This window comes from Artemia sp. Qi Xiang Cuo, chromosome 8, assembly GCF_049724085.1.
Source record: "Artemia sp. Qi Xiang Cuo chromosome 8, ASM4972408v1, whole genome shotgun sequence".
NCBI classification, from domain to species: Eukaryota; Metazoa; Arthropoda; class Branchiopoda; order Anostraca; family Artemiidae; genus Artemia; species Artemia sp. Qi Xiang Cuo.
This window is the reverse complement of record NC_142801.1, coordinates 69,080,462-69,203,026: the sequence shown is the minus strand read 5'-3', so window position 1 is coordinate 69,203,026 and position 122,565 is coordinate 69,080,462. Positions and strand designations below refer to the sequence as shown.

The following is a 122,565-nucleotide window of genomic DNA, read 5'->3' as shown; positions in this document are numbered from 1 at the left end:
CCGCTCGGCCAACCTGACTTGTAAACAATTCCTGATCATATTCATATTGTAATTCAGTTTCTTTCTGTGTGTGTCGTCTCTTAGTGTGTGTTGTCCCTGTGTGTTAGTCGTCTCTCTGTGTGTGTGTGTGTGTGCGCACGTTACCTCGTCTAATGTGAATTTCAACAATTCAGGCTGGTGGACTAAGACTCCTATTCTGAGCTAGTGAATTTCCACCATTCAGGCTGGTGGACTAAGACCCTAATTCTGAGCTAGTGAATTTCCACCATTCAGGTTGGTGGACTGAGACCCCAATATTGAGCTAGTGGATTTCCACCATTTGGGGTGGTGGACTAAGACCCCAATTTCCCAACTCTTGCATTTCAACGAAAGAAATTCAAAATGAACTTTGAAAAATCAAGAAAATGTAACTGTGACAAGGTAAACCACAACCATACACTACTGAAATATTCCAACTCTTGCATTTCAAAGAAAGAAATTCAAAATGAACTTTGAAAAATCAAGAAAATGTAACTGTGACAAGTTAAACCACGACAAACCAATACTGAATTAGAACAAATATATAAGAAAGATTAAGTGACGTCAAAATTATCTGTTTAAAAAAAAGTAATTGTTTCAGTTAATATTTCAAAAATAACACAACAACACTGAACTTATACACAACTTGCATTTCATCATCTGACAAAATCAAAGTTCAATTAAAAAAAAATAAAATTAAAATGTTAAAAGGTAAACCACAACCATACACCACTGAAATATTCCAACTCTTGAATTTCAACGAAATTAATTAAAAATGAACATAGAAAAATTAATGTTAGTATTTTTTTTAAATGTGACAAACGCCATCCAAATTCTTAAATAGAAATAATAGTTATTTAAAATTAAATTAAAACAAATGTACATTTAAAATACTAGTAAATGTAACATATAAAATTTATCCAGAACCACCACAGTACAGTCATCTAAAAACATGAATTTAATCGAAATACATTCAAAATGAACTTTGATGAAACAATGCAATGTAGCTGTGATATGGTAAACCATAACCATACACTACTGAAATATTCCAACTATTGCATTTCAAAGAAAGAAATTCAAAATGAACTTTTAAAAATTAAGTGGATGTAACTGTGACAAGGTACACCACAACCAAACACTACTGAAATAGTCCATCTCTTGCATTTCAACGAAAGAAATTCAAAATGAACTTTGAAAAATCAAGAAAATGTAACTATGACATGGTAAACCATCACCAAACACTACTGAAATATTCCAACTCTTGCATTTCAACGAAAAAAATTTAAAATGAAAATTGAAAAAATAAAGAAAATGAAAGTGAGACAAGGTAAACCACAAACAAACACAACTGAAATATTCAAACTCTTGCATTTCAACGAAAGAAATTCAAAATGAACTTTGAAAAATTAAGTGGATGTAACTGTGACATGGTAAACCACGACCAAACACTACTGAAATATTCCAACTCTTGCATTTCAAAGAAAGAAATTCGAAATGACCTTTGAAAAATCAAGAAAATGTAACTGTGATATGGTAAACCGCAAACAAACACTACTGAAATTGTCCAACTCTTGAATTTCAACGAAATAAATTCAAATGAACTTTTAAAAATCACGAAAATGTAACTGTGACAATGTAAACCACTACCAAACACTACTGAAATATTCCAACTCTTGCTTTTCAACGAAAGAAATTCGAAATGAGCTTTGAAAAATTAAGGTAATGTAACTGTGACATGGTAAACTACAACAACACACTACTGAAATATTCCAACTCTTGCATTTCAACGAAAGAAATTCAAAATGAAATTTGAAAAATCAAGAAAATGTAAATGTGACATGGTAAACCACAACCAAACACTAGTTAAATATTCCAACTCTTGCATTTCAATGAAATAAATACAAAATTAACTTTGAAAAATCAAGAAAATGTAACTGTGACAGGGTAACCCACAAGCAAACACTACTGAAATATTCCAACTCTTGCATTTCAACGAAAGAAATTCAAATGAACATTGTAAAATCAATTAAATGTAAATTTGAAAAGGTAACCCACAAGAAAACACTACTGATATATAAAAAATCTTTCATTTCAAATAAAGAAATTAAAAATTAAATTTGAAAAATCATGAAAATGTAGCTTTGACAAGGTAAACCACAACCACACACTACAGAAATAGTCCAACTCTTGCATATCAAAGAATGAAATTCAAAATGAAAATTTAAGACAACTTTAACTTTAACTGAGACAATGTAACCCACGACCACCCAAGACTTAAAGTTACAAACTATTTCTTTAAGATTTATTTATAACAATATGTACTTTTGAAATTAAAAGTAAAAGAAACTAATACAAAGGTCCACAATGACATCAAACTCCAGACCAAGTAATCAAATTGAATTGATACGACTGAAATTCAAAATGAACTTTGAAAAATCAAGAAAATGTAACTGTGACAAGGTAAACCACAACCAAACACTACTGAAATATTCCAACTCTTGCATTTCAATGAAAGAAATTCAAAATAAACGTTTAAAAATCATGAAAATGTAACTTTGACATGGTAAACCACAACCAAACACTAGTGAAATATTCCAACTCTTGCATTTCAATGAAAGAAATTCAAAATAAAATTTGAAAAATTAAGAGAATTTTTATTTTAATATTTTAACCGAGACCACAACATAATTATTTATTCAAACTGTTGATTTTAATCTAAATAAATTCAAAATGAACTTTGAAAAATTACTGTAATGGAACTGTTAAAAGGTAAACACCGACCAAACACTCCTGAAATATTCCAACTCTTGCATTTCAATGAAAGAAATTCAAAATTAACTTTGAAAAATCAAGATAATTTAACTGTTACAAGGTTAACCCCAACCAAACACTAGTGAAATATTCCAACTCTTGCATTTAATCGAAATAAATTCAAAATTAACTTTTATATCTTCGTGGACTGTAAATGTGATAATTTAAACCACACAAAAAAAAGAGAGATATAGTCATAAAATTTCATTTCAAATATTTTTTTACAAAATGTAAATATAATATTTAATGTCCCGTCACTGATTAACTGTACAACACACCAAAAAAATCCTTAAAACTACACAAACTTTAATTTAAACTAAAGACTAACAAAATGATATATGAAAAATCGCTAAAAAGAAAAAGTTAAAAGGACCAACACGAAAAAAAAAAAAAGAAATATTCCAACTCTTGCTTTTCAATGTAAGAAAATCGAAATTAGCTTTGAAAAATCATGAAAATGTAACTGTGAAACGGGAAACCACGACAACAAAATACTGAAATACTCCAACTCTTGCATTTCAATGAAAGAAATTCAAAATGTACTATGAAAAATTAAGTGAATGTAACTGTGACAGTGTAAACTACAACATAACACTACTGAAATATTCCAACTCTTGCATTTCAACGAAAGAAATTCAAAATGGACTTTGAAAAATTAAGGGAATGTAACTGTGACAGGGTAAACTACAACATCACACTAGTGAAATATTCCAACTCTTGCATTTCAACGAAAGAAATTCAAAATGAACTTTGAAAAATTAAGGGAATGTAACTGTGACATGGTAAACTACAACATCACACTACTGAAATATTCCAACTCTTGCATTTCAATGAAAAAATTCAAAATGAACTTTGAAAAATAAAGAAAATGTAACTGTGACATGGTAAACAGCAACCAAACACTACTGAAATATTCCAACTCTTGCATTTCAACGAAAGAAATTCAAAATGGACTATCAAAAATTAAGGGAATGTAACTGTGACAAGGTAAACCACTACAAAACACTAGTGAAATATTCCAACTCTTGCATTTAAAAGAAAGAAATTCAAAATGAACTTTGAAAAATTAAGGGAATGTAACTGTGAAATGGTAAACTACAACAACACACTACTGAAATATTCCAGCTCTTGCATTTCAATGAAAGAAATTCAAAATGAACTTTGAAAAATAAAGAAAATGTAACTGTGACACGGTAAACCACTACCACACACTACTGAAATATTCCAGCTCTTGCATTTCAACGAAAGAAATTCAAAATGAACTTTGAAAAATCAGACCTTTGGAGGGGGGAGGGGCTGGGGGGCAGGGGGTCGTTCTGTGTCTCAATGCACAAAAAGTATAAAAAATGATGAGGGAATGGGGGGGGGGGGGGGAGGAGGTAGAAGGAGGAGGAGGAGGAGGAGGAAGGGGGTGGAGGAGGAGGAGGAGGAGGAGGAGGAGGAGGAGGTGGGAGGAGGTGGGAGGAGGTGGGAGGAGGAGGAGGTGGGAGGAGGAGGTGGGAGGAGGAGGAGGGAGGAGGTGGGAGGAGGAGGAGGAGGAGGTGGGAGGAGGAGGAGGAGGAGGAGGGAGGATGAGGAGGAGGGAGGAGGAGGAGGAGGTGGGAGGAGGAGGAGGAGGGGGGCCGGGGGAGGGCCTTTGGGGCATAGGGAGGGCCTTTGGGGGTTCGGGGATGGCATTTGGGGGTCTGGGTGGGTCTTTGGGGGGCACCGGTGGTCCTTTGGGAACCCGAGGGACCTTTGAGGACCGGGGAGGGCCTCTGGGGTCGGGGGGCCCTTTGGGGGTCCGGGGGCCCTTTGAGGACCAGGGGAGGGCCTTTGAGGGTCTGAGGAGGGCGTTTGGGGGGGGCTGGGGCTCTATGGGAGCTTGGGGGATCTTTGAGTACCGAGGACTTCCTTCGGGGTTGTGGTGGGGGATCGGAACCCTTTGGGGTTGGGGTAGAGGACCTCACAACACTGTTCAAATGGAACTTGTGTATTATAACGGCCACAGAGTTTCACCCTCAAATTCTCTTCTAAAACCTTTCCTAAAATCTTCTTTCAAAATGTCTCTAACTGTTTCGCCGAAATAATCCCATAAAATGGATAAAACCGTTTCGCCCAAATAATCCCTAAACGTAATTTCAGCGTGTTCCTTTTGTATGGCATCTATGCGCTAACGCATTTCAAATTTCTAGGAAACCCTGTCCTACGTTAATCTCTTCACCTCATAAATGTTCCTAGCTAAACTTTTAGGGTTTAGTTAGAATATCAATTTATCTCTCCGACTTAAAGCTCCGTGAAGCCGTATTTAAAAATAGAATTTCTATCTCTTTAGACTCCCGCATAATTCCAAGATAACAAGTGATGTCAATTATAATTCCTGACACTAAAGATCAATGAAGCCCTATTTGAAATAGAATATTAATTTTTCTCTCTGATCTAAAGAACGTTTATCCCTCAGACCTAAAGATTAAAGAAGCCTTAATGTTTCTTAATTCTCCCCTTCGTGAATCAATAATTTCCCCTAGCGATTATGTAAATCAAGTTCACATGTGCTACTCGTGACAGGCCTAAAGATTAAAGAAACCTTAATGTTTCTTAATTCCCCCATCGTGAATCAATAATTTCCCCTAGCGATTATGTAAATCAAGTTCACAGGTGCTATTTCTCAGGTTAAGCTAACCAAACAACAATGAAGCCATGTTTGTTTCTTAATTCCCCCCTTCCTCAGACCTTCATGGCGCCAAGTCTAATAGAACACTACCTTCGGGAGTGATTTCCCAATAGGTTTCAAATTGATTTAGTGAGATTAGGGCAACACTCTCAACCAATGGGTCGGCAAATGTACACTCTAAACGCACACTCCCCGTACGTACTATACTCATATCCTGTGTGCCCGACAAATCCAGTACAATGAGACCACGTGTTTTAGCAAACATATCTTCGGTTATACCATTTTCAATTAGTTGCGAGTCATGATCTAGGGTTTGCATGGTCAACTCATATAATGTTCTATATGATTTATCAAAAGATAGAGTGTAGAGTGGGATACCGTTTACTTTACATACAAGAGATGACAGTCCAAACAGTTCGAATTTATGCGTACAGTCAGTCAATGATACTCGTGCACTGTCTATTTTTACAAAGGACAATGACAATTTCTAGGTAATTTCGCCAGAGATAAAGGATGAGTCGGTGAATGTGCGTGACCCCCCGGCAATATGACGGTGAGTGGTGATTGTATGAGGAACAAGTAGTTTAATATTGTTGCCATTGGCTCTCAGTTTTCAAAAGTATATCCACAATATGATTCTGCTTTGTTCCAATTAATATATCAATAAATTGACTATAAGCATTTGAATCACATTTTAAAAGTTTCATACAATAGTCCAATGGGGGAGAATCACTGCTCATTATATTGTCAAGTGTTCCCTGACAAAAGAATATCCAGCGTTTAAGAGATAACTCGAGAAAATCATCATCCAAAATCAAATGTTTTGCCATAAACACTAGATTTGATCTAATTCTCTCTTTCTCAAATTTATTCATTTTTCAGTCCTTTCACTCCGACTGCTGACTCTAGACTGACACTGATTCGTTATGATACAAGTGATCCTGTTTCCCGCTATCGGATCAATAAAATTCCCAATCGATTACGCAATCCAGTTCTCGGAAATTCACTTCCCCTCGATTACGCAATCAATTTCACGGAAATTCATTTCCCCTTCGATTATGCAATCAAGTTCTCGGAAATTCACTTCCCCCTCGATTACGCAATCAAGTTCTCGGAAATTCACTTCCCCTTCGAGTCCCAGATCAATAACATTGCTCCCGTTAGAATTCAATGCGCATGTGCAACCTTCGCCCCGGAGCTCTTACACATAGAAACATCAAATAAATCGACCTTGGAAAAAGAGGTCATTGACCCCATTAACCACGTGTTCTCCCTAATGACTCTATGCCCTTATTTGGAGTCCCGTCCGTATTCTATGCCCATATAAGGAGTCCCCGTGGGAGTAGCACCCCCTCCTCTACTGATGTGGGGGGGGGGGGCATTTGCCTTCTGATCACTTTCGACTAATAAAAAAGGCACTAGTTCTCCCAATTTCCAATCAAATGAGCCCTTTTGAAGCTTCTACGAAAAAACTTTCTATAAGAACCTTATATGCCCCAAGGGCATAACTTACGACCCTTTTCCTGAAGGCTATGAGGGGGGGGGGGTTGTCATCCTCAAAGACATATTTTCCAGACCTTCCAACTACGTAGCACAAAATGACCTCATCAAAACGTTAATCGGAGATGTTTGGGGAAATGAAGGTTGTGAGGGGGGATTCTCCCTCCAATTACTTTCGACTATTAAAAACGGCAATAGCCTCTCAATTTCCAATCGGAAGAGCCCTTTTTGAAGTTTTTACGACAACCCTTTCTATAAAAACATTATATAAAGAAAAAGAAACCAGCTTCAAAAAGATAAAGATAACAACACTCATTGTAATTCACGACACTTAAATAAATGCAGGTGAGAAACGTCGTCTATCTAATTTAGCTTTTAACTAAATTAGACTGAATTGTTTCGAATGCTACACCATTGTTTGGATGGCTCTTTAAGACCATATTTTTCAAGGCGGGAATCCCTATAACGCTTGGGTATGTACAGTAAAAATTTTGCAAATTTGTAGTAGCACTTTTTGACGTTTTCAGTGTCTCTCACTGACAGCATGTGGGATGCACCGGAAAGGTAGGTTATGTCTGGTAAGTACACTGAACAATAAATCGAGGCAAGAGATTTCCTGGAGTAGCATCTGCGATTCGGCACTACAGACGCAAAAGCACATTTAATGGATTTAGTTGTTTGCTTAACAATTGCTTGTCTAGTTTTAATGATTGTTTCCGCAATCATAATACCAAGATATCTCAGCTCCTATACCGCAAGGACAGCATAATTTCCAAGTGTGACAGAGTCACTTTGCGGTGCATTAAAGGACAAAAATTCACACTTATCAATATCAGAGGCAACGCTGTAGCGTTGCCTATAGTAAAGGCCATACGGCTCCAATATTTTATTATTATAATTTTTTTTCCCAGAGGCACTTCATATAGAAGGGGTCGTCGTAGAAACTTCAAAAGGGGCTCATTCAATTGAAAATCGAGAGTTTTAGTGCTCTTTTTAATAGTCGAAAATGATTGGAGGGCAACTAGCCCCCCCCCACGCCCATCATTCCCCCAAACACATCCAATCAAAATTTTGAGATAGCCATTTTGTTCAGCGTAGTTAATTTCCTGATAGAAAATATATTATTGAGGAGGAGACTCCCCCATAACCCTGAGGGCAAGAGTTTTAAGTTATGCCCTGGGGGCATATAAGGTTTTTATAGAAGGCATTGTCGTAGAAACTTCAAAACAGGCTCATTCAATTGAAATTCAAAGGGATAGTGCCCTTTTTAATAGTTGAAAATGATTGGAGGGCAACTAGCCCCCCTCCCACGCCCATCATTACCCCAAACACATTCAATCAAAATTTTGAGATATCCATTTTGTTCAGCGTAGTTGATTTTCACATAGAAAATATTTTTTTGAGGAGGACACTCCCCCACAACCCTCAGGGCAAGTGTTTTAAGTTATGCCCTGGGGGCATATAAGCTTTTTATAGAAGGCGTTGTCCTATAAACTTCAAAAAAGGCTCATTCAATTTGGAAATTCAAAGGGCTAGTGCCCTTTTTAATAGTCGAAAGTGATTGGAGGGCAACTAGCCCCCCCCCCCCCACATCCATCATTCCCGCAAACACATCCAATCAAAATTTTGAGATAGCCATTTTGTTCAACGTAGTTGATTTACAGATAGAAAATATCTTTTTGAGGAGGACAATCCTCCACAACCCTCAGAGCAAGGGTTTTAAGTTATGCCCTGGAGGCATATAAGGTTTTTATAGAAGGCGTTGTCGTAGAAACTTCAAAAAGGCTCATTCAATTAGAAATTCAAAGGGCTAGTGCCCTTCTTAATAGTTGAAAGTGATTGGAGGGCAACTAGCCCCCCCCCCACCCATCATTCCTCCAAACACATCTAATCAAAATTTTGAGATGTCCTATTTGTTCAGATAGAGATAGCCGACTGATAGCAGCAGAGATAGACAGAGATAGCAGCAACTGAAATAGCCGTAGTTGATTTCCAGATAGAAAATTTGTTTTTGAGGAGGATACTCCGCCACAAACCTTAGGGCAAGGGGTTTTAAGTTATGCCCTGGGGAAATATAAGGTTTTTATAGAAGGTGTTGTCGTAGAAACTTTAAAATAGGATCATTCGATTAGAAATTCATAGGGTTAGTGCCTTTTTTAATAGTCGAAAGTGATTGGAGGGCCACTAGCGCCCTCCCCCCGCCCATCATTCCCCTAAACACACCCAATCAAAATTTTGAGATAGCCATTTTGTTCAGCGTGGTTGATTTTCAGATAGAAAATATGTTTTTGAGGAGGACACTCTCCCACAACCCTCAAGGCAAGGGTTTTAAGTTATGCTTTGGGGGCATATAAGGTTTTTATAGAAGGCGGTGTCGTAGAAACTTCAAAAATTGGAAATTCAAAGGGCTAGTCCCTTTTTAATTGTCGAAAGTGATTTGAGGGCAGCTACCCCCCCCCTCTCACGCCCACCTTTTCCCCAAACACATCGAATCAAAATTTTGAGACAGCCATTTTATTAAACGTGTTTTTAAGTTCTGGAAATTACGTCTTTGAGGATAACCACCCTCCCATAGCCCTCAGGGCAAGGGTTGTAAGTTATGCCCTGGGGGCAAAGGTTTTGTATAGACAAAATTGTCGTATAAACTTCAGAGAGGGCTCATTTGATTGGAAATTAAAAGTTCTAGTTCAGTTTTTAAGCGTCAAAAGATATTGGAGGGTAACCAGCTCCTCCCCCTAAACCCTATTTTCCCAAATGCATCCAATTAAAAATTTTAAGATAGCTATTTTATTAAAATAGTTCAAAGATTATATAACCAAAATTCCGGTGTTGAAACAACACACAAGGGCCCAGGGAAAGGTGTTATAAGTTATGCCCTAGGGGCATATATGGGTCTTATGGAAGGGATACTCGTACTAACTTCAAAGAGGTATCATTTCATTGGAAATTGAAAGTTCTAGTTAACTTTTTAAAAGTGATTGGAGTCAAAAAAGATTGGAGGGCACCTAGCCCCCCCCCTCTGCTTCCTTTTTTCCTCAAACCCATCCGATAAGAACCTTGAGATAGCTTTTTTTTAAAATAGTTCAAAGACCATATAACGAAAACTCAGGGGTCAACACAGCCCCCCAGGGCCCGAGGGCAGGTGTTTTAAGTTATGCCCTTGGGGAATATATGGTTCTTATTGAAGGGATGCTCGTGAAAAATTCAGCGATGGCTCATTTGATTGGAAATTGAAAGTTCTAGTTAAGTTTTTTCGAGTCAAAAGATATTGGAGGGCAACTAGCTCTCCACGCCCTTTTTCCCCAAATGTATCCAATAAAAATTATGAGATAAGCATTAAATAAAAAATTTCTCAAAAGTCAGATAACAAAAACTCAGGTGTCGTCACAACACCCCAGGGCCCGAGGGCAAGCGTTGTAAGTTATGCCCTGGGGCATATATTGTTAGTATGAAAGGGATGCTCGTATAAACTTCAGAGAGAGATCATTTGATTGGATATTGAAATCCAGCCCTTTTTAAGAGTCAAAAGTGATCAGAGGGCAACTGGTCCCCCAAGCCCTTTTCCCCCAAATACATCTGATAAAAAATTTGAGGTAGTCATTTTGTTAAAAATAGTTCAAAGATCATATAACAAAACTGCTTTAAGTATGGTCATTTCGTTAAAAATAGTTCAAAGGTCAGATAAGAAAAACTCCTGTGTCGACACAAGTCCCACAGGGCCGGGGCAGGCGTCGTGAGTATTACTATGGGGGGCATATATGGTTCTTATGGAAAGTATACTCGTATAAACTTCAGAGAGGGTTAATTTGAATGGAAATTAAAAGTTGTAGTTTATTTTCTCAGAGTGAAAAAGATCGGAGGGCAACTAGCCCCTCTCTCCCTCCACGCTTTTGGGAGTATCGGATGTATAAACTCATCCGATAAAAATTTCAGGTGACTATTTTGTTAACAATAGTTCAACCATCAGATATTGAAACTCCAGGGTCGACACAACCTCCCAGGGCCCAGGGACATGCGTTGTAAGTTATAATCTGGGGATTTATATGGTTTTTATAGAAGGGATAATCGTATAAACTTCAGAGAGGGCTCATTTGATTGAAAATAGAAAGCTCTAGTTCACTTTGAAAGAGTCAAAAGAAACCGAAGCTTAATCTAGTCCCCCCACGACCTTTTTCCCCAAACCCATCCGATAAAAATTTTGAGATGGCAATTTTGTTAAAAATAGTTCAAACATCAGATAATAAAAACTCCGAGGTTGACACAAACCCATTTTTTTCACTTCGATATTGTTACTTTGATACCAGTTTTGATACATTAATGAATATTTGATTTTTTTTTAAGTTTGATTCTGAAATAAGGAATTTTAAAAAACTTGAAATTTTTCGCAATAGAAAACAAACAAAAATTAATTAAAAAAAACTTTCCGAAAAAATAAGTTTTCGAAAAAAAGTAAAGGCCATTTTAAACTTAAGCTCAGCAGATACAAATACTTTTTAAAATTCAAACTCAAAACGACCAGAAATTACTATTAAAGAATAAATGAAACCCAAAATGATATATATATATTATATATATATATATATATATATATATATATATATATATATATATATATATATATATATATATATATATATATATATATATATATACATATATATATATATATATATATATATATATATATATATATATATATATATATATATATATATATATATATATATATATATATATATATATATATATATATATATATATATATATATATATATATATATATATATATATATATATATATATATATATATATAATGGTGGGCGTGAGAGGGGGGTTAGTTGCCCTTCAATTACTTTCGACTATTAAAAGGGCACTAGCCCTTTCAATTTCCAATCGAATGAGCCGTTTTTGCAGTTTCTACGACAATGCTTTCCATGCAAACCTTATATTCCCCCAGGGCATACCTTATAACCCTTGCGCTGAAGGGTGTGGGGGGATTGTAATCATCGAAGACATAATTTCCGGACTTTTCAACTACGTTGAACAAAATGGTTGTCTCAAAATTTTTATTTGATGTGTTTGGGGAAATGGTGGGCGTGAGAGGGAGGTTAGTTGCCCTCCAATCAGTTTCGACTAGACTATTGAAAAGGGCACTAACCCTTTCAATTTCGAATTGAATGAGCTCATTTTGAAGTTTCTATGACAACATTTTCTATAAAAAATATCTTATATGCAGCCAGGGCATAACTTAAGTTCTTACATAGTAAGTTTTTTTTTATATTACGAGTGGTATTTGCCTTTTTTCTGAGGCAGGATATCTCAGTTTAGAGGATGGTCTCAATTTAGAGTTTATTGGTATATCCTGGTTGCAATTGCAAGGGTTTTAGGTATGTGTATATCTTGACATAGGTGATACCTAAGGACTATCGTGACCAAGTTTAGCTGGGTTCGCTGTCTTGGTAAAATTGGTAAAACTTCCCGCTTGGTTATACCTAAGGACGGATACCCCACCCAGCCAACTCCCATTATTGATGCTGAGAGTATTTTTAGATATAACCGAAATACGTTGGTAGAATATTGTTTTTTATTGTACAATTCTGAGATCTTTTTGACGTATATAAACTATTGGTTCTATTGTTGAAGGTAATAAATGGTTTTAAATGCTAGAAATAAAGTAAATCCTGGATGTTAGATGCTATTATGATTTGATCTTCCTCCTAGTTGAGCGGTTATTACTCCAGACTTGAAATCTTGAGGACAAGGGTTCGAGTCCTGGTGGTGCTCATTATTTGGTTTGGGACCAGGGTCAATGGTGTGACTCTATAAGCTCAGTCAGAGTTAACCAAGCTCTTAATGGGTACCTGGAGAAATCTGGGGGGGGGGGGTGCACGCACAGCGTAAGACGATTGGCCTTCAACCGCGCATTGCACTCCCGGCGAAAGGCAGTGAATCAGTGAATCAGGATATCAGGATATCGGTTGGCGCTATATGCCATTGATTGGGAGTACGTAGTCCCTGAGTCCCAAATTCCAGGTTACGTGGAGAAACCTAGAAATATTTTTGTCAGCAGAGACCTTGGGAAAACACTAGTTACATAACATATTTTTGAACAATTTTGGGGAAAACCTAATTAGTTTCTCGACAAGAGAAGACTTTGGGGAAAAATATACCTTCAATATGGGGTCACCACTGAAGTACTATGTAACATGGGGAACCCCCAATTACTTAACTTGTTTGCTGGTTTTGGGAAAATCTTTCTTGGGTAATAGGTTTTGTGATTGGTTAGTTTTTTGTTGATATGAAACCGGGACTATGGGATAAACCCTTGACCTTCTGAAACGTACATATAAGGTGAGAATTCAATAATAATATTATCATTAGTTTAACAATACTCGACTGGTGCAGAATAGTTAAGTGAATAAATTATGTCTGAGAAAAGAAATTTGGACTATAGTCATTCTATGGAAAGAGTAAGTTTTTTTCTTTTTTTAGTATGCTTGGTATATAAGTGTAAGAGATATCGTCTTATTAAAATATATATTTATAAATTTCATAGTTATTAAATTATCAAGTAAATATCTAGTGGGGCTATATAATTTATAAACTAATATATATATATATATATATACATATATATATATATATATATATATATATATATATATATATATATATATATATATATATATATATATATATATATATATATATATATATATATATATATATGTACTTCTTACCATTTTCGTAATAAATTGTTCCAAGAATATACTAAAATGAACATCAAATCCCATTTCTTTTTTCAATTTTAAGCAATTTTTCTTCAATAAAATTCCATTTTAACATGGTAACACTGTAACAAAACTAAACGCTGCATCTTGAGAATATTAGCGGCTCGCAGCATCAAAACGATTCTATTACATTTTGAAGGCTATGACGTTCAAAGAGTTACTTTCAATTGAGATGAAAAATGAGATGGTGTATTTAACACTATTGAAAAGGAACATGAAATGGGATATCTTTTTTAAGACGAGGGGGAAACATTGAAAAGAAATAGCCCAGGGTTTCTGTTTTTTTTTTAATTTCATTTAAATAACATGGAGTCAAACTCTAAATCAGAACCATGCAATTTAAAATGGCTTTTGTATTTCGAAGAGGCCAGACAAATATTTTCTTTAGCTTTTTGTGTCTTACTCTGCTATAATAAATGAGCCTGAAGCCCCAAAAAATGTAAAATAAATAAGGAAAAGTAGTGGGGCCCATAGAGAGGGGGGGCATACTATTGAAAATATTAGTCCCTAAATACTTTATTACGCATACTTGAGTCTTGTGCAATACTATAGTAGGCGAGGGGGGGGGGGTTAATTTCAATTAAACAACCAAACTCTTGGAGCCAAACTCCAAATCATAACCATGTAGATTTAAAATGGACTTCTTATTTCGAAGAGGCAAGAAAATTATTTTTTTTGGTAAAGAGCATCTATTTATTACCTCATAGGAGGGGGGAACTTGTTTTTTAATTTCATTTAAATAACATGGAGCCAAACACTAAATCAGAACCATGTAGGTTTAAAATTGACTTCTTAATTCGAACAGGCAAGGAAAATATTTTTTTAGCTTTGTGTTTTACTCTGCTATAATAACTCAGCCTCAAGCCCCCCCCCCAAAAAATGTAAAATAAATAACGAAAAATAGTGAGGGCCCCACTGGATTCCACGAGACGCATAGGGGGGCATACTATTGGACCTACTACCCCCTAAAGACTTTATTAGGCATACCAGGATCTCCTGCAATATTATAATACAGTTGTTTGTTATGTAATGGTAATGAGCATCTATTTATTACCTCATATAAACTGTTTCTTTACTTATGAAAATATTTTCTTTAAGATTTCTGTATCCTCTCACTCTCTCTCTTTCTTGTGTGTGTTTGAACACAAGCCTCAAAAAATTAAAACTGAGACTGTTTTTTTCGCAGGATTGAAAAGACTATATATATTTGTAGCAAATAATTTGATTTTGCAATATTTTTTTTCTAGACCGGGGCCAAAAAGAGGCCATCAAAAACACCAAAAAGATAAGAATTGTTGAATTGAAAGAGTTCCACGAGCAGTCAATCGGTGGAAAAATGAAGAAGAGAATCAGTCGCCAGGACATGTTGATCCTTCTGTTATGAATAGTTTATTGAACCTAATTGAGATCACCCCTAGTCCTAGAATAGCTGAAGAACTCCCAATAACAAACGTGGACTCTTCACAAGCTTTGATCACCTCTTCTATCAAAAACGGAAGATAAATTTAATTTATCCTCTCTCTCTCTCTTTCATGTGCGTGTTTAAACACAAGCCTCTTATTATGCATTTGTTTTTTAAATAGATTTAGTAAAAAATGTATTTAAAAAAATAATAATAATAATAGGGGAATGTAATAAATATGTGTTTGTGAGGCTGATTGAGACCATCTCTACGCCTAGGACATCTATATCACACAAAATACATTCAGTGGAAGACACAGATGAAAGTCAGTCTCCCGGTCATGTTGATTGTACAGTTATGGACACACTTTTGAATATAGTGGAAACCATCCTAGTCCTCGGATGACACAAGATCTCCTGACAACGAACATGAACTCTCCACAAGCTATGATCTGCTCTTCTAACGAAAACGTAAGAAAATTGAATTTATCCTCTCTCTCTCTCTTTCATGTGTATGTTTGAACATAAGCCTCTTATTATATTTTTATTGCTTAAATAGGATTAGTACAAATGGTATCTAAAAAAAAGGGGGAATGTGTGTGTGTGTATGATAAGCCCAACACTCCCCCACCCCCAAACATCCCTGTAAAAAAACGATCCTGAGAAAGAATTAATGTTATCCTCTCTCTCTCTCAATTACAATTGTATATTGTATGTGTGTATGTGTATAAGTGTTTGTGTGAGTGTGTGTGTGTATTTGTCTGTATATATGAGTTTGTGGGTGTATGTGTGTATGTTTATATGTATGTGTGTGTATGTGTGTATTTTAAGAGACATCCAGTCAAAGGGAAAAGAACTAAATTCATTTCTTTTAGTTTCAGGGGAATGTGACAAAATGAAATTCATGGTTCACCTACCTTCAATGGTTCAGAATTAGAAAGGATTCAAGAGAAATATCCTATTTCGCAGGACCAACTATCAGAAGATGATATTAGCGAAGGTATGTCGCAAAATATTCCCCCTGATTTTCAGTTTACTATGGAAGAGCTTAACAAGCTTGTGAAAATCGTTGATAGTGATGTTTCTGGGGGCCATGTTAATGCTATTAGTGATATTATCCCTGTGCAAAATGGTGCAGGGTTTGAAAATATTGTAACACCCTTAGAAAGTGTATTAAGTGAATTTAGTCTGTTAGAATCTGCTCTAGGTCACATTGAAACACACAAGGTGGTTTTTAATCCCCCCGAGGAGAGCTTAAATGACGGAGGTATTATGTTAATTGACCCCGTTGAAACTCTTCATACATACATCGACAAAATTCGAGCACTTATTGAGAGTCAGATCCAGAACTGGGGTGGAAGAGATGGTATTAAAGCTTCAATTAGTCAAAAAGTATATTTGCAACAAGGAAAGTCCGGTGATATTTTTCATTTTTATTTTTCAACCGGGAATCAGACATTTTACCCTGGCTTAAATAATTTTGAAGATAATTTATTCAATTGGGTCAATAAATTAATATCCACTTTGTATACATTTAATCAGAAGGGTAGTGGGTCCACTATTTTATTCATAGAGCATCTGGATCTGAAGCTCAGTAAATTAAAAAAAACAATTTACTTTAAGAGGGGCGGGCGGACACCGACGAATAAAATGTCATCCAAATTTTTTGGCTACAAGGGGAGTTCAAGGTTTAAATTTTGACGAAGGTTTGAAATGTTTTAAATATGCAATTTTAGCTGCTGCACATAGAACTCTTGCAGCGAAAGCTACCATGAAAAAACTAGACGAATTTGCGCGTAAGGGTGGAGAAAATTTCCCAAAAGTGAATTTTGATTGTTTGGAGGGCAAGTATCCGGTTTCCTTCAAAGAAATAACTATGTTTGAAAAAGAAACTGAACATCTTGGGTTGGGGGTAGTGATTCTTCAATATGATACAGAATTTTTGGACGGGTGGAAGAAACCAAATAAAAAAGGAGTTTTTTATGCAGTCATGACACCGGCAGTAGATAATATAAAAAATTTGGTTTGGATCATATAAGAGCCTGCCAAAGATATAAATTCATATGGTCATTTTTTCTCCATAGCTGCAGTTAATAGATTGTTATCTCAGGGTGTTCAGAAAGGGGAACGTTACTACTGTCCCATGTGTCTTTCCCCATTGCAAACTGAGAAAACATTCAATGATCATATGAAATATTGCAATATTCATGGGAATCAAAGAGTAGAAATGTCAGCAGGACACAAAGCAATTTCACAGTTTAAAAACTATCGAAATTCCCTATTACATAGTTATAAGGTGTCTGTGGATGGTGAAGTAAGATAGCTGGATGTATATGACTCATCAAAGCCAAGTATAGTCAAAGAACATGAACTCGTAGCCGTTTCCTATGCACATGCTCCGCGAGACCCCAACAACAACATGAAACTGGTAGTTTTTTGAGACTATGGGGGAGGAGGGTAACATGGAAAAAGCACTTGTAGCACTATAGATATTTACTTGATAATTCAATATCTATGAAATTTATAAATATATATTTTAATAACACTATCTCTCTTCCACTTATATTCACCAAGCATACTAAAAAAAACTTACCCTTTCCATAGAATCTCTATAGTCCAAATTTCTTTTCTCAGACATAATTTATTAACTTAACTATTCTGCACCAGTCAAGTATTGTTAAACTAATGATAATATTATTATTGATTTCTCACCTTATATGTACGTTTCAGAAGGTCATGGGTTTCCCCCCATAGTCCCGGTTTCATATCAAGAAAAAATTAACCAATCACAATACCTATTACCCAAGAAAGATTTTCCCAAAACCAGCAAACAAGTTAAGTAATTGGGTTTTCTCCATGTTACATAGTACTTCAGTTGTGACCCCATATTGAAGGTATATTTTTCCCCAAGGTCTTCCCCTGTTGATAAACTAGTTAGGTTTTCCCAAAATTGTTCACAAACATGTTATGTAACTAGGGTTTTTCCCAAGGTCTCTGTTGACAAAAACATTTCTGGGTTTTCCCCCGTGACCTTGAACTTGGGACTCAGGGACTACGTACTCCCTATCAATAGCACATAGCGCCAACCATTATGGTACCTAATATACTACTATTAATGCAATAAGAATTTCCAATAATTTTCAAAAAAGTTGAGAAGCATTACTATGCCTCACCTAGCCCACTCAAGGTTTTTTGGTTGTGGTACTGACCGTTTCAGTGGAAAAAAACTTTTCCAAATGCCTGCCAATGGTCTGCGTTGCGCAGGTACTGATATCCTGATTCACTGCCTTTCGCCGGGAGTGCAATGCGCGGTTGACGGCCAATCGTCTTACGCTATGCGTGCCCCCCTCAGATTTCTCCAGGTACCCACTTAGAGCTTGGTTAACTCTGGCTGAGCTTATAGAGTCACACCATTGACCCTGGTCCCAAACCAAATAATGAGCGCCACCAGGACTCGAGCCCTTGTCCTCAAGATTTCAAGTCTGGAGTAATAACCGCTCAACTAGGAGGAAGATCAAATCATAGTAGCATCTAACATCAAGAATTTACTTTATTTCTAGCATTTAAAACAATTTATTACCTTCAACAATAGAACCAATAGTTTATATGCGTCAAAAATATCTCAGAATTGTACAAAAAAAACAATATTCTACCAACGTATTTCGGTTATATCTAAAAATACTCTCAGCATCAATAATGGGAGTTGGCTGGGCGGGGTATCCGTGCGTAGGTATAACCAAGCGGAAAATTTTACCAATTTTACCAAGACAGCGAACCCAGCTAAACCTGGTCACGATAGTCCTTGGGTATCACCTATTTCAAGATACACACCTACCTAAAACCCTTGCAATTGCAACCAGGATATACCAATAAACTCTGAATTGAGACTATCCTCTAAACTGAGATATCCTGCCTCAGAACAAAGGCAAATACCACTCGTAATATAAAAAAACTTACTATGTAAAAAACTTCAGTTATGCCCTGGCGGCATAAGGAACATACTGGAGGTGTCTTATATTATAGTGATGAACATTATTTTCTGTACTTTTTCTTTCTAGAACACGTAAAAGGGGGACATTGGAATTACCAACTCTGGAGGATTCCACAAACGAACTGTAAAAGAGTATACAATTATTCGGAGAAAAGCTGAGCGCATAGTATGCATAGATAACATGGTCATAGCCACTGAAGTTTTCTTTCTTAATAATACGCTCGTTAAAAGCGAGAACCTCACGTAAATTCTCATTGAGGAAAATTTTTTCACTCTCAAATGGATTGGTAATATAAATTCTCCTTTGTTCTGTCGAATAATTGAAAGTGAAATCGCCTTTTTTTCGACTTGCAATTTTTTTTCTTGATAACTCGACACAGCTCATGCATATTAATGTATTCCCTGTAGGGGATCTTAGCAATAGGGTAATCATTAGAGTCAAAAGTTGCCATTGCACCTTCATCACCGAATTCAAACGGTCGTATTTAATATCATATGAGATCTCTTTTCTTAGAACATCATATGTATTCTTGATATGCCGGTTAACACTAAGAACTGAACTCGGTGATCTTTCAGCTGTAACAAAGGATTTATGTGTTATTACATGTAATTTTCGACCTGTCATTCAAGATGAATAGTAGAAGAATCCCATTTGTTTGTCCTGACATTAATTGATATGCTGCTGCTCTGAGTCCTCATCAAATAGGTCATGGATTGGACTACTACAAGGGGCGTACTACAATGTCTGGCTATGGTCTTGGTAGTTGGTTTGCTAGGCTATTTCGTTCTGCACTACCCCTTGCCAAGAAATATATTGTACCAGCTGCAATAAATTCTGCTGTCTCAACACTACAGGACTGGAGTTCGGGTAAAAATTTCAAGGACAGTCTTAAGGAGAATCTTACATCTTCAGCAAGAGCTGTTTGCGAACAATTAAAATCTCAACACAATGGGAAATGTTTAAAAAGGATGCGTGGTAGTCATTCACTCATCAGTCTCCATCCAGGTGAGAAGCGTAAGCCATCAACAACAACAACAATTTTGAAAAGAAAAGCATCAAGAAAAAGAAGAAGAAAAAGATTGTTAGATCAAAACAAGGTTTTTTCTCATAAGATGACTTATCTCCCTCAAAAGGAATCACAACCATCGATTACTTCATCATTCAATCTATTCAATGCTGAAAATGTTGATGTCAGTGTCAAACATGGTTACTATGAACAATTACATCCTCAACAACTCATATCCGAAAATATACACTTTCAAATATTTTCCAATGAAGATTATTTCATTGATTTGTCATCTACATTTATTGATTTAAATGTTGTGGTGAAGAAAAAGTCTGACAATCAAACTCCTAGCGCTATTTATGGTCTATGAAAACTGTATTCTACACAACTTGTTTAGACCAATTAATGTGTAAATTAATGGAACATTGGTGAGCACTAGCAATAATTTGTCAAACTATGCAAGCTATGTACAATTTATGTTGATGACACCAAAATCATACAAGGAATTGAGAGGTCAAGCAATGGGCTATGAATATAGATTGAATGTTGATACTGATGGTGAGATGACTACAGCAGTGACCAAGGAGTATCATTTGGTTGGTAAATAAAATCATTAAATATTTAATATTTCCCAATGGTTACCACCCAACGTTAAGATTGACACAAAGTGACAACTTGCTCCAGGTAATTTCATTTTGAGAAAAACAATTACTGGAGCATCTGATGCATCGGTCAATCTCACTTCAGCAGTACTTCATGTGCAAAAACAACAGGTCATGAGCTCCGTTGCATTGGCAGTGGAAAAACTGAGAGCCAACGGTAACAACATCAAACTACCAATCAACGTCACATTGCTACAGGTTCTCGTAGTTATACTAATTCGTCATTTATCAGTGGGGAAATCCTCTCGAAACTTGCGTTGGCCTTTGTGAAGAGTGCTAGTGCCGTTGGGTCCTGGACCACATCCCCTCATGATTTTAGTTTTTTTTGGTTTGTCCAGTCTTGTGTGCAAAGTGAATGGAGTTCCTCTGTACAATTTATCATTTGATAACAAATCCTATAGAACTCTCTAGGAATTGACAATGCAATAACTGGATCATCATTCACAACTTTTTGAAAATTGAATAACTGGTTCAATGTTTTCAAAAACTCATGGTCTAATTGTTTTAGACTTGTCTGACACCCACGATTTGACTGTTTTTAGAACAGAGAGTGTACGTTTAGAGTCCACATTCGCCAATGCCTTGACTGAAAGCATTACGTTAATATCACTATGTCAATTCGAAGCCTATTGGGAGATCACTCCCAATGCTAGTGTTCTACTAGACTTGGCACCATGAACACGAATCAAATAATTGATGTATTTAACTTGGATCCATTCATGTCCAAATACAAATCCTGTTGTCTACCCTCGGATTTCCTTGACAAAATTCAAGGTGATACTCATACCATTATCATTGTTAATAGCAGTCCATCGAATATAAGAAATACTGGTCACTGGTTGTGCATCTTTCAAACAACGAAGACTATTGAATTTTTTGATCCTCTCAGATTCCCATATACATTCTATGGTTACCATATTAAAACCTATATTGAAATCAGTGGGAAACCTATTATTCAAAACCAGAAGAGAGTGCAGGGTCTATCAACTAAAAGCTGTGGTTTTCATGCACTACTATATTTCGTTTTCAGATGTCGTGGATACACTTATAAGCAGTTTCTCAACAGTTACGTAGAAAATTCACGTCTAAACTACATTGTAGGGGAAAACATGCTCTCAAAACTGTAAAATATTTGTTTTAGTCCCACACGATTAAAGTGTTTTAAAAATGAGCGCAAATTTGTTTATTAATAAAACATGTATAAGCATAAAAAAAAAGTGGTTCTTTGTTTAGATTTTTTCTTCTTCTTCCTCTTCTACATGAAGATGATCATCATTATCGAAAACAACTAGTGGTGGTAGGTCATTTACATTCACTTTGTATTGATCAAGTAGGGAAAAGTTAGGATCACATTTAGTAAAATACAATGTAGTTTTACTCTTATCGTATCTCTTTGTGTAGTCAATGATACTTTTTTCATTTATATTGTAAAATTCACGTGTTTCAATTTGTGTATTTGATGCAATGTCACAAACAGAATTCTCAAATGAAGAATCACTCTCCGTAACTGCCAAATAAAAATCCGTAGCTTTATAACCATAACATCCAGTATCTTCACAACGATGCCGTAGAAACCACCCTCTTTTGTTATTTTGACACTTGAAGCGTGGTCCGAATTCTTCTTCCCAATATAATTTAAATCCACGACGATACCAGTCTCTCAAGAATAGACTAAATGATCGTTTCGAATTTTTTTTAATCATTCCAGGATAGGTATTTTCCCACTGATTACATTTATCGTAGAGACAGTTTGAACATAGGAATCCTCTGACATGAGGATCGCAAGCTTCTTCAAGGCATGGATAACAATCTTTAATGTTAATGGCATATCCTCGGTGAAGTTTACATGGATTGCACAATCTACACTTTTCATCATATTCACTGACAGTAGTACAATTCTCACAGAATGACCAACTGCCCAATCTGTATAAGCATCGAGGACATGTGTAGTACATTTTTTTTCACTATTGACACTCAGACTGCTGATTACAAACTAACTACTATCCTAGAAAGAGTGTTCTTCTTTCTTTTACTTCGAGTACTCGCTTCAGATTTCCTAAAGACGGAATAGGAGGAGGAGTAAACAGGTGACATCACACTTTAAACATGTTAAAGCGGGATTTATGTCCCGTTCTATTCGCTTCATTGGAATGTGAGGTCTCAGATTTTCCATATAAACTGTTTTTTTTGTTTTTGGAAAATTTATGTAATGTTCAAAAACAAATCCACAATACTATTTTGTTTTGTTTGAATTAGTTTGTCAATAAATTGATTGAATGCATTGGGACCACGATGTAAAAGCCTCATACAATAATGCAAGGTTGGAGAATCCCGTTTCATGATGTCATCAATCATTCTTTGACTGAAGATTCTCTTCTGCACCGACAATTTCTTAAATTGATCATTTAGATTTAAACATTTTTCAAAAGTGACAAGGTTCTGCATGATTGTTTCTTTCTCAAATACATTCATTTTTTTTTGCTCTTGATGTTTACACTGCTGAATACATACAACCTAACAAATATTGAAGAAAGAAAATAGTCTCTTTCAAATACTTTCTCATCACCTATTGGTTCTTCTGGAAAGAGTAAACAACACTCAAAAATGTTTAACTACAAAAAAAAATTGAAAATGCTCATCAATATATTTATTGAACAAATTTATATAAATATATAAAACAATATTAAGACTTTTTCAGTAAATGAATCAGACCATTTTTCTCTATATGCTCAACAATTGCATTCAAACCTGCTTGTAAGGTAGATATATTCATTATATTCACTTTGGCCGCAAAACATAACTGTTAATCTATCTTGAATCGACTCAGAGATATTACATATCTACTGAACATCTCATCCCACTCGAAAGTTAATCTGCTCCCTGGTGCTATTTCTACTGCAACATCTGCAGCTCTTATCTTCACTTCATCACTATTCTCTTCTTCCTGTCTCTTAATGTTCAATACAGTGAAATTGCTCATTTTTGTAATATTCCAAAGAAAACAAAATAATATTCACAATGGTTTTTCCCAAGGTCTCTGTTGACAAAAACATTTCTGGGTTTTCCCCCGTGACCTTGAACTTGGGACTCAGGGACTACGTACTCCCTATCAATGGCATATAGCATTAACCATTATGGTGCCTAATATACTACTATTAAGTAACCGCTTTTTGGATTTATATCTTGTCTTAATGGTTTAATCCTTTCGGATTTTGTGGCACATTGCATGGGAAGTTCTCCTTTGTAAAAGAAGAGCCTAATTGATACTAAGCGGAGAAACAAATGAGATTCTACTATAATTCAGTCCCATCATTACTTTAGAAAAGGTTGACTTCTGTTTAACCGTATTTATACTGCTCTTCTATGCTTTGTTTTTTGAGTTGTTCTTTCATTTTTAAAGTCAAAGACAAATATTCATTAAAATAAAATTAAATAAAATAAAATTTTGTGAAATAAATAAATATGATACAAATTAAAACAACATAATTTTTTCTTTGCAGGGATGTCCACTTTTGACGCAGAACACGATTGAAACAGTAAAGTCGTACTATCAGCATCTTCGGTGTCTTGATGTTTATGCTTGTGGTAGAATATTAAATAGTTGTTTTGATGTATTGAAACGTGATTTACCGCTTCTCAGAGTTTACAGATCAGACGATGAGGAATAAATAATTATTTGAGGTCTAGCAGGGTTATTGGACTTCGGGAAGATATCTCTAAGCTCTGTAGCTAATTGAAGCAGCCTTTGCCAAATCCAATGAATATTGACCATTCTCTGTCTTAAATGTATTAAATCGTGACTCTCAAAAGGTTAAACGGTAACTCATTTTCGTCTCTTCATAGATGATTTGTAGAGGACGCTTCGGAAAAGATTTAATAGGAGGTCTTATTTATAAACTGTCTGTGAAAATAAAGGTGAAGAAGAGACATTAATTTATTCATAGCCAAAGAAGAAGGAAGAAAGAATCAAGCCTGTTTTGGGGGGTATTGAAATCGCGGTGATAAACTTCAAGTTTTGCGATAGTAACAGTTAAGTAGTGTGAAAGTTTTGGAGGTAGGTTGATTCTAATAGTTGATGCTAACTATGATTTGCGTGACTAATTTTGATGTTTTAAGATCTGTCTTCCCACTTACAGCTTCTTGATTTTATTTTTGTAAAAGATTAGGCTTGGTAAATACCTTGTTTTATTAGGTTGATTTCTTAATTGATTTAACTAGCCTTGGATCATACCAATAATCATCTCGTGACAGTCATCTGGTTTGCTTTTTGGTTACTACTTCTGTTCATTCTTTATACATATATGTGTAAAAAATGCTAAGTTACTATTAAATTTTATGTTCTGTGTTTGGAATGATGAAAAAAGGTATTTCAAAGCAATTTTAGAGTCTATAACGAGCCGTAATAAATGGTAAAATTATTCGAAGTTAAAACGAAATTGCATGGCACAAAATACATGGCCTGTATGATTCTGCTTTAGACAAACACGGGTGTAAGAATTCTTCAATTTACCAATTTATAATTTTTCAGGGGGGGGGGTAGGAATACCAGGGCTTACGCTTCACTCCTTATTTGAAGTAGAACCTATTAGAATTCTTCCGTGTAGTGTATGTCCTTATAGCCTACAGACAACCACCAATGATGAAAACGTCACTCTTGGTATCCCTGTTAATGATAATACTTAACCATCCTTTCAGGTTGCTACCGTCGACTCTAGGCTGAGAGGGGGGAGGGAATATCCCACAAGCTCAACCACAACGTCTAGCTATCTACATATCGAAAGCCATATCCCGGATATATTCATTTGATAGATATCCATGATACCGATACAAGAGATGTACCATAAATCTCCTCAAGCAAAACTGTATCAAACGGAAACTTTGGTTCTTAAAAATAGATGGGGTTACCAGGGAAAAAATTGCAAGATTTGCTGATTAAAACAAAGACACTAGCCACAAACATCAAATACTGAGCGGGGCGTGTATCTTTGACATTCTTATCAATCTTGACATTTTTAAATGTCATTTATCTGAAAAGGTCATTTATCTGATGATCAGGGCCTATCCATGAACTTTGTGGAGGAGGTACTTGACACTTCTTATTCTGTATGGATGTCTTGAAGTGCGTGTTATAGTTACTGATAAGTTCCTCTATTTTGTAGAATTTTGAGTTTAATTATCCGATAAGTTTCACTTTATCATAACGATTTGATATCTTTCAAATAACTTTTTCCGTCGATACCTATTGTTTCCATGGTAGGCATTATTACATGCATAATCCACAAATATTACTCCACATGAAGAGAACTCAGTGTTCAAAATACCCTTAATGTTTATCTTAAGCATTTTTAATATGAAATTGTAACCTAAAAATAATGCTTTTTAGGCTTAGGATGCTTCCCAAACAAAGGAACGTCCAAATATCCAACTATATTTGGTACACAACTATTCTCACCAATTGTAGCGATGTCATCTGTAATTTTAAAAATAAAAAACTATTTAATTTGTCTGATAATTTGCAAGGAGTGTTTCCCAATGACGATGTAATAGGAGTAATACTAATGCACGCTATCATCCAAACAACGCAACTGGACTCAACAAATTTCTCCTAATTATAAGCTTTGTTTACTAGAAAATTGTTTTGGAAAATGATTTAAATTCAATACTGGAAGAGATATCTAGTGGTTTAATCTTCTGGGGTAAAATAATGACCATTAATGGCCTTCTAACTCTTTGTATTCTATAAAAGAAACGTGATGATCTAAAATCAAAACTCATCACATAGCGTTATTTTGCGGTTTTGAACAGGGCGCAATGTTTTATGGGTTTGATTCGGAATTGCTCATCTCAAGTTTTCCGTACCAAGTTTAAAAAAGGCTGGGGTACGTCATTTTCATGTTATATTTTGATTCTCGTCATTTTTTTTTCTTTTTATGTTTCTTCAATTTTCCTTTTCCGTACGATAGTATATATTGTACGATAATGAGCGTAAATGTCTTCATTTTTTGTTAGAAACTGTATTTAGTCTTAAGAATTGGCTCATGACTGTTTCATTTTTTCTTTTTTCCTATATATATATATCTTTTTTCCTTTCTTGATTGATAGTGAGTTTTGTTTTAGAAAGGGTGCGTTGCAACAATTTTAAGTTCAGGTGGTTGGTACATTCTTTTTTTTTTATCCCAAATAAAATCTTGTTATTTTAATTATTTAACTAGATTTTGGGCTGTTTTAGGCGTTTAAACAGCAAGGCATTTCACATATCTATGGATTTCGAGCAAGCAAGCAGAAACCTCCAAAGAAATCACCTTTGTTGGCTACTCTTTCTTTGAGATAGAGGAATACTTCACCGTGAATATATACAACCCTGAAGGTTCCTAATTACTTTTATTTAAAACTTGTGTACTTTACTGTATTTTTGTACGTTTGTACTGTATTTTCTGCCACAGTTTGTTGGCGTCCAAGATTGTAATTGCTTTGTTCTTCTAACATACTATTCTTTCTACTTCACTCTTATTTGTGATTCATTCTGATTCTCCCTGTTTTCGTCTGGTAAACATGCAGTTTTTTGTTCTTCACTTACTTTTTTACACTTTATGATTCTCGCTGCCCGCTTGTAATTATTGCTGTCGCTTATCTTCTAACCTCATTCTCTATTTCCTAGCTGCTGTATGGTTGCCCCTACTATCAGGGCTAATAAATTTGGTAGCGTGTTATAAACTGAGGCTCTTGGTAAGAAATCGGTACTCAGAATTCAGTGACAACTGATTTTTATTACAAAAGAAGATAAAAAAAAATATCCTAATTCTGATTATGTTTAATATTTCTAAACCTCTTCTAGGTCTAATGTCTATGGTCTACTTGTTCAATCCACCAATGTTTACCGAAAAGAAAAAGATTAAGTTAATTATAGGCTATCGAATGTTTCTACTTAAAAGAGTTACACTTGAAGTTCTGGGGTAGTTCTGTTGAGTTCTGGGGTATTAAAATCCTTTAGTTTAAACTATTGCTGAGCCAAGCTAGGAAATAACCGTACTTGATTTTATTTTAGTTTACATTAACCCAAACCAAGAGATCCTCTTATTATTTCTTTAAAAGGGCTTTGTGTTCCTTGGACCTTTATTAAGCCTTAACTTTAGCAGGGAAAACTCTCAATTGGATATATCTGGACACAAAGCTCTGGAAATTCTTAAATTTACAATATTATTCCCTTTTTTTCCCTAGCCTATCTGTATAAACATCGAGGCCAACTTTGTATAAACATGCCGTACGGGTTTATTGAAATGAAAGAATGATTAAAAAGGGAACAGTGTTCTCCTTCGTAAAAACGTCTGAAGATTGCACAAGGGGGGGGGAGTAATATTGTTGTCCGATAATACCAATTTTCGGATATAAGGTCATTATAAAGTCAAGCTAAGTTCCAAAGAACTTTAGGCTGAAAAAGAGGAGCACAAAGGGCTCTCCTAACGTTGACTTCTTGGTAAAGGTTCCTTCCCTCTTTGAACCCTCAGTTATTTGAAGCTTAAATTTCCGGGAAGAAATTTAATTTAGCTTATTCTAACATTAAAATCCTGTTTTGTCCAAATGCCTCAAGCCTTTGCTAAGTGAAATATATTAACTGAAATACCAACCACCAAATGAATAAAACCTAATAAGAGTCTTAAAGTATTTCCGCCTCTCATCAATTTTAATTAGATTATACATATTTTTATTAATCACAAAGGACCTCAGGATTACATCACTATTAGTAAGATTCAAAACCCTCTATAAATCTATTGGCAACCCTCAAAGGGGAATTTTCGCCCTAATTACAATTTTTGGCTTAAATGAAAGTATTAAATTAATTCAAAGTAGGATCTTGATTTAATCCCAGCGACAGAAATCTCTCTGGAGTTCGTTACTTTATTTTAGTGTTATTCTCAAAGGAAATTCATGCAGGCTAGTAGTAGCTTTTTTATCCTAACTCATAAAGAAAACAATTACTCATATTCCTTGGTTCCGAGGCAAAACTACCCCTATTTGTCTCTCATCCATAAGTTATATTCTTTTTGCTAGTTAATCCGTTTTGCGATCTTCCCTCTCTCTTAGCCAATCAACCACTTTTTGTTAAAAAGTAGTTTCTTTTCCAGTCTTTCAAGGCCTTGCATTCCTTTTTGTTTTATAACCAAACTGGTCTAAACTAGGTCTTAAAATATTTATCATGGGTTCATAGTTCTTTTGATTCTTGGACAAAGAAGTGTCACTACAAGATTTATGACTAGTTACGCAAAGAGAAGTTATTTTCAAATTCAAGCTAATTTGAAATTGTCGCTAATTTTTCTGATCTATGAAGCGAAAGGGAATTCCAACCTTAACTAAAATTGAGTTACCAAATTTACACAAAATAAGGCCTCCTTACAATCTCCCCTACTTAAAATATTAGTATAATTTTTGTTTTAAAAGGAATAAACAAAGGGAAACATAAATTTACTAAGATCTAGTGTAACTCAATTTCTCCTTATGCTACTTCTAAATTGAACCCCTGAGACTTTTGGTCTCGATAACTTGTATATAAATTTCTTAATTTTCTGAATATCATTCCTACTGAAAGAAATCGTATCAGAGGCAACGCTGTAGCGTTGCGTATAGTAAAGGCCATACGGCTCCAATGTTTTATTATTATTTTTTTTTTACCCAGAGGCACTTCATATTGAAGGGGTCGTCGTAAAAACTTCCTAGGGGGCTCATTCAATTGAAAATCGAGAGTTCTAGTGCCCTTTTGAATAGTCGAAAATGATTGGAGGGCAACTAGCCCCCCCCACCCCCATCATTCCCCCAAACACATCCAATCAAAATTTTGAGATGGCCATTTTGTTCAGCGTAGTTTATTTCCAAATAGAAAATATATTTTTGAGCAGGATACTCCCCCAAAACCCTAAGGGCAAGGGTTTTAAGTTATGCCCTGGGGGTATATAAGGTTTTTATAGAAGGCGTTGTCGTAGAAACTTCAAAACAGGATCATTCGATTGCAAATTAAAGAGCTAGTGCCCCTTTTAATAGTCGAAAGTTATTGGAGTATAACTAGTCCCCATCCCCCCCCCCACGCCCATCATTTCCCCAAACGTATCCAATCAAAATTTTCAGATAGCCCTTTTGTTCAGCGTAGTTGATTTCCAGATAGAAAATATATTTTTGAGGAGGACACTCCCCCACAAGCCTCAGGGCAAGGGTTATAAGTTATACCCTGGGGGCATATAAAGGTTTTATAGAAGGCGTTGTCATAGAAACTTCAAAACAGGCTCATTCGATTGGAAATTAAAGGACTAGTGCCGTTTTTAATAGTAGAGAATGATTGGAGGGCCACGTGCCCCCCCCCCCCCCACGCCCATCATTCCCCCAAACACATCCAATCAAAATTTTGAGATGGGCATTTTGTTCAGCGTAGTTGATTTCCAGATCGAAAATATATTTTTGAGGAGGATACTCCCCCACAACCCTCAGGGCAAGGGTTTTAAGTTATGCCCTGCGGGCATATAAGGTTTATAAAAGGTGTTGTCGTAGAAACTTCAAAACAGGCTCAATCGATTGTAAATTAAAGAGCTAGTGCCCTTTTTAAGAGTCGACAGTGATTGGAGTGTAACTAGCCCCCCCCCCACGCCCATCATTCTCCCAAACACATCCAATCAAAATTTTGAGATAGCCATTTTGTTCAGCGCAGTTGATTTCTAGATAGAAAATATATTTTTGAGGACGATACTCCCCCAAAACCCTCAGGGCAAAGGTTTTAAGTTATGCCCTGGGGGCATATAAGGTTTTTATAGAAGGCGTTGTCGTAGAAACTTCAAAACGTGCTCATTCGATTGGAAATTAAAGAACTAGTGCCCTTTTTAATAGTCGAATGATTGGAGTGTAACTAGCCCCCTTCCCCCCCCCCCCCCCACGCCCATCATGTCCCAAAACAAATCCAATCAAAATTTTGAGATAGCCATTTTGTTCAGCGTAGTTGATTTCCAGATAGAAAATATATTTTTGAGGAGGACACTCCCCAACAATCCTCATGGTAAGGGTTTTAAGTTATGCCCTGGGGGCATATTAATATTTGAAAATGGTTGGAGGGCAACAAACCCCCCTCCCCCCCCCACTGTTTCCCCAAGCACATCTAATAAACATTTTGAGATAGTCATTTTGTTAAGCGTCATTGAAAGCTCCCGGAATTTTGTCTTTGATGATGACAACCCCCACAGCCTTCGGGGCAAGGGTTGTAAGTTTTTTCCAGGGGCATATAAAGTATATATAGAAAGGGTGATCGTGCAACATTTGGAGGGGCACATTGGATTGGTAATCAGAAGTTCTAGTGCCCTTTTTAAGATTCAGAGTGATCGGAGGGTATATATCCCACACCTTGTATTTTTCTGAAATGCATCTGATAGAAATTTTGAGATGGCCATTTGTTGTCGTACAAAACTTTGAAAACAGTTCATTCGACTGGAAATTTTTAAGGACAAGTGCCCTTTTTAATATTCGAAAGTGATTGGAGGGCAGTTAACCCCCCTCCAACGCCCACCATTCCCCCAAAGACATCCATTCAAAATTTTGAGATAGCCATTTTGTTCAAAGTAATTGAAAGGTCCGTTAATTCTGTCTTTGAGGAAGTACCCCCACAGCCCTCAGGGCAAGAGTTGTAAGTTATGCCCTGGGGGCATATAAGGTATATATAGAACAGTAGATCGTATAAACTTCGGAGGGGGCTTATTGGATTCGTAGTCAGAAGTTTTAGTGAACTTTTAAAGATTCAGAGTGATCAGAGGGTAGATACCTCCCCCCTCTCACACTTCGTATTTCTTGAAATACATCTGATAGAAATTTTGAGAAGGCCATTTGTTGTCGTAGAAACTTAGAAAACAGCTCATTGGATTGGATATTGAAATGGCCAGTGCCCTTTTAATTGTCTAAAGTGACTGGAGGGCAACTAACCCCCCTCCCACTCCCACCATTTTTCCAAACACATCCAATCAAAATTTTGAGACAGCCATTTTGCTCAACATAATTAAAAGGACCGAAAATTGTGTCTTTGAGGGACAAGCCCCCCTCCTCCCCACAGCCCTTGGGGCAAGGGTTGTAAGTTATGCCCTGGGGACAAAATAAGATAAATATAGAAAGGGATGTGATGTTTTAACAAAGGAGCTTAGTACAACAAATACATATAAAAAGGTTCAAGATGTTAATAATAGTCTATTGAATGGAATAGAGGATACACTTTTTAAAAAAAAATTAATATTAAGGTCAATGATAATGAAAAAATTTGTCCGTTTTTATATTGGACGGCAAAATTTCATAAAAATCCCCCGAAACCACGCTTCATTGCGGGTGCAGCAAGATGCCTGACAAGAGTTGCGGCTACTGACCTGTCGTGTATTTTAGGAGAAATTAAAAATAAATTTAAGGCATATTGCTTGGGAATTAAAAAAATTTTCTAAGTTTAATCCATATTGGAGCGTTAATACTTTGCTGCAAGTTATAGATTCTCTGGCTTTAGTTTCAGCCAAAAGAATGGACTCGTTTGATTTCACTACATTACATACAAATTTACCCATTAATTTAGCATTTATAAATTTAAAAAAAGACTATTAAGAAAGCTTTTCTTTTGTCTAATTTGCCTTTTTTTAAAAATGGATACGTATAATAAGAAGGCGAGATGGACTAATTATTTTAATAGTACCACTAGTTCAAGATGGTATAGCTTAGATATGATTTTTGATCTACTAGAATTTGTTCTATTTAATACTTTTATAAAATTTAATGGTAATCTATATAATCAGAGTATTGAATTCCTATGGGGGGTAATGCCAGTCCAGTTATAGCGGACCTGTTTTTAAATTATTTAGAATATGATTATATGATTGTTAAAAAGAATCCAAGTAACATAAAATATTTACTCTCAAATAATAAAAGATATTTAGATGACCTTCTGGTGATAAATTGTTAAGATTTTTTAGAGATTTCAAGGAAAATATATCCACCAGAGTTAAAGCTGGAATCCAGTAATCGGAATAGCAATTATGACCATTTTCTAGATTTAGATATTAATGTTGCACCTAATAATACACTAATTTCTAAAATATATAACAAAACAGACGGTTTTAATTTTGAAATAGTTAATTTTCGATTTCCTAAAAGTAATATATATTCGAATGTAATATATTCATCCTAGTTTTCTCAACGTTTTAGATATGCAAGAATTTGTACTAATTACATCGATTTTAAAAACAGGTTTAAGATACTTAGCAATAAGCTAATCGTAAGAGGTTTTTCCGCAAATAAACTTGCTTGGTAGTTTAAAAGGCTTTGTTTTCAGTACAATCAACTTTTACATAAGTATAATAAAAGTTATCAAGATATCTTGAACGATATTTTGCGATAACCTGTCGGAGGAATATGGTTTCTCTTCCCGGTAGTTTAGGGTTGGTTGCGACACATGTAGGTAAAGATTAACGTATGGTATTTGGAATTTAATTCTTAGAATTTGAGTGAAAGTGAAAATGTCCCGGGGGATGGCTAGAACTATGCAATTATTTGGAGTTAAATTGGTTGAAGGTTTGGCTCTCAGTGTTAAATGAAGGTTGGTTAAGGATGCTTGGATAAATTTTTTTTTTGGGTATATTTTATATTTTTGGGGTATTTTGGATTTTGTTTATAGTTATTCCATAGGTGTCACTACATAGGGCTATGCCAGATTATGGCATGGAGCGCTCATTTCGCCTGGGTAATGAAATTTAAGCGCCGAAACCCATTTAGGTAATGAATTTTCATCTGATGAGCCCCGGTATGTGGTGATCACCTGGGGAATATAATGTTTTTGTAGGTTTAAGGTGCTATAGCTTGGTTTTGGAACATTGACCTATACTTATTGGTGTTGGTTTTGCTCTATTTTGGACTTCATTTTCGGATTATTGGATTGGATATACTGTTTTGTCCTAGGGAACTGGATGGATGAGTAAGGCCTAGCCCCTGTTCAAGTGCTCATTTATTTCGGTTACAAAGTAGGAAGACAGGTTTTTTTTTTTTTTTTTTTTTTTTTTTTTTTTTTTTTTTAGCCAAGTAATTACCGTAATACATTATTTGTTCATGTGTTAAAAGGCAAATATTTCAAATTGTAAGACATGTGTTTTGTAAGAAAATAAAGGAAAAACAGACAATAGAGATTAATTGCAGAAAATAGAGTAATTGCAGCAAAAATTTTGGTATTGTAGGCTAGTTCAAAGAGTAATGGTAACTTATAAGTAAGTTAACATTACCTTAGTAAGTTACCTACTGTGCAACTAGGGTAACTTAGTTTTGTTAGTTCCCATTACTATTCTTTGGGGTAAGCTTAACCTATAATATAGTCACGAAATATGTTAAATACTTCCAAGCCAATAGTGCAGCAAAAAATGTTGGTAAATTTTTAATGGCACTCTAATTTATCTAAGATGAAAGTAACATCATTTGATGTTGTTTGTATGCTCTTTCATAATTCAATAATAGCTTCTGGTGCTAAATAGGTAATTTTTTTGTTGTTCATATTATTGAATTACAAATATAGTAAACATACCACTTGATGCCTTTTTAATGCTCTCCCAATATAATAATCATTTTTGTTAAAAATCAATTTTACCCCCAACCCTATATATACCAATTTAGAGTATATATTTGCACATTAGGGGTGGGGGATGTTTGTAAATTTTATTTATGATGTAAATAAGAGGTAAGTTTAAACTTTCCAACACGCCCCCCCCCCTAATGTGCAAATATATACCCTGAATTTATATATATAAGGGTTCGGGTAAAATTCATTTCTGACTAAAATGATTATTATATATGGAAAGAGCATAAAAAAGGCATCAAGTGGTATGTTTACTTTGTTCATAAGTCAATAATAGGAACAAAGAAAAGTTTACTTTGGGGCCCCTTAAAGGGGCCCCAAAGGTACTTCATTTTTGTAACCACACAAAGAAGTTATCAACTGTATAAGTTTAGAATTGTGGCCCCTGATATGGAGACATGTTAAGAAAACAATTCTTACTTTAAAATATGTATAATGATCCTAGTTCTCATATTATCCAATGGGAGAACCTTTATCATCAAGTCTTTTCTCTTTTTCCCTTCCTTTTCCAACTTGAAAGAAAAAAATTACAATTTTGCCATGCTCTTCGTTGCAATGTGTACATCTTTTGAAATTTTTGCTATAAAAAATGTTTATTATAAATAGCATTTGTCCTGGTCATTGCTAATTCTGTTTTTTTTTTAATGATAGATAAAGCAGTGGCAAAAATACAAAATATTGCTATAAATATACATATACATAACTAAAATTGCATTCTGAACCTAAATATAACCAAATGAACAGTATCACAACCCCTAAATATATCCAAATCAGGGTATATTTTTATACATCAGCGGGTGGGGGCAAAATTTATAGCATATTTATATATATTTATAGCAATATTTTGTATTTTCACCACTGCTTTATCTATCATTAAAAAAAAACAGAATTAACAATGACCAGGATGAATGCTATCTGTAATAAACAATTTTTATAGCAGCAATTTCAAAAGATTTATGCATTGTGTTCACAGCATGGAAAATATTGTAATTTTTTTCTTTTAAGTTGGAAAAAGAAGGAAACAAGAGGAAAGAATTGATGATGAAAGTTCTCCCATTGGATAATATATCAACTAGGATCATTATACATGTTTTAAAGTAAGAATTGTTTTCTTAACATGTCTCCTTATCAGGGGCCACAATTCTAAATTTTCACCATTATCAACACTAGTTAAGTTACTAAAAAGTGGTTAAAAACATATCACTAGTTTATAAGTAAGTTGTTCTAGAGTAATATATTACAAAAACACTTATTTATAACAATTCAAACCTCATTTATTAGGCACCTCAAATATAAACCATTTTCTTACTGTTTCAATTTTTTCAAATACTGTCAACAAAAATAGTGCTGAATTTTGTGATTCAAAACTTTGCTGTTGACTATTCAAGGTATATTCCAATTCAGGTTATATATTTCCACATTAGAGGGGTGGGGAGGGGGGGGTATATAATGTATACCCTGAGGTATATTCAGGGTATATAATATATGCCCTGAATTTGTATATATAAGGGTGGGGGTAAAATTCATTTCTGACAAAAATGATTATTATATATGGAAAGAGCATAAAAAAGGCATCAAGTAGTATGTTTACTTTGTTCATAAGTCAATAACAGGAACAAAGAAAAATTTACTGCTAACTACACCTTGAGCCCTTAGAGGGGCCCCAAAGTTACTTCATTTTTGTAACCACACAAAGAAGTTATCAACATTAGTTAAGTTATTAAAAAATGGTTAAAAACGTATCACTAGTTTATAAGTAAGTTGTTCTAGAGTAATATATTACAAAAACACTTATTTATAACAATTCAAACCTCATTTATTAGACAACTCAAATATAAACCATTTTCCTACTGTTTCAAGTTTTTCAAATATTGTCAACAAAAATAGTGCTGAATTTTGTGATTCAAAACTTTGCTGTTGACAATTCAGGGTATATTCCAACTCAGGTTATATATTTGCACATTAGAAGGGTGGAGGGGGGGGGGGGTAAAGTTCATGGTAAATTTGCAGTGGGCCACATAATTTACCTAGGATGAAAGTGAAAACATTATTTGATGCTTTTTTAATGCTCTCATAATTCTGAATGAACAAATTACCTGGTATTTTTGTGAATTTCTATCACTGTTTGTGAAACAATGTCTATTAAAAGGATTTTATTCCTATTTGAACTTTTATTTATTGCCATGGAAAGGCAATGTTGTCTCCAAAATTATCTACTTTCACAATTCATATAAAATACATTTGTCTACTCTATTTGTAGGTCATTTATGTGAATTAGACTATTCAGTATTTATCCAATTTTATCTCTTATAATTTCCAAATATTGTAGTCACTTTTTTGACATGCATCCTCCCTCCTTGATGGTCCCATATTGCCCTAAGGATCATACACAGCTACTCATGCTCCTCCTCCCTCCCAATCTTTTCAAAGCCATGTTTTCAGGCTCAGCAGGTTTGAATATGGGTTGTTCTTGTCTAGTCTCAAGTTTCTAGTTTTTCATCTAGTGTCAACAGGTTCAAAGTTTCAACCCTGTGTTTTCCTTGAGAACCCACTTTGTGAAAATGCTTGATGTAGTAGATGAGAACAACCTGTGTTTGAACCTGCTGAGCTATGAACCACCCATCTTTGAACACAGGTTGTTCTTGTCTAGTGCAGCAAGCATTTTCACAAAGTGGGTTCTCAAGGAAAATATAGGGTTGAAACTTCACACCAGCTGAAACTAGATAAATTACTAGAAACTAGACAACAATAACCCTTGTTTGAACCCACTGAGCCTGAAAATGCAGCTCAAGGCCTCCCTCTTTACACTCTCCCAGGAAGTTTCCATTTCCCATAAACCTTTCTTTATGACATCTTCCCACCCCAACTAAGGATGACTTGCTTTCCATTTACCCCTTAACAATTGGCAAAAAAGGACAATTTTTGGCAATCTGTCATCCTTCACCTGCAGAATGGGCCCTAGCTGTGTCAAACTTTCTCTCATTATAGCCCTAGATAGTAGGATTGGACCACACTTTTCATACAGTCTACTGTTTGAAATAAAGTGTGTCAGCCAGGTGCCCAGAAACATACCATAGAATGGACCCCTACTTTTCTTGAGTTCCCTATGTTGAAAACAAGCATGTATTAATTAAAAAAAATGCATGCTCAATATAAAGAGCAAACTTGACACTTAAAATAAGCAACAGTTTTAAAGTTACTTAATATATTATAGTTTTTTCCAAATTATTGGAGTAGTTAAATATACCAAGTTGATTAGATTATATCTGAAAAACTATTTTGAAACATAAAAAATTATCTTTATTGTACATAGGTGAACATTAGTTCCATAAAATTGGAAAATGAAAAGGAAACAAAGACAAAAGAAGGTAATTTGTCATTGATGTTGGACATCTGCCAATAGCCTAGTTCCAAGAATGTGAACTTCAAGGAGAAAATATGTCATGGATATTCCAATTGTTTACAAAGAAAAGTTTATTTGATCTTCAGGAATGTTGGCAGACAAAGCAATAGGCAACAACCTTTTCTGAATTCCTCTTACATGGTTGAAGAAGTGTGGTGAAGCCTTCTAATTAAGTCAATTTGGAATTTAGTAAAAGTATATTAAGACGCCAATACAAAGTTTTGAAATACCACTTTTTATTAAGATAAGGAACATATACTGCCAAGTTTCTGCTTAATGGGAAATTGAGAAATCACCACTTCCTAGCTATTGCGTTGGTTGGGTCCAGGAAGGTGTGTTTGATAAAAACGTATAAAAGATACATTTTATGGGAAGGGGTAGACTGATACTAACTTCATGCTGGACTGACCTCTGGTCTGTTTATTTAGAAATACCTTGGAATATTGTTGAATTATTGTAAGTGTCTAAGTATCTTATTATATATTATTATAGTTTTCTGAGACTTGTGGTCTACTTGGGACAACCTGTCTCAGTAGAATATATATATATATATATATATATATATATATATATATATATATATATATATATATATATATATATATATATATATATATGTGTATATATATATATATATATATATATATATATATATATATATATATATATATATATATATATATATATATATATATGTGGATCTATATGTGTATATATATATATATGTGTATATATATATATGTGTATATATATATGTGTGTATATATATATATATATATATATATATATATATATATATATATATATATATATATATATATATATATATATATATATATATATATATATATATATATATATATATATATATATATGTTATCAAACCTTGTATCAGTATATTTTTACTGAATAAAAGTATTGTGTTATAGCCAACTTCTCTTCAATCTACATTTAGTCCCTCGAAAATACCCAGCTGGTATGCCTCATTAGTTTGGTCATAGCCTAAGGTACGCTACCAAAGTTTAATTACCTTAGGGCCATAGTTTATCTCCCATATAAAGGGAGAATAAAGGCATCTACCACTATATCACTTAAATACCATAAGAACCACGTTACCACAGAAGTTCAGGACAAACTTGAAGTCAGCTTAAACCTCATGGATGAAGAAAACTTTCAATGTTGCTACAGACAACAATTCTACCCAGGGTCATTAATTATCAAGGAGGAAAAAACTGTTATACTACCTACCTGACCAGTAAAAACTGTAGGCTACAAATCTGTTTGCAAAATCAAGCAAATCTTATTGAAGGACAACAGGTGAATACAGTTAATTCAGTGAAAATGATGCGAGTGGTTTTGATTTTGCACTGGACACCCATGTTAGCAATGCATTTGCATATTCAACCTGACTGGTTATAAATATGTATTGATTTAGAATTGTCAGGTCCTCAGATTGTAGTTTCAAGTCCAGAGATGAAAGGGCTTGTGATAAAAACCAAGAGGTCCCTAAATCTGAAATGCAAACACAGAGATACGTTAAGTATCTCTCAGGGAAGGAGGAGGAGAGGAAATACACTTTGGAAATCTTTTGATATATAAACTCATTCTGTTAGAATTAAAGCCAATCCATCAACAGATGAAACAAGACGTTCTCATCAAACACAAAGACAAGTTTTTAATTCTGCTGCTTTTTTTCTTCAGTATTGAAGACAAGAAGATGTTTAGAAAATTTATAAATTTGTACTTTGGGTATCTGGAAATAAATGAACACCATAAGCAACTTATTAACTCAAGAATTAGAGTATAAAAACCTTGGAACTAATAAAGTTGACCCAGGAATGAAACTTTACATCTGCTGGAATTATAAGCTAGCTCTGGCCAACTTGTATTTGGGAAAAGTGGTGACAACCTTCTCTGGTGCCTCTGTAAGTAGTAGGTGCAAATAAAGACCTGCTGATTTCAGCAATCATCCAGCTACAAGGTACAGGATGGCTGACCAGCCCAAATCAGCAAGATAGTTGTCAAAGCTTCAGTTGCTGAGTATTTTTTTTTATAGGGATGGGCAATGGTCCTGTCGCCTGGCCTTGTGGTGGCTGTGATCAATTTTAGTGCCCCCGGTTGCCAAGCAGAAATGGTATTTTGCAACATATACTGCCAATATCAAATATATTGAAGCCAATAATGACTTCCAAAACTATTACTTGGGGTCTCCCTGGAGACATAAAGAGCTGGTTGTGATGCAAAAAAAGGTCCTTGAGAAGTAATCCAAGGAAGGAGAAAGGTCTTTCCTTGCTAGTGCCGGTTCTGAGTATCAAGAATCTTACTACAAATTACTACAAGGCTTACAAGAATCTTACTACAAGGCTTTACTACAAATGGGGAAAATTGGAGAAAGTCACGCCTGGGTAAGGAAGCCACCATCAGCCCAGTGGCTACTGGTGCTTGTTGTCCATTTCTGGACCCATATTTATAGTCAAATGCATATTGCTTAGGAATATCTAAGTATAATGTCCATCTAGCTGTTGGATGCTCCTGACCAAGTTAAAACTTTGTAGTTAGTTTTGTAACTTTTTTGGTAGCTTCTTGCATCATTTTTAGTATATTATGTCCATTAAAACATCTGTCTCACTGATGAGGAAGATAATTTAATCTTTAAAAATATTCGTTAGCTTTAAAAATATAGGCCAGTCATTAATAGAAAAGTCCTCCCCAGGACTGCCATACCGCATAGAGTAATTAAAGAATGAATCCCTGTTGTCAAACTCTTCACTCCAGATAGGACAGAGTAGAAAACGATCTGCAACCACTTGGTAGTAGAATTGATCACTGTTATCTATATTAAGAATTGATATGAGTTATCTATATTAAGCTTACTAAAGTGCAAGGTTAGTTGAATACTCACATGGAGGCTTACCACTTTGTGTATTGTGAATCCTCGTCAGTGAGAGCCACATACATAACGTCCATAAGTGACTGGCGAACAATTTGTCCATCAATCAATTTATCAATTCGTTCTAGTGCTTGCATACCCAATTTGTTTCCAACTGATATAACCGTTCTTCCCTTCGGGGCTAACTGCTTAATAAGCTAAACCAAAATATACAAGCTAATAGCCATAATCAGCAAGGAGCTCATACACTAAACAACAACTTTAAGCTCAACAGACTAGCTGTGACTGAGCTAACAGAGTAACACCACTGGCCCCCACCTAAAGCAAAAGGACTGGCGACACCAGGACTTGAGCCCCACCCTAAAGAAAATAGGATTGCAAGTCCAGCACCATCCCAGAAATATTATATTACAATCCTTCCACTTATAATGCGTACAGCCGAAAAAGAGCATTACAATTAGTCTTGCAGTTTCTTGCTCGCAAGCCAAAGAAATTGAATGTAATGCTTCAAGGCAAAAAACTTAGCAAGCACAACAATGTTTACAAATTATAAAATTTAAATTTATCTAAAATGAAATTAGAAATATTTCTCTACTCTTTTGAAGAAGAGGAGACAGAATGAAACTTGTATCTTAGTAACTTTAAATTTATGCAAGAGGCTATCCCCAAACCTGAGCTAATAAAGAAATCAGGTCAGGGTTTTTAAATAGGCTGAGCTGAGTTCTCCAAAAACACTTGTAACAAATTTCGAAATGAATATACTAGATTTTGATTAAAAAAATAGGTTTGTTTAAAACATAACACCATTTATTGACTTCTTCAGTGTCACAAGACGCGACACAAAAGAAAATAGGACAAAAATAGGGTAATGACCCCCTTTAATTTGGGTAATTATTTTTTCTTCCTGTCTATTTCATTTGATTGAAATTTATTAATTCATCAATTTTTGTAAACTTCCTTTCCTAAAAGAGGATGAGGTTTTACCAGGAGATTCATCTTTAAAACATAAAAACAACAAGACCCATGTTGCTGCCTTCCCTCTTAAATCCTGATATCTAAGGCTGCTGTGTCCAGTTTTTCTTTTTATAGGAAGCTACCTTCCAAAAGATGTATGCCACCTTTGAACGGTTCCCGTTTCTCAACAGGTGCTGACAGAGACTTTACATCATGCAGCTTAAGCATCCACAATTTGACAGTCTCTAATATCAAAATATCAAATTTAAAATAAAAATCTCAAAATTTAACTGAAAATCTCAAAAGAAAAATTTTAAAATTCAATTCAAAATCTCAATTCTAAAAAAATATCGAAACTGGAAAATCAAAATTGAGAAATCATCAACCCAAAAAAATCTTAGTCTCAAAATTTAACTGAAATTTGTGTGGAATTTCAGTGGTGTTCATTGTTTACTTGTTCTGTTTTCAAGCGATATTAAACTATCTGACAAGATCATTTTCAAATGTAGCAGCACAGTACAGTGCTAGTGCCACATTCATGTGTATGGTGCCACATTCCAACTGTTTTCCTTCAGCGTTTTACAGACAAAACGGAAAGTACATAAACCAATAAAAATGCGAAAAACCCACTTTTTGACAAAGCACAGGAGAACACTGTTTCCAACTTGATGATTCATTTGGCATTCTCTTTGTAAAGCGCCAAATGGAGACAGGAATTAAAAAACCAACTGCTGAAAACTAGCAGTCCTATTCAAAGGTAGTTGTAGATGTTTGGTTTCGGAAGTGGCGGTCTTTTTAGCAAAGACCGGAACACAGGCGTTTTAGACATCATTTGGTTTGAAGGTTGGTAGCCCTCCTCCAGCGCTTCTTGTTAATTTTTCCAGTTTTAAAGTTTAATATTCGGGTTAAGCCTTTTTTATTCTTGTTTAGTTAATGTTTTTTTTTTCGGATTGTTTTCAAAAGTATTTTCAGTAGATTAATTCTTTTCTTTAGAATATGCCAGGAAACTTCAGTTTTTAAAATATGAGTCTTGAATTTCGAAATGCTAAAGGTAAAGAGTATGACACTGGACTTTTACAGTCCCTACCGACGGCGCTGATCTCCACTTCATGGCCCTTCAGCCAGGAAGTGGAATTGAGGGGGAGGCACCCATCCTGTGCTTTCACACACTCCTCCTGTTTACCTTCCCAAGATTTCTCCTTGTAGCCATTTTAGAGCCGGGTTGACTCTGGCTGAGCTTAGAGAGTAATGCTACTTACCCCGATTTCAAACCAAATAGCGACCCAAGGACTCAAACCCCCTGTCCTCACGGACAAAGGATTTCAAATCTAGTTTGCTAACCACTCGGCTACAACGGCTTCAAAAAAATCTATATTTATAGATAAATGAAGAAAAATGGCGTATTTTATGCATTTTAGGCAAATAGCTAGTTGCTTTCAAATATATTTTTTTTGGCGCTTTTGATACAACCAACAGGTAAATTGTGTGTTTTTTTTATTATTAGAAAATTCAGCGCTTAAGGTTTTACAGAGAAACTTTACAGTAAATTTATATATCAAATTTCCGCCACGAATTTCGAAGACAAGTTCCTAAATCCTACCAGATGTTAATCTATAAATTTTATGCACAATAAGACTAATTTTTTATGGAGGACGGGGTGGAGGTTGGTTGGTCAAATTCAGAGAAACGTTTTCGACAAAAAACGTAGGTTTTTCTTCAAAATTATATCTTTGCCTTAAAAATACATCCAAGTCTTGCCGACTACCATAAAGCAAAATTGCTTTGGATTGCCAATTTTTTATTCTTTTGGAAGTACTATTGTGCCTCCTTGATAAATGAAAGGCTGTTTTGTACATAAACGTTGAATTTTTTCTAACCAACTGTTAACTTTTTAATGATTATCCTGGGAGGATCTAGGAAATTAGGAACAGGACTGATAGAGAGGACTTGAAAAGAATAGATCACTTATACCAGGAGGTAGGTTAAGGTATGTGCTGTACCCTGACTAAAACTCTCGGCCATTTCCGGAAAATAAGAGGACTTTCATCGCCATGTTACCCCTAAGGAAGGTTTATCAATCTTGGATATAAAGGAGCTAGTCAAACTGATTCCTTCATCTGGAAAAAAAACTTAACTTGGAAATAATTTATGATTACAAACATACAAAACATATTAAAAATGAAATCATCATTAAGCTTAAAAATAAAACATCACTATTGAACCTAAAACATACCAAACATACACATATTAAAAATGAAATCATGATTAAGCTTAAAAATAAAATATATCCCTATAAAACCTAAAACATACCAAACATACACATATTAAAAATGAAATCATCATTAAGCTTAAAAATAAAGCATATCACTATAAAACCTAAAACATACCAAACATACATATTAAAAAATGAAATCATCCTTAAGCTTAAAAATAAAACATATCACTATAAAACCTAAAACATACCAAACATACACATATTAAAAATGAAATCATCATTAAGCTTAAAAATAAAACATATCACTATAAACCTAAAACATGCACATATTAAAAATGAAATCATCATTAATCTTAAAAATAAAACATCACTATAAAACCTAAAACATACCAAACATACACATATTAATAATGAAATCATCATTAAGCTTAAAAATAAAACATATCACTATAAAACCTAAAACATACCAAACATACACATATTAAAAATTAAATCATCATTAAGCTTAAAAATAAAACATATCACTTTAAAAACTAAAACATACCAAACATACACATATTAAAAATGAAATCATCATTAAGCTTAAAAATAAAACATATCACTATAAAACCTAAAACATACTAAAATGTAATATAGTGTAGCTGAGCGTCTTCCGTATATGTAGCAAAGGATAAATAAGGGGGACAGTGCCCCTCCAATAACTTATCCTTGTTAAAAACCAATATAAAAAGCAAGTGTAAAGCTTAGTTCTAAAATAATGATTAATTGCTCCCAATAGCTAGCAAGTTGCTCCCCTCTCCTCTAGAAAAAAAAAACTAAGCCCATGCGTTTTATGCAGTTTAAATTTAGGGCTCAGAGCCGAAAATTAAGGTTCCTTTATATATGAAGGGCCGCCATGCTCACGAGGACACTAGCCAAAGAATTACCAATGACTCCCGGGGTGCCGGGATTTATCGGAGACTTACCGGGGTAGAGACCTATATGTTTGATATACTTACAGGTTTAATATATTTTTATAAAAACAATTAACTGCTGGTTGTATAAAATTAAATATTAATGATAAACACACTTATTCCTCTTTCTCACCCCAACTGTTTGGTTCATGAAATCCATATTTATGAAAGCCAAAAATCCAACAAAATCATCCCAGAGATGATACTGTATGATTGTTATTGTCAAATAACAGGTAGATTCAGTAAAAAAAAACCGTCTTTGTATAAAATTAATTAAAAACTTGAATTTTTTTGCAATCAAAAACGAACAAAAATTAATTAAAAATAACTCGGAGAAATAAGTTTTTCAAAGAAAAGTAAAGGCAATTTTAAACTTAAACTCAGAAGATAAAAATACCTTTTAAAATTCAAACTCAAAACGACCAGAAATTACTATTAAAGAATAAATGAAACCCAAAACGAACAGAAATTAAATAAGCAATCATAGCAAAAACATACTACAAGTAATAATATAAATGAATAAATAGATCTTAAAGTGAGTAATGCTTAGATTGAGTATGAATATCAACCTTAAAATGAAAAAACATATTTCCCTATTGAAGTATAAATGAAACTTATAATGAACAGAAATTAAATAAACTATCAATGCAAACAAACATATAATAGATATTAATTTAGATTATTAAGTAAATCTTAAAACGAGTGAAACTTAAATTGAATATGCAAATCAAGCTTGAAACAAACAAAAATCACTACAAACAAGGGTTTGGGTATGACCTCCTTCTCTCACTGTAAAAGTCTAAAACCTACTGCGTCATTGGAGCTTTACTGAAAACCAATTTTGTGACAAATGTTTTCTTTTGTACTTAATATTGAAAATAAACATTGAAATTATAGTAAAATTTTGAACTGATGAGCTTCCAGCAATTAATATCATTATACATAAAATATTCAGTTTAATTTATTAGCTCTTTTTAAAGTTGTTAAACACGAATATAGTTTCCCTAAAGACAAGTGTTTGGATACTGCCTCCTTTCCTAACTGTAAATAAAAACCAAAAGCCTACTGCGTCATTGGTGCTTAACTGAAAACGGATTATATTACAAATATTTTCTTTTCCAGTTCTTACAGTATTGAAAATAAAAATAAAATTACAATGAAACAAATTCTTGATCTGATGGGTCTTTCAACAATTATTATCATTATACATCAAATATTCAATTTGATGTTGTTTATACTTTCCAATACTGTTCAAGACACATATAGTTTTCAGTAAAGCACCAATGACACAGTAGGTTTCAGACTTTTACTTTGAGAGAAGGAGGTCATACCCAAACTCTTGTTTGTGGTGATTTTTGTTTGTTTCAAGCTTGATATGCATAGTCAATTTAAGTTTCACTCGTTTTAAGATTTATTTATTAATTTACATTAATAGCTATTGTATGTTTGTTTGCATTGATTGTTTATTTAATTTCTGTTCGTTATAAGTTTCATTTATACTTCAATAGGAAAATAGTCTTTTTCATTTTAAGCTTGATATTCATATACAATCTAAGCATTACTCGCTTTAAGATCTATTTATTCATTTATATTATTACTTGTTGTATGTTTTTGCTATGATTGCTTATTTAATTTCTGTTCGTTTTGGGTTTCATTTATTCTTTAATAGTAATTGCTGGTCGTTTTGAGTTTTAATTTTAAAAGTTATTTTTATATTCTTATCTCAATTTTAAAATGGCCTTTACTTTTCTTTGAAAATATTTCGGAAAGTTTTTTTTTAATTAATTTTTGTTCGTTTTTGATTGCACAAAATTTCAAGTTTTTAAAAATTCCTTATTTCAAAGTCAAACCTTAAAAAAAAAAAATTTATCAAAGTATCAAAACTGATATCAAAGTAGCAATATCAAAGTGAAAAAATGGGTTTGTGTCAACCTCGGAGTTTTTAATATCTAATGTTTGAACTATTTTTAGCAAAATGTCTATCTCAAAATTTTTATCGGATAGGTTTGGGGAAAATGGGCGGGGGGGGGGGGGACTAGATTAAGCTTCGGTCTCTTTTGACTCTTTAAAAGTGAACTAGATCTTTCTATTTTCAATCAAATGAGCCCTCTGAAGTTAATACGAGTATCCCTTATATAAGTACCATATATATTCCTAGAGTATAACTTACAACTCCTATCCCTGAGCCCTGGGTGGTTGTGTCGACCCTGGAGTTTTAATATCTAATGGTTGAACTTTTTTTTTAACAAAATGGTCACCTGAAATTTTTATCGGATGGGTTTATCCATCCGATACGCCAAAAGGCGTTGAGGACGGGAGGGGCTAGTTGCCCTCTGATATTTTTCACTCTGAGAAAATGAACTACAACTTTTAATTTTCATTCAAATGAACCCTCTCTGAAGTTTATACGAGCATACCTTCCATAAGAAACATATATGCCCCCAGAGCAATATTTATTACGCCTTCCTCGGCCCGGGGGGGGGGGGTTGTGTTGACACAGGATTTTTTCTTATCTGATCTCTGAACTATTTTTAACGAAATGACTATACGTAAAGGTGTTTTTATTATATGATCTTTCAACTATTTTTAACAAAATGGCTACCTCAAATTTTTTATCAGATGTATTTGGGGGAAAAGGGCTTGTGGGGCAAGTTGCCCTCTGATCACTTTTGACTCTTAAAAAGGGCTACTCTTTTTCTGGCACTAGTACTCTCGATTTCCAATCGAATGAGTCCGCTTTGAAGTTTATACGACGACCCCTTCTAGATGAAGTGCCTCTGGGAAAAAAATAAATGGAGTGTGAGGGGAGGCTAGCTGCCCTCCAATCACTTTTGACTCCTAAAAAGTGAATTACAACTTTCAATTTCCAATCAAATGAGTCCTCTAGGAATTTTATACGAGCTTCCCTTCCATAACAACCATATATGCCCCCAGAGCATGACTTACAACGCCTATCCGCGGGCCCTGGGGGGGGGGGGGGGCTGTATCGACACCAGGGTTTTTGTTATTAGAACTTTGAACTATTTTAACAAAATGTCTATCTCAAAAATTTTATCTGAGGCATTTAGGGCGTGGAGGAGGGGGGGGGCTAGTTGCCCTCCGATCTATTTTGACTCTTAAGCAGTGAACAAGAACTTTCAATTTAAAATCACATGAGCCCTCTTCGAAGTTTATACGAGCATCCCTTCCATAAGAACTATATATGCCCCTAGAGTATTACTCATAACGCCTGCCCCCGGGCCCTGGCGGGTTCTGTCGACACAGGAATTTTTCTTATCTGGCCTTTGAACTATCTTTAATGAAATGGCTGTTATAAAAATTTTATCGTATGGGCTTGGGGACAAAAAGGGTGCGTGTGTGTGTGTGTGGGGGGGGGGGGGCTAGTTGCACTCGGATATCTTTTGACTCTTAAAAATTGAAGTAGAACTTTCAATTTCCAATCAAATGAGCCCCCTCTGAAGTTTATATGAGCATCCCTTATATAAGAACCATGTACGCCCCAGGAACAACACTTACAATGCCTATCCCGCGGGCTCTGGGGTTTGTTTTCGTTATCTAATTTTTGAACAATTTTCAAAACACTGGCTATCTCAAACTTTGTCGGGGCCGGGTTTGGGGAAAAAGAGCGTGGGGGGAGGGGCTAGTTTAACTCTCTTGACTCTTAAAAAGTGAAATAGAACTTTCAATTTCCAATCAAATGAGCCCTCTATGAAGTTTATAGAAGCATCCCTTTCATAAGAACCATACATACCCTTAGGGCGTAACTTAGAACTAATTCCCCTGTGCCCTGGGGGGTTCTATTGACACCGGATTTTTTCTTACCCGACATTTGAACTATTTTTAACAAGATGTCTATCTCAAAATTTTCATCAGATGGGTTAGTGGATAGCTGCCCTTGGATCTCTTTTGACTATCAAAAGGTGAGCTCGAATTTTCAATATCCAATCAAATGAGCCCTCTCTGAAGTTTATACGAGCATCCCTTTCATACAAACTATATATGCCCCAGGGCCTAACTTACAACGCATGCCCCCGGGCCCTGGGGGGTTGTAACGACTCCTGCGTTTTTGTTATCTGACTTTTGAGAAATTTTTAACATAATTCTTATCTCAAAATTTTTATTGGATGAATTTGGGCAAAAGGGGCGTGGGGGGCTAGTTCCCTCCAATATCTTTTGACTCGAAGAAACTGAACTAGAGCTTTCAATTTCCAATCAAATGATCCATCTCTGAATTTTTTACGAGCATCCGTTCAATAAGAACTATATATTCCCCAAGGGCATAACTTACAACACCTACCCTCGGGCCCTGGGGGGCTGTGTTGACCCCTGAGTTTTCGTTATATGGTCTTTGAACTATTTAAAAAAAATATCTCAAAGTTCTTATCGGATGGGTTTGAGGAAAAAAGGGCGTGGAAAGGGGGGAGGCTAGGTGCCCTCCAATCTCTTTTGACTCTTAAAAAGTGAACTAGAACTTTCAATTTCCAATCAAATGATCCCTCTTTGAAGTTAATGCGAGCATCGCTTTTATAAGACCCATATATGCCCCTGGGGCATAACTTACAACGTCTGCCCCCGGGCCCTGGTGGGCTGTGTCAACACCGGAATTTTTGTTATATGTTCTTTGAACTATTTTTAACAAAATAGCTATCTTAAAATTTTTATTGGATGCATTTGAGAAAATAGAGTTTAGGGGGGGGGGAGTTGGTTACCCTCCAGTATCTTTTGACGCTTAAAAAGTGAACTAGAACTTTCAATTTCCAATCAAATGAGCCCTCTGTGAAGTATATACGACAATGTTGTCTATACAAAACCTTATATGCCCCCAGTGCATAACTTACAACTCTTGCCCTGGGGGCTGTGGGGGAGTTGTCATCCTCAAAGACCTAATTTCCAGAACTTAAAACTACTTTTAATAAAATGGCTCTCTCAAAATTTTGATTGGATATGTTTGGGGAAAATGTGGGCGTGAGAGGGTTGTTAGTTGCCCTCAACTCACTTTTGACTATTAAAAAGGGCACTAGTCCTTTGAATTTCCAATCGAATGAGCCTTTTTTGAAGTTTCTACGACACCGCCTTCTGGGTCGCATTTGGGGGAATGATGGGCGGGGGGGGGGGCTATTTGCCGTCCAATCACTTTCTACTATTATAAAGGGCACTATCCCTTTGAATTTCCAATCGAATGAGCCTTTCTGAAGTTTCTACGACAACGCCTTCTATAAAAACCTTATATGCCCCCAGGGCATCAGAGGCAACGCTGTAGCGTTGCCTATAGTAAAGGCCATACGGCTCCAACGTTTTATTATTATTATTATTTTTTTCTCCCAGAGGCACTTTATATGGAAGGGGTCGTCGTAGAAACTTCAAAAGGGACTCATTCGATTTGAAATCGAGAGTTCTAGTGCCCTGTTTAATATTCGAAAATGATTGGAGGGCAACTAGTCCCCCATGCCCATCATTCCCCCAAACACATCCAAAAAAAATTTCCAGATAGCCATTTTGTTCAGCGCAGTTGATTTGCAGATATGAAATGTGTATTTGAGGAGGACACTCCCCCACAACCCTCAGGGCAAGGGTTTTAAGTTAAGCCCTGGGGGCATATAAGGTTTTTATAGAAGGCGTTGTCGTAGAAACTTCAAAACAGGCTCATTCGATTGGAAATTAAAGGGCTAGTGCCCTTTTTAATAGTCGAAAGTGATTGGAGTGCAACTAGTCCCCCCGACGCCCATCATTTCCCTAAACACATCCAATCAAAATTTGTAGATAGCCATTTTGTTCAGCGTTGTTGATTTCCAGATAGAAAATATATTTTAGAGGAGGACACTCCCCCACAACCCTCAGGGCAAGGGTTTTAAGTTATGCCCTGGGGGCATATAAGGTTTTTGTAGAAGGTGTTGTCGTAGAAATTTCAATAAAGGCTCATTCGATTGGAAATTCAAAGGGATAGTTGTCATAGAAACTACAAAAAAGGCTCATTCGATTGGAAATTCAAAGGGCTAGTGCCCTTTTTAATAGTCGAAAGTGATTGGAGGGCAACTATCCCCCCCACGCCCAGCATTCCCCCAAACACATCCAATCAAAATTTTGAGATAGCCTTTTTGTTCAGCGTAGTTGATTTTCAGATAGAAAACATGTTTTTGAGGAGGACAATCCCCCACAACCCTCAGGGCAAGGGTTTTAAGTTATGCCCTGGGGGCATATAAGATTTTTACAGAAGGGGTTGTCGTAGAAACTTCAAAAAAGGCTCATTCGATTTGAAATTCAAAAATCTAGTGCCGTTTTTAATGTTCGAAAGTGATTGGAGGGCAACTAGCCCCCCCATGCCCATCAATCCCCCAGACACATCCAATCAAAATTTTGAGTTAGCCATTTTGTTCAGCGTATTTGATTTTCAATTAGAAAATATGTTTTTGAGGAGGACACTCCCCCACAACCCTTAGGGCAAGGGTTTTAAGTTATTCCCTGGGGGCATATAAGGTTTTTGTAGAAGGTGTTGTCGTAGAAACTTCAAAAAAGGCTCATTTGATTGGAAATTCAAAGGACTAGTGCCCTTTTTAAAATTCGAAAGTATGTGTTTAACATACGTTAAAGTATGTTTTTTAGGAGGACACTCCCCCACAACCGTCAAGGCAAGGGTTTTAAGTTATACCCTTGGGGTATATAAGGTTTTTATAGAAGGCAGTGTCGTAGAAACTTCAAAAAACGCTCATTCGATTGGAAATTCCAAGGGCGAGTGCCGGTTTTAATAGTCGAAAGTGATTTGAGGGTAACTAACCCCCCTCTCACGCCCACTTGTCCCCCAAACACATCCAATCAAAATTTTGAGGCAGCCATTTTATTAAACGTAGTTTTAAGGTCTGGAAATTGGGTCTTTGAGGATGACAACTCTCCCAGAGCCCTCAGGGCAAGGGCTGTAATTTAAGCATTTGCCGAATCCTTCATATTATTTTTTATGAGGGGGTACTCGTATAAACTTTAGAGATTGGCTCATTTGATTGGAAATTGAAAGTTCTTGTTCACTTTTTAAGAGTCAAAAGAGATTGGAGGGCAACTAGCCCCCCCTCCTCCACGCCCTTAACGAATTTTTTTAACGAAAATTTCGTTAAAAATAGTTGAAAGGTTAAGTAACAAAACTCTGGCGTCGACAAAACCCCCCAGGGCCCGGGGACAGGAAAGGATTCTCGTATAAACTTCAGAGGGGGGCTCATTTGATTGGAAATTGGAAGTTCTAGTCCAGCTCTTACGAGTCAAAATCGATCGAAGGGCAAATATCCCCCCACGCCATTTTTCCCCACCCCTCCCTTTGAACTAATTATGTTTATACCTGAAGGCCCTATGAGAGTTAGAATGCTTTGGTATTAACACACACCTATTAGGCGTCTGCTCTCCTCCCTAACAAGGAAAGAAACAGAGAGTGTAAGACAGTGGCGGATCCAGGGGAGGGGCAAGGGGGCGCCTCCCCCTAACGTAGTCTAAAGTAATGTAATTTACTTAATTAACGCAAGATTGCGTTAATTAAACTTGCTCCTAACGCAAGTTTATCGGATCGACTTATTTTGCCCCCTCCCAACGGAAATCAAAATATATCCCTTGTTCGGATTCCATGAACACTTCTATTTTTATATCTACAATCTCCGCTCCTCATTTTCTACGAATGTCTTTTTCTCTTGACTTGTCCAGGGAAAAATAAATAAGTATTAACTTTTTGAACCCTTATGGTTTTTGGCTTAGGTAACGCTATGTCATTGCTTCTGACCTAAAAAGTTGAGTAGAAATTTCAGCTTCCATTTTTATGAATATCCGAAATTATCTGAGGGGAATATGTTTTGGGGAGCATATTCCACGGCTGGGAAATTTCTGCTGGGTGGAATTTAACTTGGGGGAATTATCAGCAGGAAAAGAAAATTTTCTTTCAGGGGGGAGGAATTTCACAGGGGTGGGTTTTCCAAGTGTGAATTATTCAGGGAGGGGACGACTAAACCCATTCGATAATATTCTAAATTTTACATCTGAAAGTAACGGGAATAAAGAATCAATGGAAATGTCAGAGATAGCACTTCAGGTTCCTTTAGACGATTTTGTTCGTGTCTTTTGAAAAAAAGACATTTTCAAAAGACAGATTACTTTCATTTGTATTACTTTCTCTGTGGCTGCTCAATTATGCATTTGAGGGGGGAGACTTCCCCCACCACTGTCTCCGCTAAAGTTTCAGTTTTTATCTCAAGCCTTAAAAATTAACGCAATGCGATAAAAGTACTACTTAAAATAACATATATAGAATAAGATATGCTCATAACACGGAATAATTAATCAGAAGTGCATATTATGAGTTGAGGCTCACCCAAATGATGGGCCAAGTGGCTCACCATTCCATAATCTATGAAATCAATCCTGCAATAACTGAAAATATAAAGTATTTTTGAGTATTTTAACGTCTTCCACAACTCAAACGTTCCAGAATTCTACAGCCCAATGAGTCTGTCTGATCTCCAAAATCGAGAACAGCGGAGATAAGTGAAGTTCCGCCCCGTATTGGATGAATGTCCTAGCTCACCCTCCCCCTCCTACTGTCTACGCTAAAGTTTTCTTCCTTCTGCCAACTACGCTGCCCCCACCCCAAAGACTTTAATAAGTCAAAGTTTTGTATGGGAAGGACACATAGTAAATCTATTATAATTATCCAATTATAAGGTTAAAATACATACTCTGTGATAGATGCAAAATTGCTTTGGCACACAAAATCCTATTAAGGTCAATTCCAAACAGTCGTAATCCCTTTGTGTCAGCAAGTGAAATGGTCAAAACACCCTCATTGGAGCTATTCTTTCAATCCATTCATTGTTGACAATCGCTTTCAATAAGTTATGCAAGCTGTCTATTGTTCAAATATAAGGTATTTATTAAAGATGTAATAGTAAAGAGTTTGTAAAAAGCCTCATTCAATTTATAAATTGAAAGTTCTAGATCCGTTTTTTAAAGTTAAGAATAATCGGACAGTAAGTAACCCCCCATCCCATGCAATAAAAACTTGAAACTTTTTGTTATAAAAAACGAACAAAAAGTAATTAAAAAAAAACTTTCCGAAAAATAATTTTTTCAAAGAAAAGTAATGACTATTTTAAACTTAAGCTCAGGAGGTATGAATACCGGTTAAAACTCAACCAATAAATAGCCGGAAATAACCATTAAAGAATAAATGAAGCACAAATCGAACGGAAATTAAATAGACAAAAATAGGAAAAAACATACAACAAGTAGTAGTATAAATCAAAAAATAGATCTTAAATCAAATAATTATTGGATTGAATATGAAAATCAAGCTTAAAACGAAAAAGAATAGTTTGCTATTAAAGTATAAATGGAACTTAAAACGAACAGAAACTAAATAAACAATCAATGCGAACACACATACAATATGTATTAATGTAAATGAATAAATAAATCTTAAACGAGTGAAACTTAAATTGAATATGCAAATCAAGTTGAATCGAATAAAAATAACTACAAACAAGAGTTTGGGTGTCGCCTCACTGCAGAAGCCTAAAACCTACTGCGTCATTGGCGCTTTACTGAAAACGAATTATATTACAAATGTTTTCTTTTGTACTTAATATTGAAAATAAATATTGAAATTACAGTAAAATTTTGAGCTGATTAGCTTTCAGCAATTAATATCATTATACATCAAATATTCAGTTTAATTTATTAGTTCTTTCCAAGATTGGTCAAGACAAATATAGTTTCACTACAAACAAAATTTTGATACCTCCCCTATTTTAACTGCAAAAACCTAAAGCCTTTTGCGTCATTGGCGCTTCACTGAAAACGAATTTCTCTTATATTAGAAATTTATTCTTTTCCAGTTATTACAGCATTGAAAATGAAAATAAAAATTACAGTGAAAAAAAAGATCTTGAACTGATGGATCATTCAACAATTAATATCATTATATATCTAATATTGAATTTGATTCTGTTTATACTTTCCAAGACTGTTCAAGACTCATATAGTTTTCAGTAAGGCGCCAATGACGCAGTAGGTTTTAGGCTTCTGCAGTGAGGCGATACCCAAACTCTTGTTTGTAGTTATTTTTATTCGATTCAAACTTGATTTGAACATTCAATTTAAGTCTCACTTGTTTTAAGATTTATTTATTCATTTACATTAATATATAATGTGTGTTCCTTGGCATTGATTGTTTACTTAATTTCTGTTCGTTTTAAGTTTCATTTATACTTTAATAGCAAACTATTCTTTTTCGTTTTAAGCTTGATTTTCATATTCAATCTAAGCATTACTCGCTTTAAGATATATTTATTTATTTATATTATTGCTTGTTGTATGTTTTTTGCCATGATTGTTTATTTAATTTCTGTTCGTTCTGGGTTTCATTTATGCTTTATTAGTAATTTCTGGTCGTTTTGAGTTTGAATTTTAACAGGTTTTCATATCTCCTGAGCTTAAGTTTAAAATGGCCTTTACTTTTTTTTTGAAAAACTTATTTTTCGGAAAGTTTTTTTTTTAATTAATTTTTGTTCGTTTTTGATTGCAAAAAGTTTAACTTAAAACCCTTCCCTGAGGGTTGTGGGGGATTATCCTCCTCAAAATCATATTTTTTACCTGGAAATCAACTATGCTGAACAAAATGGCCATCTCAAAATTTTGATTGAATGTGTTTGGGGGAATGATGGGCGTGGGGGGGGGGGGGCTAGTTGCTCTCCAATCACTTTCGACTATTAAAAAGGGCACTAACCCTTTGAATTTCCCATCAAACGAGCCTTTTTTGAAGTTTCTACGACAACGCCTTCTATAAAATCCTTATATGCTCCCTGGGCATAACTTACAACCCTTGCCCTGAGGGTTGCGGGGGAGTATCCTCCTCAAAAATATATTTTCTATCTGGAAATTAGCTACGTTGAGGAAAATGGCTATCTCAGAATTTTGATTGGATGTCTTTGGGGGAATGATGGGCGTGGGGGGATATTTGCCCTTCAATCATTTTTGACTATTAAAAAGGGCACTAGAACTCTCAATTTCCAATCGAATGAGCCCCTTTAAAGTTTCTACGACGACCCCTTCCATATGAAGTGCCTCTGGGAAAAATAAAACATCGGAGCCGTATGGCCTTTACTATAGGCAACGCTACAGCGTTGCCTCTGAAAACAATTTCTTTAAAAAATTTTGGTTATGTCATACCTAGAGCCAAGAGTTTTTCTTGGGGAGGGAGGAGGGTGAAAAGTGTCCAAAACCGATAAATCCCTATTTTTGGGGAGCCCCCTCCCCAACTTTATGCACATATTATTCAATTTTGTTTCTCTTGGAGGAAGAGAGCAGTATGGGCTCCTAAAGCCTCTTTTAAAGACATTATTGAGGAGGTTTTGCTACTAAAATGAGTTGAGAAAACTGACCTCATCTGGCACACCTTGTTCAGCTGCTGCTCCCACGTGAATGGCGTTGTATGGTGCTTCTTGTTCGTATCCCTTTCTTCCATCACTAACTAAAAATAATTTACTTCATTGAAACAAAATGTCCTAATAAAACCTTCGTCTAGAAATAGAAGTTTAATCTCTTCCAAAAACCGATTTGATTTACGTAAATACTATCCAACCTGAAAAGGATGTGTTACAGAAGGAAAATTAGTTTTTTATGGGAGTTACTTCGTGGACTTAAATTTTAGGAACAATTCTTTGTGCTTTTCAGATATCATTTGAACCAAGATTCAAAAGAGTTCACTGTTGCTCGTAGGACTTCTGTAAAGGAATTTAACAAAAAAGTAAGGAAGGGTAGGCTATATGGCTTTAGTGCAACTTTTTCTGACGCAAGACATTCATAACTTTAGTAACCCTAATACATTATTGTGTACAACACCACCTAAGCTTTTGGATAATTCTCAAGTGTGAAGCAATGTTTAGTTTTTGATGCACATCATCATGCTTTGTCATTATCTCTATAAGAAGTTTATTCATTCTTTTCTTACTACTTTAACATTTCAGGTGTTTATAGTGTTACCAGAATCGTATTAGAAGATAAAGCAGCCCTAAAACTAAAAAAAAGACGGAGCACCATTCTTCGACCGAAAATACACCGAAGGTGCGATTAAAACAAAAAAAAACTCGATATTAATGCTCAACAACTACAAATAAGCGCCTAAATGGTGCAAACGCAGGCAACACTGCTTCGCTATAGTCACAGTTACTAAAGCAAGTTTTTAAGCGGCTTTCACATTACGCACGTAATTTTCTATGCAAAGAGAAAATATGCAATTTTCTTTGCAATTACGTCTTTTTCCTCTTCTTCTTGTTTGGATTCGTATCAAGACACTCGGTTAATCTCATAACCGGAATCAAATTCTGAGCCCTACAGTGTGTTAAGTACGTTACTGTAAATTTACCCTTTCATACTTGTATTTTCACACTAGACTTACGTAAAAATTCACAAAACCATCAGAATCCGTGTCAAATCAAAAACATTTAAAAATTAAATAGGTGCAATGAAGATGGGAGATTCAACCTTCGATTAAGCATGAGAGGCTTTCTGGGAAAGGGTTATTAATTCATTTCCAAAATTTATCAATGTTGTTGCTATATTGACTTTCCCATTTCTTTTTCATAAGAGTTGACAACCTTACAAAAATTCCCATCTCCTAGGTTAACGACCTACATTCAACTTCAAGACTCACCATATTTTTCAAATTTATGATAATCTGCCATTTGTATAATTCTCCAATCGCCATATTTTTTAAGTGTTCCAAATTTTTTCAAGACAGCTTGTAAAAAGCTGATTATTCATTTATCTGTAGCAACCCCTAAAGACGATAATAAAAGGCCACTTAAAAGGAGATAAAAATTGTCATTGGTAAGAAAACTCGCGGAATACATGTAAGCTCATCTACAGACGACGCGACGGAGATTTTTGATCGCCCCTGGGAATCATCTTGAGGAATAAGAGATCCCTCCCCGAAATTTTTAAAGTTACACAAAAATAAAAACTTTTTGGCTATTAAACTTCTCATTTTGTTGGACAGGTTGAAATAACTTTTTCACCTTTTTTTTTATAGATTTTCGAAATTCAAATTTTGCAACATGTAGAAACTACAATTTCTTGAAAGCTTATACTTGAAATGAAAAAAAAAGATACTATAATCAGATTTATTAGTTTCAGAGATATGCATGGACCAGAATTATGAAATTATTTAGACTTTTTTCTTAGAACAATCTGAATTTCTTTAAAAATTGGAAAATCTTGATTATTTTAATGATTTATTTTCTAATCTTTTGTCTTGATTGCGGCCGCCTTTTAAAAATTGTTCTACTTGGCCAAGTTTTATGCTTTTACTGATAGCACAGTAATTGATGCTCTGCTTGATAATACATGGCCAGATGTTCGATTCAAGCTGTCCTATCCATCCATCCTACCTATCCATCGAAAAAAGACCTAGCAACTTAAACTTTACTTTTGAAACTCAGATGCACAAATCTGGTCATTGTAGGCGTCATCATCAGCACACACATGGGAGGGGCCTTAAAAGGATGAAGCCCTGGCCCCCACCTCTAAAACACAAATAATTAGGAACATTCTGCCTTGAAACCGACAGCCTTATCAATATATATTTTTTTAAATACAGAAGATATTAAGATTCATGCGATCTATTCTGATATTTAACTCACAAAAAATGGTCGATAATGCACATTTGCGGAGGATTTGTTTTTCTCGTCAGAATTTAATAAAAACAGCTAACATTGAGAGTTTAGATCCTCCCCCTTAATTACTTAAATTTTACACCACATCGCTCTGAATTTACGGATATGTTACCGTGAATGTCCGAAATCTGGTTAATGTCGACATTCACTGGTGAATGTCCGAAATTCCTGTTTCACTGCTTGGATTAAATAGCTTTGTGAGTCAGCTTCTTCAGTTTTAAGCAAACTACGATTGTAAAACTTAAAGTTAGGTTAGATTATGTTAGTTTAGGTTAGATTAGGTTAAGTTAGATTAGGTTAAATTTGGTTTTGAAAATCAGAAATGAGTTAAAAACCTAACTTAAGCTAAACTAAACCAACCTTACCTCGTCTAACCAAACCTAATCTCTCATCATCAAAACTTGCATTAAATTGAAAAAGTTGCATTAAACTCACCAATTTGCGGACATTCACGGTAACACATAGGCCTACATCATAGTTGTGAAAGTACCGATTTTTGAATAAAGTCGTTCTCTGCAAACAGTGCTTCAGCAGGTAACATTGTGGAACATACAAGGAGGATAAAATAAATGCCTGCACTTAGAAACTTACCATTGATTTTTACCCTCCCATTGGCTATAAGTTATGGACCGTGATTCTCAATGTTTTTTATTGACTGCGTCACTAAATTGGAAACATGCTCTATCCCAATCACTTTCCCTTTTTCTCCAACCTAAAAAAAGTATTAATTCAAGAAATTTTAAATTATTATATTTCTATAATAATCCTGCACAAAAAAAAACAACTAGGGGCATGATAAACCGAATAAAAACAAACTAACAATCGACGGCAGTTAATATCAGACAGACAAATCGTAAATACAATTCAATATCAGCTTGAAGACAAGCCAGCTCTATGGTTCGACCCTAGTATTCAGAATTTCCCCAGATTGACAATTACCCCAAAATCCTTTTTCCTGATTATTCTTCTCAAATTGTTTTTGTCAATAAACTTGCCCCATAAAATTTCCTTATTTATAACAGTTCGTTACAATCCCCTACAAAATGAAAAAGGCTTTCCCACACTCATTTCCCAAGTAATTGCCTGCCATTTGCCTGCCTTGTCTGAACAACTACTTTCCTTTTTTACCAGCGCTAGCAAAATATTATCCAACAACAATTTTTATTTTTTAACCTGTGGACGTTATGCTTGTCCAATTAATTCCAAGCTTGGATATACTACTACTACTACTAACAACTCATCGTAGCACCAAGCCGCCTGAGGCCAACACAGCTACACACTCTCCTCCTCCACCCCAATCTATTCAAAGCCTCCCTTTTTACACCCGCCCACGAAGTTCCCATTTCCTTTAAATCTTTCTTTATGACGTCCTCCCACCCCAGGCGGGGACGACCTGCTTTCCGTTTAGCCCTAGATGGTTGTCCGAAAAGAACAATCTTCGGCAATCTGTCATCCTTCATCCGCACAACATGCCCTAACCACCTCAACCTTTCTTTCATTCTAGACCTAGAGAGCGGTATTGAACCACATTATTGTATAGGCTATTGTTTGAAATACGGTCAGTCAGCCGGGTACCCAGAACAATCCGTAGACAATTTTTCTGGAAAACATCTAGCAAATCTTCTTCCGCTTTTCGGAGTGCCCATGCTTCAGAGCCATATTTGACCACTGTCATCACTGTAGCTTCCAAGATTCTAATCTTGCTTTGCAGACTTATCTTCCTATTCTTCGAGATTTTTTTTAACTGTGAAAAAACATCCTGAGCCTTGGATATTCTACTTTTAACATCTTCACTGATCCCATCATCTTTACTAATAATACTACCAAGGTAAATGAAGCTGCCCACCTGGTCAATCTTTTCATTACCCAACGTCACCTTTCCATCTTCACTTATTCCTAGCCTTAGTGACTTAGTCTTCCTAACATTAATTTTCAAACCAATACTAGCACCCTGAACTCGCAAAACCTCTAAAACTTCATTCATTTTGCTCACACTTTCATCTAGGATGCTTAAATAATCAGCATAATCCAAGTCTAGGAGACTTTTTCCTCACCATTTGATTCCTTGGTCTCCCATTGCCTTTCCTGTGCTCCTTAAGACAAAGTACATCGAAATAATCCATATAAAGGGGGATATAGCTCAACCCTGCTTAACTCCTGATTTAATACAAAACCAGCTGCTAACCTCATTTCATACCTTAACCGCAGCAGTGTTATTCTCGTACATAGCACTAATCACTTTAATGTATTTGTCTGGTATACCATACAAGGATAAAGCTTTAGTAAAGCTCCTCTATCAACAGAATCGAACGCTTGCTCATAATCTATAAAACTGAGGACCAAAGGTGTTTGAAAACTTAGGCACTTCTCAATTATTAACCTAAGAGTGAAAATTTGGTCAACACATCCTCTACCTTTTCTAAAACCGCACTGCTCTTCTCTTAAAACTTTGTCTACGGCATCTCTCAGTCTAAAAAGTATCATATTACTAAGCAATTTGCTACCTACAGAGACCAGACTAGTGCCTCGATAATTACCACACTCACTTTTATCACCTTTCTTATAAAGTGGCTTAATTAAGGTTTTCCTAAAATCGTTAGGTACTTCCCTTTATTCAAAAATCATATTCATAATGTTCAATAACTTATTTCTAACCTCAGAGCCACCATATTTAAGAAACTCATTTACTACCCTATCAGCACCTGGAGCCTTATTATTCTTTAATCCTTTTAGTACTGTTGCTAATTCCTCCTCACAAAACAAATCTTCCTTCACATCCAAGGTATCACAAACTTTTTCATTTTCCTCTATATTTTTTCCTGCAGCTCTATCTCGGTTAAGCAAGTTTTCAAAATGTTCGGCCCATCTCGCTTTAGCTTTTTCCTTATCGCTAATTGCCACCCCATTCCTATCTTTAACTGGGACAAGTCCGGATTGACTACTACCTCTCAATTTATTAACGTGCCAGTACAATATTTTACTATTATGCCGTATAGTTGCATATTCTAAATCCTTGGCAATTTTATCCATGGCCTCCACTTCACACCCCCTTAGTTCATATTTCAATGCTTTCTCCACTTTCTTTACATTTCTTTTGTTTTCATGCGATCTATCACTCAGAGAATTCTTGTACAAGTCCTTTCTCCTTTCTATTTAACATAAAGCTTTTTCACTAATATTCTTAGCTGCAGTGCTAACTTTCTTCCCTAAAATACCTTCAACAACTTCACAAATTGTTTTTCTAAAATTATTCCAACCATCTTCTACATTATCAAATTTCTAACTCTCAAGTTTAGTATTCAACTGTTCCTGGAAAGTTTCTCTCAAATTCTCATCCTGGAGTCTACTAACATCATAAGTTCCCGGGAGGTAATTACCCTTCCGATAGTTCAGCTTTAAACTAACCCTTGATACTACTAGATGGTGATCTTTACTTTTAACATCAATAACAGTACTCCTATATACCCTAGTATCTTGTATTGATCCTGCCAGTCTTCGGTTTACTATAACATAATCAATAAGGTTTGCTGTCCTACCATCACGTGAATACCATGTTAACTTATGAGCCATTTTATGACCAAACACCGTATTGCTTATAACTAGATTGTTATACCTACAAAATTGCAAAAGTCTGTATCCATTTCTGTTTTCTTTTCCTACACCAAATTTACCTAAGCTGGGATACCATCTATCCTTATTTCTACCAACCTGGGCGTTAAAATCTCCAAGTAATAACATCATTTTTCTACCTAAGACCTTGTCTATTTGCTCCTGTAACTGTAAGTAAAATTCATCTGAGTCACTAGTATCTCCATCAGTCGGTTCTACAGGGGCGTATACTGCTATAACTGATATCTGGAGCTTTTTAATCATAAAATGAACAATTAGCATTCTATTATTAATACCTTTCTCACCTAAAAAAGAGTTAGCAGCTTCCTTATTCATCATGAGCCCTACTCCCTGTCTATGTACCCCATCCTTCCTGCCTGTGTAAACAAACTCTATATCATCTAATTTCATACTTCCTACCCTGGGATATGAGTTTCTGAAACTCCCAACAAATCCAGTTCGAATCGTTTGAATTCGTCAGTTAAAATGTCGATACGATAGTCATTTTTTAACGTTGTAACATTACAAGTTCCAATTTTCATGTTCTTTAAATCATTGAAATTTTTTCCGCCTCAGGAAAAGCAATGATCCCGGATACCAGGCAGGACGGGGATCACATATCTTCTCAAGTCTACACCAAAGTGCTTAAGCCGGCTTAGAACCGGACAGCAAGAAGTCCCTGGGACCTCCATGAGTGGAGGCTTTGTGCAATCCTGGGCCCATCTTGGTCACAACATGGTTTTCAGCACTTGGTAATGCTCTTTTATCAACAAGAGTCAAAATCCTGCACAGACAATCTCAAGCCTATTACCTCCGACTCATCATATATTCATGCCTACAAATATTATACTACTACGGGGAGGCAACCCGTAATAGATAAATTAGCTAGGAAGAGGTTTTTCAGCCCAAAGACGCCCATCAAAACATACCAAGCCCAGAAGAATTGTCCATTAGTCAGAATCCCTTGCGAATGCTGTGTCGTTTACTAGGCTATAATTTCCTCGAGGGGCGCCACTCCTCAAGTGGGAATAGAGTTGACCGCAAGGTCCCCAGTTTTGCAGGTGCCCCGAAAAGGTCGAAGCAGCCCTTTGCAGAGGCCACTGTCCATAGATCAGGATCTTACGCCCTGCCACAGTTGTCCTTCTAAAGAGGATCCTCCCGCGATGGTGCTCTGCATCACCATGCAATTTAACCCATTGCTGGGAGAAGGTTTGCAACTCATGGAACTTGTGGACAAACCAGTGGGCCCTATTGAGTGTACATTTGAGGGGCCTTCTTCCTCCTCCGACTGTATTTATGGCCCCGGACGAGGGTGCCCCAGTTTCTATTATGGACCCCCAGGGAGAAGGTCCCCGTTGGTCCGTCCCTCCTATGAAGGTACCCTATATATCTGTAGGGCGTTCCACTATCACCAACTGAGGACACGCTGAGTGGCCTAGGGAAGGCTAGATATACGGGACACTTTTGTTTTGCAAAGACCATAGCTGAGGGACAAATTAAACCTACTACTTATAATTTTACATAACTAACTGACTAGGCCTGTATAAGTTATGTTCAGAAATATATAACTCAGTGACATACTTAGCCTACTATTCATAAATATGTGTACCTCACTGACTAGGCCTATATGAGTTATATACAGAAATATATAACATGTGTAACTCACTGACTAGGCATGGCTAATTTTATAGACTCTTTACATCTGAGAGATAATACATGCAAGAAGAATAGCAAATAATAATCTACAATATAAGTGTATTTAATTAGATTATAAACGAATTCATTACTGAAAAAGCATTTCTGCTCAAAACAAACTCCATAGATACTTAACAGATGTATATTCAATAGAAATATCTAAGAAATTAAACGGAAATCTTACTTCAGTTCGAACATGGAGCTGTTAAAATAAGATAATTACGAACATTTTTCAGCTAATATTTCCTCTTTTAAATCTAGAAAGTTTCCGAAATATTTCCTTTTTGGCCTAAAAAAACATCTAGATAGGTCACGAGTTTGAGAAAATATATATGATCTTTATATGATCTTTGGACTATTTGGAACAAAGTGTTTTTTTTCAAATTTTCGATTGCATGCATTTGGTGGAAAGAAGGCATAGGTGGGGGCTACTTACCCTCCATTAACTTTCGACTCTTAAAAAGGGAAATGCAACTTTCAATTTTCAATTAAATGGGCATCCCCCAAATTTTATAAGACTACCCTTTCCAATGAAACATTATATGCCCATGGTACATAATTTACAACCCCTGCCCCTAGGCTCCGGGGAATGTGTCAACCCCGGAGGCACTGTTGTATGATCTTAAGGTTATTTTGAACAAAATGCCTATCTCAAAATTCTGATCAAACGCGTTTGAGGATTAGAGGGCGAAGGGGGAGGGGGGCTAGTTGCCCTCTGATCATTTCTACACTTAAAAACGGAACTAGAATTTTCAAATTCCAATCAAATCATCCTCTTTCAAAGTCTATGCAGCCACCTCTTAAATATTAACTTATATGCCCTCGGTGTATAACTTACAACCCCTGCCCCCAGTTTTGTTTTGGTGGGGGGTGTTAGAACTCCAGAGGCATTGTTATATGATATTTGTACTATTTTAAGCAAGATTGCTATCTAAAATTTTGATCGGGTGTGTTTAGTTGTCGCGATCAGTTTTGCCTCTTACAAAGGAACTAGGAATTTTCAATTTCCAATCAATTGAGTTTACTCCATAGTTTAAACGATCATCCCTTCCATACAAACTTTATATGCCCTCGGGGCATAACGTACAACCATTGCCCCGGGATCGGGGAAAGGAGATTGTCTCAATTCTGGATGCACGGTTATATGATCTTTGGACCATTATGAACAAAATGACTATCTCATAATTTAGATTTTATGCATTTGGAGGAAAAAGAGGGGGGGGGGCTAGTTCCCCTCTGATGACTATTGTCTCTTAAAAAGGGAACTAGAATTTTCGTTTTCTAATCAATTGAGCCCCCTCCAAAGTTTGCACAACTGTTCCTTCAATAAAAAATTCTATGTCCCCACGTTATAACTCGCCCCGGAGGCATTATTATATGACTGTAGGACAATTTTGAACACAATTCTAATTTCAAAATTTTGATTGAATGCTTTTTCCGAAAAGAGGGTGTGGGTGGTGAGGGCTACTTGCCCTTCGATCACTTTTGACTCTTAAAAAGATAACTACAACTTTCAATTTCTCAATCAACGGAGCCTCTTCCTAAGTTTGTATGACAATTCTTTCCCTATAAAACTTACATGGCTTTGGGGCATAATTTACAACCCTTGCCCATGGGCTCTGGGGAATTGTGCCAACCCCAAAGGCATTGTTACATCATCTTTGGACTCTTTTGAACAGAATGACTATCTAAAAAATTTGATCGGATGCATTTGGAGGAAAAAGGACTTGGGGGGGGGGTTGCTCTCCGGTCAGTTTTGACTCTCAAAAAGGGAACTAGAACTTTCAATTTGTATTTGAATGAACCTCTTCCAAAGTTTATACGGTCACCCCTTACATAAGGACCTTGTATGCCCCTGGGACAAAACTTACAGCCCTTGCCCTGGGGGGTTATGTCAACCCAAGAGGCACTGTTCTATGACCTTTGGACTATTATGAACAAAAATGGCTATCTAAAAAGTTTGATCGGATGCATTTTGGGAAAAAAGGGCGTAAGGGGGGGGGGAGTAGTAGGCGTCTGATCACTTTTGACTCTTAAAAAGGGAACCAGAAGTTTCAATTTACAATCAAATGAGCATCCATAATAGTTTACACAGACCCCTCTTCCATAAAAACCTTATAATCAGGCATAAATTACAACCCGTGCCCTCAGACTCTGTTGGATTGTATCAACCTCGGAGATATTGTTATATGGAATTTGGACTATGAACAAAATAACCATCTAAATTTTTTCATCAGATGCTTTTGGGAAAAAGAAGGGATGAGGGGGGACTAGTTCCCCTCCGATAATTTTAGACTCTTAAAAATGGAACTAGAACTTTCAATTTCTATACAAATGATCCTCCTCCAAAGTTTATACGACCTATCCTTCTATAGGAACCTTGTATGCCCCCAGGGCATAAGTTACAACACTTTATCCTCGGGCTCTGAGGGGTTGTGTTGACCCCGGAAATTCGATCAACTAATCTTCAGACTATTTTGACCAAATGTCTATCTAAAAATTTTGATCGGATGCATTTGGAGAAAAGGGGGCATGGGGCGGGGGGGCTAGTTTCCCTCAGATCACTCACCCCTGTCGAAGTTTATACGACCACATCTTTCATATGAAGTGCCTCATATGAGCTTTCATGAGCTTTCATATGAAAGAATAGCCTTATACGTCCCGAGGTCATAACTTAGCAACCCTTGCCCTCGGGCTCTGGGGCGTTGTGTCAATCCTGGAGACATTTTTATATTGTCTGTGAACTAAATTGAACAAAATGACCATCTAAAAATTTTGATCGGATGTATATTGGGAAAAGGAGACAGGGGGTTTTGGGGGCTAGTTTCCCTCTGATCACTTTTTACTCTTGAGATGGGTACTAGAACATCCGATTTCCAATCGAATGAGCCCCTGCCGAAGTATATACGACTATATCTTTCAGATGAAGTGTCTCTGGGAAAAAGAATAGTGATAATAATAATAATAAAACATTAAAGCCTTGTGGCCTTTAATATAGGCAACGCTATATCATTACCTCTGATCTGTATTTTTCATTACTAGATTCCCATACTGGGGCAAACATGATGGTGGGAGGTTACCTGTCCCTCGCTATTCTAACTCTTGAAGTTTGATACTACTCTTTTATAGCCTCCTGTTATATATATCAGGTCATGCCCCCTCCCGTTATTTGTTATTAAGCTTTAAGCTACTGTAATTAATTATTGACTATTTTTGGGGCATACTTCAATATATATATATAGGTCAAATATAACTTTGAGACAGGTTAGGGATTTAAAATCCTTTTAAGGATGTCATATCGTGTCATCCCTCACTCGTGCACTAAATTGTCCCAAAAATGGAGAGATTCTAGATGGTTCTATGATATGTCCTCCATTACCTGCTAGCACTACAGCTGAGTGCTGACGTACTTTTCTTTTTTAGTGCTTAAACAACTCATTGTACCTGTGAGCTTAGTTGTAAATACAGCTTTATTGAGAGTCAGCATGGCATGGCGTTCTCATGGACAGACAAATGATGAATTAGTTGACAACTTAAAAGGTAGGCTCAGAATTTATGCTTTTAAAACTAGGTTAGACATAGATGTTACTGTAGATCCCTATCCAGCCAGAATATCAGCTTTTTGAAGAGCAAATAGAAGACATAAATTTCAGTGCCTACATATTGTCATGCCATAGACCAATGGCCATTTCCTTCTAAAAATGGGCTATTATGCTCCTAAGAATTATCTAGTTTGTTTTCGTTCTCTGAGACGAATTTGAGAAGGACATTTCAGCTTATTTCTTATTAAAATTAAAGGGTGGATCTTTACTACCTCCAGAATTGCTATATAATACTCCCTACCAGCTATAATACTTCATTCTAATTCTCCATTCTAATTGTCTAAATCTGTTTTTTTATTTGATCTGCTAGGGTGCTCTCAGGAGACTGTAATCTCTTGTGCAGAGCTGTCAACGAGGGAGTGATTTTTTTTTATAGGCATAGACATATTTATTGAAATAATCGACATAGCACTAAGAAGCACTAAAACTGAGCTGTTTTCAAGGTACATAAAAGTTGCACAAACACAAACTACGATAACTATATGTTGTTAAACGGTCCCGTGAAAAGGGGAACGAAAGAATGCTGATACCGCGTTGCAGGGGCGTCACTAGCCTTTTACCTTTGGGGTGGGACGTCCAAAATGTGCCGACGAATCCGGGTAGGTGTCGACGACAACCAACATTTGTTACTTCGTTTTTTAGGTGTTAAAATAATGTTTATTAGTTGCTGAAAATTGTCACATACTTTAGAGGAAATAATTTTATGCTCAGGTATAAAAGCAAAATCAAGACAAAGCAAATAGGCTAAACTTTAAGGCTACGCGGCTTTTCAACATTCCACTTTTCTACAAGTAGGTTGAGGTGAATTTTTCCCAATAGGTCTTTCTGAATGAGATCGTCAAGTCGATCGTTTCCCATAGTTGACCTCAATCTGTCCTTGACGATCTTCATCTTGCTAAATATTCGTTTGTCTTCAGCAAATGTCACTGCAATAGTTTTTGCAGAAGTGAATGCTCTGTAAACTAAGGATAACCCTCGTCTGCTCTTTTTCGCTAGAGAGAACAAATCGGCACACTCAATGATACTTCCAGCGCTTGTGCAAATATCTGCAAAAAGAACGATGTTCCCTCTTTGAACTAGGCATCGAAGGCTTTGAACTATTAGGTATCGAATATTTCTTGCTAACTTCTTGGAAATGTGTGTGGGTCTTCCATCGAAGAGCCCACCCATCTTACTTGCAAAATGGTAGGACTGAAATGCCGGTATTTCTTCATTGATACGAGCCTTTCGTACCGTAACACTCGTAGAATTTTTTCTGCTATATCGGCTCCTTTATTTTACTCATAATCTACAGTGACGAATAAACTCTCTTTAGCGGCTCCCTCTATCAGTGTAACATACGCCTACAGCTAAACACTCTTCTTGGCTGGTAGCGTGTGTTTCGTCTGCGAAGATGCCAAAGAAGTCAGCTTCATTGCCATCTGCTACGATTTTTCGAACTAGCTCTGTTCCAAAAATCGCAATTAATCCAATTTTTCTGCTACCCGACAGATACCTGGTAATATTCGGCTTGTTCTGGTTTTTCATCTAATGGTCCATATGACGCTGTGTCTCGAAAAAAGTTTGGCTGGGTTGACCTAATTTCACCCGTCATGATTCTTCCCACGAAATGCCAGCCCGTGTTTATATTAAGTGGAGGTAACATCTAGCAACATTTATATAATGCGACGCCCTCTTTCCCTCTTTTTTTCTGACTCTATATCTTTCATGAGTTTCTTCTTGTTAACTAAGCTTGGCAATGATTTACCTCTCCAATAAAACCACCTATAGAAGCTTTGTGACAATTTGATCGGAAGTGAGTGACGAGCATTTCAGCCTTTGCGCCCTTGCTTCGCATTTTGTGCCAGTTTCTTGTTCCTATTATAAATGAAGAATATTTGTTTCTGCATTCATGGCCAGGTCCAGTTGAAAACAACGAACAGGCAAAGCAGAAGGCTAAATCTTTATCGAAACTATACTCTAGGTGCGGCTACTCATTGTACCAGTTTCTAACAAACCGCAACTGGTGTTTGGAACTCTGGGATTCGATTTCCTCATTTTTTTTGGGGGGAAAATTGATTTTCGGCTGAAATGGTTCTAGTTTGGTAAGCTTCAGCTTTTCTGAGTTATTTTTTTCCCTTGAGCCCGGGATTGTGGTCGATTCGTACGATTGCAGCTTGCTGTAAACTTTCGGCTTCAGATTCTGCCTCTTCCATTCTTGACACTTTCTGAGAAATGAATTTTTCTGACTGACAAATAAGCCTAGTTCTATATTCGGTGATTGTTCGCCCTATGTCTAGCGCTTTTATTGCAGCGTCTAATTCGTTAGTGACATAATCCAACTTAACTTCAAGTGTGAATTGTTTTTGCTACCTCGGTACAGTCAGTAATGCAAGAAAGATTAGCGAAAATATTGCTGATTCCTACTGTTTCTTCGTGATCAATTTCTGAACAGCGAACTTCCTCCAGTGTTTTTTTTTTCTTTCAGCAGATTCCACAGTGTCAGACATGAGAGGATAAGTAACTTCGATTTTTTTCAGCCGCATCTTCTTCTATTCAGACTCCGATGTTTGTCAAGGATGGACCAGGACGAACTTCCTCAAGTGATGTCTGAAATGTTACTTCAATTTCACCGCAGTTGTTTGTCTATATTTATTTCACGCATTCGAAAACATTAAAAAGCTCGAAACAAATTCAAACCCTTTTATAAGGAAACCTAACCATGACCTATTAAACTTGAAAGACCATTTCAAAGCTATATTCTTCTTTGCTTCTTGCAGACAATTTGGTACGCTTTAGTTCATTTTACTTCAGTTCCATTTTAAAGCATACCTTGAAAGAGAAGTGAGTAAGAACCCCAAAAGAAGAGAGCAAGTTCAAACGTGTAGAGATCCGCTGCATATTAGTAGAGAGCAAGTAGAGAGCATGACCCAAAAGTAGAGAGCAAGCTCAAACGTGTATAGATCCGCTGCATAGTAATACCGCTATTTTGTATGTAAGTGTTGGAGTATAATTCAATATCTCTAAAACTCAAGCGGGTCCAATACTCCAATCCTGTAGGAAAGACCACTTACCAGGACTGTCCTCTAAATCACAAAAACAAAATTAGATTAGGTAAAAATACAAAAAGTTTGCATATTAAAAGGACATGTTTACCGCCATTAAGGATAACTCATCTTTTTATCATTTCTAATAAAAAATTAAGGATAGAATTTTTTATTTATCCCTAATATTATTATCATTTCCTCGTTTATCGATTACAAATTATTGAGTGTTTTAATCAATTTTTTTAAAGTTTAGTACCCTTTAACAAGCTGACGCTCGTTGATCAAATTTCTCACCTTAAAAATAAGATTCTGTCCGGCCTTTGGGAGTCTATCATTTCAAATCGTGTACTTATAACTAGAACATCTGCGGAACTTTCGTGATAAACACCTTTAGCAGTGACAGAATGCGAAACACGAGGTTGCTGCGACTGCGAAGCACTGAAAGAAGAGGCATCATGGAAGACAGACTAAGCTTTCGGTTGACCTCAATTGCACTAAGCTATCTTGCTGTTCGACATGAAGTTCGCTCGTCACAGGGCCTTCTACAGTTTTCTTTAAGCTTCCTGGCCGTAACCATTTTGGAAGAAAACCCGCCGCTGGCAATATCCTAAAAACCCTATAGACTTCTCGAACTGATTCTCTTTCGGATTTTCCTGATAATACTCTAATAGACTTGTTTTGGATAATTCGCACAGGATTAACAATTGAAGAAAATGTACCACCAGCTCCAATAACAAAGAGTTCACTGCTGTTTTTATATCATTTTCATCTTTTTAATGTTTGCTACTGATGTGGTAACAAGTTGAACTGGAGATGAAACATGGGTTTTACATATGACACCCAAATCAAGGGAACAACTTGGTGTGTCGTCTCTGTGTGTGCGTCGTCTACCAAACACAGAGGTCTTTTGCACAATCTTTGGCCTAATCTTCACTTCGGTACTCGTTTTCAGTTCCTCACTTTTGGGCTTTAGATGTGAATAGCTCGATAATTAGAGTCGAATTCGTAATACCTTTCATCTTTCTTAAACAAACTTCACGCACAAGCTTTATTCTAGTTCTGGATCTTTTCCTTTTTCTGCAAACATTTTCATGTACTGATGATCAAAACTAATAAAATAGTACTCCAAGCGTCTTTTTAGGTCCGAATGCTGAATTGCACTAATTAAAATTGCAATTTCTAAATAACTGAGAAACGCGATTCCCTGTAAACTTCCTCACTCTTGGCAAATTGGTTTGGTTTGAATTTATTTCGACGTGTGTATGTATTACGCAATTTTCTTTTGGAGTAGCAGTATGGCCCAGTTTTTTTTTATTTTTTTTGTCGAATCCAAAATTAAAAAATGTTTATATCCCTTGCATTTATAATTCTTAATACCCTTGGTTTTACAGGTATGATTTTATACTTGTATGATTTGTCATAGGGCTTTTGAGAATAAGCGAAAGAGGTCTAGTTCTAAATAAGCTTAATGTAACCTTGCAATTCTATGGGCTCATGTATTAGCAAAATGTCAGCTGTTTCCGATATTTTGGAAAGAAACAAAAATACAAGTTTTTGTTGCAGATTAAGCTTCGCGCAGATTAAGCAGTAAGTTTCGTAGTCCTTCGCTCGACGGAAGTCTTTAATGACATTAGATTGGACAGACTATATATCAAGTTTTGTAGGGTTCGGCTCAAGAAGTCGTTTTCTAGGGGGACAATTGGTTTCTGTCCACTTTGCGCAGATGAAGCAATAAATTTTGTTGTTCTTCGCCCGACGAAAGTCTTTTATGATATTATCTTGGACCGACAAAATACCATGTTTTTTAGGGCTCGAGTAGTCGTTTTTTAGGGGGCCAATAGGTTTCTGTCGACTTTGGTCACATGAAGTAGTAAGTTTCCTCGGACTTTGCCCGACGAAATCCCTTCCAGAAGCATCACTTTGCACCAAAAAATAGCGACTTTAGTTGGGCTTCGCCCAACAAAAGTCCTTTCTGAGGACCTTTAGGGGGGACCCCCATCCCCCCTCAGTGGTGCATCTGCCGCGTTGTGTGGAAATAAACTGGGCGGTGTGCGGCATATAATGTGCGACCTATTTGACAAAATGAATTTTTTCAAGCTTCTGCCCCCTTCCTCCTCAAATAAATTTTTTTGGTTATTTCCTCGCTGAAATTTGCTCCAGTTCCGTTTACTACTGTTACTACTAACAACTCACCGCAGCACCAAGCCGCCAAAGGCCCACAGAGCTACGCACGCTCCTCCTCCGTCCCAATTTATTTAAAGCCTCCCTCTTTTCACCCTATTATGAAATTCTCATCCCTTAAATCTTTCCTTACAACATTCCACCACCCCAACCGAGGACGACCTGCTTTATATTTAGACCTAGACGGTTGGCCGAAAAAGACAATCTTTTGGCAATCTTCCATTCTTCATTCACAGTCCGTGCCCTAGCCATTTCAACGTTTCTCTCATTATAGCCCTAGAAAGCGGGATTGAACCACACTTGTTGTACAGCCTACTGTTTCAAATACTGTCAAGCAGTTGGGTACCCCAGAATAATTCGTAGGCAATTTCTCTGGAAAATATCTAGAATATCTACCTCACCAGACATCCTCCCATCCTATCCGGGACCCACCTACTTTTATTCGGCCCTAGGTGGTTGGCCGACAATGACGGTCTTTGGCAATCTTTCATCCTTCATCTACAAAATGTGTCCTAGCCATCTCAACTTTTCTCTCATTACAGCTGAATTAAACCGCATTTTTCGTCCAGGTTACTGTTTGAGATATAGTCAGGCATTCCGCTACTCAAAACAAGCCGTTCAAGTTCAATCACTTTATTATTCACATATCCATGTATATGTTTGACTAGGCCCATGGAAAGAGAAGCTCGAAAATCTAGGCCTAGACAAAGATAAAATAGCAAAAACACTACTGTACAAAGATAAACACGACGACAAAGATATAATTGCACAACAGTAATGTGAAAATAACAGCTATTCCAGGATTCATAAATAAATATAAAAATTTTCAATATTATTAAATATAAGTTAATATTAGAAGATAACCGAGAGGCCCACATTTAACCAGAGTAACAAACTATACAAACAACTTTATCTTATTTAATAAACACTGAATTGAAGATAATTTTGAACTAAATGAAATTTACATTCCTTTTTATTAATATGATAAAAGTAAATTTATCAATAAGATCTTTGTGAGCATCCTAGCACCGGGCTATCGACTCAAACGGAGTGAATTTAGATCTCTCAGTACTGTAATTGTCAATGTATATACTCCTTATTTTGCCGTGTGTTATAATTACGTGAATCTTGTGATTGGGTGAACAAACTTTGATTGAGGTAATAAGACAATCATTTTTTAATGTCATAATTAAATTTGAAAAGAATTGCTCCAAATGTAAATTGTTGGGAAACTGAAAGTATATCTAGATAAGTATATAAAGTTACTCTAGAAGACTTATTTGGAAGCGCAACAGGTAATGGAGTAAAAAGTTTCAGGATTCTTAGAGCTTTATTTTGTAAAGTCTGTATTGGTTTAATATGGCTTTTAAATGTAGTTAATTATACTAGAGAAGAATAATTAATATTAGACTAAATCAGAGCAAAAACGCAGAGTAAGGCAAATGATGCTTTAACCTTCGCATTAAACCACAACACCTGGAAATCTTTAAGCGTAGTTTTGAAAGTGTGTTTAAGAAGATAAGCTTTCGTCAATCGCGAGTCCAAGGTACTTTATCGTTTCCACCCGAAATATTGATAATAGATATTTTGAAGAAGTAACTCGAGTAATACGAGGGCAAACATTTGACTTTCTACCGTAAATTGTGAAATTAGTTTTCGATAAATTCAAAGCAATTAAATTTGATGTTCACCAGTCGAGAACATTAAAAAATTCAGTATACAGTTTCGTAACCAACTTGCTAGTGCTCTTCTACACTCACAAATGAGACTGCCACACACTGTCCTTGACGATCTTCATCTTGCTAAATATTCGTTTGTCTTCAGCCAATGTCACTGCAATAGTTTTTGCAGAAGTGAATGCTCTGTAAACTAAGCATAACCCTCGTCTGCTCTTTTTCGCTAGAGAGAACAAATCGGCACACTCAATGATACTTCCAGCGCTTGTGCAAATATCTGCAAAAAGAACGATGTTCCCTCTTTGAACTAGGCATCGAAGGCTTTGAACTATTAGGTATCGAATATTTCTTGCTAACTTCTTGGAAATGTGAGTGGGTCTTCCATCGAAGAGCCCACCCATCTTACTTGCAAAATCGTAGGACTGAAATGCCGGTATTTCTTCATTGATACGAGCCTCTCGTACCGTAATACTTGTAGATTTTCTTCTGCTATATCGGCTCCTTTCTTTTACTCAGAATCTACAATGACGAGTAAACTCTCTTTAGCGGCTCCCTCTATCAGTGTAACTTACGCCTACAGCTAAACACTCTTCTTGGCTGGTAGCGTGTGTTTCGTCTGCGAAGATGCCAAAGAAGTCAGCTTCATTGCCATCTGCTACGATTTTTCGAACTAGCTCTGTTCCAAAAATCGCAATTAATCCAATTTTTCTGCTACCCGACAGATACCTGGTAATATTCGGCTTGTTCTGGTTTTTCATCTAATGGTCCATATGACGCTGTGCCTCGAAATAAGATTGGCTGGGTCGACCTAATTTCACCCGTCATGATTCTTCCCACGAAATGCCAGCCCTTGTTTATATTAAGTGGAGGTAAAATCTAGCAACATTTATATAATGCGACGCCCTCTTTCCCTCTTTTTTTCTGACTCTATATCTTTCATGAGTTTCTCCTTGTTAACTAAGCTTGGCAATGATTTACCTCTCCAATAAAACCACCTATAGAAGCTTTGTGACAATTTGATCTGAAGTGAGTGACGAGCATTCCAGTCTTGGCATCCTTGCTTCGCATTTTGTACCAGTTTCTAGTTCCTGTTATAAATGAAGAATATTTGTTTCTGTATTCATGGCCAGGTCCAGTTGGAAACAACGAACAGGCAAAGCAGAAGGCTGAATCTTTATCGAAACTATACTCTAGGTGCGGCTACTCATTGTACCAGTTTCTAACAAACCGCAACTGGTGTTTGGAACTCTGGGATTCGATTTCCTCATTTTTTTTGGGGGGGAAAATTGATTTTCGGCTGAAATGGTTCTATTTTGGTAAGCTTCAGCTTTTCTGAGTTATTTTTTTCCCTTGAGCCCGGGATTGTGTTCGATTCGTACGATTGCAGCTTGCTGTAAACTTTCGGCTTCAGATTCTGCCTCTTCCATTCTTGACACTTTCTGAGAAATGAATTTTTCTGACTGACAAATAAGCCTAGTTCTATATTCGGTGATTGTTCGCCCTATGTCTAGCGCTTTTATTGCAGCGTCTAATTCGTTAGTGACATAATCCAACTTAACTTCAAGTGTGAATTGTTTTTGCTACCTCGGTACAGTCAGTAATGCAAGAAAGATTAGCGAAAATATTGCTGATTCCTACTGTTTCTTCGTGATCAATTTCTGAACAGCGAACTTCCTCCAGTGTTTTTTTTTTTTTTCTTTCAGCAGATTCCACAGTGTCAGGCATGAGAGGATAATAATTTCGATTTTCTTAGCCGCATCTTCTTCTATTCAGACTCCGATATTTGCACAAATGAGACTGCCACACATCAAAGTGGTGGCGCCATTTTGTGATACATAACACCAATTCGGCCCTAATTTTGGTCGCTAAATGTTATCAAAAGAAAATGCTGACATACCAATCGATTTTGATTCATCAAATAGCTATTTGGCGCTTGGAGCTTCCTCGTCATTCCTCTCGGAAAGCGAACTTGCTGTATCATAAGCAAAATGTGTGTGGAATCACGCGATTTCCCCAAGCGCGATGAATATCATTTATATAAATCAGAAAAAGCAGAGAACCTAGGACAGAGCCCTGAGGTACCCCAACCCTCGAAGTCTGAGGAACGAACAGCTGGAGAGATGAAATTGCCTACAGCTATTTTTTGCATTCTATTATCTAGATATGATTTAACTAGATTCAACGCCGGTCCGCGCACACCACAATTATCCAATTTACAGGAAAGAGTACAATAGGATATTGTATCGAATGTTTTTTTAAAATGTAAATATATTGTTGCTGGAATTTCTCCTCTATTCATGAATATATTGGATGAGAGCAAGGATAGTCCAGTATTGTGTTCAGACCTAAACCCAAATCGGGAATTTGTGAAGAAAGTAGACGATTTAAGAAAATCATAGAACTTTTTATAAATCGCCTTCTGAACAAATGAAAGTGAACAGAAACAGATGAAAGTGAACTGGATTTTTTGAAAAAATCCTTCCATCCATTCTCAGATTTGCGTATTTGTAACGTTGGAGCAACTCTAATAGGTTACTTTCAAGTTTCTTCTTCTTTTTGTGTAACAAGCAATTATTTTTCAGTTCATAACATTATACAACATGATGAAGTTGAAAAAGCAATGAAATTGGTAGATAGAGGCCTCTACACTCCACATAATCCGTATATGGATGCTCCTCAAAGTATTGGCTATGGTGCAACCATATCTGCTCCTCATATGGTAATATATTAATACATTATGGTAATATGTTATGCCTAATATATTATGATCATATGGTGATATATTATGCCCAATATATTATGTTCGTATGGTAATATATTATGCCCAATATATTATGCTCATATGGTAATATATTATGCCCAATATATTATGCTCATATGGTAATATATTATGGCCAATATATTATGCTCATATGGTAATATACTATGCCCAATTTATTATGCTCATATGGTAATATATTATTCCCATTTGTCTTTCTAGGATGGCACTTCCAAGAATCCGGAGTTTTCGATTTGGATTTGACATTCGTTATGCCCCATTCACAATGAGTTTTTTTACTAAGACCGAGATTATTTTTTTGTCGCTGATTTCAGCCAAACAGATTTTTTTTATAGAATATGTCAGAAAATTGCCCATCAGAATCAGATACCCATTCGAAAATTCTGTGAAAATCTAATGTGCTCGAATTGGGGCTTGCTGAATCTCAGTTATGTAAAATCTCATTATAAAAGAAAGGCAAAGAATACGGCACAAGACTTTACAAACTCTCCCGGCGGTAAAGATGTCCATTCATGATCATTCAACCAGGAAGAGCAATGGGGGGGCTGGGGTCCAGCTTTCCTGGGCTTTTGCACACCCTTCCTGTTTATATTCAAGAATTTTGCTTTAAATAACACATTTCCGCCTGAATTCATAGCAGCGTTACTTGGCTTTTATTTTATTAAAAAAAATCGGGTTTATTCAGGACTGCTCAAGCTTCTTTTTACTTTTTTTCAATTTTTATCAAATTGTAAAAAATTATGTTGTTCGCTTTTTTTTATCTTTGTAAAACACATGTTTTGTTAAAAATATTTATCTCTAAATCATCTTTTTTTGTTGTTTTAGAAAATTTCTTGTTCATGGAGATTGTGTGACTGTTTCAGATTTATTCCCATTTAAATTTCCTGTGTGAATTTGCGATGCTTCAGATCTTGACAATCACCTTTTAGTACAAGTTGAAGAGGAAGTCAACTGCCTTATTATGGTTGGGCTAGGTTAGGTTTTTAACCCGTTTCTGATATTGATAACCAAGTTTAACCTAACATAAATTAACATAACAAACTTTAATTTTTACTGTCGTAGCTTGCGTAATACTGAAAATGCTGACTCGCAAAGCTAATTGAATCCAAGCAGAAAAAAAAGGAATTTCGGACATTCAAAGGTGAATGTCGACATTAACAGATTTCAGACAAACGGTAACATATATTCAATAATATGATAAGATATTATAAAATTGTATTTTAACTTTAGATATTGGTAAGAAAGACTCTTGGCTATACAGGCATCTCAAAGAACAACTGTTTTGGAGGGGGTTGGCTGGAGTGAATACTTGATTTCACCTAGGTAACATTTGTTGCCTAGAGCAACATTTTTTTAGAGTTAAAAAAAATATGCTTCAACGCTTTGCCGTAGTTACATGCGGTATCCGTTTCTTGTTTCATTTGAAAACTGAACTGAACGCAAAACTGAAACTGAACGTATTGATCCAAATACTTTTGATTTTCTTTGTAGCATGCCTACGCACTCGAACTACTGCACGAACAGTTGAAATCTGGTGGAAAAGTTCTTGATGTTGGTTCAGGAAGTGGGTATTTAACTGCTTGTTTTGCCATGATGGTAAGTCCTTTTTTTCCTGGTCAGGCTTTTTAGTCGTTGGTTAGGTTGTTTGATCCGGTACTTTTCAATCAGGTTGTTGATAAATTTGAATAGTTGCTAATAATGCTTGTCAAAATATTTATTTTAATTTCAGTTTTTGAATGCCTAGACGAGTGCTTCTGCTTATTGGTATTCTGAGCAGCTCCTGTACCAAATGATTTCAATCTCTTGAACAAGCAGTTCAAATAATTTAGACATAGTATCTTATCTTCATTCAAATGATTATCAACATTCGGATGACTTACATTCAGTGGAAGAAACAATATATTTTTCATCTTTAAAATGCCACATTTTTTCAATTTGAAAGCTTGGCCTCAGCTCTTTTATGCTATTGGTCAGATCTGTTGAGTTTATAGAAAATTTGAATCAAATTTATCTTTTTCTGAGCACCACAACCAGGAACGTACTCAGGGGGGCTCCTCCCAAAAAGATCCCAAGTTTTATTGAGTTTTTGAGCTGTTCTAATTCAAATTATCAAAACAAATTGTTGAATCATGGCCCGCCTTCCCGAAATTATTTTTATTATAGGGTCCCTGAAAAAAAAAAAATTCTACGTCTGTCCCTGACAGGAAAGTCCTTTATGAGAAGTATTTGGAAAATTTTAAGGACTTTTTCATAAAAGAATTTTAGTTTTCAAAAGGGCTTATCACGCTGTATTTTTTCCATTGGCTAGTTCTTATACAAGGGAAGATTTATTTGTTTATTTATGCTATTTATTTGGTTCATGAATAATGGCGATAAGCCTGAAAAGTGGTGTAAACATGCAGTCGTTAAACTTTCTCCTTTAGTCAAAAACATAATTCACCATGACAATATATAAAAATTATATAAAAAATTAAAATTTTAGTATAGTAGATGGTCACTTTGTAGCTGTTTTTTTGTGGTTACTGGTGGCATTGGTTGTTTTATTGATTAGGCACCCGAAAAGCTGTTAATTATCTAATCATAAATTTAATGTCATCTTAAATTAGTATAAATTTATGACCTGTTTGTTCACTTTGCTAACCCAAAAATCTTAGGAGGTTTTTCAAGGAAAAGCAAAGAGTTGTATTACAGCTAAGACCACCGAATTCAAGGCTAAAACCGTTTTAAATCACTATCAATATATAAGTGAAATCCAAAATGAGCAGAAATTAGATAACTATCGAATTAAACCTAAAACGAACAGAAACTAGTGCAAACATGAGTAGCACTAACGTGCCTTGCAAAGACTCATAACGTCACTTATGCTTTACTGAAAGCAATTCTTATTTTGAGCTGTGAGTTTTTATTTGTCACAATATCAATAAAAAAAGAAAGAAAATGAACATGTTAATCAAGACTACTAAAAAGAACCTAATGAAATGTAGACTGACAGTTGTAGATTGAATGTAGATTGACAATATGTGTATCTTTATTGCTGAAAGTCTCAGCAAGTTTTTATGAATTAACGTTATACAAAAGTAAACGTTTAAATTGTATTTTATTTTCAATAAAGTGCAAAAGACGTTCTGGCCTTTACAAAGTGTAGAAGGCGTTGCTCCCATTTAAATAAACTTGAAACTAGATAGTTATAAAACTTAGAATTTCATACTTGAATTCATTTAACTAATTTTTTCTTCCTTAAAGTCCTGACGTTTTTAGATCGTTTTTATGGCCAGTCAGATCTGGTCCTTGTTTTCTAACCGTAGATTCCGTCTTCCATTTTTGTTCATCATTACCTCAGAAAGTTTTTTCCACGCCTTTCTTTAGCAGCTTAGATTCATGCATCTTCTTGTTATTTATTTATTATTTATTTATTTGAAAACCCGTCATACAAAAGCAAGAAAACGGAACAGTAAAAGCAAACAAAATAATAATACATTAAAGACAACAATTAAACACTTCGCAAAATACAACACAAGCAAACCTAAGAAAGAAACCAGAACAAAAAGAAAGACTTCTAAGCGAACTAGCATAAACACAAACATTTACTTTCTAATTTGGCTATTATCTTACCATTGCAAGATATGGTTCCAGCCGTATGATAGTTTAATCATTAAAATTCACAATACTTGTTGAAACGACAATGCATGGATCAGTTATATTATAACGAATAAACACAGACGAGTTTCGGGTCCAAAGTTGAAGCCGAAGAAAATAATTTGAAAAGTGATAATAGCGCCATCTATTTACATAATATATGTGAGAGAAAAATTCTTCAAAACAGCGCGACATACTATAAATGCGGCAGATCAATAACATTAAACAATCTTAAAAGAATTAATTTATTATTGCTATTAAAATTTATTGAAAAAACCCGTCACATCAAACACACAAGAAGACGGAACATAAGAAGAAAAAAGAACACAATACAGACTGGAAACAACAACAAAAAACTGAGGTACCGCGAATGAAAATACATCACTGCTTAAGAATGTGGGACCAATCATTTATATTCCCATCTATTTTTCTATTGTGTTTCGCTATCCGTCTGGCGACGGCAACTTCTGGGTCAGCAACCTTGAATCTCGCAATTGCGAGTGAATTTCTATACCACTGAGTTAGATGAAGCAGATACTTGGCAAGACGAAAGACCATGGATCGGATTTCACTCTTGTCAGTTTTAATTAGGAGTTTCCAGAAGGGTGCAGTGTATAGGATATAGGGAAGGGCAACAGTGCTATATAGACTTGCTAGAAGAGGTCGGTTGAATCAAAGTTTACAAGATGTTCAAGAAGAAATTTTCGGGTGTGTTGGATAAAAGAAGCAATGGGTAGACCTAGATAAATAATGTGATCTACAAGTTCTACAGAGCTAGACCCAAGCGTGATGGAAGGGTCAGAGGAGCCTGTTTTCCAGTTAAACAGGACAGTATCAGATTTCGAGGAGTTGAATTCCATTCCGACTTTCTGATATTGTGCTTCAAGGATTCTTAAAATTTCGGTTACGTGTTGAAGAGTTCGACTAAGGTTTAGGGTGTCGTCAGCATAGCATTCCAAGGAAAGGTTCACAGAAGACAAAGTCAGCTAAGATGGGCATAAATCTTGTGCTTCCAGTACATAGTTATTAAAGAGGTGACAGCTCCTTGAGGGGCCCCTTTCTTGACTGGATAAGTTGGGTACGTGGAATCGGAGGCATGCCTTTATCTGGGGGTAGCTTTAGGCGAATACGTAGTCATGAATTTAAATCCCAAAGAGAACGGATAATGGCCAGATTCAATCCACGTTTACCAGCTTTCAGAAGCATCGTTGCTTGGATGTGTGACATCGGATGTCTGAATGCACGTCTGACATCGAGTCCCCCTCCCCCCCCCCGAAAAAAAAACAAGGCTTTTTACAGATAATTCCGCATCAATCAAGGCATTTATAACAGCGGTTGAAGCTTCGGCACACCTGGTACCTAGCTTAAATCCGAACTGATGTGGACGGATGTAGCAGACTTTTTCCAGTTCCCTCATAAATATAAGCTCAAAACGCTTTCAAAGGGATGTAGTTACGGTAATAGGCTGGAATGATATACACTGGACTTCAAATTTCCCTTTTTTAGAGATAGGAGTCAAATCTCCGATGCAAAAAGAAGGAACGACATCCTTAGTGAAAATGATCTGTATAACCAAAGACAGATGCGTCGTAAGAAGTTTTCCCTCGTATTTCAAATGAATCGCACTGACTTGGTCAATACCAGATGAACGTTTCCGATTTAATTTTTGGATGGCATCTTCGACTGAACATGTATTGACCACAAAATCTTCATCGGGTTAAGCATTCAGAAACTGATCTAGAGCTACTTCATAAGATTGCTATATGATGGGATCAGGGGCAGAAAACAAGAATTCATAATATGCATACCATTCAGCTTCTAGAATGTCAGCTGAGGAGGGTGGCGAAGAAGGAGGTGCTAAGGAGGAGACAAATTCGAATACAATATTTCGATCTTGTTTTGCACGGTCAGAATAGCTATTAAAAAGATGGCTATGATGCTGAGCAATAATTTTGGAAAACTTCCGCTTCGTAGAGATCTGGGCATTCACATGCCCGGTAGTTAAATACCCACACTCTTTCTATATAGAAAACCAAAACTTTGCTTGACCGCATGAAGTAAAAGGCTCTGGATTTGTGGACTGTTCAGAAAAGATTCTTTTGCGGACACGTTGCATGGGGACAGCCTGTTTTTTGGCAAAGCAGAGGGTATGGCATATTTCAGCACAACACATATCAAGACAAATCAGGACCTCATTCTTAGGCAACGCGAGTGACTTTTGGAGGAGGTGAAACGGGACATTAATTTTACTTAAAATCGAATCAACTGACTCGAGGAACTGAGCTTGGTCAATCTTTGACCAACCACGACGATACCGCCGCGCTGAGGAATCACGTCCAAGTGGACTAATTTGAGAAGATGGCACACTGATAGTGCAAGTTATAGGTAAGTGGTCAGACAACTGATAATCAAATACAACATGAAATGTATCGTTGGTCAGATTTGAAGATACAGCAACGTGGTCCAAGTTAGAGGGTCGCGAAGACGTGTGAATATACGTAAAATCTGACATTTTATTTAATACACGCAAAAAATCACTAAATAAACCCTTATCTATTGTAGTACGTGGAGACCGCTGAGAATCTGGGTCAGACAAATTGCAATTGAAGTCTCTGGCTATAACACAAGGTAAACCTAGACGCCAAATTTTTTTCTATATATGAACCTAACTTTCACACGACAAAGCAAATAATCGCTCCGACTGATTGTTGGAGTAGTCAATGGGTAGATACACACTAATATAAACGCAGGGGTCTACTCTCACGGCTCAGTAACGATCATTTAGTTGGAACAAGCTAGCACGGAGAGCCGATTTAACGAAAGTAACAAGTCCACCGGAGGGTCTGCCTCTGTTATTCAACTTTCTAGCAGGCACAGAGTATGACGTCATATCATCAAGTGTAAGTATGTTGATACCATGTTTAAGCAACAAATTTTTCCTGGACGAAAATCATATTATAACTGGACCTGAGGCTTTGCAACACACGAAGTTTATTTGTATGTGACCCGTTTATATTTCATGATAGTAGAAACGAGTTCATGGGTTTAAGTTTTGCAGTTTTTCGTGTACTTCACACTATAACTCTTTTGACCATTGGTCTTGCAACAAACGCGGAATGCACTCTTTTGCAGGCTTTTGCAGCCTCCTCGAGGGAAATGTTGAGCGATGGATCAACGCACTTACATTTTTGATTATCTGGCCCGCGGTTTGCTTGGACCGAACCACAAGTTTCCACTTGTCATTAGAGCGGCGTAACTCGGCTATATCGTTAGGATTTGGGCACACCTTCTCAATGAATGCTTTTCCTTCATTTGGGCCTTTTAAGACTTTTAGGGGGTTCTTAAGTATCGCAAAGTAGAACGGTGAGGGGGGTGTGTGGATTGAGGAGGCTGGGACTTGTCAGGCAGGCTGGCAGGAGAGCGGCTAGCATTCAACATAAATCTATCTAATTTTCTCGAAAGTTCATTTACTTTCGAAACTACTGTGGCATGAGCAGACTCATCGATGGCAGGTACTTCACACGGACTGAAAATTACATATCAGTAATATTGTCATCATCCTTGGCATGCGAAACCATCTGGGTTTGTATATCCAACTCACTATGAAGGGTTCTTAGATCGTAAAATTGCATCGTGCTAGCACTCTTGACAATCAGATTAAGTTTCACTTCTTCTGTGAGTGATCTACTCAAAAAGTTAAGAACTGGGATGAACACCAATTTTTCAGGCATCTTATTTCACTCGTAAGCAGCTACAATCCAAATCATAATCCATACTTCAAAGTCCGGAGATGGTCGTTCGATCGCTAATGTAATGGTGACGTCATAGTAGCAATAATAAATATATTAAGGTCAGGACCTATAATCCCTTTCCAAAGATTACAAAATCTGACTAGCTTCACAGGGACTAAATTCAGTTAAAAAGCTTGTTGGTTTGATAATGTTGGTGAAATATCTAAATTAATACAGGTGTGTTCACTTTGAACTCTGAATCAATACTGATATCAATGCTTATATACTGAATCTGAATCAATATACAGTATATAGATACTCAATCAATTCTTATATAATTTCTTAATATGTTATAGATGACAAATACGTCTTTTCCAGTTTCCAACCACATATTACTGTTCAAAATTTCGTTTATAATTAAATGTGATTCTCGCTGTCGCGTTTTCCATGGCTTTTGCTTTAGCTGCCGCGATTCTCACTCTCACTAGTTTTTAATCACATTTATTTGTGCTTAATTTTCATCCAGCAACCTCTTAAACCTTTTAAATGGACCTTAATTGAGAAGTAACGCCTTTGTAAAATTAATACTTTGTTTTCTTAGTGTTTCAATTACCGTTTGCTCGATGTCTACGTCTTTTGGAGCTGGGTGTGGTTTTACAAGCTTTATATTTGTCTGTATAATCGAATCCTTTTTCAATATTATGAGCTATTACTATTTCGTCACAAACAGTTTTAATCCGAAGTTCAGCAGCATTTGATGCAGCGTCAGGTTCTTCGTTAATGTCGCTATAAACTCCAATGTCTAAATTTATAGCTATATCATCGCTAGAAGCTCCTTTAAAATGTCGAACACCTTTATTGACGTTTTTTTTTGTTACTAGACCTTTAGCTTTTGCCTTGGCTTGTCCTTTGTCATTATGAAAAGCATACCGCCGAACCTTTGTTGTTATTTTTTTTTAACAGAGGCTGATGCAGTATCAGGTTCTTCGCTAACGTCCTTATAAACTCCAATGTCTTTATTTATAGCTTTTTCATCGCTTGTAGCTTTTATAAATTATAAACATCGACTTTTGCCTCGGCTTGTCTTTTGCCATTATGAAATACACATCGCCGAACCTTATTTTTTTTTAACAAAGGCATGAGAAGCATTGGTGACCTTATCCATGTCAAAATCCCAAACCCAATCATCATCGCTATCATTTTCAATTTTGACACGTTTTGACTCTCGCTGTCGATTATCTTCTAACCACATTTCTTCTTCATTTTGGTTTTTTATTACTTCAGACTATTTGCCAAGGCCCTTTTCTTTTGCTTCCTTTATGGGTCTAATCTTACATGATGGTCCAGGTCGTAGATTTGTTAATTGTTCAGGTGGTGGGACAAAAACTTCTTTTTCTTCCAACGAATTATCATTTATAACGATAGTAAATTTACATTTTTTGTGTCTAACTCTAGATAAATTTTCGAAGAATATTTACGCATTTATATTATTACAAAGTTGTTCTACTGGGTACTATCTTTTTTAAGCTGAACACTTTTGGCTTTTCTTTTCTAAGATTTTACAAGCAATAATGCTTTTGCAAATAATAATTTGCAAATACTTTTGGAGTTTCCGTTTTTCTGCTCTATAAGCCTTCTAGAAAACAATGTCACTCGTATAAATATGGCTTCGAATTTCTTTCCAGAATTAAAGCTTTCAACGAATATTCTAAAACTCGTGACCTATCTAGATGTTTTTTTAGGCCAAAAAGTCCCAAGATGTCAATTTTCGAAAAAAAAATATGGAGCCGTTTTTGAGAAAAAATTATATATATATATATATATATATATATATATATATATATATATATATATATATATATATATATATATATATATATATATATATATATATATATATATATATATATATATATATATATATATATATATATATATATATATATATATATATATATATATATATATATATATATATATATATTTATATCCAAGTTTGGAATTAATCGGTCATGCATAGTGTCCACAGGTTAAAAAAAAAATAATAATAAGAATTGTTATCGGATAATATTTTGCTACCGCTTGTAAAAAATTGCCTGCATCGTTCAGACGAGGCAGGCAAATGTTAGGCAATTACTTGGGTTCAATGTTTGTGGGTAAAGCCTTTTTTATTTTGGAATGCAAGGAACTGTTATAAATAAGGAAATAATTTTTGGGGGAAAGTTTATGGTCAAAAAATATTTGAGGAAAATAATGAAGAAAAAGGATTTTGGGATAATTGTCAATCTGGGGAAATTCTGTAGACTAGGGTCGAACCATAGAGCTGGCTTGTCTTCAAGCTGATATTGAATTGTATTTACGATTTGTCTGTCTGATATTAACTGCCGTCGATCGTTATTTTGTTTTTATTCGGTTTATCATGCCCCTAGTTGTTTTTTTTGTGCAGGATTATTATAGAAATATAATACTTTAGATTTTTTAAATAAATTGTTTTTTTTTTTTTAGGTTGGAGAAAAAGGGAAAGTGATTGGGATAGAGCATGTTCCCAATTTAGTGACACAGTCAGTAAAAAACATTGAGAAGCACGCTCCTGAACTTATAGCCAGTGGGAGGGTAAAAATTAGTGGTAAGTATCTAAGTGCAGGCATTTATTTTATCCTCCTTGTGTGTTTCACAATGCTACCTGCTGAATGAGTGTTTGTAGAGAACAACTTTATTCAAAAACCGGTACTTTCACAACTATAACAACATTCACCGGTGAATGTTCAAGATACTTTTTTTCTCCTTGGATTTAGTCAGCGTTGCCAGATAACTTTTTCAGTTTAATGTAAGTTTTGATGATGAGAGATTAGGTTTAATTAGACGAGGTAAGGTTGGTTTAGTTTAGCTTAAGTTAGGTTTTTAACTCATTTCTGATTTTCAAAACCAAATTTAACCTAATCTAACTTAACCTAACCTAATCTAAACTAACATAATCTAACCTAGTCTAACTGTTAACTTTTACCGTCATAGCTTGCATAAGACTGAAAAAGCTGACTCGCAAAGCTTGAATCCAAGCAGTGAAAAAGGAATTTTGGACATTCACCGATGAATGTCGACATTAACCAGATTTCGGACATTCACGGTAACATATGCGTAAATCGAAAGTGATGGATTGTAAAATTTAAGATATTGAGGGGGAGGATCTAAAATCTTAATATTAGTTGTTTTTATTAACGAATTCTGACGAGAAAAACAAATCTTCTGCAAATTTGTATTATCGACCATTTTTGTGAGTTAAATATCTGAATAGAACGCGTGAAACGTAATATCTTCTGTATTTAAAAAATTTATATTGATAAGGCTGTCAGTTTTAAGGCAGAATGTTCCTAATTATTTGTGTTTTGAGAGGTGGGGGCCAGGGCTTCATCCTTTTAAGGCTCCTCCCATATGAGTGCTGCTGATGACGCCAACAATGACCAGATTTGTGCTTCTGACTCTCAAAAGCAAAGTTTAAGTTGCTAGGTTTTTTTGGAGGGATAGGTAGGAGGCCTTTCGCCCAACCTTGGGGCAGCTTGAATCGAATATTTGGCCTTGTTTTATCAAGCAGAGCAACAATTACTGCGCAATCAGTAAAAGCATAAAACTTGGCTAATTAAAACAGTTTTTAAAAGGCGGCCACAATCAATACAAAAAATTAGAAAGTAAATCATTAAAATAATCAAGATATTCCTATTTTTAAGTAAATTCAGACTGTTCTAAGAAAAAAGTAAATAATTTCATAATTCTGGTTTATGCATATCTCTGAAACTAATGAATCTGATGATAGTATCTTGTTTTTTCATTTCAAGTTACAGCTATAAGTTTTCAAAAAATTGTAGTTTCTACATGTTGCAAAATTTGAATTTCGAAAATCCATAAAAAAAAGGTGAAAAGGTTATTTCAACCTGTCCAATAAAATGAGAAGTTTAATAGCCAAAAAGTTTTGATTTTTTTGTAACTTTTAAAATTTCGGAGAGGGATCTCTGATTCCTCAAGATAATTTCCACGGGTGATCAAAAATCTCCGTCGCGTCGTCTGTAGACGAGCTTACGTGTATTCCGCGAGTTACCTTACCAATGAAAATTCTTATCTGCTTTTAAGTGCCTTTTTATTATTGGCAGCTACAGATAAATGAATAATCAGCTTTTTACAAGTTGTCTTGAAAAAATTTCGAACATTTAAAAAATATGGCGATTGGAGAATTATGTAAATGGCAGATTATCATAAATTTTAAAAATATGGTGAGTTCTGAAGTTGAATGTAGGTCTGTAACCTAGGAAATAGGAATTTTTATAAGGGTTGTCAACTCTTATGAAAAAGTAATGGGAAAGTCAATATAGCAACAAAATTGATAAATTTTGGAAATGAATTAATAAGCCTTTCCTAGAAAGCCTCTCATGCTTAATCAAAGGTTGAATCTCCCATCTTCATCGCACCTATTTAATTTTTAAATGTTTTTATTTGACACGGATTCTGATGGTTTTGTGAATTTTTACGTAGGTCTTGTGTGCAAAATACAAGTATGAAAGGAAAAATTTACAGTAAAGTACTTAACACACTGTAGGGATCGGAATTTGATTCTGCTGATGAGATTACGCGAGTGTCTTGATACGAATCCAAACAAGAAGAGGAGGAAGAAGACGTAATTGCATAGAAAATTGTATATTTTCTGTTTGCATAGACAATTACGTGCTTAGTGTGAAAGCCGCCTAAAAACTTGCTTTAGTAACTGTGACTACAGCGAAGTAGTGTTGCCTGCGTTTGCACCATTTAGGCGCTTATCTGTAGTTGTTGAGCATTAATATTGTCAGAAAAGCGTATTTTTCGGAGTTTTTTTTTTTTTTTTTAATCGCACCTTCGGTGTATTTTCTGTCGAAGAATTGTGCTCTGTCCTTTTTTTAGTTTTAGGGCTGCTTTATCTTCTAATACGCTTCTGATAACACTACAAACACCTGAAATGTTAAAGTAGTAAAAAAAAAAAATAGATAAACTTCGTATAGAGATAATGACAAAGCATGACGATGCGCATCAAAAACTAACCATTGCTTCACCCTTGAGGATTATCCAAAAGCTTAGGTGGTGTTGTACACAATAATGTATTAGGGATATTAAAGTTATGAATGTCTTGCGTCAGAAAAAGTTGCACTAAAGCCATATACCATTCCTAGCTTTTTTGTTAAATTCCTTTACAGAAGTCCTACGAGCAACAGTAAACTCTTTTGAATAAGGGTTGAAATGATATCTGAAAAGCGCAAAGAATTGTTCCTAAAATTTAAATCCACGAAGTAACTCCCATAAAAACTAATTTTCCTTTGCATAAATTATTTGAAAAAAACTACGTTTTCTAAAGAGTTAAAGAGGCTGAGTTACAAGGTCGAACCTTAAAACGTACAGGGATTAGGGGGCACAGGTGGGGGGCTGCCGCCCCCAAACCCCCGCTTTCGCAGCCTTTAAATAAAAAAAAAGTTTTTTAAACTGAAAGTAAGGAGCAACATTAAATCTTAAAACGAAAAGAAATTATTCCGTATACGAAAGGGGCTGTGCCCTCCTCAACGCCTCGCTCTTTACGCTAAAGTTTTTATTGTTTAAAAAAAGAGTTGTGAGAAAGTCAAACTTTAGCGTAAAGAGCGAGGCGTTGAGGAGGGCACAGCCCCTTTCATATACGGAATAATTTCTGTTCGTTTTAAGATTTAATGTCGCTCCTTACTTTCAGTTTAAAAAACTTTTTTTATTTAAAGGCTGCGAAAGCGGGGGTTTGGGGGGGCGGCAGCCCCCCAACTGTGCCTCCTAATCCCTTTACGTTTTAAGGTTCGACCTTGTAACTCAGCCTCTTTAACTCTTTAGAAAACGTAGTTTTTTTCAAATAATTTCTGCACGTTTTTGTACAGTTTATTACTTATTATTGCTTGACTAACTGTTAGCTGATCGTGTCAGGAGTTAAAGTTGGGGGGCTGCCGCCCCCAAACCCCCGCTCTTGAACATTCTTGTGTTAAGACTTTTAATTCCTGATTACTCAAATCACGTCGTACAGGGTGCCTCCCAATCCCTGTACGTTTTAAGGTTCGAACTTGTGACTCAGCCTCTTTAACAGCCCCCCAACTGTGCCTCCTAATCCCTGTACGTTTTAAGGGTCGACCTTGTAACTTAGCCTCTTTAACTCTTTAGAAAACGTAATTTTTTTCAAATAATTTAAAAAAGAAACTGAGTTTCTTTTTTAAAGTTTAAATTCAGTATATAAAAAATTTGCTCTGACGGTGAATTGAACCCGGGTTTTCCACCTGACAGTCTGGAGTATCAACCGCTGGACTAAAGAGACACAATTGTAATTGTTTTTTAGCAAATGGAATGTATTTTTGACGCAAGCAAATTCCCACAAAACTTGATATTTGGTTTTTGGAAAACAGAGAAGGAGTGATCAGATTCAGCTGAAATTTCGAAAATAAGCTTCCAGGCCCCAGGAAAGCTTATCCTCTAAATTTCAGCCCGATCAGACAACGTTAAAGGGGGGTTGTGGTGGGAAAAATTAACATGGGCTATTATAGGAAAACGAGGTTTTTCGTAAATGTAAATTCGGGGGATAGTTTTTTCGGTCTGAAAATATCAAAAGGCCCTAACAGGTCGAATTCTGCTTCGAATGAGTCCTCATTCACCCGGATCAGTTGCCAACTGTGGCCTGTAGGCGTGGATAATAAAAAAAAAGAAATGAATTTTAAGTGGCTATATTTGGTTTTTTGAAAACAGGGAAGGAGTGATCGGATTGAGCTAAAATTTCGAGGATAAGCTCCCGGGCCCTAGAAAAGCTTAACCTCTAAATTTCAGCCCAATCGGACAACGTTAAAGGGGGGCTGTGGTGGGAGGGTCGAAACTTCCGGCCCAGTTTACCCCATGAAGATAAAGTCGGAGGAGGATGAAATTTTGCAAGTTTCTTAGTTTGAGCTTGGGCTACAAAATGCGATTACCGCCGTCTCTCTGCGACCTCTAGGACCTGAAATCGCTTAACATTGTGGTGGGTCGCCTCTTTATAGAGGCACAAGTGTGCCTCCTTGATCAAATCGGTTTTCGGAATAGATTAAACTTCTATTTCTAGACGAAAATAATTTCTTAGACCACACTGCTCTTCCATTTACGAAAAATTAAGCAAGTAAAACGGGTTTTAATTTTGATAAAGCAGTGAATAAACACTGCTATAATATAATAATATATTCACTGCTTTATAGAAAATAAAACCCGTTTTTCTTGCTTAATTTTTGGTATTTCTAGACGAAGGTTTGTTTAGGACATTTTCTTTCAACAAAGTAACTTATTTTTAGTTGGTGATGGAAGAAAGGGATACGAACCAGAAGCACCATACAACGCCATTCACGTGGGAGCAGCAGCTGAACAAGGTGTGCCAGATGAGGTCAGTTTTCTCAACTCATTTTAGTAGCAAAACCTCCTCAATAATGGCTTTAAAAGAGGCTTAAGGAGGCCATACTGCTACCTTCCTCCAAGAGAAACAAAATTGTATAATATGTGCATAAAGTTGGGGAGGGGGCTCCCCAAAAATAGGGATTTATCGGTTTTGGACACTTTTCACCCTCCTCCCTCCCCAAGAAAAACTCTTGGCTCTACGTATGACATCACCGAAGAATTTTTAAGGAAATTGTTTCTATACAAACACGGTTTTTTACTGAATCTAACTGTTATTTGACAATAACAATCATCCAGTGTCGTCTCTGGGATGATTTTGTTGGATTTTTGGCTTTCATAAATATGGATTCTATGAACCAAGCAGTTGGGGTGAGAAAGAGGAATAACTGTGTTTATCATTAATATTTAATTCTATACAACCAGTTTTTAATTGTTTTTATAAAAATATACTAAACCTATCTCTACCCCGGTAAGTCACTAAACTTTTGGAGTCATCGGTAATCCAAAGCAATTTTGCTTTATGGTGGTCGGCGAGACTTGGATGTATTTTTAAGGCAAAGATATAATTTTGAAGAAAAACCTACGATTTTCGTCGAAAAATTTTCTCTGAATTTGACCAACCAACCTCCACCCCGTCCCCCATTAAAATTAGTCTTATCATGCATACAATTTATGGATTAACATCTGGTAGGGTTTAGGAACTTGTCTTCTAAATTCGAGGCGGAAATTTGATGTATAAAATTGCTGGAAATTTTCTCACTAAAACCTTAAGCGCTGAATTTTCTAATAAAAAAAACGCACAATTTACCCCTTGGTTGTATCGAACGCGCCAAAAACAAATATATTTGAAAGCAACTAGCTATTTGCCTAAAATGTATAAGATACGCCATTTTTCTTCATTATCTATAAATATAGATTTTTTGGAGCCGTTGTAGCCGAGTGGTTAGCACGCTAGATTTGAAATTCTTTGTCCGTGAGGACAGGGGCTCGAGTCCTTTGGTCGCTGGTTGTTTGGTTTGGAATCGGGGTCAGTGGCATTACTCTCTAAGCTCAGCCAGATTCGACCCAGCTCTAAAATGGCTACATGGAGAAATCTTGGGAAGGTAAACAGGAAGGGTGTGTGAAAGCACAGGTTGCCCCCCCCCACCCCCATTCCACTTCCTGGCTGAAGGGCCATGAAGCGGAGATCAGTGCCGTCGATAGGGACTGCTAAAGTCCAGTGTCATTTTTACCTTTACCATTTCGAAAGTCAAGACTCATATTTTAAAAAATAAACTTTCCCGGCAAATTCTAAAGAAAAGAATTAATCTAGTGAAAATCATTTGAAAACAATCCGAAAGAAACATTAACTAAACAAGAATAAAAAAGGCTTTACCGAATATTAAACTTTAAAACTGGAAAAATTAACAAGAAGCGCTGGGGGAGGGGTACCAACCTTCAAACCAAATGATGTCTATAACGCCTGTGTTCAGGTCTTCGCTATTAAGGCCACCACTTCCAAAACCAAACATCTACAACTACTTTGAATAGGACTGCTAGTTTTCAGCAGTTGGTTTTTTAATTCTCGTTTCCATTTAGCGCTTTGCAAAAAGAATGCCAAATGAATCATCGAGTAGGTTTCTTTGTCGAAAAATAGGTTTCTTGCATTTTTATTGGTTTATTTACTTTCCGTTTTGACTGTAAAACGCCAAGGGAAAACAGTTGGAATGTGGTACTATACATATGAATGTGGCACTGGCATTGTACTGTGCTGCTACATTTGAAAATGATCTGGTCAGATAGTTTATTATCGTGTGAGACACAGAACAAGTAAACAATGAACACCACTGAAGTTCGGCACACATTTCAATAAATTTTGAGCCTTCAAGATTTTTTTCTTGGGGGGGGGGGGGTTTGAGGATTTCTCAATTTTGATTTTTCAGTTTTGATGTTTTTTTTGCATTGAGAAAATTGAGGCTTTGAATTGAAGATTTTGAGAGAATTTTAAGATTTTTCTTTTGAGATTTTCAGTTAAATTTTGAGATTTTTTTATTTTTTCAAATTTGATATTTTGATATTAGAGACTGTCAAATTGTGGATGTTTAAGCTGCATGATGTAAAGTCTCTGTCAGGACCTGTTGAGAAATGGGAATCGTTCAAAGTTGGCGTACGTCTTTTGGAAGGCAGCTTCCTAGAAAAAAAAACTAGACACAGCAGCCTTAGATAACAGGATTTAAGGCTGGACGATATGAAAACCGAAAATTAGCTATACAGAAGAGATTTTGCTGCGTAAAAATGGGGCGGTTATCTTTTGATGAATACAAACGGGCTTAGAAGGCGGTCCTTAACTAGACTATGTAAAATTTGAATAGCAGGGTTTCAAGCTCTCAACTGATTTTAAAAGACAAAATCGCAAAAAAAGGTAAAAAGCGGACAGATATGTAGAATTTTGTTTCCCTCTCAGTATTAGCTTTTAGTCAAATTGAGAAAAACTAGAAATTTAAAAAAGAAGAAGGATCAATTATAGAACAACGTTAGGTCTTTTGATAAAAATTTAACTTGAAATAAGACACGTATTTAGCGCGGGAGCCAGGAGAAAATTTCCAGGGGGGGCAGACCACGAAAGACCCGGGTTGGTTGGGGGACAGGAACAATATTTTAGAGTATTTATTTTTGTAGGAATAAGTTTATTTTTAAATACTTTTAGTGAAAAACACATAAACAAAATGATCAGTTAAATTGCATACAAAATGAAACAAAATACAGTAAATTTTAAACGAAAGCTCCTGGCAAAGGATCGCTTTGTTTAACCAATTCTATATGTAATTATTATGCAAATAATCTTAAAAGAAAGTCTGATTCAAACCAAAATTACAGAAATATTTATTGCTTCCATAGATTATAACAGGTGTAGACTTATCTTTATGCAATTTCCTACTCCTTAGAATAGTTTACAGAAAGACTAAATATACTCAAAAATCATCCCGCCTGCATAGATACCATGTCTCGATTTTATACCGGCCATGTAAAATGTACCTCTTTCATAACAGGACAATTCTCCACCTCGAACTTAAATCCCTTTTATGTTCAGACATTTAAAAACTAACAGAACAGCGAAAGAAAAAACTAAATTTAAACTTACTATCCAGCTTTCAAATTGATCCTCTTTCTTTTTGTTAGTCTATTTATCTAAATAAAATTAAGAGGTTACAAAAAATGAGGTCGCAAGAGAATATTATCAAATTTTATTTGATAAAAAACTGTAAGTTGAAAGTGATTTGGGCCAAGATCCGCCAAAGCTAAAAATGAAATTCTCTTGCCATTTGCTAAACCGACAGTATTGGCTTTTTATACTGATTCTAACTATACTAAATTATTTCAATTTATTGTTACCCACCCACAACTAAAAATTTGAGAAAATTGACTTGGTTTTTGAAAAAAAGGGGAACACCCCCAGAAATGTGAGCGATCTTATTGAAAATCCCTTCATAAAAAAATCATGTCAGAAAACTCTACGATAGAGGTTTCAAGCTCCAATCTTCAAAATGTGGAGTTTCGCTTTTTTTTTTCAGAGAAACATCGTCGAGGCCTGTTTTTTTGTTTTGTTTTTCACAGAGGTGATTGTATCAAAGCGAATGTCCAAGATAATTGGGAGAGAGCTAATTCAAACGTAAATTGAACGCTGTTTTTTAAATGACCATACACGTTGGGCCAGAGAAAAGTCTAGTTTTCTGCCATTTTATGGCCCCAAACTACCACTGTACCCCAAAGAGGACAGATTTGCAATCAATTTAAAATTGTGAGAATTTAATGGATTTAAAAGTACCAATAACTATATTTTATACTTCCCAGTTGCAAAAGAAGTAATCCATTAACAATAATAACATTAACAATCCATAACAAATCCAAACAATATAGATTAATAAAACCTATTTTCGTTGGGAATTACATTTTTCTGATGAAAAATACATAAATCTTGGTAATTTCAAAAATTTGATGGACCCAAAACACAAATCAAAATTTCAACGAAAAAATTTACCGGTTTAAATTCCAGCAAGAAACTAGTTGGAAATCAAATTAATTTTTTAGAGTGTACCACCACTCCTACTGTCGCTACTCCTACTAATACTTCTACTGCTACTAATTAGGCTATTACGGTATTATGGTGGTATAAAGTTATTAAGGTGAAAGTTTCAGGGAATATCGAGAAAAAAGATTGAACTAAATCAAAACACACTATTTGCATGCAAGCTGTGAAAGGTGCCTATCAGTAATATCACAAGACCAATGTCGTATATTTAATTGAAAATTTATGGGATATGTTGAGGGGGAGGTTTGACTTACTCAAGAGCACTATGTACATGATGCAACTACTTCTTCTGTTAATGCTATTTGTGCTGTTGCTACTACTGTTATTGGTACGAGATTACGAGTACTAACTCTTCTTACTACTTCTGTCAACGTCTTCTGATCGTGTACATAACCTCCTTGTACCCTCTCCCCCATTCAGGAGCCCTGTATATGTGTGAAAGATAGATCCCTAAAATGTATATGCCTACGATGTTCCCTTTTAATAGTTATATTAATCATTAGAAAAAGTGTACTGAACTGCAGCGTAAAGCATTGTTTAAAAAAAAAACCTACAAAGAGGTACGCGATACTATCATATGATAGTAAATATTAATTCAAGCTGATAGTAAAAATGCTTTATATGATAGTAAAAACTGGTTCAAGCTGAGTTCATTGAACAAAAAATCATTTATTTATACGAAACTAAGTTAATTGCTTCAAAGGAATGGTTCCCGAATGTCCATGCTTCTTGGAACTCTACCATCAACTATTTCTGGCAGAAGTGCTTCAAAGAAGAATCTTTCTAGCTTTGGTAGCATTTTCTGTGACCAAAACTCCTTATCACGAACTATTCGCTCCGTATATATTGAACCTCTATCAAAATATAACGCAAATTATGCAGTTTTGCTGTCCGAGCACTTAAGTTGCATCTGAATCGGGTAATAACAACTGGGGTTTCTCTTTAGTCTCATTTCACTGGTGTCAATGATTTCAATGCAACCGGACTTCCATGATTCCAACCATTCTGTGATACACAGCTCTTTTGCTGTTATGGGACATTTGACCTTTATTAAGGCTTTTTCACCAGATGGGAACAGTACTATACCGTCCGGACTAGCAGCCAAAAATGTAAAACTTGTGGGTATATAAGCCAGCAGGACTAATTTTGCAGTCAAACTTAATTTCAAAAGACGATTTTGCCTTCGGTTCATGGATATGACCGTGTTCCATTGCTTTAATTCTGTGTTGTTTAGGATACAGAATTTGTTTCACTACTGGAGCTACTGTTTTAACATACCGCTTGCAAATAAGCTCTGCTACTGAAAAATTAATTTTATTTTTTCTCTGTAGCAGCCAATTGTTATTGAAACAGAGTTCCTAAAGGTGTGCGGCTCGTTAAATCCGGCCAACCTCTGACTCTGAATACTGTATGCACTGCGAAACAGACTTTTGAATTTTCAAAAGATTCTGCGTCAAGATGTAGAGCAATGGTATTGGGACCATAATTTTTATCTTCTCAGCGAGCTATCTTTCCTAAAGCACTGCCAGAAAGATGCTTGTTGATTTCACATTTTTTTTTTCCTTAAGCTAGCCATAATTCTTGCACGTCTAAGTTTTTTCAATTGATGAGTTTGGGTTGCTCCTATACCTTTTCTAAGAATTTCTTGGTATCCTAAATGCCCCTTTGCATACCGTATTCCTGCAGCAGTAATACGGGTGTTATAACGTCCCCTTTTGCTTGCCATTATATTTTTTCCGCCTATAAACCTAGCAACAATGGACATAAAATACTCCGCCAAATTACTTCTGCCGTTTCCGATCAGTAAGCGAGCTCGTCTAATGAGGGTGTCAAATGCTTCATATATATGGCTAATGAACGCACTGCTTGGAATTTTTTCAGTTTCCAGTTCCACGATTTTTCCGGATAACTGACAACAAGATGGATACTGTCTGTGGTCCCCACGAAGAAAATGTAAAGGAATTGCGTTTAACTCTCTAATCAGATCTTCTGACGACATGGCATGCGTAGTGGTTCGCACAATTGCTTTTCTTGCAAAATCGCACAATTTCTTTATTACTGGACCGCTGAGAAATTTCCTACATTCTGCGCTTTCCTTTCATTTTCTTTGCATTTGCATTTCTTTGTATCTGTTCATTTTTAGCTATGTTTATTGAAAAGGCTATCATTTGAATGAAATTAAAAGGAGAGAAATCTGTCAGAAAAAATAGTATACGAATTATTGGTGGTTCCAGTCCTCCAGCGCTCCTTGTCACTTTGATCTAGAAAAGTTCACTAGAAAATCCATCAAAATGTATCTATAAACCTACTTTACGAATCTTCGACCAGTCATACTGTATTTCTTTTCAACTCCCCGTAAAAAAAAGAAGAAAAAAAAAGCTATGCATTAGAACATATATAGCAAAACTACGTGACGGAAATTGTGAGCAAAGATGTTCATAAGATTTTATTTGTACTTATAAGCAAGAACGTATCTAGTATTTCTGTTTGGAGGTGGGAGGTAACAAAAACTTAAAAAAATATACCAAAAAAGTTTTTGCGCATTTTTGCTACAATTTTCGGAGGGGGCGGAGGATTCAAACCCGGTATATACCCCTTCCCTGGATACAGCCTTGCTTGTATAAGACTCGAGTTTCTGTTGTTAACGACTGCAAGAAGTGTAAGGCATTAATAGTAGAAAAAAAAAATGTGTCAAAACGACACTACAAAACTAATTAAGCAACACCTATGAAATACTTCCATCGCTTTCTTCACTTCTTGTTACGACATCTACTTTTTATTTACCAGATTAAATAGGTCTACGCATACAAATTTTCTTTGACCTCTCTACATTTAAAAATAAATTAAAATGGAAATAAAACCCTTTTTAAATTTATTTCGTTTCATTTTATTTATTTTTTTTTTTTTTTTTTTTAATGAAATTTTTTTATTTTTTTTTTTACAAGGGAAATGAATTGAAGAAACTAAATTCGCTGCTCTTATTTTAGAACTATCTGCTGAACTTGACGATAAAAGGTCGACGACCTGAACTGCTTCTCATAATAAGAATGAAAATTATGGCCTAGAAACCTAGTTTTTGTATCTTCAACCCCCCTCCCCCTCCCTCCCCCCACAGAACCGCATTAATTTTACTTCCCCGTCAAAATTTTATGTGAAGCTATGCATATTCCGATAAAATATTATATAAAACAATACTTTAAAATATATAAGGCAAAAGAAAAAAAAACTATGTGGAATAAATCGTTAATACTACTAAGCAGAAGGTCATAAATCAAGGTCTAGTTTTTTTTTTAAATTTACACTACAATATAAAATGAATCATAGTTGCATGCCTAGAAAAAGTGTTATTTGTTAGGACGCTGCAATCCTCTACCCCTCTTCTTGCGATAAATAATATTTTACTTCCAATCTTTATCCCGTATTATCAAAAGAAATTTCTACTAGGACTAAGTCGGATAGATATTAAAGAGTTATAAGTTTTGAAGCTTCAGTAACCTCCCCCCCCCCTCATTTTTTTAATCTTTTTTGTCAAAAATTAGAGTCTTATGCATATCCCGGTAAAATATTATGTAAAATTATGCACTAAAACATACAAAGCAAAAGTAAAAAAAAAATTACATTCCATAAATCGTTATTAGGTACTTTAGTTGCCCGTACGATAGTAGGCCCATCCCTGGATCTACCAGTGACTAAGTAGACGGTCATAGATCAAAGTCCATTTTTTAAGATTTAATCTGCAGAATTGAAGGAATTATAGTTGTATGCCTAGAAATTGTGCTATTTGTTAGGGGGCTACAATCCCCTACCTTTCCCCTTGCGACAAAAAATTTGTATCTTCCTCGGTTTATCCTACATTTCTAAACATTTTTTCTACTAGGGACAAAGTGCGACAAAAATTGAAGGGTCATAAGTCACATGCTTTTTCATAAGGCACATTCAGTGTGTTTTAATTTGAAAGTCTCTAGGTGAATAGAATTTAAAAAGAAGGAAAACCATTAAATAAACTTAAACACAAAATGTGTATTTGCCCTCTCCTCCGTTGCCCGTGTTGGTTTGTTTTTCAGTCTGAATCTATTAATTCATCCGAACAACTTCCTAAGAGAAGTATGAGAATTCGGATGTAAGCCCCTAAAAGCACACAAACTTATAATAAGTCTAAGGTCTTTGAAAGGTTCATACTACAAAATTAATCAAGCGGTACTTACATATGTTTGATTACCAGTTCTTCGTAGCTCTTTAGAAAATAGGGCACATTAACCATCCAGCGAGAATTTTTTAAAATATCCGATTCTAAATTGCGACCCGCAGCTGTAACTTTCAGTCTTGGAATTTCTGCCGCAGGCTCTTCTTGAAGATATGTTTCGTTCGAGTAAATGTTTTGGAAGTCGTGGTCTTCCAAGCTTTTTGTATATTTGCTTTAGTTTTTCCCTGTGCTTCTGTACAGTAACCAAGCCAATGCCTCTTTTATTACGCTTCTTTACCATCTTTCACAAAGCACTTTTGTGAACTAACAAGGTCAATTTCTTTAATTGCCTTTCTCTTCTTTCAAAATCTTTGATCGCAACCTAATTTGACGGAGCATAGGAATGCTCCTTTGAACCCTGAACGTTTATCACCTGAAAACCGGTAATTATGCCCGCCTACTGAAACTAAATATGCAACCTCTCAGGAGTTACTAATGTAAAACTGCTGGTAACACCTTTTAAATAAACTAATCAAAATGTCTTTTTTGAATTAATTAGGAAAAAAACTTAAAAGTCAAGTTGTTACTTTCAAAATCATCCATAAGTCCGTGTTAAATTTATTAAACTTACATTTACCGTTTCCTCAGACAAGTTGAAATGGATTTTGCATGAAAAAGTCTAATTTAGAAAGCCAAGTAAAATATATTAAAAAAATAGCAAACTCAGATTATATTGCTAGATCAGGGGAACAGAAACCAAAATTGATGCCTTAATGCGTCTGTTGTCATCATACAAGCTAAAAATATTTAACATGGAAGAGATAGCCGGGATTGTTTCTGTTCCGTTCCTCCTTAAGAGGGATGGTAGCAACACGGGTCTTGTTGTTTTTATGTTTTAAAGATGAATCTCCTGGTAAAACCTCATCCTCTTTTGGGAAAGGAAGCTTACAAAAATTAATGAATTTATAAATTTCAACGAATGAGAAGACAAACAGAAAAAATAGTTAACCAAATTCAAGAGGGTCGTGAACTGACTGACCCTTTTTTTGTCCTATTTTCTTTGTGTCATGTCTCGTGGCAATAACTCAAGAGAAATGGCGATAAGTTTTAAAAAAACCTATTTTTTTATATCAAAATCTAGTATATTCATTTCGAAATTTTTTACGAGTGTTTTAGGAGAACTCGCCCGGCCTATTTAAAAACCCTGACCTGATTTCTTTATCATCTCAGGTTTGGGGATAGCCTCTTGCACAAATTTAAAGTTACTAAGATACAATTTTCACTCTGTCTCCTCTTCTTCAAAAGAGCAGAGAAATATTTCTAACTTTATTTTAAATATAATTTCAATTTTATAATTTATAAACATTGCTGTGCTTTCTAAGTTTATAGCCTTGAAGTATAACATTAAATTTATTTTGCTTGTGAGCGAGAAACTGCGAGAATAATTGTAATGCTATTTTTCAGCCGTAGGTATAGCCCATAATTATAAGTGGAGGGATTGTAATATAATATTTCTTGGACGGTGCTGGACTTGCAATCTTTCTTCGGGGCGGGGCTCGAGTCCTGGTGTCACCATTCCTTTTATTTTAGGTGGGAGCCAGTGGTGTGACTCTATTAGCTCAGTCACAGCAAGTCTGTTGAGCTTAAAGTTGTTGTTTAGTGCATGAGACTTCTCCTTGCTGATTACGGCTAATAGCTTTTATACTTTGGTTTAGCTTATTAAGCAGTTAGCCCCGGGAGGAAGAATGGTTATACCAGTCGGGAACAAGTTGGGTATGCAAGCACTAGAACAAATTGATAAATTGATTGATGGACAAATTGTTCGCCAGTCGCTTATGGACGTCATGTATGTGCCTCTCACTGACAAGGATTTGCAATACACAAAGTGGTAAGCCTGCATGTGAGTATTCAACTAACCTTGCACTTTAGTAAGCTTAATATAGATAACTCATATCAATTCTTAATATAGATAACAGTGATCAATTCTACTACCAAGTGGTTGCAGATCGTTTTCTACTCTGTCCTATCTGGAGTGAAGAGTTTGACAACAGGGATTCATTCTTTAATTACTCTACCCAGTATGGCAGTCCTGGGGAGGACTGTGCTATTAACGATTGGCCTATATTTTTAAAGCTACCGATATCTTCCTCATCAGTGAGACGGATGTTTTAATGGACATAATATACTACAAATGGTGCAAGAAGCTGCCAAAAAAGTTACAAAACTAACTGCAATTATTAAACTCGGTCAGGAGCATCCAACAGCTAGAGGGACATCATACTTAAATATTCCTAAGCAATATGCATTTGACTAGAAATAGGGTCCAGAAATGGACAACAAGCACCAGTAGCCACTGGGATGATTGTGCCCCTTCCTTCCTCATGCGTGACTTTCTCCAATTTTACCCATTTGTAGTAGAGCCTCAAAGGTTCTTGATACTCAGAACTGGCACTAGCAAGGAAAGACCTTTCTCCTTCCTTGGATTGCTTCCCAAGGACCTTTTTTTCCACTACGACCAGCTCTTTATGTCTCCAGAGATACCCCAAGTAATAATTTTGGAAGTCATTACTGGCTTCAATATATTCAATATTGGCAGTATATGTCGCAAAATACCATTTCTGCTTGGCAACCGGGGGCACTAAGTTCGACACAGCTACCACAAGGCCGGGCGATAGGCCCATTGCCCATCCCTAAAAAAAAATACTCGCAACTGAAGCTTTGACAACTATCTCGCTGATTTGGGCTGATCAGCCATCCTGTACCTTGTAGCTGGACGGCGACTGAAATCAGCAGTATAAGGCCTTTATTTGCACCTACCACTTTCAGGGGCACCAGAGAAAGTTGTCACCCCTGCTCCCAAATACGAGTTGGCGAGAGCTAGCTCATAATTCCAGCAGATTTAAAGTTTCATTCTTGGGTCGACTTTATTAGTTCCAAGGTTTTTAAACACGAATTCTTGAGTTAACAAGTCGCTTATGGTGTGCATTCATTTCTAGATGCTCAAATTCCAAATTTATAAATTTCCTGAACATCTTCTTGTCTTCAATACTGAAGAAAAAAGGAAGCAGAATTAAGGACTCGTCGTTGCGTTTGATGAGAACGTCTTGTCTCATCTGCTGATGGGTTGGCTTTAATTCTAACAGAAGGAGCTTATATATCGAAAGATTTCCACAGCCTATTTCCACTCCTCCTCTTTCCCTTAAAAAGATACTTAACGTATCTCTGTGTTTGCATTTCAGATTTAGGGACCTCTCGGTTTTTGTCACGAGCCCTTTCATCTCTGGACTTGAAACTAAAATCCGGGGGTCTGACAATTTTAAATCATTACATATTTTCGACCAGTCAGGTTGAATGTGCAAACGCATTGCTAATATGGGTGTCCAGTGCAAAATCAAAACCACTCGCATCATTTTCACTGAATTAACTGTATTCACCTGTTGTACTTCAATAAGATTTGCTTGATTTTGCAAACAGATTTGTACGGTTTTTACTGGCCAGGTAGGTAGTATAACAGTTTTTTCCTCCTTGATAATTAATGACCCTGGGTAGAATTGTTGTCTGTAGCAACATTGAAAGTTTTCTTCATCCATGAGGTTTAAGCTGACTTCAAGTTTGTCCTGAACTTCTTCAACCGTGTAAGAGGAATTCAAAAAAGGCTGCTGCCTATTGCTTCGTCGGCAAACATTCCTGATGATCAAATCAACTTTTATTTTGTAAACAATTGGAGTATCCATGACAAATTTTCTCCTTGAAGTTCACATTCTTGGAACTAGGCTATTGGCAGATGTCCAACGTCAACGACAAATTACCTTCTTTTGTCTTTGTTTCCTTTTCATTTTCCAATTTTATGGAACTAATGTTTAACTTTGTGCAATTAAGATAATTTTTTACCTTTCAAAATAGTTTACAATAAGATGATTATGGATAATTAAAATTTATGATAAAATTGTGCTGTATAATAACGTCATCGTAACGGAAAGCAATGACCGCTATCATTTGTGCGTTGGTTTTGATCAGTTACTCATCAGTCCTTGATGATATCGTCGTCAAATTGGTTACGACACCTAAATGTTAGGCATGAGATTATGGGTTAAAACCTCCCACTTATGGCAGATGACTCCTTCACCAGGAGCATCAATTAACGACAATGTAAGGGGGGGGGGGGTGGCAAAATATGTTTTTCAAAATGTGGGGGGGGGAATGATTTTGTTGTAATTCGATTTTTTAAATGAAAATACCCAAAAAACGCAAAAAATCTAGAAGGAACAAAAAAGTCAAGGGGGGGGGGGTTGACTGATTCACTCCTTATTCCAGTGACAACTGATGCGCTTTTCATAATTCTTTTGTTTTACTGGAAAAAGATCATCATAAAGATTTATCATGACGACACAATTCATCGGTCGATTCGATTTATCGATCGACACAGTTGCATTGACGGCACAATTGACGGCTCGTTATGATGACATTTTATTTTTACCTTTTTGGTTTTTAGATTGGATTTGTATTGTCTATGCAACGTTTCATTGTCTGAAAGTTGTTCCATTTAAACTTTCATGTTTCTAGCCCTATTAGTTAAGCTTGTTTTGCAGAGTACTCAAGCGCACAGACTCGTGCAAACACACACACACACATTTGGCTGCTCAAGATGGGGGGCTGGAATTTTCCTAAACAAGGTTTTCTGCTACGAAGATTCCAGTGCTGCAGTTTTTATTTCGACCCGACACCATTTTTATGGGGTTTCAGGCCCTTTTTTGAAATTTCCTGTCCGTAATAACCTTTTACCATTAAGATTAATTCAAATCATAGTTATCATTTCTGAATCAGCTTCAAATAGTGGTTCGTTCTCGCTTTTCAGTTTTTTTACGCGTTTTGAAATTTCCAGTTACCATGGGTGGTACTTCTTTGTTGGGTTGTGGTGCATGCCGTAACCATGATAAATATGAACCTAAGACCTGGCATAGACTCCCCTAACTTTGATCAGCCACATATGAAATGGAGCTGCTCCCTCCATCTTGGGCACGCGTGTGCTACAGAATTTTCTCTCGGCCTAGCAGAGCTATTGAACATTTTTTCAACTAAATTAAGAATATTTGCCAAAATTATATTTAGGCATAAATACTTATTTAGATGCATTTTCGTTACGTTTTTAGAGTTGGAGAAACATTTCAGGGGATGGGGTAACCACCCCTTCCCCCCGGATACGGCCTTGGTTATAGGTTATCGGGTTTATGTGATTATCCTGTTTCAAAGCTATATGTATACCACTCTCTTGCAAGTAGTCTGAGGACCAAATTTCGTAAAACTTCCAGTTGCTGTCAAAATTTCAGATACGATGTTTTCAGCAAAATTACCTGTAAGACTAACAAGTCTGCCTTGCTTTCTAATGACAGTAGTTTTTATAGCCTGTATCCGACAAGGCCAAAGGCCAAAGACATTCTGAATTGTTTGAAAGATCGAAGTCAAGAAAAGAGTAAAAGATCGAAGCAACAAAAACGGTTCTTTGCAAGCACTAGGTAATTTTTGGTGAGGGACTGATCAGTCTAGTCTTATCCATCCTTAATACGTATAACTACCGCTTTGCTGAAAACACAAAACTAATGCAACAAAACAGGTTTAAGAGTGGAAAAGTCCTCAAGCAGCCTGTCGATCTAGAAAAACTCAAAATCGCCCAGTTCTCACAATATTTTTAGTTTTACAGAATTACACAAATATAGGAAAATATAACGGGTCGGTTCGATCGCATCAGTTTTTCATATATGTGTTGCGTAAACTGCGAAACAATAATTTTGGTTTATTTTGTTTCAACCTCGCTCTTTAATTCCGTCAGGAAGATGTTTGTTTTTTTAGATTAGTTTTTGTTCGGTTTTAGTTTCTAAAAATGCATACAATAAACCTTACAAACAGATCTTTGTCTGACTTAAGCGAAGAAACCAAAGAAGTCAACATGAATTTTCTTAAAATAGGGCATTAAATATATGCTCTACTTCGCACTGCTTTAAATTTTCCCTGAAAAAGACACATTATCCCTTGTATTTTTGAGGAGTTAGAGATAAAAAATCAAATTAATAGTTATATTGTCCATTATGAAATATTTAAATTTCAAACATTATTTTGCCCTTTCAGTTTATGATAAAGTCTACTATTTTTTTGCTAATTAATAATGCAGGGAATATTCTGAAAACCAGTTTATGACGACATCTAAAGGAATAGGACAACATTTCAGGGAATGAGGTAACGGAGTCACTATCATGACATACCTCAGAGAAGTAACTTTTCAAAAGATACGATGTGTTGTGTCATCTTGTATGCCAATTTTCGTCGATTGGAAACTATCGGTATGTCAAGTTGGAGGGGGGGGGGGGGCTCAAAACCACGTGTTTATGATTTTAAACCACTAAACATTGACGACTATCTAAGGATATTCAGCTGCCCAGTTCCTGAGGAAGTATTGTCGCATTATTCTATATCATATTGACCTTCTCTGGACAAAAATTGGTACAAAAAGGCAAAAAGCGCCGCTTTTCTATGGCACAATCTCTTTGGTCACGAAAGGGCGGCCCTTTCCCAAGACTCTCCCAACTCAACTGTTTTGGTACGGCCGCCCCTGCGAAAAAGCGTAAAAAAGGAGACACGTCAGTGCTTCCTATGCAAAAATGGGGGACTAATTTTTCTTTATGGGATTTTTGACCATGTTGATTCCAGTTTTGCAGCTTTCATTTTGGTCTGACACCATTATTGACTCTATTAAAAACACAAAACGTGTTTTTAAATTGTTCGTTTATTACAGAATAGACTTCGTACTTTACTATGTTGTGTCTGACTCCGCAGCCATGATTTTTGAAAATTAAAAATTGTTGTCCTAGTTCCCGCTTTGGGAATCATGGCCTTATTTGAGCCTTTTGAAGGAGGGGAGTCCATTAGTTCAGGTTTTAATGAAGGTTTGTTGAAACTCAACCAAATTTAATTAGAAGTAACATGGGATGCATTGTTTTTGCATTTTATGCGTCACCGATGGAGTCAGCCCCTGTGAGAGAGAGGTGAGCCCTTTTTTTTCAAGGTGTCTTTCAGAAAGGGTTGTTGAATCTAGAAGCTCAATAGGGATTTTTAGATACTGTCGCACGTGTGTTTTTGGAGTCCAAGTCTGTTCTGTCCTCTATGGGGGGGGCAGGGGAAGGAGGTCTCTGCGTTCTTTTTTTAGGACTTCCACAGACAGCCGTTTTCGAATCCTATTTCGAGTCATAGAAACTTATTTATTTGAAATCAGCATAAAAATTTGATTCTTTTGGTGTATCTATTGGCATCAAAATTCCGTTTTTAGAGTTTTGGTTACTATCGAGCCGGGTCGCTCCTTACTTACAGTTCGTTACCACGAACTGTTTGATATGGCGGAGAGTATAAGTAGCCTAATTTCTTATAGTTTTGCCGTACATGACCCAACTATAGTAATAGTCCCTCTATTCTCGTCGTAGTAAATTCTTATAGATCAGGTTGGCAGATCTAATTAAAACTTGGTGAAAAGTAAGAACTGTTGTCACGGCTGTGCTTTTTGTGGTACGGGACCAAACTTATCTCTGTTGGTAATAGGCAAGGGGAAATGTAAATTAGTTTAATCAGGACATCTAACACAGTTTATCAGTATTCTAGGCATTTCGGGGGAAAGGGAGAGCTGATTTCTGCCTTATTCGTTTTTGGACCTGAACACACCCAACTTCCATAAGGGGAGAGTGCTCCTAAATTGTTTTCATCAGCATATTTACCAGAAGAGGCTTGTCAATCTCAACCAAACGCGATGAGAAGTATCAGCTAATGGTCTTCTATTGCTTTTAAGGTTTGGGACCAATATAATCTATGTAGGCGGATGGGTGAGGGGTACCTAAATCCTATACCGAAATGAGTATATAAATGAGCTCATTTGGTACCTACCAAATGAGCATTTTGGATATCAATGAAACCTAGTCACAAGCTCACAAGTAGCAGTTAATTTTTTAGAAATACTTTACCAAGATTAGGAGGCTGGACATCTGCGTGAAAGAAGAAAGGTGGGTCCCAATATTATTTTGAAGGGGCTACCAGGTTCCAGCCGAACTTGATGAGCTAGTTGTGCCGTTATATGGTCTGAACCTGATCGGACCTTGGGGGTGTGGGTGCAGGGTTATCTCTTCATCAGCCTAATTATTAGGTGAACTGGTGATAGTCGTTCAAGATCACTTGATCAAAAGCTACAGTCATTATCTCTGGCGTCCGTGCACGATTGGGCTTCTTTGAGGGAGGGGCTATGTTCTTGTCATTCGCTTATATAAGAAGGGTCTACCTAAATCAAGTTTTAGAAGCTAGGATTTTGTTGTGTCTTTAGAGGGTTCAAATCCAATCCTGTAGATATAGTAGCTGATATAGATATAGATAGATATAGATATAGTAGCTTCAAAACTGTAACCCATGGTTATGGGTCACGAGGTCTTGGTGTTTGTCTAGTTTCAGTTCGTTCTAAGCTTCAGCGATTTCTCTTTACTTCTATGTAAAGAAACATTTTTTTTGTTATTATTATTTTTTGGTTATCAACTAGATATGGTATAAAGTAGAAAACAAATAGTCCAAACAGTTTGACCGCTTATTTTACAGAGTGAATAAGTACCTACTGGGTGGAGGAATTTGCAGAAAAAAATTGATATGTAGGGAATGCGCGTAGAAGCTACGAAGTGCTGCAGGGATTGAATTGTAGGTGTAATGAATTGCAGTGTCCTAAAATTTTGCGCTTTTCTTTTCTAGCTTAAAGTAATGGTATTTTTTTTTCAGGAGAAGGAAGATTTTCAAGGTAAAAGACTTATGAAATGGTCGCATAACTGTTTTTTTTTTTTTTTGCTGTTTCTGGTGTATAACGTCCTAAGGTGTAAATAAGATTTTTCTTTAATTGAATTTTAATCAGGCTTTATCCGCTTTTTGCAAAATGGAATTCAGGAGATAGAGCTTGCCCCTACAAGTCGTGATAAATGTTTATCTTTCGGGTGGCTGTGAAATATTGAAATTTTGGGTGTCTCCTCCAACTTGATCACCTTCATCTCAAACACTTATTGTCTCTGTGTATTTTGACCACATTTTTGTTACTTTACAAAATGGGCAGATGACTCCAAGGCTTTTTTTCATTTTAAATTATGGGTTGAAAATTGGACAACTAAGCCTACTTTGGTCTATTAAATATAAAACCATTTTCAAAACTAAAGCTGAATCTTCATTGTTAGTACTAACTAATATGAAAATATTTTTCGGACTTGTTTATTCTAATTATATTGGAAAATTATTGGAATGGCTTGTCAAGCTTTGGGGCCTTAGGCTTCAGCATGCATCCTTTCAGATAACTTGGTTTGGTCGAATTTCTGAATTCTGATTCTGAATTCAGTCTTGTTTAAAAATCTTTGAAGCGGACTTTTAGGATGTTAAGTGATGCTTCAATCAAATTCTAAAAAAGTATCTCTGAAAAATGAGACTCATGTTTTGTAAATCTGTCTAAAAAGTAGAAAAAAGAAACATCAAATTTTTCGCAAATATGTGTATATGTTAGAATAGTGTTTGAAAATATACTTGGATGAAGTATGTTAAACATAAAACTTCAAATTTCTTGTTTGTTGACAGATCTAGCTTCTTGTGTGGTGTCAGACAAGCTTAAGGCACAGATAAATAGAAGAACTACTTGTAAAAATTTGTGGCGCCAAACCTCTTTCTCCTTATTACAGGCTTAAAATTTCACACAGAAGAACTAGTAAAGTGGAATCTAACTTTTCGTTCTTTTTAGTATTTACTTTTAAACGATATATTAAGTTAATATATCGTTTAAAAATAAATCAGCATTTAGAAAAGCAGGATTATTTGTCTCTTCTGAAAAAAGAAGATTTTTTCTTATCTCACAAACAGACATGAAAGATAATAACAAATAAAACTAATGCACTTTTTTCTGCGGAATTATTGGCAATAATCTCTTTCTTTTTCTCTTATTTGTTCTTTTTCTCTTTCGTTGTACGCATAAAGTCTACTAATGATATTTTTAATTCATATTTAATGACAATTTATATTTTAACCTATGGACAAATCAAATAACCATATCATAAACTAAATATATAACTACTGATAAAATAATAATTTCTGTTTGAAATAATTAATAGATACTTTCTGTGTTATTCTTGTAAATACTAAAATCTCGTAATTTTTTTTTTATTCGGTTTAGGATTGATCAAATGATCCGGGTATGACATGGGTATGAATTCTTTCATAGTAGACTAACTATGAAAGTTAGTCTACTGAAGTTGTCTGCTACAAGCATAAATTGTTTTTTTTGTGATTGTTTTTTGTGATATAAAAAGTGTGTATTCTTTTGTGATTTGAGCTTTGCATTAAAATGTACCAACTTAAGTTTGTTTTTTACTGTAAAACAACGCCTGTACTATGTTGGGGTTACTGGGAACCGCTCAACCCAGGCACATGTATGGAGAGTTAACGTGGAGAGTAACAATGGGGAGAGTTAACGTGATAAATGTAAAATTAAAACAAAAAATAGAGGATTGTAAGAAGAACATAGGCCATTATGGTGAATATTATATAAATATCGAGAAATTTGGGTGGGGAGGGGGCTAAAACAAGCCTCCTGCTTATGTTTATGACTCAAGCTAAAAGACCTCTTAATGCTGGGAACTTTCTATACAAAGAAGTTGAAGAATACTTTCAGTTTCGTAGGATTAGGATTGAAATTATCTTATAAGTAAAAAAATAATTAAATAATATTGGTAAATAGTAATTAACATATAGTATGGAACAAGAAGGAAACTTCATTCCCGCTGAAAGGAAATTATTCCCAAAAATTTTCTCCCCTTGAACATTCTCCCAGATAATCCCTCCGCCCCTGCAGAAAACTCCCCCACGAAAAATGTCCATATGTTTCCCAGTAACAAATACTATCTGTAAGCAATGGACAAATTACAAAACTTAAAAAGGCACTTAAACTTCAACAATGGGGTTCTCTGATTGTTTTGTTCTTAGGGAGGGAGGGAGATATCTCAAAGGACGCACTAACATCTTAATGCAATTAATGCCAAACATCCCAGCTGTTATTGAGCCATCAGATAAACACAGAATGAGTTCTAAGGGAGTTTATTTGTAAACGCTAAGGTAGTACGATCTAAGAAATAATTTATGTAATCCTTAGTCTTCCTAAAAACGCTCTGAAAAAAAAAGTGAGAAAAAAGAATTCGTGGAGGATTATTCCAGCCAGTAAACGGATTAAAACGTGTGACTAAATCACTAGCCTTTAATCATTATTCCCCGCTGTTTGTTTGTTGGAGCTTTATCTTAAGCCTTGTAAAAGGCTATTGGAAAATAATGTCTATTCTTAAAGAAAAAGCTTAAATAAATACTGTTATGTTTACCAAAATTAATGATAACAGTTTTTTCTAAAAAGAATTTGAGCGACGTTTTAGTAAATTTTCTTATCATCTCACTAGTAGTAAGTTAAATTTTTTGCATATTTTTTTCATTATTAAACTATTCAGCAATGTGTTATAAAAAGTAGTATGTACATATTGAATAGAATTTCAACGTGCGTCAACGGATAAATGAATAAAGCAATGCGTTGTTCATTTTAATTGCCTTGACAAAACCCAAGAGGCAAATCTTAAAAACAACGAGTATAGGAAGAAAAGGAAGTAGTACAAAGGAACGAAAAAAAACAAGAAGAAACAAAGAAAGAACGAAAAGAAACAAAGAAGAAGAAGAAAACAAGACATTTTCATCGCATCATAGCAAGGCGTCCTTAGTGTTTAAGAAGGGAAAGAGTTTAAACCAAACAGCTTATAAAACGAAAAAAATTCAAATATTACAAATCAAAAGAGAATAAAAAGATAATATCAAATCAGTTTGTACAAGAACTGCTCCAAGTAAAATCCAAGGAAGTAGAATATGATAATATATAATTTATTTGCTTCTGTGCTTTACTAGGATTAGCTAGTTTATTGTACATTTGTTACTTTGAGTTTTCACCCAAAATTTATGCACTATTCTTTAATTCCTTGGTTTTTACTTGGAGCAGAAATTAAACGTATTGATTATTTTACTTTTTATTTTAATTTGATTAATCGTTTACTTTAACTTCTTTCAGTTTGATTTTTGTTTTAGTACCAAATATTACTTAATGCGCTTAATAGCCCACTTGATTTTCTGGAAGAAGTCCTTTGCTTTTGCATAAAACTGGATGCTCAGCTTCCTTGGGTTCTTCCGATCTGGAATTATCTTTTCCATTATATAAACCTTTTTCAAGTATCTCTTTTTGACACACAATTTTCTAAGCGCTTAGTTCTAGCTGCAGCGCTAGAAAGGCGCTTCTTGCAGTAGCCGTTATTTCGAACGCTTGAATGTGATCTATGAGAAGGAATATAAAAATATCTGACGTCTTTTTTAAGATTCTAGTCGAAAGAATATGGGTAAGTGGAAACTATGGCTGATGTCGATAAGAAGCCACTAACACCATCTAAAATTGAAAAAACACCATCTAATTAAAGAGACGTTCGAATTTGATCTACGAGAAGAGAGAAAAAAATATCCAGTGTCTTTGATGTCGATAAGAAGCCACTAACACCATATAACGTTTACAAAAACACCATCTAATTAAAGAGACGTTCGAATGTGATCTACGAGAAGAGAGAGAAAAATATATGGCGTCTTTCTTTAGATTCTAGTCGAAAGAATATGGGTAAGTGGAAACTATGGCTGATGTCGATAAGAAGGCACTGACACCATCTAACGTTTAAAAAACACCATCACCATAACACCATCTAATTAAAGAGACGTTCGAATGTGATTTACGAGAAGAAAGAGAAAAATATCTGGCGTCTTTCTTTAGATTCTAGTCGAAAGAATATGGGTAAGTGGAAATTATGGCTGATGTCGATAAGAAGCCACTAACACCATTTAGCGTTAAAAAAGACACCATCACCATAACACCATCTAATTAAAGAGACGTTCGAATGTGATCTACAAGAAGAGAGAGAAAAATATCTGACGTCTTTATTTAGATTCTAGTCGAATGAATATGGGTAAGTGGAAACTAGGGCTGATGTCGATAAGAAGCCACTAACACCATCTAACGTTTGGTGTTTCTTGGCTTTTTTTTCAAGCTTCATAATTCTGTTCTTTTTTTAAAAACTCAGACCAGACCCTTAATTCTGCTCTAGTTTTGCCAACTACACTAATTAACGGCAGTGTCAGTTTTCCCTCTTCTAGGTTGCTTATGCTCTTTGTTCTATTCGCCAAAGTTCTCTCTGTCCCACTAGATTTTCAAGACAGTACACCGTCCTACGAGCTTGACATTGCTTAGGATTTGATATCAGTCCGTCTTTTCTAAGCCAGTCCAGCTCGTGTGGTCCTCCAGACTTTCTTTTAGCCCCTAGATCATTATAAAACCATCAATGAAGGGATACTCTTCAAAGATGATGTCCGTTTGAACTACTCTTCGATTGCAGTTAACATTTTTATAAATTGGTATCGTGCATGTTTCTTTTTAGTCGCTATAAAAATGAAAACTATAAACACTGAAACTATAAAAATGTTGTCAAAGGATGAAACAAACAGCCCGTGATAACGAACTGTAAGCAAGGAGCAAACCGGCTCAATAGTTACCGAAACTCTAAAATACAGAACTTAGATATCGATAGATATATCAAATGAATCGGCTTATTATTCTGATTCTAAATATATAAGATTCATTAAGTTGAGTTTTACCCATCAAAGGCTATGAGCCTGAGAAAAGTTGCCTGATTTTCGAAAAAGGAAAGAAAACCCCCTGAAAGTCAAGAAACCTTAATGAAAATTGCATCATCAGGTTCAGCGTATCAGAGAACCCTGCTGTAGAGGTTTCAAGTTTTTATCTGTAACACAAAGGCCGTTTAATTAGAACCATGAGAAGCTTTTTTTAAATTACAAAAAAACTTCAGCGTGCAGAGTAAGATGTTGACAATGGGCAATCCCTCTCATATCCGTAATAATTTCTTTTTGTTTTAAGTTTTGATGTTGCTCCTTACTTTCAGTTGAAAAAACCTTTTTTTTCATTTAATCATAGGCAGCGCAACAGCGCCGCCTAAATAAAGAACAATGTTGACACAATGTATTATATATTTATTTTTTGGTTTAGTTTGTTTGTCTTAGACCGGGGCACTTCGTATCGAAGGAGCTGTCGTAGAAACTTCAGAAAGGGCTTATTCGATTTGAAATTGGAAGGGCTAGTTCCCTTTTTAATAGTTGAAAGTGTTTGGTGGGCAACTAATCCCAAGCCCACTATTTCCCCAAACACATCCAAGGAAAATTTTAAGTGGTCATTTTGTTCAACGTAGTTAAAAGGTCCGGAAATTATGGCTTTGAGGATGACAACTCCCCCCCATCCATAGTCCTCAGCATGGGCGCCCATAAGCTGAATTCCAGGGGGGGGGGCAAACTACGTCTAATTGCTACTTTTAATGCTATATAATAGAAAACTCAGAACAAAAATATAAAAATAAGGCAGCATCATTCAGCCAGGGGGGGCAAGAGCCCCCCCCCTGCCCCCCCATATGGGCGCCCATGGTCCTCAGGGCAAAGGTTGTAAGCAATGCCCTGGGGGCATATAAGGTTTTAATAGAAAATGTTGTCGTAGAAACTTAAAAAAGGGGTCATTCGATTGGATATTGAGAGGGCTAGTGCCCTTTTTAATAGTTGAAAGTGATCGGAGGGTGAATGCCCCACTCCCCCTCACCCATCATTTCCCCAAACACTTCCGATCAAAATTTTGAAATAGGTATTTTGTTCAACGTAGTTGAAACATCTGGAACTTGTGTCTTTGAGGATGACGCCCTCCCCCCCTCTAACAACCCTCAAGACAAGGTTGGTCAGTTATGCTCTTGGGACATATAAGGTTTTTATAGAAAGTGTTGTCGTAGAAACTTGAAAAAGGCTCATTCGATTGGTAATTGAGAAGACTATGGCCTTTTTTATTAGTCGATAGTGATCAGAGGGCAAATGCCCCCTGCACGCCCATGGCCTTTTTTATTAGTCGATAGTAATTGGAGGGCAAATGCCCCCTCCACGCCCATCATTTCCTCAAACACTTCCAATCAAAATTTTGAGATAGCCATTTTGTTCAACGTAGTTTAAAGGTCGGTAAATTATGTCTTTGAGGATGACAAATACCCCCCCCCCCAGCCTTCAGGGCAAGGGTTGTAAGTTATGCCCTGGGGACGTATAAAGTTTTTATAAAAAGCGGGGTCATATAAACTTTGGAGCGGGCTCATTGGATAGGTAATAAAAAGCACTAGTGCCCTTTTTAAGAGTCAAAGTGATCGGATCGCAGCTATCCCACCCCACGCACACACACACGTCTTGCGTCGTAAGTCATGCTCTTGGGGAATATAAGATTCTTATGGAATGAGTGGCTGCATTAAATTCATATGGGTCTTATTTGTTTTTAAATTGGAAGTTATAGCGCCCTTTTTATGAGTCAAAGTGATTTGAGAGACCCCCTCCCCCCATGCCCATCTTTCCATAACAAGCATCCAAACAAATTTTTGAGACATCACTTTTTTCAGGTCCAGTAATTATGTGTTTGGGAATGTCAACTCCCCTCCCCCCGAGGCCTCAGGGTAAGGGCTACAAGTTATTCAACTTGTTGATTGTTTACATGTAGTGTATGCTATTTAGGAAAGGTATGCATGTTTGACTTCAACTTTCCCAAAATACGAAGAGCATTAAAATGAGTCTTTCAGGGAATGCTGAGGGGAGTATTGAACTAAATCATAGCATGATATATGAATTTGGGTTGTCAAAAGGGCGTAACTCGGGAATGACTGAGTTTATTAATTTGGAATTTTCAGGAAATGATAAGGGAGATGATCAACTGACCAAAAGGCAATATTTGCACGCTACTACTGCTACAACTACCGCTGTTTCTGTTGCTACCACAAGTACAGTTACTACTGCCACTACTATAACTAAAACTATTACTTCTGTAGTGAGTACTTCTAAGGCTGGGAATATTGAAAAAATATCTGAAGAAACTTTAAGGGGAAAGTTGAACTAAATCAAAACATACTATGTGTAAACAGATTGCTGATACGGGCATATGATGTGATAGTCATGACAATTGCTACACCGGCAGTATTGGCTTTTATGCTGATTCTAAATATATAAAATTCTTTCTGGTTATTGTTACCCACCCAAAACCCAAAATCTGAGAAAATTTGTCTTATTTTTGAAAAAGGAACCCCCCCCCCCCACTAAAAAAGAAAGCGATCTTATTGAAAATTTCTTTATGAGATACATAATATCAGAGAACCTTACCGTAGAGGTTTCAAGCTCCAATCTTCTAAATGTGTAATTTTGCATTTTTTTTTTTTTTTGTAAGAAGAAACATCGTCAATGCATGTTTATTTGTTTTGTTTTATTTCCAAGGGTGATTGTATCAAACGGAAAGTCCAAGATAATTGGGAGGGAGCTCATTCAAACGTAAATTTAAAGCTCTTTTTTAAGTGACCATACAATTTGGACCAGAGGAAAGTCTTGTATTCTTGCCATTTTAGGGCACAAAGCTACGACTGTACCCCGAAGAGGATGAATTTGCAATCAATTTAAAATTCTGAGAAGCTGATTGGTTTAAAAGTATAAATAACTGTGTTTTAGACTTTCCAGTTTTAAAAGAAGTATTGCCACACGGTGGCAGTGCTGGATTTAACCAAGTTCATTCGCTTTATTTGTAATGAAATTAGGCTACGCTTGGGATCTGTAATTGCGTATCAACTATAATGAGGAGGGATGAGTCATTGTTTAGGTGAGGGCAGGGTAAATTCCTGAAAAAGTACATTTTAATGGATAGACTGCTGACTCTTCACGATGCTTCAGATAAATGTTGGAAGAGGTAGGGGGGAGTAGGAATTAATTAAACTGTTTCTCTGTGCAGCTAAAATGTAACATTCCCATTGTTGCCGGTACATAGGTAGAAAAGGCAAGGCAGGACATCATCAGCCCTACCAGGAAATTTTTTTAGGATGGCTAATACTGCTAGTAATTTAGTTTTCAGCAGATTTAAATGGTGTTATTTTCTTTTTCTATTGATATGAAGTATTTCAGTGTATTTAAACATGTATATGTAATGCATTTACGAATAAGAAAATCCTATTGTAGAGTTTGTGAGGGCTTCAGTGCTGTAGAAGATTAAATAAGAAAAACAAGTTTTTTAAACTGAAAGTAAGGAGCGACATTAAAACTTAAAACGAACAGAAATTATTCCGTATATGAAAGGGGCTGTCCCCTCTTCAACGCCTCGCTCTTTACGCTAAAGTTTTTATTGTTTTAAAAAATAATGTTGTGAGACAGAGTCAAACTTTAGCGTAAAGAGCGAGGCGTTGAGGAGGGGAAAGCCCCTTTCATATACGGAATAATTTATGGTCATTTTAAGTTTTAATGTCGCTCCTTACTTTCAGTTAAAAAAAACTTGTTTTTTTTTATTTCATTTTTCAACATTTTTGAATAAATGCAGGTTTTGATCTTGGCTCACCGTACATGAATAATTAAAACAAAATTTTCATATTAATTTACTTTTATTTAGTTAAATGGCTTTCTCGAAACTTGTTTAATTTTATTTACGAATATTTTTATTACTAATAAATATACGTAACTTACAAATTAACTTACGTAACGAACTTCTATATTCATATATTTTTAATAAGTTTATTAGGGGGTTCGCCCCCTAGTCAATACCTTGCTCTTTAACCGAAAATTCAAATTTTGTCCCAATTCTTTAGAAATGACCGCTTAATCACCAAGGCCGTTAATTAGAATAAATAGCTCTTATGAAAGTACTAAAAAATCTTTGGCTTAAAGAGCGAGGCATTGACTACGGGGTGAACCCAATTATAAATGTAATATTCTCTGTTCGTTTAAAGTTTCGATGTTGCTGCTGTTGCAGTTGAAATACTTGTTTTTTTATATTAAATTTATGATCTTTTTTTAAATAATGCTGGGAAGTCCGGTGTTCCCTTCATAGCAATGTCCCTTCCCCCATGAAAACTTCCTTCATGGAAAGATCCTCTCATATAACCCACCCCCACCCCTGCTACCAGGAAAAATCTCCCCTGAAAACGTCTGTGTACTTCCAAATAACCAATACTATATGTTAACATTGGGTAGAGTTAATAACTTTCAGCCCTCTCCCCGAGAACTTAGGGGGATTAAGTCATCCTAAAAGACATACTTATAATATTTTCGAACATGCTGAACAGAATGGCTATCTTAAAATTTTGATCAGGTGACTTTGGGAAAAAAATGAGCGTGGGAGGGGGCCTAGTTGCCCTCCATTTTTTTTGGTCACTTAAAAAGGGCACTAGAACTTTCAATTTCCTTTCCAATGAGCCCTTCTACGATATTCTAGGACAACTTGTTCGATACGATCACCCCTGGGAAAAAAAAAAAAAACAAATAAACACGCACCCGTGATCTTTCTTCTGGCAAAAAATCCAAAATTCCACATTTTTGTAGATGGGAGCTTGAAACCTCTACAGTAGGGTTCTCTGATATGCGGAATATGATGGTGTGATTTTCATTAAAGTTCTATAACTTTTAGGGGGTCGTTCCCCCTTTTTTCGAAAATCAGCCAAATTTTCTCAGGCGCCTAACTTTTAATGGGTAGGATTAAACTTGATGAAACTTATATATTTGAAATCAGCATTAAAATCTGATTTTTTTGATGTATCTATTTTTATCAAAATGCCGTTTTCTAGAGTTTCGGTTACCATTGAGCCGGGTCGCTCCTTACTTACAGTTCGTTACCACGAACTGTTTGATCAAATGTCTCACAGAATTTTTATCCATACAAACAATAATACTCCTTTTTATCAAACCGAAATTCTTTAGTAGTAATATTAACAAGGACTTTTTACCAAAATCACTGTTCATCGCCAATTTTTAAGTATATTCAAATTTTATCCAAAATTGAAATTGAAAATTTAAACGTAGGATGGTACTAACACACGTACCATTATTTATTTACATATCTTAAAAGCAATTAATCAGGGATTTAAGGGACAGGTATCTCAAATTATATCTTGGTTAGGCCTGGGTATGATTTGGAAAACAATCAGAAATTATATCAAAGCTGAACTGGCAGCAAAAAACGCTGACGATCCAAATTTGCTCTGGAAGTGTCACTCCGGTCGGTTCACTGATTTTAGTGCTTTAGAACTACACGAGTCTGAGTGGGTGGCTCATTTTTCTGCCCAGTATAAAGCCCCTGATAGTCCGCAGGCTAAAATGTTTGATGATGAAACTATGAGTTTTTTGAACAGCCGAGCTAGATGCAAGTAGGTAATTGTGGGAGGTAATTTGATTCAAGAGGTTATACCGAAGCTTAAAAAGAAGTTTTCTTATGGGTCGGATGGGATTTGTGTTCACCATTTTGAGTTTGCCAGCGATTACCTTTTTGACCATATGGCTTTATTGTTCCAGATGATTTTTACAGTAGGAGTTGTGCCTGATTGCTTATGTGTTGGTGTTGTAACTCCGATTTTGAAAAAAGGGAAAACCGTTTTCTCAATGTTCGTCTTATAGGCCCATTACTGTTTCTAGTTTGTTTTGAAAGGTTTTTGAGTTGTTGATTATGTGGTAAAGCGGTTTTATGGTATTAGGGTGAAGTTGTAGTTGTTGCCTTTATTTCTTCCTTTATAGGGGAGATAACTATGGCCCTAAGGTAAATAAACTTCGGTAGCGTTCCTTAGGCTATGACCTAACTAATGAGGCGTACCAGCTGGGAATATTCGAGGGACTAAATTTATATTGTAGAGAGGTTGGTTATAACACAATACTTTTATTCAGCTAACATACACCAGTAAAAGAGTTGATAATGAATATTTATTCCACTGGGACTGGGGGTCCCAGGGAGACGAAAAGTATAAGAAATTTACAATAATATATAATACAATAAGATACTTAGACACTTACAATAATCTGACAATATTCCAAGGTATTTCTAAATCAACGGACGAGAGGTCAGTCCGGCATATAATTAGTATATCACGCCCCGTTCCCATAAAATGTATCTTTTATACATTTCGTCAACCACATCTTATCGGGGCCCACTGACGCACATAGCTAGGAAGTGGTGATTTCTTAGTTTCCTATTTTAAATGTGGGCAGTTGATGGAATATCAGACCGGTATTTTTGTGTATCAGTGTTTAAATAAATTAGCACCTAATTATTTTTGTGATGTTTTATCATCGAATTCTGCGTACCATTCTTATGATACAAGGCATTCTGCGGACCTAGTACATGACAGAAGATACACAACTAGGTCTGGTTTTGTACTAAGGAATGTGGGTGTTTCGGTATGGAAAAGTCTTACGGAAAACACTAGGATTACTGAGAGTGTGTTCTCTTTTAAAAATCGACTAAAGAATTCCTTAATGACTAGGGATGGCGGCGGGGAGGGGCTGTATTCTTTCTTCTGTCTTGTGTAAGGATTGGTTTGCGGTTCCCATGAGGTTTATTTCTTATTTATTTATATGATTGCATTATTTTTTTTTTTCCATTATATATGTGAGTAAGTTTTTTTTTTCAATATATATATATGAGTGAGTAAAATAGTGAGTCCTGCCACAAACAAATCTGTATAGATTTTCACGTGGTAGGTCTGTTTGATATGTTTTTTTTGTGAATATTGATAATTAATAAAAATGAATTTTTTCTCAATATTCTCTCTCGAGCATACACATGCCAGGATGTGTTCCTTATCTTAATAAAAAGTGGTACTTCTAAACTTTTGTATTTGCGTCTTAATATTTTTACTAAATTCCAGATTTGACTTAATTAGAAAGCATCACCACAATTATTGGTCATATTCGTCAACAGTGTGTCATGTCTCCTTTTTGGGTTTCAACCGCGTCTCAGTTTCTACCACGGTTTAAGGAGTTTATGTGCAATATTAAAGGATGTTGAAAGGTCAGGCAGCCCTTTGGCTATTGGCGCATATGATATTAGTAATGCTTTTGGATCTTTCATTCATCCTCAGGCTAGGCATGCGTTATTAAAAAGGGGAGTATCTCTTTATGTAGTTCGACCTCTTTATTGTTATACACATCTCCGAGTACGTTTAAAGATTGGATCCTTACTTCTTCCTTCAAACCTCCGTGTGAATATTGGAATTAAACAAGGTGCAATTACCTCTTCTCCTATTTATAATAACGCGACCCTAAGATCCCAAGGGGATTTATCCGATTGCTGTATATTGAACGGTGTTAGTGTGTCTGTTTTATGTTATGCGGATGACGTTTTTAACCTCAGTAGAGCTGTGTTTATTTGGGAACAAGGTTTTAGGGAGATTGCTAAGAATTAATAAGAATTATAATGAGATTCCTCTTTCTTTAAATGCGGCTAAGTCTCAAGTGCTATTATTTAATTTTAACTGTTCTGTAACCCCGGATAGAGTAAATCTGGTTGATTCTGATGGTGTACCACTGCAGGAGCTTGTGTACCTTTGTTTGCCTATTGGTACATCCCTAAGGTCAACTCGGAAATTGCTTATTGCCCGGATCGAACGTAAGATTCGTAATGCCTATGCTAGTGCAGTTGGATCACAGCTGAATCTTGGTTAACGCCACCTCGCTGTTTCTCTCGCTTATGTTCTATATCTGGTTCCTTTCTGGGATATTTTTAATCAATCGGATAAAATTGAAATCTTGAGGGCTTATTTCGAATATTTAAAGTTCCTGATTCGGGTTCCTCCTTGGGCTAGGAATGGTAGACTGCGGAAGATTTACAGCTTGCCAGATCCTCTTGATGCTACATATAAGCTTTTTTCCAAGCTTACAGATTATCCGTCGAACCACCCTTGGAAGGATTTTTTTTTAATGCTAGTTTCCTTTTTGTCTTTTTTTTTTTTTTTGCTGGGTTATTGTTTTTCTTATATTGTATTTATTTGTATGATATATTTGAAGAGGTTACCACCCTTGGAGTGGCTGACTTTTCTGAATTGTTTGGTTTATTGAGTTTTAATTTTTACGTATTTGCTCCTGTTTGTGTGTGTGTTTTTTTTTTTTAATTTTCTTTCTTTCTGTTATACTCCATTGTCATGCTGTTGTCATGCTGTTTATTTTCGATGGGTTATAAAATAAAATAAATTAATGAATTAAATAAAGAAACAGCTTTTCAACTGAAAGCAAGAAACAGATTTGAAACTTATTTGAACAGATTATTCTTTATATGAAGGGGGCTGTCTCCTCCTTAGCTTGTTACTCCTTACTGTGAAGTTTGGCTTTTTCCAAGTTTCTAAAGAAAATTTGAGTAGAAAGCTATCTTATACCCCCAGGACTCACCCCTGCTGCCACCTACAACT

General features: G+C 35.8%; 1 protein-coding gene across 4 annotated transcripts; it reads left to right on the top strand.

The window, feature by feature from the left end:
- The first annotated feature begins 33,962 nt into the window (after window positions 1-33,962).
- Window positions 33,963-110,581, top strand: Pcmt (Protein-L-isoaspartate (D-aspartate) O-methyltransferase). Of its 4 annotated transcripts, none has more exons than XM_089093716.1 (8): window positions 33,963-34,028; window positions 67,290-67,406; window positions 76,934-77,070; window positions 78,622-78,726; window positions 87,003-87,123; window positions 91,829-91,917; window positions 101,896-102,068; window positions 108,974-110,581. In XM_089093716.1, coding segments are annotated over exons 1-8 (777 nt in total). In that variant the 5' UTR covers window positions 33,963-34,027; the 3' UTR covers window positions 109,008-110,581. The 4 variants fall into 4 exon arrangements, with proteins under 4 accessions (XP_088949842.1, XP_088949845.1, XP_088949843.1 ...); XM_089093719.1 differs by having other exon boundaries at window positions 101,896-102,080; XM_089093717.1 differs by having other exon boundaries at window positions 33,976-34,088.
- The last annotated feature ends 11,984 nt before the right edge of the window (window positions 110,582-122,565 follow it).

Excerpts from the sequence above, each read along its gene's own strand:
- Pcmt (XM_089093716.1), top strand. Across the intron at positions 87,124-91,828 it reads TGGGAGGGTAAAAATTAGTG|TTGGTGATGGAAGAAAGGGA; the intron begins GTAAGTATCTAA and ends ACTTATTTTTAG. Across the intron at positions 91,918-101,895 it reads AACAAGGTGTGCCAGATGAG|CTTATTAAGCAGTTAGCCCC; the intron begins GTCAGTTTTCTC and ends ACTTTGGTTTAG.